This window comes from Martes martes (assembly GCF_963455335.1).
Source record: "Martes martes genome assembly, chromosome: 7".
In the NCBI taxonomy this organism is placed as follows: domain Eukaryota; kingdom Metazoa; phylum Chordata; class Mammalia; order Carnivora; family Mustelidae; genus Martes; species Martes martes.
The window spans coordinates 4683921-4805816 of NC_137894.1; the positions used below are offsets into that span (position 1 = coordinate 4683921).

At 44.7% G+C, this 121896-nt stretch overlaps 1 protein-coding gene across 1 annotated transcript; it reads left to right on the forward strand.

Moving 5' to 3' along the window:
- Positions 1–20996: 20996 nt before the first annotated feature.
- Positions 20997–121429, forward strand: IQGAP1 (IQ motif containing GTPase activating protein 1). Its single transcript, XM_080808150.1, has 38 exons — positions 20997–21165; positions 22929–23028; positions 53109–53265; positions 55101–55178; positions 59768–59844; positions 65706–65773; positions 66689–66802; positions 67378–67556; positions 68249–68333; positions 73009–73172; positions 73983–74067; positions 74983–75146; positions 75356–75516; positions 75902–76026; positions 77815–77978; positions 89829–89919; positions 90100–90267; positions 91010–91152; positions 95648–95818; positions 96511–96594; positions 96691–96762; positions 96855–96924; positions 97299–97507; positions 98355–98510; positions 98752–98915; positions 99426–99650; positions 102995–103135; positions 103228–103312; positions 104332–104564; positions 105158–105290; positions 106697–106799; positions 107276–107411; positions 107811–107898; positions 110307–110519; positions 111461–111627; positions 113650–113772; positions 117350–117458; positions 119127–121429. The coding sequence occupies exons 1-38, from the start codon at positions 21111–21113 to the stop codon at positions 119238–119240; spliced, it is 4974 nt and encodes a 1657-aa protein (XP_080664276.1). The 5' UTR covers positions 20997–21110; the 3' UTR covers positions 119241–121429.
- The last annotated feature ends 467 nt before the right edge of the window (positions 121430–121896 follow it).

Consider the following 121896-nt stretch of genomic DNA (forward strand, 5'->3'; position numbering starts at 1 on the left):
AAAGGATTTATAAATACGAAATTCAAAATAGAGGTTCACTGGGATGGGGGGAAGAATGCTCAGTTTCTTTTTTTAAAGATTTTATTTATTTATTTATTTATTTATTTGACAGAGAGAGAGAGAGAGAGAGATCACAAGTAGGCAGAGAGGCAGGCAGAGAGAGAGAGGAGGAAGCAGGCTCCCCGCTGAGCAGAGAGCCCGATGCGGGGCTCGATCCCAGGACCCTGGGATCATGACCTGAGCCAAAGGCAGAGGCTTTTACCCACTGAGCCACCCAGGCGCCCCTCAGTTTCTGTTTCTTAAGCTGGGAGCTGAGCACACAGGTTTGCTTTGTACCATAATTCTTTGAATTAAAGGCATTATTGACATACTTCTTATTTACAAGATATTTCACAAGGAAGGAAGAAAAATAGGAAAACAGAACACTCTTCCAGACACTGAGCTTTTCCACTTAAATCTCATAAAGTTAGGGTATACTATGGCATCGGGGAGACAACCCAAGAACCAAGGCCTAAACAGACACCAGGCCAATCCCCACCATTCTTCCTTGGTCACGACCTCATACTTCTTCATTTTTCTTTCAGGTAAAAAACCAAATCCTTCTGTGGATAAACTAGCATGAATAAATGTTCAGAAGCTTACAGGCCCACCCTTCTATAAACAGCCAAATGTGGACCCTCCATCTAAATGAGGGGCTCTGCTCCATGAATGATGCTCTTAGGAACACTTTTTTCCCCCAGGGGAAAAAAATATTTCCACCTTGTAGATTATTTCCATAGGGTGTGAATATTTTTACAGCTCTGGTTACTTGCTGCTGAATAGTTTTCAGAGCAAATTGTACCAATTTACAATGTTACCAGTAATTAATGACTACAGTCTTACCACACCCTTATCCTTGAGAGATAATTTCGCTGCTTTAATAGACCTGATTCTCACGTACTGTTTTAATTTGCATTTCTTTGATTGCTAGTGAGGTTAAGCCTATTTTTCACATGTTAGCTTCTTTCTTGTTATTTCTTCAGTTGTTGGTTGTGTACTTAGGCCTTGGGATCAGGATCAAACTCGACTATTTGAGGGGTACCTGGTTGGCTGGCTCAGTCAGGAGAGCGTGAAAGACTTGATCCTGGGGTTGTGCGTCTGTGCCCCATGTTGAGGGTGAGGTTTCCTTAAAAAAAAAAAAAAAAAAGACAAAAACTTGACTATTTAACATGGAGAAAGTCATGTTTTTCCTGTTCCCGTCCCTTCCTCTCCCTACTATACTATTTTTTTTTCCACTTCAGAAGTTATACATGGGGGCAGCCTGGGTGGCTCAGTGGGTTAAAGCCTCTGCGTTCGGCTCAGGTCATGATCCCAGGGTCCTGGGATTGAGCCCCACATCGGGCTCTCTGCTCAACGGGGAGCCTGCTTCCCCCCCCCCCCTCTGCCTGCCTCTCTGCCTACTTGTGATCTCTCTCTCTCTCTCTCTCTGTCAAATAAATAAATAAATAAATAAATAAATAAAATCTTAAAAAAAAAAAAATAGAGAGCCCAGAAATATACCCTCAACTCTGGTCAACGCATCTTCAACAAAGCAGGAAAGAATGTCCAGTGGAAAAAAGTCTCTTCAACAAATGCTGTTGAAAAAATCAGACAGCCACATGCAGAAGAATGAAGCTGAACCATTTTCTTACACCTTACACAAAAATGGACTCAAAATGAATGAAAGACCTATGTGTGAGACAGGAATACACCAAAATCCTAGAGGAAAACACAGGCAGGAGACTCTTTGACCTTGGTGGCAGCAAGTTCTTCCTAGACACGTCTCCAAAGGCAAGGGGAAAAAGGCAAAAATGAACTATTGGGACTTCATCAAGATAAAAAGCTTTTTACAGCAAAGGAAACAGACAAAACCAAAAGACAAACTACAGAATGGGAGAAGATATTTGCAAATGTCTTATCAGGTAAAGGGTTAGTATCCAAGATCTATAAAGAACTTATTGAACTCAGTATCCCAAAAAACAAACAATCCAGTCAAGAAATGGGCAGAAAACATGAACAGACATTTCTCCAAAGACACACAAATGCCAACAGACACATGAAAAAATGCTCAACGTCACTCAGCATCAGGGAAATACAGATCAAAACCACAATGAGGGGCGCCTGGGTGGCTCAGTCAGTTGAGCGGCTGCCTTCAGCTCAGGTCGTGATCCTGGGGACCTGGGATTGAGCCTCACATCAGGCTCTTTGCTTGGCACAGAACCTGCTTCTCCCTCTCCCTCTGCCTGCCTGCTGCTCCCCCTGCTTGCGCTCTCTGTCAAATAAATAAATAAAATCTTAAACAACAACAACAACACAAAACCACAATTAGATAACACCTTACACCAGTCAGAATGACTAAAATTAACAAGCCACGAAACAACAAATGTTGGCGAGGATGAGGAAAAGGGGGACCCTCCTACACTGTTGGTGGGAATGCAAGCTGGTGCAGCCACTCTGGAAAACAGCACGGAGGTTCCTCAAAAAGTTGAAAATAGAGCTACCCTACAACCCAGCAATCGCACTATTAGGGGTTTAGCCCAAAGATACAAATGCAGTGATCCGAAGGGGTACCTGCACCCCAATGTTCACAGCAACAAGGCCCACAATAGCCAAACTATGGAAAGAGCCCAGATACCCATGGACAGATGAATGGATAAAGATGTGGTGTGTATATATATACAATGGAATATTACTCAGCCACACACACACACACACACACACACACACACACAAAGAAAGAAAGGAAATCTTTCCATTTGCAATGATGTGGATAGAACTAGAGGGTACTATGCCAAGAGAAATAAGTCAATCAGAGAAAGACAATTATCATATGATTTCACTCATATGTGGAATTTAAGAAACAAAACAGAGGATCACAGGGGAAGGGAGGGAAAAATAAAACAAGATGAAATCAGAGAGAGAGAGAGACAAACCATGAGACTTTTAACCCTAGGACACAAACTAAGGTTTGCTGGAGGTGTGGTGGGTGAGGGGATGGGGTAATTAGGTGATGGGCATTAAGGAGGGCACAGGATGTAATGCGCACTGGGCGTTATATGCAACTGATGAATCACTGAACTCTTCCTCTGAAACAAATAATGCACTATATGTTAATTAGCTGAATTTGAATAAAATAAAAAATTTTAAAATATCAGAAAATACAATTAAACAAACAAAAGTAGGTAAAAATCACCTGATATTCCACCTTCCAGAGATGACCACCACTTATTGCATAACCTTTTAAACTTTTCTCTGACAAAAGTAGTCACAAATGTATCAACCTAATCCTTCTGAGCCTGTTTCCTCATCCATAAAATAGGACTACTTGTCTTTCAAGTTGACGATTAAATAAGCTGGCATACACGAAAGTGATTTATAAAGCTCAGGATGTTATATAAAAGGAAGTTGCTGCTATTAATCAAATACTCTTTATTCTGCTAAGCAGAGGGACACTCGGTTCCCTGAACACAGCCCGCCCTCTCCAGAACGGCATCTTCTCTCTAGAATGACTTCCTGCTGCGAGTCTTCCTACGGAACAAGTACCCACTCTATTTTTCAAAAAATTCAGTATGTAAGATAGAGAAAAGATATAAAGGGTAGTGCAAAGAACAACAATGTACCTAGCACACAGCTTAAGAAATAAAATTTCAGGGGCTCCTGGGTGGCTCAGTGGGTTAAAGCAATAGGGGCGCCTGGCAGGCTCAGTCTGTGGAGTGTGTGAGTTTTCATCCCAGCGTCGTGAGTTCAAGCTCCACGTTGGGTGTAGAGATTATAAATGAATAAACTAAAAAAAAAAAAAAAAAAAAGGAAAGAATTTTACTCGTAGACATAAAGGTTCCTCTGACTTCTTCCTCAATTGCTATCCCTTCCCCAATCCATATTCTGCTCACCTGAATTTGACATTTCTCATTCTGTGATACTGTGATTTATAATAAGAAACAGATATTTAAGGGCACCTGGGTGGCTCAGTCAGTTAAGTTTCTCTTGATTTTGGCTCAGGTCACGATCTCAGGGTTGTGAGATGGAGGCTTGGCGCTGAGCAGGGAGTCTGCTCGAGATGTTCTCCCTCTCCCTCCTCTCCTTTTCCTGCTTGCACGTGCTCTCACTCTCTCTAAAATAAATAAAGAAATAAAATCTTAAATATATATATATGTATATATATATGTGTGTGTGTGTGTGTGTGTGTGTGTGTGTGTGTGTGTATTTAGTCTTACCCCATTTCAGGCACAGAGTTCCCCAACCCTTGGAATTTCCTAAGTGTAGAGAGTGTTAAATGTGTCTTTTCTTATGTTAATGAAGCGGCTTTTGGAAAGGGGGGCGCGGGGGGGGGGGTGCCAGTTGCCAATGGAGCTAACCAATGGGTTAGAGTTGGAATTTTCACTCCCACGCCCTGATCCCTGGGGACTTGAAGCGATCCTGAATGACCAATGCTTTAATCAATCATGCCTACTTAAGGAAGCCTCCCTAAAACCCCAGAAGGGCACGGGTTCGGAGAACTTCTGGGTTGGGGAATGCAGGGCCAATGGGGAGAGCAGTGTTGCTGGAGAGGGCTTGGGAGCTCGGCGCCCCTTCCCCACACCCCGCCTTGTGCGCCTCTTCCAACTGGCTGTTCCCAAGTCATAGCTTCTTAAAATAAACCATTCATCTACTATGTAAAATGTTTTTCTGAGTTCTGTGAACCACTCCGGCAAATTAACTTGAGCTGAGGAGCAAGGAGGTCCTAGAAATGTCTGATTCACAGCTAGTTGGTCGGGGGAGCACAGGTAAACCAGCTAGGCTCGCCATGGGTCTGAAGAGGGGGTGGGGTGGGGGCCACCTTGTAGGTGAGTCCTTAATTTGTGGAATCTGGTGCTATCAGATGTAGATCATGTAGCTAATATAGATGTAGATAATGTTAGAATTGAGTTGAATTGCATGGAATTCTCAGACATCCTGTTGGAGTCCAAAGTGGTGTTTGTTGGTGTGGGAACCCCATTTAGGAATTTGGGTCTCAAAATACACTCCTATGCCTTTATATTTATTTATGCTTTCTCTCTCTTTCTAGAGATTTTTAAAATACATATATATTTTATTAGGTAAACGCTACACCCAAAGTGGGACTCAAACTCACGATCCTGAGATCAAGAGTCCTGTGTTCTCCCAACTGAGCCAGCCAGGTGCTTCTCCACAGAGGTACTGATATAGGTCCCCAAGCAATGTATGACACTGATTTGCATGAACTTGTTTAAATTGTATGCGAATGGGTATCAAAGTGAGTATTCTGTGCTTCCCCTCCCCTTTCAATATCATGCTTGTGAAATTCATCCGTGTTCGTACCTGGACTTGTACTTCATTTATTCCCCTCTCTCATATTCAGTATGTAATCACACTGCAATTTATTTGTTTTCCCGATGATAGCCATTTAGGTCATTTCTGGGTTTTGCTGTCCCAAAAATGTTCATTTCTCCAATGTGCATTTTGGTATGTCTCCTTATGTACATGTGTAGGAATTCCAGAGAAATGCATATATACCTAAAAGGGCAATTCTGAGGTCCTAGGGTACGTGCATCTTTACCTAGATATGGCCAAATTACTGTGCTCTCCAAAGTGGTTGTACTAACTTCCATTCTCACCAATAATGTATAACTTTCCTTCACTATTCTTCCTTGTCACACCTTAGTTTTATCAGACTATTAAATGCTTCTAATACGATGGATGTGAAATGACATCTCATTATAGGTTTTAATATGCATGTCCCTGATCAGTAGGGAAGTTGAGCACCTTTTACAAGTTTATTGATTACTGGGGTGCTTGCCTGGCTCAGTCACTAGAGCATGGGACTCTTCATCTTGGGGTTGAGTTCAAGCCCCACGTTGGACATACAGCTTACTTAAAAATTGAAAAGAAGGAGCACCTGGGTGGCTCAGTTGGTTAAGCATCTGCCTTCGGCTCAGGTCATGATCCCAGGGTCCTGTAATCGAACCTGCATCGGGCTCTCTGCTCAGCAGGGAGCCTGCTTCTCCTTCTCCCCCTGCAACGCACCCTGCTTGTGGTCTCTCTCTCTCAAATAAATTAAAAAAAATTTTTTTTAACTGAAAAAGAAAAAAGCAGAAAACAAGTTTATTGATTGTTCATGTTCCTTCTTTAGTGAATTCTATGTTCATAAAGTACCTATTTCTTTTTTTTTAAATATCTTATTTATTTATCTGACAGATGGAGATCACAAGCAGGCAAAGAGGCAGGCAGAGAGAGAGGAGGAAGTAGGCTCCCTGCTGAGCAGAGAGCCTGATGCAGGGCTCGATCCCAGGACCTGGGGATCATGACCTGAGCCGAAGGCAGAGGCTTTAACCCACTAAGCCACCCAGGTGCCCCACAAAGTATCTATTTCTTAAAGCCCCTTTGAAGTATTCCTTTTCCATGAAATATTTCCAGATTTCCTCCATCAGGCAGACAGGATCTCCTCTGGATCTCTGGAACCCTTTGTATATCTTGGATTTCACCTACTTTTTATTTCTTCTTGTGTACTTGTCTAAAGGGCAGAGACTGTTTAATTCCACTTTATACCCCTGTTTGTACCTGGTGCAAAGTAAACATTTCATAAATTTTTGTTGAATCATACTCCTCCCCTGCTTATAAAACCTTTAATAGTTTCCTACTGTCTGTAGGAGAGAGTTGGCTCTCCTTATTGTAGAAAGTAAGAGTCTGACATGAGCTCTGGCTCTGACCCTCCATTCTCGTCTCTTCTGGAATGACCCTCCCCTCACCCCAGATACGAGTCTTCATCCACAGTGAGGCCCCAGGCCACGGATGTCCAGCAACTCTCCCTGCAGCCAGGATGCTTCTCCATCCCACCTGTCTTAGCGGCCCGTCAGATTCTCTAAAACACAGTCTGGGGACCCTGAAGCCAGAAGCTCGCTTTTACTCCTAAGCAGGGCTTTGCTCCGAATCTGTCATCTGTGGTCGGGGTACATAATGTTTCTTCCTCCCTGTGACCTGGAAACCCAAAGCACTTCAGATTTTAGCCTGGAGTCTAGGCCCCAGCCCAGCTCGTCCCAGCTCGTCAGGGTCACAGGTGTGTCACAAACAGGATATAGAAGTACCGGACCAACCCCACATTGTATCTCTTCACCTTACTCGATTTAATTCAGTAAACATTCATTACGCGCCTGTGACCTCCAGACCCAGCCCAAGGTGCTGTGGATACAGCTATAAATGGGACAGTCCTCTCAAGAGGCACGTAGAAGGGCCCCTGGCTGACTCAGTTGATGGAGCATGCCGCTCACGATCTCGGGATTGTGAGTTTGAGCCCCACATTGGGTGCAATGTTTATGTAAAATAAATAAATAAATAGTTAAAAATCTTTTTTAAAAATATTTTATTTATTTATTGACACAGAGAGAGAGAGAGAGATCACAAGTAGGCAGAGAGGCAGACAGAGAGGCAGACAGAGAACAGACAGAGAGGGGGGAAGCAGGCTCCCTGCTGAGCAGAGAGCCCGATGCGGGGCTTGATCCCAGGACGTTGAGATCATGACCTGAGCCGAAGGCAGAGGCTTAACCCACTGAGCTACCCAGGCACCCCCAAAATATTTTTAAAAAATTAAAAAAAGAGAGAGACACAGAATAGTTGGGGGAAACAGACGAACACAGAGTTTCAATACAAAAAGGAATATGTGAGGGGCACCTGGGTAGCTCAGTCCGTTGGGCATCTAACTCTTGATTTCAGTTCAAGTCTTGATCTCAGGACCCTGGGATTTAGCCCCACATCAGGGTCAGCGTTCAGCGGGGCGTCTGGTTAAGGATTCTCTCTCCTGGGGCGCCTGGGTGGCTCAGTGGGTTAAGCCACTGCCTTTGGCTCAGGTCACGATCTCAGGGTCCTGGGATCGAGCCCCGCATCGGGCTCTCTGCTCAGCGGGGAGCCTGCTTCCCCCTCTCTCTCTGCCTGCCTCTCTGCCTACTTGTGATCTCTCTCTGTGTCAAATAAATGAATAAACAAAATCTTTTTCTAAAAAAAAAAGGATTCTCTCTCCTTCTCCCCTTTCCCCTCCCCCTACTCATGCGTGTGCACATGTGCTCCCGCTCTCTCTCAAATAAATAAATCTTTAAAAATAGAAAGAAAAGCATATGGGAACCAGAGAAGGGCTATCCCGGGCATCAGGGAAGGCTCTCTGAAGGAGGGTGTCGCCTAGGGGAGCTGGTATATAACTGACTAGATGAATGTGAGGCACAATCATGAAATTAAGCTTTGTTTAAGCTTTACACGTGAATTCTCCTCCATCAGATGCTCTGATACATGAGGGTGTTGCCAATGATTCCACTAAAATGAACAACACGATCGGTACTTACGGCTCAGAGAGCCTCGCTCTGTACTGTGCAGAACAACCTAGAACTTGGCCGTTATCTCACCAGACTGGATGTGGGTCAGCTAACTAGTGTCTTAGGGAGGGACATGGCTGGTATATGTGTGTGTGTCATTTTTTTCTGCGATAGTCTTTACATATGCTTCAAGTCTCACAGTACTTTAAGTTGCTCTATTCTAGCAATAGAAGTGGTGGTAGAAATGTTCCCAGTCTGCCTGTAATCTCCTGAAAGGCCTAGTAAGATAGTCTCTTCTCCGTATCTACAGGAGCCCACAGGAGAGTGGCATTCCACCAAGGAGCTGAGCATTCTGCCACCTGTGTGTAATCTTTAAAGGGAATGAGGAATGATGAGGGGAGACGTTATTTATAACCCCTCTCACCTGAAGTATCCACCCATTACCCAACCAATAACCCATCATAACTGAGGAAAGGGGAGGTCACACCCCCTGCAAGGATTGGGTCTCTTTCTAAAGAGGTTCCACTTGGACTTCTTTAAGCACCGAGTGGCCTCCGCTCTTGGAGACGAGTGAGGGAGCTGGGGGTAAGCCGGACACATACACACATGGGCATGCCCATACACAACACGTTTTTACAACTCCCTGGCTTTGTTTACACTATTTGTCCAACTTGAGCTTTCTCACACTTTCCATGGGTCATTCTTTGGAAGACTTGTTTAAGTAACACCTCTTCTAGGAAACCTTCCACCGTCTAATAAAAACCAATGGTTCTTGGGGTGCCTGGTTGTCTCAGTCAGTAGAGCATGTGACTTTTGATCTTGGGGTCCTGAGTTCAAGCCCCAAGTTGGATGTAGAGTTTACTAAAAAAAAAAAAAAATTGGGGCGCCTGGGTGGCTCAGTCGGTTAAGCATCGGCCTTCAGCTCGGGTTATGGTTCTGGGGGTCCTGGGAACCCCTTGTTGGGGGAGCCTGCTTCTCCCTCTGCCCCTCCCCCTGCCTGTGCTCACTCTCTCTCAAAAATAAACAAATACAAAAAAAAATTTAAGATTTTATTTATTTATTTGAGAGAAAGAGAGTGCATGAGGGGGGAGAAGTTCAGAGAGAGAAGCAGACTCCCCATGGAGCTGGGAGCCCGATCCGGGACTCGATCCCGTGACTCTGGGATCATGACCTGAGCCAAAGGCAGTCGCTTAACCAACTGAGCCACCCAGGCGCCCCAAATAAAAATTTCTTAAAAATCAGCTGTTCTCTGCTCAGCACTCCTAATGATTTCTCCATGTCCAAAAGCTCCCATGAGAGTCCGTCGTCATGTCTGTGCTCATCGTGTTCCCTGGTGGATATGGCCTCACAAACCTTCCCGCTCAGTTCTCCTGGTAGCCGCTACCGCAGACAGGGGGAGGCGTATCGGCAGACAAGTGTGTTCACGCACGCCGGCTTTCGGTCAAGTGCAGTGTGAATCCAGGGTATGTCGCTAATTACCTGTGTCATCTTTGGAAAATGAGTTAACCTTTCTGTTTCCTTATCCTCAAATTCGGAGAATTATAGTAGTTCCTGTCCACAGGCCTGTTATGACAGTCAAATAAGATGAGTCACATCAAGCATTTCGAGCCGGACCTGGAAGGTACTCATTACAAGTTAGCTGTTGTAACGAGTAACACACTGTTCGTCCTGTAGATGTTTAAAAGGCGTGTGGTGCGAGAACCCGGCAGGTGCAGGCTTGTCTCAGGATCCAGGCCTGCCAAGGAGGTCCTCCTTGCTTCAGCTTCCTCTTCTCTCCAGACTTCGATGAGGCCACCTTCTGAGCTCCTGGTTCCTCACTGTGTCTCTTGATGGGTCCTCATATTTGTCCTCTCTCTTTCTCCTTGAAACTGTACTAGTGCCTTGCGGCCTATTCTAACCCCAGCCCGGAAACGAATGCCCCAACTCCATTCTGGGCTGACTTCCTGGCTTCCTCCCACAGCTTCCGGGTCTCTGTTCTTAGTTGTCCCTAGGCCAGGGCACAGATGTTCACAAATGTTTCTTGAAGGGTTTCCAGAGGGAATCAGGCATGTGTAAAAAAGTGAGTAACAACTCCTCACTGGTAGAGGCCCATAAACTGGGAGGTGGTGCTGAATAGCAATTGGCCAGAGATTTTAGAATCAGAAAGTCCTAGGATTGGTTCCTAAGTCTGAATCTTATCACCTTGAGCAAAATACCTAAACTATGTGTACCTGTTTCCTCATGTATAATATGAGGATAATTATATCTCTCTCATAGAGTTATTGTGAAGATTACATAAGACAATATATATAAAACACCTAGCACATTCTAGAACATAGTCAGCAGTTGGTAAATGGCTGCAATCATGAACAGGTAGTTAAAAGGCTTTGCTTCTTTCTGAAAACCGGTGAGGTTGAAGTGTCTAAAGTCAGAGTACTTGTCAGGGGCTCTGCCCAGACGTAAGATTCAGAGTATCTGAAGTACAAGGCAAAATTTATTTGTCAGAGAGAGAGGGCAGAAGCAGGGGAGTGGCAGGCAGAAGGAGAAGCAGGCTCCATGCTGAGCAAGGAGCCTGATGCGGGACTCGATCCCAGGACCCTGGGATCATGACCTGAGCCAAAGGCAGATGCTTAACCGACTGAGCCACCCAGGCACCCCCATTTTATGCGAAACTTAATCGTCAGCATATTTGGTAAGACTACATTTGAACCACCTCATTCCCCTCCAGACTCACCCAAATATCCTTGGGAATTTGTATTAGTTTCCTACTGAAATCTGGGCAAGCTTGACTGGATTCTTTGCTCAAGGTCTTATAAGGCAAAAGTAAAAATGTTCACTGAACTGGTCTCTTATCTTGAAGATTTGGGGAAGAATCACATCTAAGCTCACTTAGGTCGTTGCAGAAACAAGTCCCTTGTAAAGGTGGATCTGAGGTGCCTCTTCCCTAGCTGGCTCTTAGCCAGGGGTCACTCTCAGCTCCTCAAGGTTGCTGTCAGGTCCTTTCCATGTGCCCCCCCCCGCCCCCATTCTTAAAACTGCCAATGGCCCACCTGTGCTTTGAGTCTCTCGACTTCTACTGCCAGCTGGAGAAAACACTGCTGTTAGAAGGCAAATCTCCCTATTTGAAGATCAGCCGATCAGGGGTGTTTTGGTTTTTGCCTCTGGTTTTCAGCTCGAGTTGTGATCTCAGGGTCGTGAGATCTCTCCCCGGTAGGGCTCCAAGCGCAGCGCACAGTCTGCTTGAGATTCTCTCTCTCCCTGTCCCTACTGCTCATGCTCTGCCCCTCTCTCAAGGGACTAAATAAAATCTTTAAAAAAAAATTTTTTTTTAAAGATTTTATTTATTTATTTGACAGAGGGAGAGAAAGTGAGAGTGGGAATACAGGCAGGGGAAGCAGGAGAGAGAGAAGCGGGCTTCCCTCGGAGCGGGGAGCCCGAGGTGGGGCTCGATCCCAGGATGCTGGGATCATGACCTGAGCTGAAGGCAGACGCTTAATGACTGAGCCACCCAGGTGCCCCGTTTTTTAAAAAAATATTTAAAAAAAAAGATTTAATTTAGTCACTTGAGAGAGAGAGAGAGAGAGAGAGAGGCAGAGGATGAACAGGGACAGAGAAAAGGCAGCAGAAGAAGCAGGCTCCCTGCTGAACTGCGAGCCTGATGTGGGGCTCGATCCTGGGACCCTGGGATCACGACCTGAGCTGAAGGCAGACATTTAATCATGTGAGTCACCCAGGTGCCCCTAAATAAAAAAATCTTTTTTAAAAAAGGATCAACTGATTAGTAACCTTAATTATATCTGCAAGATCTCTTCAAAACAGTACCTTGAGTAGTGTTGTTGCTGTTTTTAAAGATTTTATTTATTCATTTGACAGAGAGAGAGCGAGAGAGAGCACAAGCAGGGGGAGCTACAGGCAGAGGGAGATAGAGAGGGAGGAGCAGACTCCCTGGTGAGCAAGGAGCCCTACGTGGGGCTCAATCCCAGAACCCCAGGATCATGACCTGAGTCAAAGTCTGACGCTTAACCAACTGAGCCACCCAGGCACCCCCCGCCCCAGATTAATGTTTGATTGAATGCCTAAGGACTGGAGATCTCGGGCAGCCGTCCTAGAATTTCGCCTGCCACAGCATAGTTATAATCCCCTGAAAACCCCCCTCAGTCCCTTGAGTTCCTTGACACGTGACCTTTGGGGTGTTGAAAAGCTATTGCCTCTGATTTCTCAGCCTCATTCACAAGATGCTCGTATCCAAAACCCTGTAAGTTCTCATACAAGGGACCAAATCAGCCAAAAGTGTTACTGTCTGTCCTAGGGAATGCATCGTTCTGGAAAATTTCTGTATAAACTCTATAAAAAGCAAACCTTAAAATTCCGACATTAAGGATGCCACATTTATTAACTATTCACGTTGAGTTTATCTACCCAAATGTCTATCTTTGAAGAGTTAATGATCTGTTTGGGAAGTTGGGTAAATAAATGACTAATTATAATTCAATGAGCTGAGTGCTATAGTAGATTCATATAAGGTTATAGACTTCCTGGAATCAAAGACATCTTTAAAAATATATATATTTTATTTATTTATTTGAGAAAGAGAGTGAGTGAGTGAGAGAGAGCACAAGCAGGAGTTGAGGGGTGTGGGCGGTTTGGGGAGAGGGGACGAGGGAGAAGCAGAATCCCCGCTGAGTAGGAAGCCTGATGTGGGGCTGGATCCCAGGACCCTGGGATCATGACCTGAGTCGAAGGCAGAAGCTTAACCAACTGAGCCACCCAGGTGCCCCTCAAAGACAGCTTTGTTGTTGCATCATCAAGTTCCAACAGCCTTTTGGGACGTTAAGAATATCCTACGGGCACCTACTCGCTCATGCAACTCTTGATCTTGGGGTCATGAGTTTGAGCCCCACACTGGGTACAGAGTTTACTTAATACTAATAAAAAAAGACTATTCTATCAAATGTATATGTCCTAAAGATTTTATTTATTTATTTAGCCGGGGGAGGGGCAGATGGAGAGGGAGATAGAGAATCCCAAGCGACTCCCCTGTGTTGGGGAGCCCAACGTGGGGCTTGATCCCACAACCCTGAGTTCACTATCTGAGCCAAAATCAGGAGTCGGTCACTCAACTCACTGAACCACCCAGGTGCCCCTTGAATGTATATGTTTTTATTTTTTTTTAAAGATTTTATTTATTTATTTGACAGATCACAAGTAGGCAGAGAGGCAGGCAGAGAGGGAGGGGGGAGGAAGGAGGCTCCCTGCTGAGCAGGGAGCTGGATGCGGGGCTCGATCCCAGGACCCTGAGACCATGACCTGAGCTGAAGGCAGAGGCTTTAACCCACTGAGCCACCCAGGTGCCCCGAATGTATATGTTTTTTAAAAAACTTATCACTGGAGTTACTTACTAGCCTCTTCTCTAAACCAAACTTATAGTAAAGACTCTAACTTTTTTGGATCCACTTAACTTTTCTTAAAGAGTGAATCTGTCATCAGTTCTAAGTCTGGAAAGTTCTTTGCCCTTTCCTGAGAAATTCGTTAAGATATGCAAACAACGACCATCTTGTTACTTTTCCACCTACTTCTCAATCTGGTAGCTGATTAGTTTTTTGTTTTTGTTTTTGTTTTCCAATACTGATTGCAAGACCTATCCTGATTGCAGGAGTATTAAAATGTGAAAAACTTGGGGCTTATTTTTGAAGATATATGGTTTCTAAAGGCTACTGAAACATGAATGAGGAAGTGATTAAGATTTTGCCTGGGTGAGGCGTGACATTTGACTTGGATCTAGGAAGTTGAATAGGACTTTCCCAGGCAGATAAGGTGATTAAAGGTATTCCAGGCCCAGAAAAACTTCTGTTCTGGTGCTTATCTGAAGCTATACTGTTAATGTTACTCTACTCCCATGAGTCTGTAAATTCCTTGAGGTCATGAACCAATTCCATCTCCCCAAATGACCATTTGGCTAATTATTTTGTAATTTAATTTTATTTGATTAATCTATTTCAGAGTTACTAAGTTGATTCATATTTATACTTACTGACAGAAGGAGTATTTTGCGTAATTCATCATAGAAAACTTGGTAAATACAAAAAAGCAAACAAATTCCACACAAATCCATTGGAATTCCCACCACCTGGAGAAACCATTGTTGATGGTATATATGCTTCAAGGCTTTCTATTTCTATACTTTTAAAGCAAAAATGGTATCATAATATATTTATCAGTTCATAATTTGCTATTTTCACTAAATCATCGTATTAGAAATACGGATCATCATTTGCATACCCAGCGTCCCATTGGAGGAAATACTGCCTAGCTCATAGTTTTCTATCCTTAATTGGCTCTATCTCCTGACCACAACTAATTGAACTAAAGGATTGGCATCTGATTGCAGGACAGCCCACCTGTGGGCGGTCAGAGACATACCCATGAGGTGAAAAGATGAGCTGGGCCAATCATGCTTCTGGGTTATAGAACTGGGCGACTGAGACTATCCTCAAAGAAGCTGATGGTGTAAGGATGCTGTGACCTTGAATTAAAGCCCTGGCAAGTCAAATAAATAGAAGTCAGAGTTGTGAAGGAGCAGAAAAAATTAGAATGGAGGAAGCTGGTAGTCAGAAAGAGGAGGGTAGGAGCAGACCTACAGAGAAGTGGAGATACCTTCAACCTTCCATTAGTCCTGTTTTTCTTTTTCTTTTTTAAAAAAGATTTATGTATTTATTTGAGAGAGAGGGAGGGAGAGAGAGAGTGAACAGGGGGAGGAGAAGGAGAGGGAGAGAGGATCCTCAGGCAGACTCCCCACTGACAGTCGAGCCTGACATGGGGCTCGATCCCAGGACCCCGAGATTATGACCTGCGGTGGTCTCAGCTCAGGTCAGCCGCCTTACTGACTGAGCTATCCAGGCTCCTCTAGTCCTGTTTTTCTTGCTCCAGTTCCCATCCATATCTATCTTTGTAATAATGGTCTCTCTTCTAGTCTATTTTCTCTGGAGGTAGAACAAGTGGGTCTCCATCTCCTGTAGCCAGTCAAGTGTGACCAGAACCACAGATCATCCCAGTTATGACTATAGAGCATTTTATTGTGTGGAAGTCCTTCTTGACTTAAAAGCCTAGTGATGGGCGTTTAGCTCATTTCCAATAAACATATCTATTGCTAATTTTTGCACATTAAAAATAATTTCATTATGGGGTGTCTGGGCTGGCTTAGGAGCATGAAACTCTTGATCTCAGGGTTGTGAGTTTGAGTCCTATGTTGGGGGTAGAATTTATTAAAAAAAAAAAAAGAGGGGTACCTGGCTGGCTCTGTCTGTTAAGTGCCTGCCTTTGGCTCAGGTCATGATCCTGGGGTCCTGGGATCCAACCCCTTATCGGGTTCCTTGCTCAGCAGAGAGTCTGCTTCCCCCTCTCCCTTTGCTTCTCCCTTCCTCCTCCCTCTTTCCCTCTTGTGATCACTCTCGCCCTCTCTCTCAAATAAATAAATAAAATCTTTGAAAAAAAGTCCATTGTGATACATTCCAAGAGAGGGACTTCTTGGTGGAAGGAAAGCCGTTTAGTGCCGAATTGGACTTCAGCAAGATTGTATCCATTTAGTCCAACCTGCCGGGCAGGAGACTGGTCGCTTTTCTCACCCCCTTGCCAACAGTATCAATTAAAACGAACAAAACATTGCTACTCTGATAGGCAAGAAGTACTAAGGGACCAGTTATGATCTTAATGTGCATTTTCCTGAATCTCCTGTTTATTCACCAGGCACTTGGGCTTTATCATTAGACTTGGGTTTTGAGTTCCAGATCTACCTCTTGCTATGTGGCTTCCGTTAAATTACTAGTTCTCCATTTCTCATCTATAAATTGGAGATAATGGATAATGATAGTTCTTTTTATTTATTTATTTTTGCGGGGGTGGGGGTGGGGTGGGGCGAGGCAAGAGCAGAGGGAGAGGGAGAATCTTTTTTTTTTTTTTTAAGATTTTATTTATTTATTTTACATAGAGAGAGAGAGATCACAAGTAGGCAGAGAGGCAGGCAGAGAGAGAGGGGGAAGCAGGCTCGCTGTTGAACGGAGAGCCCGATGCGGGGCTTGATCCCAGGACCCTGAAGACCGTGACCTGAGCCAAAGGCAGAGGCTTAACCCGCTGAGCCACCCAGGCGCTCCAGGAACAGGAGAACCTTAAGCAGGCTGCATGAGCAGAGCGCAATGCCAGGCTCCATCTCTGCACCCTGAGATCATGACCTGAGCTAAAATGAAGACGCAGATGCTAAACCAACTGAGCCACCTAGGTGCCCCAATTCTTTTTCTTTTCTTTTTTCTTTTTTTAAAGTAATTTCTACTCTCCTAATTGAGCCAGCCAGGTGGTCCTGATAGTTCTTACTTTGTAGGGTTATGATGAGACATAATAAGTACAAAATATTTAGTCCAGTAAAGCCTTAGTACCTTTCAGTTATTCTGATTATGAAGAATGACTTAATTTGTGACCCTCAGATGAAGCTTTGTGACATATCTGAAATTCAGTGGAATATTGATTTAAATACCAGTTAGAATTGCATGGTCCTAGGAATAAGAAAGAATGCATGAGGAGTGCCTGTCTGGCTTACTGGGTGGAGCACGCAACTCTTGACCCTGGGGTCATGAGCTCAAGCAGCACTTGGTCCTAGAGTTTACTTAAAACAAAATGCACGAGCCCACTAGGTTCATAACCTTTATCATTAGAAAAAACATTTATGTATTTGGATTCCACCCATTACAAAGGTCTTTAGAACTCAAATAAAAACACATGTATGTATTTTAAAAAGCCAAGAAATATAAAATAAAATCAAAAGATAAACTGGGTAGGACTTGAAGATTTCTAAGAGTAGTCAGAGGAATAGATAACAAGTTTTGCAATCTATGACATAATATGAAAAGAAGCTCAAAGTGACAGTTGGCACAGTGAAAAGAATGGCTCTGAAAGTTTGCAGGACCAGGAGTTATGTCTGGTGGAAACCTCTGATCAAAAGTAATCTTAATTAATTAGGTTGGAAACTTTCTTAGCAGCTCCGTACCTTTCAACTCAGAGAAGCTTTAAAATTAAGTTCAGAAGAGTTTAATGGGGTAAAAACCATGGGATTAATATGTTGGGGTTAAGAAGAAATGTGTGCATACTTCACATTTTATGCACTGTCAATGTTTTCCTTCTTTTTTAAAAAAAGATTTTATTTATTTATTTGACAGAGAGAGAGAGAGAGAGAGAGCACAAGCAGGCAGAGTGGCAGGCAGAGAGAGAGAAAGAAGCAGGCTCCCCGCTGAGCAAGGAGCCTGATGCGGGACTTGATCCAAGGACCCTGGGATCATGACCTGAGCTGAAGGCAGCCACTTAACCAACTGAACCACCCAGGCATCCCAATGTCAATGTTTTTCTTTTTAAGATTTTAAAAATAGCTTTAATGTAATCTCCACCCCCAACATGGAGCTTGAACTCACAATCCCCTCCCTGCTCAGTCTCCACTCACTCTGCAGCTCCCCCTGCTTGTGCTTTCTCTCTCTGTCAAATAAATAAAATGTTAAAAAAAAAAAAAAGACTCAGATTCTCTACCGTCTGAGCCAGCCACGTGCCCCTGAACTTGCAATGTTTAAGAAAATTTGGCTCAGTAGAGTGACAGCCTCATATGTATAACTGAGTTGGTTTTAGACTTAAGCTTTAGGGTTGAACTCTTACTAATTTTGCACAAATAACTGGGCCATCTAAGAGAAATTTAGATTCATTTATTTGTAAGTTTGATCTATAAGGATTGCTAAGCTTTGAAGCTTTCTAGGTTAGACAGTTGAAGAGATTGTATAGAAAACCCAGTAAATTAACTTTATAGACGTAATTTCAAATGTTTGGCGATGTTGAATTAACTAAGTTTGTGAATGAGACCAAAAATTGTTCAAAGTTTCTGAAAAGTGATTGGTAAAATATGTCAGGTGTAGAACAATAAAATTTCTAAGCTGAACTTGAGTGTTTATGAACTTTTGAATTTGTAATAAATTAAACCTTTGCCTGTTTTATTTATTTATTTTTTGAGAGCGAGCGAGCACCAGTAGGGGGTTGGAGGTGGAGAGGGAGAGAGAGAATCCCAAGCAGACTCCACACCCAGTGTGGGCGGGTGTGGGGGGCTGGATCTGACGACCCTAAGATTATAACAGGAGCCAGAATCGAGTCAGAGCTTAACCCACTGAACCACCCCCATACCCCAAATCCTTGCCTGTTTTTTTTTTTTAATTTTATTTATTTATTTGACAGAGAGAGAGAGAGAGATCACAAGTAGGCAGAGAGGCAGGCAGAGAGAGAGAGGGAAGCAGGCTCCATGCTGAGCAGAGAGCCCGATGCGGGGTTTGATCCCAGGACCCTGAGATCATGACCTGAGGTGAAGGCAGAGACTTAACCCACTGAGCCACCCAGGTCCCCCCTTGCCTTTTTTTTTTTTTTTAAAGATTTTATTTATTTATTTATTTGACAGAGATCACAAGTAGGCAGAGAGGCAGGCAGAGAGAGAGAAGGGGAAGCAGGCTCCCCACCGAACAGAGAGCCCGACGAGGGGCTCGATCCCAGGACCCTGAGATCATGACCCGAGCCGAAGGCAGAGGCTTTAACCCACTGAGCCACCCAGGTGCACCCCCCCAACCTGTTTTTTAACAAAAGGTATTTTGTTCTAGGTTTTCAAGATTCTCACTTTATTTTGAAGAAAGACCGAAGAGATTGCAAATGGCTAGAGCAAAAAGCCTCCAGTCAGGGGATGCCTGGATGGCTCAGTTTGTAGAGCATGTGACTCTTTTTTGTTTTTTTAAGATTTTATTTATTTATTTGTCAGAGAGAGAGAGGGAGAGAGAGAGAGCGTGAGCACAGGCAGAGGCAGAGGGAGAAGCAGGCTCCCCGCCAAGCAAGGAGCCCGATGTGGGGCTCGATCCCAGGACGCTGGGATCATGACCTGAGCCGAAGGCAGCTGCTTAACCAACTGAGCCACCCAGGCGTCCCGTAGAGCATGTGACTCTTGATCTCAAGCCCCACATTGCGGGGGCAGAGCCTACTTAAAAAAAAAAAAAAAAGCTAGGTTGTGAAGGGGCTTATTTGGCATGTTAAGGAACTTGGACCATATTCTGAAGGGTATAATAAGGAAACAATATAAAAAGGAGGAAAGCAAGGGCATTTGCACTTTAGGAAGAATATGCTGCTGACACTGGGGAGCTGGCTGGCAGAAAAGGGAATAGAGATGGTGACAGTCTGAGCAGTATGACAGAGGTGATAGAGACAAAAGCAAGGCACTTCAGAATGCTGACTGGATGTAGGGCGTGAGGCAGGGAGCCAGGCTGTGTCGCGAAGGCCAAAGAGCACCTGCAATAACAGAGAAGATAGCAGAAACAGTCCATGTTCAACACATTATATTCGAAGCGTCTGCAGGATTTACAGGTGAAAACGTCCATTACATAGCTGAAAAGACTGAGTCAAGTCATCCACAGTCTGGTCTGGAGATGCACATTTACAGCTCTTGGGCAGTATAAGGTGAGCAGGAATAAAAATACCAAGAAAGTGTGGGCAAAGGAAAAAGGGAAGAGGTTAAGGACAGAATTCGGTAGAATACCAGTACTTTAAGGGCAGGCCACAAGCCAAAAAGGAGAAGGGACATCCCTAAAAAGGGCAAAGAATCCCCTAAAAAAAGAAGAACTTGCAAAGAACAGAGGCAGGGAAGCCAAGGGAAGGAAGCTTGGACAGTTCTCCTGCTTTACCGACCACTTCCCAGATAGGAGGGGGGCTGAGCTTTGAATCTGGCGTCTGCCAGCGAATCTGGGAGGGGACAGGCCAGACCGTGCATCCGTGGTGGCAGTCTGGGTCTTGCTTTCATCCCACAAGAACACTTTGGGCCACTGCAAAGGACGCCTTCCTCCAACCCTTTGGTGCAAAGGAGTTTAGCTGGGTAGACAGGAGAAAGCCTTATTTATTTATTTATTTATTTATTTATTTATTTATTTGACAGAGAGATGACAAGTAGGCGGGGGGTGGGGGGTGGGGGTGGTGGTGAGGTGGGGAGCAGGCTCCCCGCCGAGCAGAGAGCCGCATGCGGGCTGGATCCCAGGACCCTGAGACCATGACCTGAGCCAAGGGCAGAGGTTTAACCCACTGAGCCACCCAGGCACCTGATTTCAAGCCTTTTTAAAACGATTATTTTTTTTTATTATTTTTTAAAATTGTATTTATTTGGCACAGAGAGAGAGCACAAGGAGAGGAAGCTGCAGAGAGAGGGAGAGAGAGAGAGAAGCAGGCTCCAGCGGAGCAGGGAGCTCTACGTGGGGCTCCATCCCAGCACCCGGGAGATCCTGACCCGAGATGAAGGCAGAGGCGTCATCCACTGAGTCCCTCAGGTGCCCCTTTCTTAAACTTTGAAGTGGATTTATTTAATGCTGAATTTCATCCCGGCCCATAAGCACTTGTTTCTTCTGTAACACTTTTTTCTTCCGCGCAACCTCCACTCTACTCCGGTTTAGGAGCACCTTTTTTTCCCCAGTCCATCGGCCTTTTCAGTCCCGGACCTGCCCATGGGGCGGTGGCCCGCAGGGCGGGGCTCCAGGGCGGGGGCGGCCTTCCCGGCTGAGCCAGGAGGACCAGCCTCCTTCCTTCCGCCTCCTGAGGGCGTTGCTGCGCGGGGCGGGGCCAGCGGGGCGGGGCCCGGGGCGGGGCGGGGCGGGGCCGGGCGGGGCGGGGCGGGGCCTCAGGCCGCCCGGCAGCCCGCGCACTCTGCAGGAGCTGCAGCTGCCGCCGGCCGCGCCTTCAAGGTCTCACCGCTTCCTCAGCAGAGACCCGGGCTCGGCCGCCATGTCCGCCGCGGACGAGGTTGACGGACTGGGCGTGGCCCGGCCGCACTATGGCTGTGAGTGCGGGGGCTCTGCGGCACCGGGGCTTGGGGGTCGGGCTCGCTGCCTCCGGGGCGCCGGTTTCCCGGGGGCTCGGGCGGGGGGGCGGGTGCGGCAGGGCGGCTGCGGGCCGCGCGGACCCGGAAGAGCCGGCCGGGCCGGGCGGCGGGAGGGAGGGGTGGCGGGCGGCGAGGCGCCCGGCCGGGTCTCCGAGGCGGTGGCGAGGACGCGGGCGGCCCCCTCTCCGGGGCCGGGACGCCACGACCCTCGGCCCCACCCAGCGCCTCCCGCCTCGGAGTCCGCCTCCGGGAGCCGCCGAGATTTGGCGCGGGGGGACGACCTCGGGTGAGGTGGCAGGAGGCCGGGGCAGGGCGTGTCCCGGAGACCCGGGCTCCGCTCGCGCTTCGCGGGGAGGCGCTGCCCCGACTGCTGCCTGCGAGCTGGCCCCGGGGTGCGGACCTGCCGGGCCCCAGGCCAGCGGAGAGGCGCGGCCCCGGGCGGGCCACTTCACCTTTCTCGGGCTTAGTTCCCTCGCACAATTTCAAAAATTAAAACAAGAAAGAAAGAAAGAGAAAAAACAAAACCCAACCCCATGACTTCCTCATTTTCTGAACCTCATTTTCTGTCGCTGTCCGTGGAACGTCATTGAACCGTAGGTGGGAGAGCTGTGCCGCCGGCCGAAGGCGAGCCCTTCGGAACCCGGAGATTTCGTTTTTAGTGTGTATTCTCGGGATCAGGGTCCGTTTTTAGGGTGATTTCACTCAACAGTTATGTGTGCGGTACTGTGTCACTTTGTGAAATTAGAGATGAGTAAGATCAGGCCCTGCCTTCCAAGAGCGTTTTAATCAGACAGGGACAGGTGTACAACCTAATGACAGTCAGGTGCAATAAAGATAAAAGGGGCAGAACCGGCCAGGCGGTAGGGTGGGTGAGGAGGAGGGGCTTGGGGGAAGGCAGTGGGAACACAGGTAGCCGCATTTCAGCAGAGAAGAGCCTTGAAGGAGGGAAAGTCCGACGGGGCAGGGCAGGGTCAGAGAGGAAACTCGAGGAAAGAGCATGAATTAAGGTCTTGAAGGGTAGAAGGGCACAGTGGTGGGATGAGGAGGGGCAGGGAGAGGGAGAAGAGTTTCTAAAAATAATTGGGGCCAAACTGGGAAAGGCCTTGAGTGCCATCCCAAGGAATTTGGAGTTTATGCCCTACCCAGGGTGTCCATGAAGGAGGCAGGTTGACACGGATTGCCTGGGTTTGAATCTGGATCCAAGCGCTGATTAGCGGTGGAGCTAAGAGCACCCAGCCGGTTACCTCATCTGTAAAACAGGAGGGATGATCACAGGACTGCTGTGGGGCTTCAGTGAGAGGACGCCCGGAAAATGTTTTGCACAGTTACTGCCGCTTAGTTCTCAGTGACTGCTGGCTTTGGTTATTAATAAAAAAGGGAAAACGACATGATCAGCTCTGTATCAAGAGAGAGTCTGGCAGATAGACCAGAGCAGATCTGGGCCAAAATCTCAAGTCCATATACTTTTTTCAAGTTACAATAAAATTTATTGTTTACATAGTAAATAATGTTTCTACTATCGTAGGGGTAAGATGAATGTATTTGAAACCCCATAATTGCTGTTTTAGGAAAGTCATTGTAGCACATCTGGCTGTCCATATATCTCCACAGGTTACCCTGCCTCTCTAGGTGACTAACAGGAATTTGATGCTGTGGCATTCTTTTATCGCTCAGAAAGGTTACAGGTTCTTGTGTTTACATTCTTTTCTTTCATGTTTTAGCTGTCCTGGATAATGAGAGACTCACTGCAGAGGAGATGGATGAGAGGAGACGTCAGAATGTGGCTTATGAGTACCTTTGTCATTTGGAAGAAGCGAAGAGGTAAAGATTGGCTGGCTGGAGAGAAGGGAGCTGTTATGGTGTGAACACAGATAAAAATCTCTTTGAATGTATTGTAGGTGTGACTGTAGGAGGCTGGTAGTTTGAAGGAATAAGTATAGGTAGGGTATTTATTCATGGGAGCAAGTAGCCTTGATGGCAGTTTATTGTGAAACTCTTTGATGGGCACTTAAGTATTCTGAAAAATTTCCAGATATATGTTGTTTAGTTTTGTGCTTATGATGCATGTTTTGGGCACTACCAGCTGTTTGGGAGAAATAGCAGTTTTTTGTGTAACTTTTTTTTTTTTTTTTTTAAAGTAGGCTCCATACCCAACATGGGGCTTGAACCCAGGACCCTGAGATTAGGAGTCACATGCTTTATGACTGAGCCAGCCAGATGCCCCAGAAAGAGCATTTTTGAAGTTTGAAGTTCCTGGCCTTAACGTTTCACGGGTTCTTCACTGGTTTTAATATATGAATTGGATTCATTTTCTGCTTGGTAGTGCTCTGGGAACAGGCCCATCCATTTGGCAATGTTCAAAGTTTACCAAAGTCAGCATCCTCTGCTTTCTTTGTAAAGTGAGTGTATAGGGCAGCTTTCCTTTTTTCAGATGCTCCAACACCTTGCGGTCTTATTCTTAGAGTGTCAGTTCGCTGTCAGTGGTTCATTTCTTTTGTTTTGTTGCCTGTGCTCCTTTACAAGGCCCTAGGGCAGATAGATGTAATTACAGATCATGTTTCCTATATGTGAGCTTTGGTGGAAAAGGCCAGCATGGGATAATGGAGGGTATTTGTGATCAAAGTCTGATGAAAATCAAGGGTGTTTCAAATGGTGCTAATAAACAAAGGTATTTTTGTTTGGTTTGGTTAATTCTGAAAATCTTAAAACAGTATAGGAAAGTTCAGAGAACAATACAAAAAAAAAAATGCTCGTGTTTCTGAAGTTACAAGTGTTAGTCCTTTTCCTTTTCCTCTCAAAAGACACAGCTGGAGTCCCTTTTGTGCCCCTCCCTGGTCCCATTTTCCTTTTTCTGTCCCTGGTGTTACCTCTGACATGCCTTAGGTGTCTTGAATCCGGGCTTCTTTTCTGAGCTTTAAAGCTTTTCCTTTAGACTGGGGGGAGGGAATTAATGATGATTTAGGTGGGAAGAATGATAATAACACTTATTTTTCTAAATAGAAGGTTTAAACAGCAGGAAGTGAATATGTAATTAGAAAAGGGGATGTTTCTCATACAAAGTTTGTAAGGGCCCCATGGAGGGGGAGAAGATTAAGTTCTCTGTTACTTAAACTGAACTAGATCTAGTTTTGGAAGGTCCAAGAATCTGAAAGCTGCAGCTGGCCTCTGGGAGACCATCTTGTGCTCTGTGAAGCCTTTGGTGTCTCTGTTGAGGTGACTTGGGAATGAGAGGGAAGAACCCCAGCTCCCTTCCTTCCTCCATCTGAAGCACTTCTGCTTTTGTTTTAATCTTGGGTTTCCACACTAAAATTCCCTTTTAACACACGCTGTCTTGGCTGCTACTCCCTTGCTCCACTGATGTAGTTCAGCTACTCCTCTGCTTGAACTCTTTCATTTCAGTGAGGACACCAAAGCCTGTGTTTGCATGGTTTACTTGTAGTTTTCTTGACCGAGCAGTAGCTTTTTCAAAAAAGTCAATTCAAAGGTGCCTGGGTGGCTCAGTTAGTTAAGCATCTGTCTTCGGCTCAGTTCCTGATCCCAGGGTCCTGGGATCCAGCCCCGGCATCGGGCTCCTGGCTCAGTGGGGAGTCTGCTTCCCCCTCTTCCATCTCCCCTGCCCACCACTTGTGCTAGCTCGCTCGCTCTCAAAAAAAAAAAAAAAGAAAAAAGAAATAAAATTAAAAAATCAATTCATACAGTGGTTCTTAACCAAATGTGTAGTTAGTTAGATCATCTGGGGAACTTAAAAATACGGATATTTGGGCCTTACCATAGAGATTCTGGTTCAGAAGATCTGGGCTGGAAGGTCTAGACATCTGTATATTTTTGTTTTTGTTTTTAAGATTTTATTTATTTATTTGTCAGAGAGGGCACAAGCAGAGGGAGCAGCAGGCAGAGGAAGAGGCAGGCTCCCTGCCGAGCAAGGAGCCCGATGTGAGATTCGATCCCAGGACCCTGACATCATGACCTGAGTCAAAGGCAGATGCTTAACCGACTGAGCCACCCAGGCTTCCCTACCTCTGTATGTTTTAAAGGCTTCCTGTGGTTCTGTTGGGCCCCCTTCACTGAGAAGCAAGATCCAGAAAGCTTTTAGAAGTTGGCCTTGTGCTGGGTTATGATAGTCTGAGCAGAATGGTGTTTTCTGTAAGTCACATTGCCTTCTCCGGGTGCTGCAGCAGCAAGACACATTTCCATCTGCTCTGGAGTGCATTCCTTTCTGTCAGGTGTCTTTCCCAGAATTGAAAAGCCGCCTATTTCCTTAACATCCATGATCACCTGGAGGGTCTTTAGCTGGACGCTTTTGCAAACTTAGGAAGTGACCCAGGCAGTGAGACATTGGTTACAGTCTTTATTTTTTATGCTTTGGGTTATAAGGAAGGGTATAATCATGGCACATGGCCCTCTTGGCCTGGCGTTGTGGAAATGTGCCTGGTTTATTTTATGGAGGCAGTTACAGGATGCGGTGGTGGCGGTGGTTATTGTTTAAAGCTTTGATGAGAAAATCAACTTGGGAGGTGTGTATTTAGATTGTACTACCAGAAAGGGCTCGGAAGAAGCCCCTAGAAAAGAAGACTACGATCCCTACTGGCCATCTGAAGTGGGTGCTGCCACCCCTAAAAAGCGTTTGAGGTAAACCACAGGCAAATCACCTGCCCTTCCGTATTAGCTGGGGCTTCAGCTCCTCTTGGGTTTCCTGCCCTGGCGAGCTGGGCTCCACCTTGTGTGCTGCGAGGGCCCCACTTTCCCGTCTAGCCAGAGCCTGGCTTACCTTTTCGGATTGGCCTGCATCCTGTTTCCTTCACAACCTCCACACCTCCCAAGTTGGAGGAGCCCCAGAGTCTGGAATTTACACCCCTTCCAAGTCCAGGGAGAAAGATCAGAGAGTTCCAAGGGAGAAAAGGTTCCCCTCTTCGGTTCTATTTATAATACCGATGCTCCTCCCCTTCGAGTACAGGGGCTCCATTGTGTTTCCTAGGACACTCCGTTTTCTCCCCTACCTGTAACAGAGCTCCTTCCCGGGAAGAGAGGAGATTGTGCAGAGAGCGTGAATATGAGTGCGTGGAAACAGTGAGTGGAAGGGTGCTTGTAGAGAAATGACAGTGTGTTGTGGTGTGGGTTTGTGTTTCCCTCAAAGGTTAAGTGGGAGAATTCAGGAGTGGTTCCATAGAAGAGTGTACCAGGAGTGGTTGGAAAAAAAGAGAATATAGAGATTCTGCTTTTTCCTATGTTTTGGAGAGTAGCTTTAATATGGAAATGAATAAAATATCATCAGAGGATTCAGAGCTTTTTGCTAAGGACTGCAGAGCAGACCAGGCACTTTAAATGTGGGTTTATTTTTTTTTTTAATTTTATTTATTTATTTGACAAGAGAGAGAGAGATCACAAGTAAGCAGAGGGAGCAGGGGAAGCAGGCTCCCCGCCAAGTATAGAGCCCTAAGTGGGGCTCGATCCCAGGACCCTGAGATCATGACCTGAGCTGAAGGCAGAGGCTTAACCCACTGGGCTACCCAGGCTCCCTAATGTGGGTGTATTTTTATGGGTTTATTTTTATCTTTTTGCCTGTTCTGATGGTGCCTTACATTTGTTTTGGCTAAGGGGCGGTTGTAGAGGTGAATAACATTTCCACTTGGGGAGGCAAAATTTAAATGCATGAGGTACAGGAAGTGCTCGAGTCTTGGTCAGAAGGAAGTAATCGAGGGAAAGGTCAGAATGTCCAGGTGAGCAGGCCCAAGAAGAGAACACATCGGGCTGGGCAGAGCAGACAGTGTGCAGGTGAGGACAGTGCCTGAGTGGAGCCAGGAGAGAATTCAGTTAGGTTAAAGGTCACAGTAAGAAGGGTGATCCCAGCAGTCTTTGAGTTTGACGATGAAGTGTGCCTTCGTTCAGAGGCTTGCTGTCTTGGGCCACCTTCCTCTTGCTGTGTCCCTACCCCAGCTCAAGGGGCAGGGTACCCCAGCCCCTTGCAGAAGGGGAACTAAGGGTTCCGGCTGGTTGGAGACCGTCAGAGATGACATGATGTTAACAAGAGCGTAGCACCAGATAGAGACACTCTTCCTTCTGTAATTTGGGGGAATTGAGAAAGTATCGTGGAAAGAAATCCAGTCTTGAGAACAAATTCTCTTCTGTGCATATGTCTTTGTTGTTGGCATTGAACAGGATGGGCTCCTCAGATCTCTTCTCCTCTTCATGGGATCAGAATTCCAGTAACATCTGGATACATCCAGGCTGGCACACCACGATCATGAAAATAAGTTAAAGACATTTAATTGGGCAAGAAAATAAAAAATGGATAGGTGAGGTGGCTCAGAAGAACAGCTTGCCCACCAGCTTCTAGAATTCCCAAATGGAGGAATATCACTTCATTTGTAGGAGGCTGATCCATGCTCTCCTCTTACAGATGAGAAAACTAATTTAGTTGCCTCATGAGACCCTGTGTGAGTAAGGGGGCCACGTAAATGTAGTTACTTAATGGCACGTTTGATTACAAGCTGGGTATATTCATGTATTCGTAGTTATTAAAGTGAAGTATGGGGTGGGATTTAGTTTTAACTCTTTTTTTTTTTTAAGATTTTATTTATTTATTTGACAGAGAGAGAGAGCAAAGAGAGCACAGAGCAGGGGGAGAGGCAGGAAGAAAGAGAGGGAGAAGCAGGCTCCTCGCTGAGCAGGGATCCTGATGTGGGACTCGATCCCAGGACCCTGGGATCTTGACCTGAGCTGAAGCAGACACTTAACTGACTGACCCATGCACCCCTAGTCTTAACCCTTAAAATGATGACACAGATGAAAAAATCTCTATTCTCTTTTCTGAAGCTTACCTTGGTGCACCTGCCTTGGATAGACTTGCTAGTAAGAAAGTTAGTTGCATTTAAAAGTGTTTTGGAGCACCTGGGTGGCTCAGTGGTTAAGCATCTGCCTTTGGCTCAGGTCATGATCCCAGGGCCCTGGGATCCAGCCCTGCATCAGGCTCCCTGCTCAGTGGGGAGTCTGCTTCTCCCTCTCCCTCTGCCTGCTGCTCCCCCTGCTGTTCGCTCGCTCTCGCTCTCTCTCCCTCTCTCTCTCTCTCTCTCTGTCAAATAAATAAATGAAATATTTTTTTAAAGTGTAAAAAAAAAAAAAGTATCTGTTAAAGTTCAAACTAAGAGTGCTTTTGCACATGGTAATACTGTTACAAATGGGAAGATTAGCTCCTAGTGTAGCCAGGAAAATGTTTTACTGCTGTTTACCCTGTGGTGTAGCTGAGACACTTAGCAAAAGTTACAATTTACAAATGTGGAGAGTAGGGATGCCTGGGTGGCTCAGTCAGTTAAATATCAGCCTTCGGCTCAGGTCACCATCCCACAATCCTGGGATGGAGTCCTGCATCAGGCTCCCTGCTCAGTGGGGAGCCTGCGTCTCCCTCTGCCTGCTGTTCCCCTGCTTGTGCCCACGCTCTCTTTCTCTCTCACTCTGACAAATTAATAAAATCTTTTTTAAAAAATGTGGAGAGTAACCTGATACATATTAGGCAGTCAGCTGTCGTTAGTACTAAGCACTAAGTACTAAGAAAGGTCACATGACTTTAGTCTCATAATACTTATAAAATACTTTAAATAAACAGACATTTAAAAAGTCTGAACAAAACGTTTTTAAAATCTTGACCGTTGAGATATGTGAAGTGAAAAGAATGAGGACTTTCAGTTCTGGCACTTGTGATTTCTGATTCTGGTTTTGCAAGTTGTTTAAGTTGCAAAGTGAGTTGGTTAAGCATCTGCCTTTGGAGTGAGCCCAAGTTTGTACTTTGCAGAATGGAGACACCCTGCATCTTACGGAGGTGCCTAAGGTGTCGTGAGGGCTACGTGCCCAGCACAGTGTCTGAGCTACGGTAGGGCTGCAGTGAGCACTCAGTAGGTATATTGTCTGTCCTGGTCCCTGGGGTAAAAGCAGATGTAATACGAAGATGATGAAGTGTTAGTAAACGTTTCTGGAGAATTGTCTGGGCACTTTCAAGGTCTTAACGGTTGGTAGCTCTAGTTTTTCACTTCAGATTTAAGCTTTTGTTTGGAAGGAAATGCCAGATATAGAGGATACCTCTAGGGAGTGGAGTGTGGGGGTGGAGGGTGTGAGAAGACTTTTCCTTTTTATTTTAGAACCCTTTGGTATGTTTAAAATGCTTTTTACAGTGATCATAAATTTTGTAATACAGAAGAAAGGAAGGGCTTAAGTAAAAGGAAAAACCGTCTATATAATTTTTAGATAGTGGCATTCACAAAGTTAGATTTTTAAATTGCTATAGTATTGTCTTAATTACTATTTTCAGTGGTTACATAACATCCGTAAGTTATTTAGGCTAATTCCAGTTTAAAATCATACTGCTTTGATTGCTGGATAGTTTAAACATTTTCCCCATGTACCTGTTATCAGTTTTATTTTATTGTGCAAATTGTTGATGATATTTGTCGAGTAGGGTCATTAGGTTAACTTTCATGAACTGTCGTATAATATGGATGTCAACCTTCTGTTTTGTTTTGTTTTTTTAATATTTTATTTATTTATTTGACAGAGATCACAAGCAGGCAGAGAGGCAGGCAGAGAGAGGAAGGGAAGCAGGCTCCCTGCTGAGCAGAGAGCCCAATGCGGGGCTCGATCCCAGAACCCTGGGATCATGACCTGAGCTGAAGGCAGAGGCTTTAACCCACTGAGCCACCCAGGTGCCCCCCTTCCGTTGTATTTACTACCAACATTTTCTCTTGGTTTTCCATTTTTTTAAAGATTTAAAAAAAAATTTTTTTTTATTTGACAGACAGAGATCACAAGTAGGCAGAGAGGCAGGCAGAGAGAGAGGGGGAAGCAGACTCCCCGCTGAGCAGAGAGCCCGACTCGGAACTTGATCCCAGGACCCCGAGATCATGACCTGAGCCGAAGGCAGAGGCTTAACCCACTGAGCCACCCAGGCGCCCCTGGTTTTCCATTTTATTTGTTTTGTTTTGTTTTTTCACTGTACAGAAGTTTTATTATTTTAATTTTTTCTGACTATTTTATTTTTAAGTAATCTCCACACCCATTGTGGGGCTCCAGCCTACAACCCAACCCCGAGATCTGGAGTCGTGTGGTCCACTGAGCCAGCCAGGTGCCCTTTGTACAGAAGTTTTAAATTTTATGCAGTTGAGGTGTTAAATCTTTCTCTTTGTAATTTCTTCTATAAATTCAATGTTAGGTAGTTTCATTTCTCTAAAGCCTTGCTAAAATGTGAAGTTTATATTGTTGGCTTTTCTTTGATTTAATGGTTTAATTTTTTTTAGAAATCTAGGTCTTGAAATCTTACGGTGTTTTCTAAATTATTCTGTCATTTGAAAGCAATCTTGGGACGCCTGGGTGGCTTAAGCCTCTACCTTTGGCTCAGGTCATGATCTCCTGGGATTGAGCCACCCGAGTTGGGCTCCTTACTCAGTGGGGAGTCTGCTTCTCCCTGTCCCTCTGCCCCCAGCCCACCTCATGCTCTCTCTCAAATAAAAACAAAAAACAAAACAAAACAAATAACCCACAGTCTTTTTACTAGCTATTAGCAATTGATATCTACTTTGTCAAATATTAAATTGTGTATAGTTCTGTTTCTAGACTCTTCATTCTTCTATGGTGAAATATATTTCATTTTCCTTTTTTTTTTTAAAGCTTTTATTTATTTATTTGATGGAGACAGATGACAGCAAGAGAGGGAACACAAGCAGGAGGAGTGGGAGAGGGAGAAGCAGGCTCCCTGCTGATAAGGGAGCCCAATTCAGGGCTCAATCCCAGGACCCTGGATCATGACCTGAGCCAAAGGCAGCTGCTTAATGACTGAGCCACTCAGGCACCCCCCCTTCCTTCCTTCCTTTCTTTCTGGTTTTATTTATTTTGTGGGGAGAGGGGCAGAGGGTGAGAGGGAATCCCAAGCAGACTCCCCCACTGTCCACAGAGCCTGCCCTAGAGCTCAATCCCACTACCAAGCGGAAACCAAACGTCTGACACTCAACCCCCTGAGCTACCTGGGTGCGCCTGTATTTCATTTTTCTTGAGAAAATGTGTTGGACTTCGTTTTCTTGTACTTACTGAGAAATATCTAAATGAAGCTAACTTGATTTATTTTTTATTTTTTTCAGTATTTTATTTATTTATTTGACAGAGAGAGATCACAAGTAGGCAGAAAGGCAGGTGGCGGGGGCGGGGGAGGGGGGGAAGCAGGCTCTCTGCGGAGCAGAGAGCCCGATGCGGGGCTTGATCCCAGGACCCTGAGACCGTGATCTGAGCCGAAGGCAGAGGCTTAACCCACTGAGCTACCCAGGCACCCCAAAGCTAACTTGATTTTAGTGCCATACAGGCAACTTTTTTTTTTTTTTAAGATTTTATTTATTTATCCGACAGAGAGAGATCACAGGTAGGCAGAGAGGCAGGCAGAGAGAGAGAGAGAGGGAAGCAGGCTCCCTGCTGAGCAGAAAGGCCGATGCTGGACTCGATCCCAGGACCCTGAGACCATGACCTGAGCTGAAGGCAGCGGCTTAACCCACTGAACCACCCAGGCGCCCAGTAACTTTTTTTTTTAAACAATTTTTCATTATTTGAAACTTGGAAAATTCTTGTTTCTCAGTGTTTCCTCGAGTTACATATTAGAGTTGATGTTGGCTTGGTAATTTTGCCTGTAATTTGGAAACTCTTGATTTATGTTATCTTTTTTGGTTTAGCTCTAGGAAGTTGTTGAACCTTTGTTAATTGGTTCTGATTTTTTATTCTGATTTATTATTGGTTATTATTGGTTTTATCTTGGGGTACCTGTTGGTAGGTTAGATCTGTATAGTTTGTTTTATGGCTCTTTATCATTTTGTCTGTTTATGTTAAATCAGCATTCTAGATATGTGTCTCCTGTCTTCTGATTTACTGACTTGATTTTTTTTTTAAGATTTTATTTATTTATTTGACAGCGAGAGATCACAAGTAGGCAGAGAGGCAGGCAGAGAGAGAGGGGGAAGCAGGCTCCCTGCTGAGCAGCGAGCCCAGTGTGGGGCTCGATCCCAGGACCCTGGGATCATGACCTGAGCTGAAGGCACAGGCTTAACCCACTGAGCCACCCAGGCGCCCCCTGACTTGATTTTCTAATGTCTTGATTTTTTTTCCTGGTTCTGTTAATGACAGTTGCTCTGTCCTACTGCAGTTTTCATTTTGGACTGTTAACTCCTTTAACCTCTCTGTTCTTGTTAACAGATGAAATGGTCTTTAATTAGTTCATGAAGAATAGTGTGACACATATAGCATTCTTTTCAGGCAGAAGAAAGGAGCTTGCAGCCAGGAGTTGGGATAAATACTTCACCAGTTCCCCTTATTTTCAGTAAGTCTTGGAGTGGGTGTGACCACAGGAAACCAGTGTTAGCTGGCTGGCTAGGTGTATGGATTGTCCACCAGTCAAGGTTGGGAAAGTCTAACTGGGCTAAGTGGGCCATCTGTCTGATCAAATTTGGCATATATTTCTTCTGATCTTCGAGGTCAGAGTAACAGTTGTGTTTATATATTTTAATGTTCCCAATGAAAAAATAGTAAAAATATATTTGAGGGCCTACATTGGCATGTTCTAGGAATTTAATTTTCTGGCTTTGCATGGTGACCTGTCCCTGATATCAGCGTAATTTCTTCTGCTTCAAAGTTTAGCACTTTGGGGATATCTGTCGGTGGCAGGACCTGTTTTGAACATTGTTAAGCCATGTGGCATTTGATGAACTCCTCGCTGTTTCCATTCGAGCTGCTGAATAAACTCCTTCACGGGAAGTATTTGTATAAGAAAGTGCTGGTAGGCAAAGTGAGACCATCCGGAAGTGATTCATCTGACTGGGGCTGTTTGTTTAAAATTTGGGACCTGGTTGCCTAGAGACCGTATCTTTGAGCAGACTGAGTGAAGTGCCACTTGAGTACGGAGGCTCGGCTCCCCACCTGATTGAATCACGACTCTGCCGCTTGGTTTTTCTTCCAGAGGAGGTCCTGGTATTCTGATTTGATCTCTGTGCCTTGACGTGTGTGAATCAAACATCATAAACATATAATAAGTGAAAGATCTGGTTAATGTTTTACTTTGGAGAAAAAGTTTACTTGCTTAAGCTTGAATGTTTTTAAATTTTTTTTCTTCTAATTCTATGTCAGGAAGAATTACTTTGTCATTTTTTAATAAGGCATTTTATTACAGAAACCTCAATAGATACTTTTACAACAGCTAAAAGGAAACAGACTAAAACCCCAAAACCCAACCCTGCAGTTTGCAAGGACGTCATACTAGAAGGTATTTTCTGTCTGCCCCAAGATCATGGTCCTCTTCTGCCTCTGCAGTCTCACCCTCGGGACCATTTGTTACTATTTCGTGAGCACTTACTGCACTCTAGGCGCTGTGCTCAGCGCTTGCCGTGTGTGCTCTGACCAGCTAGTCTTGAAGTCCCTCGAGGTACTTATTCTTATCTACATTTAACAGAAAAGAAAGCAAGGCTCCTGAGGCTGACTCGCCCATCCAGTAAGTGGTAGATCCGGATTTCAGGTTTGGCAAGTACTTACAGGGTCAGTCTGCCACTTAGTCCTACTGCTTCTAAAAATACTGACAGCAACCGTCACTACCGGTAACGCAGCAGAATGATGATGGACTTGATATACAGCACGACTGTGAAATAGGCATTATTTTTACAGAGGGGGGAAAAAATGAGTTAGTATCCCTTGTCTGATGGTCTTGTAACTCTCTGCGCACTTCCGAGCCTGCTCTGGGTGACCCTAGTACTGTTGGTGCTGTCAGCCTCTCTAGTCCCGGAAGGGGCGACATGTCAGCCCACCGTTTAAGTCTGCTGGTTCCTGGAGTTGGTAACTGCCAGGCTGTCCTATGGGCGAGGTACTGTCTGCGCCTGCCTGCCGCCCTCTCAGATCTCTGGCCTGCCCCTCTGACTGTCTGAGGACAGTTCTCTGATTGTCTCATGTCTTTGTTTTGTTTTGATTTGTCTCATAGCTTAGTGTCTGACTAGAGTGTTGGACTCTGTCTTATACTTTCTTTATTCAGTGCAGAGCTAAAGATAGTGATGGACATACGTAAGTAGCTATTAAATGTTTGTTGATCGGTAAAAGATTTATTCATGCTTATAAGAGATGTAGTAAACAGGGCCTCGTGGCTGGCTCAGCCAGTGGAACATGCAGCTCTTGATCTCAAGGTTGTGGGTTTGAGCCCCAAGTTGGGTGTAGAGATGACTTAAAAAATAAAATCTAAAAAAAATATGATAAACGTAAAATCTAAGTTAAGGGAATTTTACAGGTGTCTAGAAGCGTGATACTGGCCTGTGACAGATGTGTATGGTTAACTTTTTTGACCTAACTCCTGCTCACAAAGACTTTCCCTGGAAGTGGAAATGGATGCAGTAGAGATGATGGAGTAAAATATGGGGGCTCTGGGGAGGCCAGAGAGTTCCCAGTTGGTTTTCATGTTCACAACCTGGGATCTACTTTTGATTCAGCTTAGAAAAGCATTTCTTCTTCCCACTTGCTTGTTTTTTAAATAATGACCTCATGCAGACAGGAGTGGCAAATTGGATTGGAAATTGCCTTGGATCGTTTGGCAAGAGCTGTATTTTTTGGTGTTGTGGGTGGAGGAAAGTCCTGTCTAAAGGCCTCTATTTCTTCTTTACTCAGAATACCTTCCTGTTGACTCACTGGAAATCATAACGAAAAGCAGAAGGAGCACTGGAGAGGCAGCGGCCAGCCCAGGGCTTGGCTTCTGTTGGGGCAGATGTCTGGGGACTGAGAGGGTGCTGGCTTTAGGCAAAATTGTAAGACTTTTGTAGTGGAAGGAAAATACTATTGTTGTGATGGGTATTTATCCATAACGTAGAAAATACCTGTTTCTAGGGATCGTTACTCAGCCACATAAAAATCAAAATATTTTCTAGAATAGGATTAATTAGTGTTCCTAAAAACTGAAGCAGAAGGAACTGAAATATAAAGGGAGGGAATGGGAAAAAATTAGAAAAGGAAAAATTGAAAAGAAGGAGGAAAAACGGATGATCATTGTAGTAAAATGATACGAAAATAATTTAAATAGAAAAAGCCTCAGGGCGCCTGGGTGGCTCAGTTTTTAAGTGTCTGCCTTTGGCTCAGGTCATGACCCTGGGGTCCTGGATAGAGCCCTACGTCAGGCTCTCTGCTCAGCAGGAAGTCTGCTTCCCCCTGCTTGTGTTCCCTCTCTTGCTGTCCCTCTCTGTCAAATAAATAACAAATCTTAAGAAAAAGCTTCACAGTATAGCCAATCATTTCATTACAAATAAAACATATGCCGGGGTGCCTGGGTGGCTCAGTCAGTTAACCGTCTGCCGTCTGCTCAGGTCATGATGGTGGGGTCCTGGGATCAAGCCCCTCATCCAGCTCCCTGCTCAGCAAGGAGCCTGCTTCTCCCTCTCTCTCCCTCTGCTGCTCCCCTCGCTTGTGCCCGCTCTGTCTCTGTCAAATGAAATCAAAACAAAACAAAACCCAAATAACATGCAGGTCAGATGACCTTTAGAACAGCTATAAGGAAACAAAATTTACTTACTACTTACAGGACTATTGTAACAAAATGTCTTTCTGCTCTGAAAACATACTGTTCTATCATTAGTTTGGACAGTGTTTCTTAATCATTGGTTGAATTGGTAGTGCTAAGCAGTGGTTTGACTTTGAGGGGTTTCCTTTAAAAACTTGAGAATTCCCCCCAAAATATTTTTAAGGCAGATTTTAGTTTTGTTTTTTTTTTTTTTTAAAGATTTTATTTATTTATTTAACAGAGAGAGATCACAGGTAGGCAGAGAGGCAGGCAGAGAGAGAGAGGAGGAAGCAGGCTCCCTGCCAAGCAGAGAGCCCGATGCGGGACTCGATCCCAGGACCCTGAGATCACGACCCGAGCCGAAGGCAGAGGCTCAACCCACTGAGCCACCCAGGTGCCCCAGATTTTAGTTTTTTAACTAAAGTTTTTAAACTAAAAACTTTTTTCCTAATCATTAAAAAAAAAAAGAGATAATACATGAACCTGATTCTTAGAGTCTATGCTGGAGTATACAGTGAAAAACTGTGTCCCGGCCACCCAGTTTTTCTCCAGATGGAGCCACTGTCATGAATACGTGTACTTCAGTATTCAGTACATCTAGAAGTATGTACTTTTATGTACTTCTAGATGTACTTCTTTAGAAGCGATAGTGCACTGTACATTTTGCTTTACATCTTGTGACTTATTCCACGTGAGTACATTAGAGTGCCTCATTTTTTTTTAAAAGATTTTATTTATTCATTTGAGAGAGAGAGAAAATGAGAGCAAGTGAGCATGAGAGGAGGAAGGTCAGAGGGAGAAGCAGACCCCCGCTGAGCAGGAAGCCCGATGTGGGACTCGATCCTGGGACTCGAGGATTATGACCTGGGCTGACAGCAGTCTTACAACCAGCTGAGCCACCCAGGCGCCCTAGAGTGCCTCATTTTTGCCTCCACATTTGCACAGCTCTTTTGTGTATAGACTCAACCTACCGGTGCACATTTCCCCCAGCTTTGCTATTATAAATAGTGTTCTGGTTAGCAACTTTTTGTGTTTGCCATCTTGCACTTGTGCGTATTCTTGGAGGGTAAATTTCTAAAAGTGGAATTTCGGAGTCAAAGGGAATGTGTGCATTTAGTTTTGATAAATATTGTCAACTTTCTCTGTGGGGGGTTGTTCCATTCTCAATATGTGAGAGGGCTGGCTTACCCATAATTTTACCAGCCTGGAGTATTAATAGTTTTTTTGAGTATTTGTGAATTTTATAGGTGAAAAATGGTATTTCCTTGTAGTTTCATTTTCAGATTATCTAATTTTGAGTGAAGCTGAGCATCTTTTTAAAAAATTTTAATTCTTTCTTTCTTTCTTTCTTTCTTTCTTTCTTTCTTTCTTTCTTTCTTTCTTTCTAAGGTAGGCTCCACACCCAGTGTAGGGCTCGAACTTTTAAAACCATGAGATGAAGAGTCATGTGCTCTGCCAACAGAGCCAGCCAGGCATCCCTGAGCATTTTTAATATGTGTCTAAAAGCCATTTGTATTTCTTTTTCTGTCAACTGTTTTAGTAGAACTCTTTGCTCATTTTTCTGTTGAGTCATTGGCTTTTCTTCTCTTTTCTTTTTTTAAGATTTTATTTATTTATTTGAGAGAGAGAGTGCAAGAGAATAAACACAAGTGGGTTGGGGGCAGAAGGAGAAACAGACTCTCTGCTGAGCAGGGAGGCCAATGTGGGCTCGATCCTGGGATTCCAGGATCATGACCTGAGCCAAAGGCAGGTGCTTAACCAACTGAGCCACCCAGGCACCTTGAGTTTTTGGCTTTTCTTACTGATTTGTAAGAGCTCTTTATATATTGAGGGAACTGACTCATTAATAGAGTCAATAGAGAATTTTAAAAATCGACTCATTAATAGAATGTGTTTTAACAACATAGTTTTATTTCATTTTGTTCAGGTTTCCCATTAATGCTATTTCCCATTAATGGAACTACTCTATCCTGTACCTAGACACTCCATTTGCAACTGTACCCTAGTGTAGGATGTCACATTTTATCACTATTAAATCTCGTCATTAGATTCAAGGTATTTTGAAGGTGGAACTGTCATGCAGTGTATTAACCATCCCTCCAGCAATAAGGCAAACTCAAATTCAATCAATACACATCACTGATAAGTGCCAATAAAAATGTTTTACCTGGGGTACCTGGGTGGCTCAGTGGGTTAAAGCCTCTGCCTTTGGCTCGGGTCATGATCCCAAGGGTCCTGGGATCGAGCCCCGTGTCGGGCTCTCTGCTCGGCGGGGAGTCTGCTTCCTCCTCTCTCTCTGCCTGCCTCTCTGCCTGCTTGTGATCTCTCTGTCTCTGTCAAATAAATAAATAAAATCTTAAAAAAAAAAAAGTTTTACCTGTAACACTCCCTAAAGAGCTTTCTTTGAATTTAAAACCTAACAGCTCCTTTCTTCATTGAGGTAAAATTTGTAACATAAATTCACCATGCTTAACCATTCGGAAGGATGCAATTCAATACTTTTCTTGGTATATTCACAGTGTTGTGCAGCCACCATGACTATTTAATTCCAGAAAATTTTCACCCCCAGAAAGCCCACACCTATTAAGCAGTCACTCCTCATCTAGCAGCTCTTTTTGAATATGGTTTATTCAACTGGCTGTACATCTTAACCTCCTTACAGCCTAGTCCACATTTATCCAGCCTGCCACTGAAGGTGCATGAGACGTACTTGTAAATGCCTTGGGAAAACCTACACATCACTGTGTTTCTCTGACTCACCAATCTGGTGACCCTGTCCAAGAGGAAATGATGTTAATGTGAAAGGGCTTGTCTTGGGAAGTCCTTGCTGAATCCTAAGCGTCACTTCTTTCCTCACTAAGTGCTCCTAAGCCATCTGTTTGACGCTATGCTAGGAATTCTGCCCGAGACTCATTTGCTAGACTACGATTTGTGATACCTTCTTGTCCTTTTTAATAATTAATACATTTGCCCTCCTCCACTTTTAAAAACCACATTAAAAACAAAATAAAGCAAAACCAAAAACTAAAAAACCACATTTCTGTTCTGCCTAATGCCTTAAAGATTACGGATGACAGCTCAGCAGTTATACCTACAATAATGGCTTTAATTTAAGCGAAACCAAGAACATGAGAACTCGAAGAATAGAAAGAAACTACAGATAAAACATGTAACAGTTGAGAACTGACCATAAACATGCCCTAAATTCTTACTTGAAATAGTCCCTCAAATCCATTATTCTGGCAAAGAACAGCATTTCCCAATCCAATTATACTGGAACAGGAGTGCCTGAGTAGTGCAGTTGGTTAAGCATTGGGCTCTTGGTTTGGGCTCAGGTCATGATCTCTGGATGGAGAGATCCAGCCCTGGGACCGGCTCTGCGCTCAGCAGGGAGTCTGCTTGAGATTCTGGCTCTCCCTCTGCCTCTGCCCAGCTTACACTCTCCCTCTCTCCCTCCTTCTGAAGTAAATAAATAAAATCTTAAAAACAAACCCCCACAACTCTGGAACACCAGTCCCTTTAAGAAGGATGGTCTGTGAGAAGAGTCTGATAGTAAACTAGGTTTGAGAAATACTGTTTACACTATCTTCTCCCTTGGAGAGTCAGAATTTACAGCCCATGATAAAGATTAACCCACAGAGGAAATAATCTGTTTAATTTGGCTTAATCCATAATTTCTGAAGTTTGACTACTAAACACTTTCTTTCTTAATGCCATAACACTCATTAGTAGAATATACCTCAAAAAATAGTGATCTGGAAAGTCAGCCACACAGTTTTCAAATCCTGAATTGTATTCTCCTTTAGCACAAAGAATAAATTATGGTAGTTTGGCAAGTTGATTCATCTCTAAACAGTATATATGCCAAAGCTGTTAATCTAAAACCTGTTTCCTCAATGCCAACTTCATTACACACTATTAATCTTTTTTTATGGCACAATACAACTTGCTTGAATGTACTCTGGAAAATTCTAGCTAATTTCTCTAAAATGATCTTCTTAGGTTAAATTAATAGAAAGGTGACATATGCAAAAGGAAGAGGTTCTTTCGCTGTCCTCTGTGTTGGTCAGGGGCTACCTGAAGTTGGTCTTCAGGTCTGGAGGCCGTAATTTAAGAGGGATCTTGACAATCGTCTAGAGTAGGGATGGTAGATAGTGGTGGGATTCTTTCATACCTGCAGTAGGCCCTGCTGATAGATCAGAATCCTTTTCAACATAAGACCTGAGGAGCCACTCCCAGTCAGTGGGAGTTGGTCCACTGGTTGAGACACGATTGTTGCTCAAGGACCAGGGCATGTTGAATGAGCCTGACCAGAATGATCAGAGGTCTATAAATTACGAGGTATGAGGAATCATTGAGAGGACTCAGATTATTTAATATGGAGACAGGAGTTAGGGGGACTCTAGAAATGTAGAATCTCAGAAGTGCAATAGTCGTCCAGTATAGGAATTCATTCAACTGTTAACATCTTGCCTACATTATTTTTTAAAAGATTTATTTATTTGAGAGAGAGAGAGAGTGTGAGCACGTGCGCAGAGGGGAGGGGCAGAGGGAGAGAGAGAGTCTTAAGCAGACGCAGACTGTACTGGGTGCAGAGCTCGATCTCATGACCCTGAGATCACGACCTGAGCCAAAACCAAGAGTCCGATGTTTAACTGGTGTGCCACCCAGGCCCCCCAACATTTTGCATACATCATTAAAAAAATCCCTGAAAAATGGAAGAGGGGTTCAATTTGTCACGTGTGGTCGCAGAAGAACAGAACCAAGCAATGGAAATCTGCTTGATATGAGGAACTTTTTTTAAAAAAAAGATTTTATTTATTTATTTATTTATGAGAGAAAGAGAGAGAGGAAGAACAAGTGACAGATAGAGGGAGAGGGAGAAGCAGGGTCCCCATGAGCCGAAGCAGATTCTTAACCGACTGAGCCACCCAGGCTCCAAATACGAGGAACTTTATAACAGTAAGAATAAAGATACGGTGGGGTGCCTGGGTGGCTCAGTCGGTTAAGTGGCTGCTTTCAGCTCTGGGCATGATCCTAGGCTCCGGGATCAAGCCTTGCATCAGACTCCCTGCTCAGTGGAGAGCCTGCTTCTCCCTCTCCCTCTGCCTGCTGCTCTCCTGCTTGTGCTATCTCTCTGTCAAATAAATAAATAAAACCTTAAAAAAAAAAAGAATGAAGATATGGTAAAATCTTTACCAAATATAAGGAACTTTGTAACAGTAAGAAATCTCAAAAAAAAAAATTCCCAAAAAATCTGCTTTGGAAAAATCCATGTTGCAGAAGATTTTTAAGCATAGACTGTACAACAGCTGATGGAAGATTTTCTTCTAAGCTAAGTACTTCTTGAGTTACTCAAAACAGTTTTTATTTTCATTTCCTGTGTTACTAAGAGGTACTTTTATTTTAAATGATAACATTTTTTTTTAAAGATTTCATGATTTATTTGAGAGAGAGAGAGAGAGTGCGCGCGCACGAGACGGGGGAGGGGAAGAGGGAGAAGCCGGGGAGCCTGACCGACGTGGGGCTGGATCCGAGGACCTCGGGATCGTGGCCTGAACTGAAGGCAGACACTAGCTGCCTGAGCCACGCAGGCGCCCCTAAGTGACTTGATAACATTCTATTGCTCTTCTTCTTCTTCTTCTTTTTTCTGACATGGCTGAAACAGTGGGGAAAAGCACTTTGTATAAAATAAAACAGGTAGAAAGCATTTCTCAGCTCTGTGCAGGCCCCTCTGAACTAGAACTGCAGAAGATGACAGCAGCTTAACGCAGCCTGTCCTTAGGGGGTGTGCAGATTGATCGGACAGATAGGGCATCACCATTTCAGAAGTTACTCAACATCAAAGGCTGAAAGGTCTAACTGATGTCACAAGATGACCTACAGCTGCCAGTGAAATGATGCAGTTAAATGTGTGAGTTTAGATGAGGGAAAGGTTATTTTATGGCCGAGTTTAGCAAGATAAACTGAAATTAGGAGAGAAGGCAAAGCATAAATACACATGTTTTTGTCTTCCTTTAGAGTTGAGACTGTCTTTTTCTCCTTCTTGGTATCCAGGAGCGCCCCTTCCACGGGGCTTTTCCACAAAGCAGATGCTCATTTGAATTGGGGCAAAGTGTGGAGTGTGGGCGTTGGGGTGGTGAAGGGAATTTCAGTATTGTGGGGATAAGAGCTTATGATGATACTAGTATTAGTACTTGGTTATGATTGAGACCTCAGTACTGTAGTCCTGAAGCCAGAGGGAAGGAACACTTTGTCATTCAGCAGTTACTTACTGAGCACCATGCTTCAGAGATAAATCAGAAAAGGATCCCACCCTTATATACTTAAATAACTATATTAAGGGGTTAAGAGGTCAAGTTTATTTATTTTTTAAAGATTTTATTTATTTATTTGACAGAGAGAGCACAAGTGGGGGAGTGGCAGGCAGAGGGAGAAGGAGAAACAGGCTCCCTGCAGAGCAGGGAGAGCCCAATGTGGGACTCGAACCCAGGACCCCAGATCATGACTCGAGCCGAAGGCAGTTGTTTAACCAACTGAGCCACTCAGATGCCCAAGAGGTCAAGTTTAGAGGGAGTTTGGAGGAAGGAGAGCTTATTTCCAAGGGTAGATCATGGAAGAGTGCATAGAGGAGGTGACTCTTGAAAGTAACATTTGAATTGTCAGATGTGAGGCTGATCAAAAATTTTACCAATCTGGGGGCGCCTGGGTGGCTCAGTGGGTTAAGCCTCTGCCTTCGGCTCAGGTCATGATCTCAGGGTCCTGGGATCGAGCCCCACATCGGGCTCTCTGCTCAGCGGGGAGCCTGCTTCCCCCTCTCTGCCTGCCTGTCTCTCTGCCTGCTCGTGATCTCTCTCTCTCTCTCTGTCAATAAATAAATAAAATCTTTAAAAAAAAAAACTTTTTTACCAATCTGTATTCTCAGTAGTCCCCTCCATCCCTAGCTTCTCATTATGGCTTGATGACCTTTACTCTCTCTACAAACTCTCTTAATTTCTCTGATCCTAAAAAATTTATCCCATGTCATTTAGCCTGCCAGCTTTACCTTCCCTGTAGCAATTAGAGAAGTATCTTTCTTCCTAACTCTTTTTTTTTAAAGATTTTATTTACTTATTTGAAAGAGAGAGCACAAGAGCATGAGCGGAGGGGTGGGGTGGTTGCAGAGGGAGAGGGAGAATCAGACTCCCCGCTGAGCAGGGAGCCAGACGTGGGGCTTGATCCCAAGATCCTGGGATCATGACCTGAGTTGAAGGCCAATGCTTAACTGACTGAGCTACCCAAGCACCCAAGTCTCTATTTTCTATGCATGGTTTGGATCCTATCCCTTCTGTCTTCTAGGGTCGTTATTCCAGTATTGTTTTCTTAACTGTAACTTACGTTTTTTCTGCTGATTCTTTTCTCTGTAGTAATAAACATCCTCATCCATTCAAGATCTACTCCCTTAATAGTAGGCCCTACCCTGATTATTGTCCCTTCTTTTTTTCTTTTAGGAAAAATTTGTCATTACTCCCCGTTGTCCACTTCTTTATCTTGAACTCCTGTGGGTGTGATTTGTGTGCCCTCTTCCCCCACCGAAATTTCTCTTGCTCGAATCACTGATGACCTAATTGTTATGTCCGTTGGAAAATTTTCAGTACTATTTGAGAGAGAGAGAAAGAGAATGCGCCCACACACTGAGGAGGGAGGGGCAGAGGGGGAGGGAGAGAAAGCATCTTAAGGGGCGCCTGGGTGGCTCAGTGGGTTAAAGCCTCTGCCTTCAGCTCAGGTCATGGTCCCAGGGTCCTGGGAACGAGGCCCGCATCGGGCTCTCTGCTTGGCGGGGAGCCTGCTTCCCCCCTCCCTCTCTGTCTGCCTCTCTGCCTGCTTGTGATCTCTGTGTCAAATAAATGAATAAAATCTTTAAAAAAAAAAAAAAAAAGACATCTTAAGCAGGCTCCATGCCCAGGGAGAAGGCCAGTGCAGGGCTCAGTCTCCCGACCCTGAGATCATGGACCTGAGCTGAAATCAAGAGTCAGATTCTTAACTGACTGAGCCACACAGGTGCCCCAATATGTAGCTTTCTTAATCTTGGTGACATATGACACTCTACTCTGTTCACTTATGAAATTTTCTCCCTTTTAACTGGGTGGCTTTTATACCTTTTTTTTTTTTTTAAGATTTTATTATTTGTCAGAGAGAGAATGAGCACAGCAGTGGGGGTGGGGGAGGGAGCAGGCAGAGGGAGAAGCAGACTCCCCACTGAGCAGGGAGCCTGATGCGGGACTCGATCCCAGGATCCTGGGATCATGACCTGGGCGGAAGGCAGATGATTAACTGACTGAGCCACCCAGGCTCTCCAGCTTTTTATACTTTTTGAATTTTAACCTTTGTATATATATTGCCTATCAGAGAGAAAGTAAAGTGAGGTAGCACCTCCTCCAGGGAACACCTACCCTTACCCCAGGTCTGGGTTAGATGTTCCTGTCTTGTGTTTCTGCCACTCCTCACCACCGTATCTTTTTTATATAGCTTTTCACAATATATTATAAATGCCTTATACTTTTCTCTTCCCCGATATACTGTGAGCCTCAGAGGGCAAGGAGTATGTCCTCAGTGAGTATGACAGTTAACCTCTCCGTGATCTGTTCTCACTAAGTACTAGATCTGAAAATTAAATTTCTGACCCATGACTTGTTCCGCAGGCTCCCCTTGTTCCCCCAGGGCTTCAGCAGCTGCAGCCCTAGGCGCTGAGGACTGAGAAGTGCTTTTGCAAAGAAATAACTAGCTGTCTTCTGCCTCGTAGAGGACTCTCACCTGGTCCTTTTCTCTCACGCTGCTCACGGCCAGCCGTGACCGCAGCTGCTGAGATTTCGGATCACCTGAGGTTAGCTCAGCTGGAACATTTATTTTATTTTTCCACTTAAGGTTAAAAGGTCTTTCACGCTTTGTGATAGATGGTAAAGTAGAGACGGACGGCTTGATAGGTCAGCGTGGTAGTGTTTCCCTGGGGTCCGCATCTGAAGACTCTGGGAATGAGCAGTTAATCCTCTTAGCCCAGGGACTCTCTAAAAAAAACTTCATTGAAGTAATAATTTACATGTCATAAAGTTCTCCTATTTTTTAATGTACGACTTAATGATATTTAGTAAATTGACCAAATTTAGTGCAGTTGTTACCTTAGTGTCGTTTCCATCACCCCAGGAAGAAGGGGGCTCTTGAAATAGGATAACCATTAACATTTAATTTCTGCACTTAGACTTGATACAATTTATCCGTAGAGTTGATACAATTTATCCCGTTCAGCAAAGAGTAAAGTTTCCCTTCTGTTTCTCACTTTCTTACAGCTGTTCAGATTGGCTTAATTTACACTCAAGTTTCTTTTAAAGGAGAAACTGTCAAGGTTTCTCATGTGCTTGCAGGGCTTGGAAAACAAGCCCTTATCATGTCTTGCTTGGATTACTGCTGGTGCTTCCCTCGATCTTCCTCACCCCTTAGGATACCTCCTCATCCATATGATCCATACTGCTTGGAGTGACCTCTCAAGTTATATCCGATCATTTCATCCCCCCCCTTTTTTTTTTAAAGCGCCTCCATGCCCAGCGTGGAGCCCAGTGCCCAGGGCAGGGCTTGAACTCAGAACCTTGAGCTCAAGACCTGACTGAGCCACCCAGGCGCCCCTGATCATTTCATTCCCATTTCAGATCCCTCAGAGGGTCTGCACATTCTCTCCCCTTGGTCTGACATGTTCGCCCCGCTGACCACCACCACCACCACCCCACCCCACACACAGTCCTTCAAGACCTAAATGCCATTCTCTCTGAGAAAATAGCACTGATGCCCTTCCTTCTTCAGCTGGTCAGGAGTTCTCAGTCAAATACTCTGCCTTTGTTTCTCTTAAGACGCGTTCCTACCAAGCTGGGTTGAAATTACTAGGCTGTTTCCAGTGCCTCGATGGTGCTTAGACATGTTGGTGTCTTAGTAGAATCCTGATTGCCAGGAAGAGAGTCTGCCCAGCTTGGGACGTTTTCAGCAGCGAGTAACCCTGGCATGTGGGGCATCTGCTGTGCAAGCGGGGTGTGGTGACCGGAGGAGCGGCTCCTGGAGGAACCGAATCTCGATGGTTTGGAGTAGTCATTTCCGGCATTGGTATGTTCCCCTCTGTATTGCACCGAGCTGGGAAACCACTGAAGTCACGTGCTCAGCAGAACTCGTTCAACTTGTTTCCTCCTCACAGACCCCTAATTCACATTCCCACCCTGATTCTTTTCTCCCAGTGCGTGCTCGAGGTCTGGGCTTGTTTCAGGGCTTACCGCACCAGGAGTTCTCTGAATACTGGTTTCTTTGTCTTGCTGCGGGGTGGAACGGGAAGGGCCCAGCCTGTAGTCCCTTTGACAAATGCTCTCGGCAGGACAAGGAAGGCGGGGTACTGGGTGTTCCTGGGATCTGGCTCTTGCACACACGTCCTCCTGTATGTGGAACACGGGTGCATAGCGCCCATGACTTAGGGCCCGTGGGTGTGTGTTTGCATATAGTATCTCAGTTAATGCTCGCAACTACCGTGTTTCTACGGACAGGAAACTGAAGCTCAGAGAGGCTAGTTAGGTAAATTGTCATTCTTCCTTCCTTCCCTCATTACTCAGGGAAGAACTCAGTCTGTTCCTCTCCATAGCTGGTGCCCCCGTGTTCTTTAGAATGTTGCCTTCTTCCTTGGCTCTTTATTTCTCGTCTCCTCGGTCCCCTCAGCACTTGTTGCTCTCTTGCAGCCTGCAATTAAGTGCCTCTTCCTGAGTCATAGAGAGAGGTGCCTTCCTAGGACATGCCACCACCTCAGACCAACCCTTTCTCCATTCCTCCAATTTCTCTTCCCTTCTTAAAGTTCCTGAAAAGGAAGTCTGCCCTGGCTGTTTCTAGTTCCCCCTAGAACTTGCTTTTCTGGTTGTAATCTTCCTTCCCCTGCTCACCACTCCACTAAGATGCCCCTCATGGGGGTCACAGATGGCCTTCTTCCCTGTTTGGTACATCCTTTTCCCTAGGCCATCCGTCTCTCTGCAGCATCGAAGCTGGTGACCTCTCCCAGCTTCCTGCAAAGTTCTCCTTCCCTGCGATCATGTGATTCTCTCGTTTCTCATTTTACCTTAGTAGCCCCTATTCTTTGTAACACACACCACTTAAGTGTTGATGTTCTCTGAGGCAGAGGTTGACCTTTCTTTTTTTTTTTTTTTAAGTTATTTATTTATTTATTTATTTAAGTCACCTCTGCACCAAACATGGGGCTCGAACTCACGACCCCAAGACCAAGAGTCACATGCTCCTCTGACTGAGCCAGCCAGGCATCCCCTGGCCGTATTTTATGTTGCTTTATGGACTGTTTCTCTGGTGAGCTCATCCACCCACCCCACCCCCTATGGTGCCACTCTTCACTCCTTGTCTCCAGCTGGGTCTGCCCCCTGAGTTTTCCAGACTTGTGTTTCCACTGCCTGCAGGTTGTCACCACCTGATGTCCTGTTCATGTTTCGAGCTGAACACGTTTCCCGCCTGAATTTATCATTCTGGCCTGCTTCTGCCGGTGGCCCCGCCTCGCTGATTGGCATCCTCTTTCATTTAGTCATCTGCGCCACAAGTCACCACATCATCTTTTAAAATAAAACAACCTTTTGCCTTTTATAGAAGTTTCTGAAAGTTTACTAAACATGGTACATGTTGCCAGATTTTCTTCTGGAACAGTGTGAGAATGTGGGGTTTCCCCACGTATTGGACAAAAATAAGTCGCTATTGTTCCTTTTTATCTTTGCCAGTCTGATAGCCAAATAATGGTGTTATTGTTACTTTAATTTGCATTTCTTTGATTAGTAGTGAGATTAAGAATTTTACCTGTAATTATGGCCATTTACTTCTTTTGTGAGTTGCCTGTTTATGTTTCTAGATTTTTCTAGGGAAATACTTGTCATTTTATTTATTTCAAGCATTTAAAATATATATAGGAGATTATTAATTTCTTGTTATGTTGCAGATTTTCCCTCCAGTTTATCTTTTCTCTAAAAAAATTTTTTTAATTGACTTAAGTTTAATTTTTTAAAAAATTTATGTATTTACTTGTCAGAGAGAGAGAGAGCATGATAGTGAGCACAGGCAGGGGGAGTGGCAGGCTGAAGGAGAAGCAGGCTTCCTGCTGAGCAAGGAGCCAGATGTGGGACTCCATCCCACCACCCTGGGATCATGACCTGAGCCAAAGGCAGGCACTTAACCGACTGAGCCTCCCAAATATCCTGAAGTTTAACTGCTTTTTATGTAGCCACTTCATTTCCTTTTTTTTTTTTTTTTTTTTTTTTTTTTGTAGAGCCTAACGCAGGGCATAAACCCAGGACCTTGAGCTCAAGGCACGAGCTAAGATCCAGAGTCAGTGCCTTAATTGACTCAGCTACCCAGGCGCCCCTCCCTCTTCCTTTATATCTGCTGCCATAAATTTGTTTGAAGAGGATTTTCCCATTTCAGGATTGTACAACCATTCATCTGTATTTTTTTCCTCCTTTTATCTTACTCTTTAAATTCTCTAATCCATTTTTTAAATTTAAATTTAAATTTTTTTAAGTTAACTCTACCCCCAGCTTGGGGCTGGAACACGTGACTGAGATGAAGAGTTGCGTGCGCCACTGACTGAGCCGGCGAGACCCCTTGAATCCATTTGATGTTCTGTGTCATTAGCAAGATGTGAAGTCAGGACCTAATTTTGCTTTTTTTTCCCCTCCTTTTTCTTTTCCTGTTGTCTATAAAGCCATTGTCTCCCCCTCCTAGCCCTTACTCCCAGCTGTCTAACCAACTGTCAGGAGGGGTCAGTTTTTCCCTTGTAATTACTCACCAGTTTTCTTTCTCTTCCCACCATTGCCCTAGTCAAGGACCTTACTGGATTCCTCTGACCAACCCACTCTTCTGTTCGAAAACTTCGATGGTTCCCACCGCCTGAGAACTAAAATGCTGTTGCTCCAGATACATCTCTACCACAGTAACTCATCATTCCCCAAATACACCATTTATTGTCATGCTTTACTTACTTATTTTTTAAAAGTAATCTCTACATCCGATAGGGGGCTTGAACTTCCAACCCTGAGATCGAGAGTCCTGTGCTCTGCCAGCTGAGCCAGATGGCCGCTCCTGTTTTTGTGCCTTTTTGCCCTTCATTTTTGCTTGATCTCAGATGTCTCCTTTTCCCATTTTCATCTCTCCAAATACAATTTATCTTATAAAGCCTAGTGGAAATATCATCCCACTGTAGCTAGTTGTTTAATCATCTCTGTTCCCAGGGGGTGATCTCCTTGAAGGTGGGTGCGGGCATTTAGCACATCTCAAGCTGCCGATAGCTGTGGCGTGGTGTAGTCCGCTAGAAATGTGTCCTGCGGGGGAAGAGGGGCGCCTGGGTGGCCACGTGATATTTGAATTCCATGTGTTGTCTTGCTCCACAAGGCAGCTTAGGGTGCCAAAGGGGAGCAGGTGCTGGTTTAGTAAACACTTCTGGCTGCTAGAATCCAAAAATGAACGTTGGGTTCCGTGTCAGCAGCAGCGGTCAGGCTTTTGAGAGGATTTGAAAGCATTCAGGCATGAAAGTGGGAATGAGTGGGAGGCGGAGGGAGTGGAGGAGTTGAGGTAGAGGAGGAGTTTTTTTTTTTTTTTTTTTTAAGATTTTATTTATTCATTTGACAGACAGAGATCACAAGCAGGCAGAGAGGCAGGCAGGGAGAGAGAGGAGGAAGCAGGCTCTCTGCTGAGCAGAGAGCCTGATGCGGGGCTCGATCCCAGGACCCTGAGACCATGACCTGAGCCCAAGGCAGAGGCTTAACCCACTGAGCCACCCAGGTGCCCCAAGGAGGAGATCTTTAGTGAGCTTTCCACCCGAGGGATTCTGTGATGAATATAAGAACTGGCAAAAAGTTGTGCTGGCCATTGATTTATAGAGAATGCACAGGCTGGGGGAGGGGTAGGGGAGAGGGAGAAGCAGGCTCTGCACTGAGATGGGAGCCCAAGGCCGCAGGGCCCTACCCCAGGATCCTGGGATCATGACCTGGGTCTAAAGCAGACGCTTAGCCACCTGAGCCACCCAGGCGTCCCTAGGTTTATTTACTTTTTAATTTTAGCTTTATTGTGGTATAAGTAACATATAAAATTGTAGAGTATTTAACGTGTACAGAAATAACGTGTACATTGTGGTGATTTGTCATACGTGTACATAAAATCTTTAAAAAAATAAAATATTCAAAAAGCTAAATTAAATGCTTACATCTTATAAGAAAGCTTTGTGTCTTAGTTGAAAATCAGTGTGGACTTACACTAAAATACTTAAAACCCTATTTAGTGGACAGAATCTGGAGAGATACTAGACTTTTTCCTGTATGGGATACCTGCAACTTTGCCCTGTTCCTTCTGCTCTGTGGGGCTCAGCCCTGTTAGGTTTTTGGAGTGATGGGGTAAGAGTAACAGTGGTCTAGTGAAGAGGATTCTCAACTAGGAATCAGGGACCTGATTGATTCTGCCTTTGCCAGTAGCTAGTAGTTGACTTGGACAGATAGACCTTATACTTGTAAAATGAGGGGGTTGTATAAGTAGATACAGCCTTTGGCCAAGCTTTTGAACAATAAAAACAATTTCTTTAATGTTTATATTTCTTTAATTTTGGAGTTAGACTTCTAAGGTCCTTTCCTTAGGAGTTAATTCTAAATACAGCAGAACATTGTGCACAAAGATGTTCCTTGCAGTATTATTTAATATCTGAAACTGTTTGGAAGTGACGTAAGTGTCCAACATAGGTGACCAGTTAAGCACTTTGGAGAATTTTTGTGTAACTCAGTCTTCAGAAGTTATATAATAACATGGAAAATATTCGTAAAGTATTGAGAGGTGTCTACTAATTTTCTCTAATGAATACATATTATTATATTGAAAAACAAAATAAAACCCAAAGGGATTTGCCCTAGAAGTGCTTTAAGTTCCCGGCTATCATCTTGTGATTCTGTGGTTTAGTGGCAGAGGGGGAAATCTCAGATGGGCTGTAGAGGACAGAAAGGGAGGTTTGTTGAATCTTCTCAGGACTATAGTAGAAGCTAGACTTTGGCTAATATTAAAAATTAGAGTAACATAGCACCCTACTGAGTGCTCTTCATTTTTCAAAGCAATATGGTTCCGATTTAACTTATTTTTTTTAACTTAATTCTTATAAACAAGCTCGTTGATACTCTCTTGTGAGACAGAGGTTCCTACCCTGTGTGTGGGAATATGGAGGGCAGCTTTGGGTTTGGGGCAGCTGAGAGACACTTCTGTATTTTGCCTGTTTATTCTAGCTCTCCCTTACCCCTTTTCATCAGATCACAGTTGCCTCCTCTTCTTCTGGCCTGACATTTCTGTGATGTGCACCGTATTCTCTTCCACTCTACAAAACTTCTAGCTGTTAATCAGGCCTGCTTTACAGCAGTTTGCCTCAGGAAGGCACGGATAAAAGCTTGTGGGAGATGACACCGTGGTTCTTCCTTTGACTTTGACTTTGATATAGTAATCTCAGAGAAGAACCGAAACGCCGTTGGTAGCTAGCCTCATTCAAGGCAAAAGTAATGCGCTGTGCTCTTTATCCGTAGTCTATGTGTTTACCTTGTTTTGAGGAGAAAATAAGTAATTTTTTCTTCATTACATGGTGAAGGGCTGTTCTTGGCTTAGACTGCAGTTGTTCTAGGGTTGTTTCTGTTAATGAGAACACACATTCCGCTGTCCCCTGAGAGCTGGGATTGGCAGGAGCCATTTGCCATACCTTTTTAGCAATAAAATACTGGAAGGCTGATAACAGGAGATGAATCCTGGACTACAGCTGTTTCTATTGCAGTGAGCTGCATTCTTTTCCACTTTGGCCTTCTGGTCGCTGGGCTCTTGCAGAGGTTTGGATTTTGTAGCTCTTACCCGTTGGTGTCTGTCTTAACTATCGTGGCAGCCCTTCTGGAAAACTCATTTGTGTGCCCCCCGCCTCCAGCCGCCATGATTTAAGTTCCCAGTACCTGAAAGAAAAGCCAGAGGTAAAAATTTATTATTACTGGGTATAGGGAATGATGAGAAAATTCTCTGGTCCATGCATACACCCCAGCCAGTATTTATTTAAGTACATACTATGACTATTTATAGAACTTGAGAAACACAGAGAAATTGTTCCTTTTCCTTACTGTTTTGTAAAAATTCTGAGCAGTAATCTCAGTTTGGAAAGTCAGAATTAATACAAGAAAGTCTATTCTGAATTATAAAAGTAGCAATTTATAGAACTATCATAAATCTAAGGTCTGTTGTGTATCATTCAAGCAATTTATTAATGAAAGAATTGCATAAAAATGCATACGGGGAGCCTGGGTAGCTCAGTTGGTGAAGCATCTGCCTTCAGCTCAGGTCGTGCTCTCAGGGTCCTGGCGGTCAGGCATCAAGCCCCTGCTCAGCAGGGACTCTGCTTCTCCCTCTCCCTCAACTCTCTCCTCGCCCTCCCCCTTGGTCTCTCTCTCTCAAATAAATAGTCTTTAAAAAAAGCAGAACTGTCCGGTTGCCTGGATGCCTTGGGCTCAGGTCATTATCCCAGGGTCTTGGGATCAAGCCCCACATGGGGCTCCCTGCTTGCTGGGAAGCCTGCTTCTCTCCCTCTGCTGCTCCCCCTGCTTTGTTCCCATTTTCGCTCTGTCTCTCTCTGTCAAAAAAAAAAAAAAATTGTAATAAAAAAACCAAAGCATCACCTTTAAATGATTTTTATTTTCCTACCCTTATGTTGGTAGAAAATATATGCAGATGTGCATTGTTTTGTCTTGAGCCTCCCTGAAATCTCTTGAGTAATGTTTTAGGGGGAAATGCAGTCTCCTCCCCCACCTCTGACAAACACACATTCATTTGTACTGCTTCCATTGGCATTTCCTTCCCTGTTTCAGCTGAGATCATTGACTATTCATGTAACCCCCAAACAGCCTTAAAAGCTGGACCTAGAAATTCTTTGTGGATTCTGAAACTGGAAGAGAACATACATTTGAATTTTTGAACAACTGAAGTGCTGCCGTCAGCTACACATGGCTTTTCTTAGGAGTTCTGCAGGAGTGACCTCAGGTTAGGGCCTGAGGTTTCTGGGCAGTCGGGGGCTGGGGAGCCAGTGGGCTCTACTGCCGCAGAAGAAAGCAGGGTAGAGAAGAAGGTGGCTTTGTTGCTCGGGAGTTTTCCTAAGATCTGACTGGGTCAGGACAAGGATGTGTGTGAAATTGGATCTTAAAAGAGTGTTGCTTATGTGGAACTTAAACTCCTCCAGGGAGAATGGAAATGAGTCTCAAAAGTCTCTTAAGGAGGGGATCAGAGCTTCCCTCTGTTGTCACGTCCTCTCCCTTTTGTGCAGGTGGATGGAAGCATGCCTCGGGGAAGACCTGCCTCCCACTACAGAACTGGAGGAGGGGCTTAGGAATGGGGTCTACCTTGCCAAACTAGGAAACTTCTTCTCTCCCAAAGTGGTGTCCTTGAAGAAGATTTACGATCGAGAGCAGACCAGATACAAGGTGAGTCCTTCCTTGCTTGGGGCTTAAATTTCCTTAAACTTGAAAGAGAAGATTTGTGGACTTTATCCTGTCCCAGAGTTATTGAGAGATATGTGTGAGTGTGTGTGTGTTCCTTTAAAATAAAACACCTGGCAGAGTGGAGAAGATAGTGCAAAGTCAGGTATAGTAATGAAAGGTGGCTCTCTGTATTATTTTTTTTTAATTTAAAGATTTTATTTGTTTATTTGAAAACAGAGATCACAAGTAGACAGAGGGGCAGGCAGAGAGAGAGAGGGGGAAGCAGGCTCCCTGCTGAGCAGAAAGCCTATTCGGGGCTTGATCCCAGGACCCTGGGATCATGACCTGAGCTAAAGGCAGAGGCTTTAACCCACTGAGCCACCCAGGCGCCCCAACTCTCTGTAATTTTTATACAATTCCTGTGATGGGGTATGTCCAGAAATCTTTATGGTATGTGATGATTTTTTTTTTTTTTTAATTTCTTAGAAGGTAGAGGAAGTAACTAGGGGGAATTACAACTTTAATTTTAACCAAGCACTGAGATCTATTGGCAAATTAAAGCAATAGCCTTGCAACTTTAGGGGGGAAAAAAGATCCCTCTGTGACATTAAAATTCAAGGTAAATTGGAAAAGCAGTCCAATTTCAGGAAATCGAGGTCCGTGAGAGGCTTTGATTCTTGTGGCCTAGGGCCCTGAAAGGGAAAAATCAAATTGGGATGTTGACAAGGACCAACATCTGCTGTGGGGGAGCTTTCTTACGAGCAGCTATTTGGAAAAGGATGAGTGTGAAAGATAGAGGAAGATTGCAAAGCCAAGGGCAGATGTAAGCGGGTTGACTGTGGAGTTGGCCAGAACTTGGAATGAGCTAAGGATGAAGACAGAGCCCAAGGAGGTTTTTATGTTCTATGTTTATGTTCAAAGGACAATAAGGAAGGTCCAGGTCCTCAACAAAAATTAACATCCCAAAGAGAAACTTTCCTTTTCTGAAGACAGTTCTGGAGCTGTTCTGTGGAACACTCTACAGTGTGGACAGAGCAGCGAGACATTCATTCATTAATTTAAAAAGATTTATGTATCTTTAGAGGGAGCGCTAGTATGAGTGGGCGGAAGCGGCAGAGGGAGAGAATCCCAAGCAGACTCCCCACTGAGCTCAGAGTCCAAGGCGAGCCTGGATCCCATGACCCTGGGTCATGACCTGAGCCAAAACCTAGGCCAGACACTCAGCTGACTGAGCCACCCAGGCAACAAGACATTCAAAACAAGAGTGAAGACTGCGTGGCAATAGAAACAGTAGTCCTGCCCATCTTCCCCTTGAGAGTACATCTTTCTCTAAACTAAGAGACCTAGAGATGTCGAGTGGGTGTTTGTGTGTGTAGAATGAAAACCCTGATTGATATATTTAATGGTATCTGTCGGTTTGTGAGTATTTTCTACATGCCAGATACCACCCTGAGTGCTTTATGTACATTTTCCCATTTCATCTTTACAACAAACTGGTGAAGTAGGTGTTACAGATGAGGAAGCTCAAAGAGGTGAAGCGACTTGCTCAGTGTTACCAGTAGACAGCCAAGCCGGGGACTGAATCCAGGATAATTGAATCCCGAAGACCGTGTTCTATAGACCATGTTACACAGAAAGATTCTCCAGATGGTTCTCAGATGAAGGGAGCTGAGATGTGGATTCGGCTTTTTAGGATTGGAATGTGAACATAATGCTATAGACTTTCAAGTTAAGGGAATCTTGCAAAGTCTCATAAGGGAAGTTTTGCAAAGAGAGTCTTTATTTGGTATTTGCTTCAATATTGCCAACAGTGTCTAACTGTCTCTTATTTGTTCTAGGCAACTGGCCTGCACTTTAGACATACTGATAACGTGATTCAGTGGTTGAATGCCATGGATGACATTGGATTGCCTAAGGTAACTTACGTGAGATTCGAGTTCTGGCTTACATGAGGCTATTTTGGCACATAGTTGTCATTCTGCCTGTAAAATTATTCTCAATTGAACCTTTGATGATATTCTTTCTTTCTATTTTTTTTTTTTAAGTACTAAAGGATCTCTTTTTTCTTTTGTTTTAGGGAATAGTTTTGTTCTTTCTCTTTTTTATTCCTCATCCCTGCTCACCTCACCCTAGAGAAGTTCCCTATGATGTCATTGACTTTTACTACACCAAATTGTAGACTGACATTAAAATTCACACGCTGTGAAATCCATCTTTTTAAAGTCTACAAGTCAGTGTTATTTATTTATTCACAATGTTGTTACACTAAAATTTGACTTTAGGAAATAGGAGGAAATATTTTAGAAGTGTCATTTTACAGCTACAGAATACTCCTTTGTCTGTAAGAGAACATGATGGGCTATTGTTTTATGTTTCAAGTTGTAGAGGCAATATGATGGCATTTACCTCCCGTATCTTGTTTTGGTCAAGGCTGTAGTCTTCGCTTTTTAAAACATCTTTCTTGAGGTACGGTTGGTATGCAGAACCTGCGTGTGTACAGTTGAATGGGTTTGGAGTGAGTGTGTGTCCTCGAGTGTTCTGCTCAGGAATTTATTTTATTTAGCACCACTCTTAGTGAAATTTGCCATCTCCAGCCTCCGCATCCCCCTCTGTCCCCCATTCCTGGTCCTATCCTGAGCCCGGAAGGCCATGCAATATCATCAACTCTTAGGGGCATGGACATCTTTTTTGTTTTCCATATCCTTTGACCTAAGAATTCTACTTCTAGGAATTCATCCCACCCCCAAAATCAGACAAGCCTGAAAAGATGGGCACATAAGGGTTTTCAGCATTGCTTAGAATAGAGAAGATAGCAGCCACGTGTTCCTTCAGTGGGGACATTAACTGTGTGGCAACCAGTCAAATACTAGTACAGCTCGTTAGAAAGGGTGATATTACTGTGTATTGACAAGGGAAGTTGTCTCTGAGGTATTAAGTGGGGAAAAAAACCCGAACAGACTGAGGTTATAAGAGTTTGTATTCTGGCTAAGGTGAGATCGTTATTTTTATGTCAAAAAAATAGATCTCTATTTTTATGTATGTATCATTTTATGTAAAAAATTTCCCTTTTAGGGGCGCCTGGGTGGCTCAGTGGGTTAAAGCCTCTGCCTTCGGCTCGGGTCATGATCCCAGGGTCCTGGGATCGAGCCCCACATCAGGCTCTCTGCTCAGCAGGGAGCCTGCTTCCCTTCCTCTCTCTCTCTCTCTCTGCCCACCTCTCTGCCTACTTGTGATCTCTGCCTGTCAAATAAATAAATAAAATCTTTAAAAAAAAAAAAAAATTTCCCTTTTATTCTTGGGAAAAGTCTGTAAGGAGATAATAGTTTCCATTTCTGTGTGATGGGATTAAGGGGCGTTTTTATTTTCTTTATAACTTCCTGTGGAGTCTGAATTTTTGTAACCAAAGAAAGATCAAAGAAGTGAGGTAGGGAGGATCCGAGAGGGGCTAGAACCACCGGGAGACCAACATTTGGTACCTAGCGTAGCGCCAGCTCAATTTTGCATATCTGTGCTTTGAATTGAGTTAAATCCAGAGCCAAGTCTTTGCAGAAGACTAGCCTTTGTCCTCTTTTTTTCAGAGCAGAATGCTGAAGCTCTCTTCCTCACACTGGTAGGTCTGAGAATTAGGCCCACAAATGTCAGGAAATGGCAGTATGTCAACTTCTTACGCCTACTTGGCCTTTCTGTGCACCTGTATCTTGTTGTACCTGTTTCTTTTGTAGTATGCCTGACGGGCAGTGATGATTTAACCTCTTTTAAATGGTACTAAGAGCTTTGTTAATATGTGCTATTACTAGTAGTATTGTTACTACAAAATGCTTTTTTACTGATATAATTTTACTACTTCTTTTGTTTACTAATGGTAGTATACTGTCCTGGACCACAGCTATAACAAACATAGAGTTCCCCAAAGGCTTTCAGAGATAATAGGGCCATCATGGCTATCAGCCTGGAAACGTCCACTCTACATGAGTTAGGTCGAGAAGACTTGAGTTATGTGGATTAATGATACTTAGCCTAAAAATTGTTGCCCATAATACAATGTATGATGTATAATTGACAATACATATATAGTGTCTGTAGGGATATCCTCCCTAATCTCTTAATATGGGACATATAGGCTAATTATAGAAGCTTAATGTGGTAAGTTTTTGGTTCTTCTCATTTTTGTCTTTTTGTTATAATTGGTCTTGTTGGCTACTTCTTCCAGAAAATATTTTGTGATTTTTGTCTTTGATTTTTTTTTTTTTTTTAAGATCTTATTTTTAAGGGGCGCATGGGTGGCTCAATCATTAAGTGTCTGCCTTTGGCTCAGGTCATAGTCCTGGGGTCCTGGGATTGACCCCTGCATCGGGCTCCCTGCTCAGCAGGAAGTCTGCTTCTCTCTCTCCCACTCCCCCTGCTTGTGTTTCCTCTCTGTCTCTGTTTCTCTCTGTGTCAAATAAATAAATTTTTAAAAAAATCTTTAAAAATAATTTATTTTTTAAGTAATCTCTACAGCCAGTGTGGGGCTCAAACTCATAACCCAAAGATCAAGAGTCGCATGCTCTCCTCACTGAGCCAGCCATGTACCTCTTGACTTTGATTTTTAAATTGTTTCCAATCTACTCAACTCCTCCTCCATCTTCCTCTTGTGTTCTACTTCCCATATCTTAGTTGTGGGGGTTCCTTAAGCTGCTGTCCTTATTTACTTACATTCTTGTTCTTACGGTTTCAGTTATTTTGAAGGCTTTGCTATAAGATAAATACACTGTCTTCTCATGGCTGCTGGACAGTTCTCGGATAGTTTTCCATTAGCTGGAATCCCTCCTGTCTGAGAGTAAACCTGCCTTTTCCCCCAAGTGAACCTCCCCTCCTCTATACCAAATGGTAGCCTGTCCTCAATTCCCCTGTCATCCCATCTCAGAATCTTGAGGTTACCTTGAACTCCTAAATGCAGTTATGCCCCAAGCCTTCCTCATGTATTTGAAATGTTTCTTTCATCTGTTCAACGAGGTTATCAGTGTGACTCCTGAGCTTCGGTTTCTCCGTGATTCAATGTACCCTGTGTCCTGTCTCCAGTCAGATCTTCTGAGGCTGTTCTTATCCCTGGCTCCACAGCTAGGACTTCTCTGGGGCCTGCATATCAAGTTCAGACTTGTCTGACTTTCGCCCTCATAATCGGATTGCATCCTACCCAACCCAACCGTATCTTTCGGTTACTTTCTAAAATGTATTCTGTGCTGTTTTCGGGAAGGGTGGCTCAGGGCGACCGTGATCTTCACCTTTCAGGAGATGATGATATCTCCATCTTGGAAAGTAAGCGTGCAGAGTTTGAAAAATGATAAAAAACCAGTTGTGGTGCATCCCTTCTCTCCAGGCAGGGGTGGTTCTTTCTAGTCGAGAGTCATAGCTATTATGGGAAATGCATGAAAACAGAAGAACACGGTGGGTCGAGGGCTCTGACAGGCCCATGGTGCTGCAGGCCTCCTCCTGCTGCCTTTCACTGCTCATCCAGATTCTTCTGACGACCTCAAAATTCAGTCTTTCACTTCTCCAGACCATTATCATCTCCTTTCCCCCTAAATTATAGAACGAATTGTGTGGTGCCACATCACCATGAAGATAGATCTTGAAATTCAGGATTATACCCAGTCTAAACCTACTGTGTTCCTGTTTGACCTCATTTGTTAATTCATTAAATGTAGAATCCCTTCCATGACCTTGGCTCTGGGCTTGGCATTGAAGATACGGCAATGAATTGCATAGACCTGATCCCTGCCTTCATGTAGTGCCTAGTCAAACAGATAATAACAAAAGTAATCAATTATTTGTGACAAGTGCTAAGGGAGCCACCGGTCTTCCACATTCTCATACAATATCTTCTCTTTCAGCTACTTCATCTGTGTATCTTTTTTCTTCTCCCAAGCATGGAACACATTTTTTTAAAAAGATTTTATTTTTAAGTAATCTCTGTACCCAGTGTGGGGCTCCAACCTCACAACCTGGAGACTGAGTCATACACTCCACCAGCTGAGCCAGCCAGACGTCCCTGCATTTAACACATTCTGATATTTTGTAGCTTTTTTCCAATGTCTAAAGTAGTGGTTCACACAACCGAAAGCACCGCAGTAAATGCTCCTTGTTGAGTTTTTCTGTGTCTCGGCGCGGTAGACGGTAACTGGGCAGATTGTGGCCCTCCAGAGCTTCCCACGTTGGCCAGTGGTTTAAACTGCCCAGTGCTGCGCGCCATCTGCCCATTCTGAGTCTGCAGGAAGCACATCCCTTTCACGGACCTGGTGAAACTCAGTGGATTAACCAAATAAAGCTTTTCCAACTCGTGCTTTTTATTCTGTATTATAGCATTTTATTCTTTGCATTAGTTAAGATGAATTGTCTGTTCCCTCTAATGAAGTTACTCGCTGAATGCCAATAATGTTTTCTGATCGTTTTATTTGTGTAATTGGTGGTTGGTGAACGATCCAGTGGATGGATACCTTACTCTGCTTCTTTTATTCCTCCTTAGATTTTTTACCCAGAAACTACAGATATCTATGATCGGAAAAACATGCCAAGATGTATCTACTGTATCCACGCCCTCAGGTAATCAGATTTTCTTGGTAAAATAAACAGTGTACATAGACAAAGAACAGACTGCTAAACTGCCGAAGTGGGGGTTTGGGGGTGGGCGAAATGGGTAAAGGGAGTAAAAAAACACTTCCAGCTGTAAGGCCTGGGGATGTAACTTACTTCTCAGGGATTTGGGTTACTAATGGTGTAGGGTATGCTTGAAAGTTGCTGAGAGAGTAGGTCTTAAAAGTTCTCAGCATGGGGCGTCTCAGTGGCTCAGTCAGTTCAGCATCCAATTCTTGGTTTCAGCTCAGGTCATGATCTCAGGGTCCTGGGATGGAGCCCTGCATCAGGCTCCCCCCTCAGGGGACGGGGGAGTCTGCTTCCCCTCTCTCTCTCCCTCGGTCCCTCCCCCGACCCCACTTAAGCACACACGCTCTCTCTCTCTCTCTCTCTCTCAATTAAATAAATATATCTTCAAAAAAGTTTCTCAGCACAAGGAAAAAAATCTGTAACTCTGTGTGGTGATGGATGTTAGTGAGGTGACCATTCTGCAATATATACATATATTGAATCATTATGTTGTACCCCTGAAACTAATGTGATGTTACATGTCAGTTCTGTCTCAGTAAAAAAGAAAGCACTGTAGGAATAATGTGACTTGAATGTATAGTTTTTTGTCCATGGTGCAACGAGAAAGTTCTTGCATTAGCTTCAGGATTTCCAAATAGAATGGGATACTTTTGTCTTAACAAAGTGGTGAGAAACAGCTGTGTTTTTCTAGGGAATGGGGAGAAGGGATTTATTTATCCCCATAATAGCAGATAATTTGGCTCTGAAAACAAAGTGTAGTCTTTCATTGTTGATCTAGTATTCCTGTGAACTGTACATTTCAGCTGGGATGCAGTTCTTTTCTTTTTAATTAAAATCTCTTAAGAATTACAAAAAGGATGTACATTTCAAAACTTATCACTGTTTACTGTTTTGCCACAAGCCAGTAGCTGAATTACAAAATACACTCACCATGTCTTCATAATTTAGTAGTGTAATTAAATTTTATCAACATCTTCAGATAATGCCAGCAACTGTCAAATGGTTGACTTTTAATTTACTTAGTTTTCTAGGTCCTCACCAAGCCATTTGTTCATTAAGTAATGTTTATGCCAAACAGATATGACAAATAGGAACTGAAACAAAGTATAATTTTTTCATAATTTCATAGTAGATTCTGAAGATGGCTTAATTTCAGGCCCTTGGCTGTTAGAATCGGCGAAATACTGTATTGGAAGGAAGAGGCAGTGTGTGTGGAGGGAGGGTGGGGTTCAGTAGATATGATAGCAACACGCGGAGTGGGACAGATTTACCTGGTGGCCGCAGGGCTATATGAGAAGGTGGTAGAAGTGAGCAGGACATGTGGCTGGGGTTTCCTTGCTTGGGCTGCCCAGTTTATGAAATTATAAGGCACCCTCTATGTGTGCTTAATAAATGTTAATTACATACATGAATATATGTATCATATTGACCCATGAGAAGCCTGTTGTCTCAGGTTTGATCAAATATGTGCCAGACCCTTTGGATCCCTGGAAGCCGTGTGAAACCCACAAAAGAACGAACGTAGCTGAGGACCAGGGCACAGCCACGCTCTTGTGCCTTTGTTTATTCTGTTTGCACGGCCTGGATGCCCTTTACTCCCGAGTTTAACCCACATTCTTCTCCGGCTGCTACTGTGGATTGCCACATTTCTGGATGCCTTCTTTTACTTTTTCTCCCTCAGACAGAATTAGCTCCTTCCCGTCCTTGTGCTCTTCTGGCGTTGGCACAGACCTCTTCAAGTGCATGGCTTTCCATCTTCCTCGGGGTTTTCGTTCTTGCTGCTGGCTTTCCCTGCACTCCTTGGGGGCAGGACTCCCCCTGTCTTTGTGTCTCTAGTACTTAGATGCCTCACATGCACTAGGTAGTCAAAATCATACATTGTAACAAGCCTTCCTTCTCCTTCTCTAGCTCAAGGGGATATCTTCTGCCCTATAAATGAGAAAAGAAAATGGTACTTTCTTTTACCAGATGGCGGTTCATGTTTGTCTCAGTGTATCCAGTCAAGTTTTAATTCAGTTCCCACCTTCTTGGTGAGGTTTTGTGATTTCAGTGACTCCCGCTCATTCCTCTGTCTAAACACCTATGTTTCTTTGTTTCTTAGTTCTATTGTTTCTTGCATACGTTCACTGTCTTTCTCTCTGTTACATTATTAGCATCTTAGGGACAGAGGTCCTGCCTTACATTGCTTTTCCTTCCCTCCAAGGTACATGTCATAATGGACAAACAAAAGTAACACAAGATTTAATAAAAAACACTTAGAAGTGGGTGTTGTTTAGGGGAATGTTCAGATTGTAGCAATTTCAAGTGTATGTGTCTGAGCCAAAATCAGATTAATTCTAAGTGTTGTGATTGGCTCAGTGTTACAGTGAGGTCTGCCTTTGTTGATAACCTTGTGAAGGTTGTACCTCCAATGGATATCTGAACGTGGCCGGCAAGAGGCCCCGCTGGCGGAGCTCCTTTCTGTGAGTTCTGTAGCCACGGCTCTCTCCAATGTCACCTGGGTCCCAGGCCCCCAAAGTCCCTGAATTGGAGATGAAGCATTAATTGTGCCTTTCTCAGAATCAGAAAGGGAGGAAGTCTGCTATTGTTATTCATTTCTCTTCAGTATGCAGCCTGTGCTTGGAAATTATATACAGAGCAGTGTGTTCTGGTTGGTGATTTATGATTTCTTTCCTCCCTGGAGTGTTTTTCCTGAAGGGCTGGCCGCTGTTGATAGGCAGGCAGTTTATACCTGCTGGGAGCTTCCTCTTCACCGCTTGGTACAGCAGTGTTCGAGAAAGGCACCTCACTTCACTGTGTGTGGTGACGCCCCTTCTCCCTTTTGGATTTGCAGTAACAGAAAAGCATTATTAGCTCCCTGTTTTCTCCCTTCCTGCCTTTCTTTCTTCTTCTCTTTTGAGATAGTCATGTATTTAGTCCTGCTAAATTACTTTTCTGGATTACATTCCACCCTCAGATAAGACCCCAATTCTTTTATTCTTTTTTTAAATTCATTATTTTATTTATGAGAGCGTGAGCACAAGCAGGAGTGCTGCAGAGGGGAAGGGAGAAGCAGGCTTCCTGCTGGGCAGGGAGCCCGGAGTGGGGCTTGATCCCAGGATGCTGGGATCATGACCTGAGCCACCCAGGTGCCCCAAGACCCCAGTTCTTTATTTCCATTTCCTCTGATGTTTTATCTTTCTAAGAACTGATTTTGGGATTAAATTAGCCCATAATCCTATATCCTAAATTCAAAAGAAATGTAAAAGCTGAAAATCATCTTTAAGTTTGTTTCAAACTCATTTGTTGGCAAAATCTGATCAGAATTAATTAAAATTATTTAGAATATTTGTCTCCTTACTGTGATTATGTGTATGTTTCTCTGCAGAGTAATATATTATAAAATTATAATTATAAAAAAATAATGTATTTTTTTAGGGGTGCTGCCTCAAGGCTTGCTGGTGTGTTTTGTAATACTGTATATACTTAAGTAAACAGATATTATATAATACTGTATACACTATAAAACCTTTCTAATATCTGAGAAATCCTAAATTCGTATCTGGCCCAAAGAATTTAGATCAGGGACTGTGGATGGTACTAGATTCTGTTTCCTAAGCAACTGCTGTGTTTGTGTTTAAGAGCCTTTATTAACAATCTTTGAGATCAGCATAGTGACTTCTAGGTTGCTCTGCAGGCAGCAAAGAGGAATCCACACCCTCCTTTCCCCATTGCTATAAAGTACAGGTTCAGTAGGAAAAAAAGAAAAGGAAAATGAACCTGAGCTTAATCACAGACTGACTGTTGGAGGCACCTAACAGTTGCTTGTAAAATTAGGGAGAACAGGAGCAAAGATTGGAAAGGGGTGTTTACTGGTAGGATTGAAAGTTTCAGCTTTGACGTTGACTACTCTTGGTTTTGGGCAAAAGGGTCAGAGTGGCCATTGTGGTTATATTCATAACTCCAGCACCTCCTTAAAATATTCTCAATAATTGAGATAAAAGAAAGATGGTGTCTATGTCTTAGCTTCTCTTCTACTTTACTTGTAGCAACTCGGAATGTCTTAACAACTTTAATTTACCTTTGAAAGACCTAAAAAATGAACTCACTCTTCTTGGGCTTATAAAAGTGACATTCTTGGGGCGCCTGGATGGCTCAGTGGGTTAAAGCCTCTGCCTTCGGTTCGGGTCGTGATCCCAGGGTCCTGGGATCGAGCCCCGCATTGGGCTCTCTGCTCAGCGGGGAGCCTGCTTCCTCCTCTCTCTCTCTGCCTGCTTCTCTGCCTACTTGTGATCTCTGTCAAATAAATAAATAAAATCTTTTAAAAAAAAAAGTGACATTCTTGAAGTTTCTTGATGTGTGGCATCCACTTTCTGCTGTCCACGTAGAAATAAAAGAGTGAGAAATTCCTGAAGAAATTTGGAACGTGGGTAGGACATATTATATGGGAGAAATAATATATATAGTGGGTACATGGTATAGATCCAGAATGTTATTGGCTATTTTGCTTTGGAAAATTTTGTTGAATAGATTTAAAGTCATTTGAGAGAAGAACATTGTATAGTTCCATTTTGAGCATCTTACTCTTAAAAAAGCACTTAATCATATGCATATGATTCATACTTGTAGTTATCTGAGAAAATAATTAGCTACTCTGAATGTATAAATTCGAATGTCTTTTCCGAATACTTGACTTGTTTTGAGACTATACATTTGTGTTTATCATGTACAGTTTAAGTCCTGATCAGTTCTGTGAATGCAACATACACAATCCGTATTTGTGTTTAGATCAAGCTGAGGTTTACAGATTATTTACACTAATTGTAGGTCACTCTGTTGAGTTTCTGTGATTTGTTTCCTAGGTGTTTTTTATTTATTCCCTTACTGCTAGGCCGTCAGTGTCTTGCTCGTGTCCATCTCTGTCAAGTACACTTCTTATTATTGATTCTGATCTGTTAGGTCCTTAGAATCCAGTTACGGTCATTCAGGCTTGTAGACATTTTCTTATCCACCTGTCTGTCTACGAAATGTTAATATTTATTAATATATGCCAGGTTCCGGGTAGACAGTGGTGAACAAGACTTTGATTGTTCCTGCCTTCATGAGGTTTAAAGTTGAATAGATTTCTTTTTTTTTTATTTAAACAATAAAGATAAGATGTTTATTTAAAACTCATAAATTACCTGAAACTTTTCCATCAGTAATATGAATTCAGTTTAAATAAGACTTTTTATTTGAATCATTTTTATGACACTTAAAAAAAAATCACAAGTAGGCAGAGCAGCGGGCTGAGATAGAGGGGGAAGCAGGCTCCCCACTGAGCAGGGACCCCGACGCGGGGCTCAATCCCAGGACCCTGAGATCATGAACTGAGCTGAAGGCAGAGGCGTAACCCACTGAGCCACTTAGGCGCCCCCATTTTCACGACACTTTCATAGATATCTTGTTAGTTAAAACTTATTGATCACAGGAAGGTGTACAGAAGTGAAGGTTTCTCCACCTAGATAGACTACATTCACATGTATGATAACATCTAATTGCACACTGGATTTGTACCAGAACTGGGACTTGAACTTGTATCTTCTGACTCCCAGCCTAGTGCGTTTTGCATTGCATTATGTGACTTTCTAGGACAATATGATGTAAAACTCAGAAAAGGTCCTGAGATAAAGTATGGTAACTGCAAAGGGGAATATGGCAGCATGCAGAGATATATATGTTCAGAATGTTTGTTCTCTTTATGCTGACTTTCCTCCTTAATCTAAGAGCAGCAGCTGGGTGCAGCGGGAGGCCTAACTCTTTTTGCATATCATGTCTTCTAGTTTGTACCTGTTCAAACTGGGCCTGGCTCCTCAGATTCAAGACCTATATGGAAAGGTTGACTTCACAGGTAAGGAGGTACAGACTTGGCAGGAAATGCTTGATTTATGTGGAAACAGCCTGGAGAGTCAACAGTACCAATCTTAAAGACATAGGGCTTAAAAAAACACTCTGGCAACAGAGATCAAAGAAGTGTAACTTGCTTCTCCTGGTGCATTGAGAAGACAGGTAAACTCGGAACTTCAAACTCTGTTCTTTCATTTTAGGAAGTACCTACAGTGGGCAAAGCAAGGGGTGACAATTTAGTAATTTAAAAATTTAACTTGTTTACCTTATTCTGTATGTATTTGCTGTTGTCAGATGCTTGAAGAGATGGGGGCTTGGGGAGAAAAAGGACAGTGGTATTATTGGTTAGGGGTAATATAGATTCGAATCCTTTGAACTGGTCATTATTCTGTAGACTTGGGAATTTTAAATTTAATAAAACTTTTATCTGTGACATTTTTCCTTCTGGGGAAGTTGTTCACCAGACCTGGGGCAAAGGGCCAAACCTTACATGTTGTTTTCTTTATCATTTGGCTTCCTGCCTTGGAAGCAGAATGGTCCCATAGCAGCTTGTGACTTGGTGTGTAAAGACATCTGGCTGGCTCGTGGGTCATTTGTTCCTGAGCTCCCTTCACAGCTGCTCCTTCCCAAGTTCATTGTAGGAAATGCCACAAGTAGCAGTTTTGAGCAACTCTTTTCTGTAGGGCTGTTTCTTCCATTACACTGACTTCTGATGCTCTTGATAATGGTGATAATAGTGTGTGCTTTGTGCCAGGCACTATGTTCAGTGCTTTCCGTATATCATCTCATTAAATCCTCATAACAGTCCTAGGAGGTAACCGCCACTTTATCCCATTGTGTAGTTGGGGAATCTGTTTCCTTCTCTGAGTTCTGGAAAGGTGCTTAACTTGCTCACCTGGGTCTTCATCTTTTCCTGTAGAAGAGGAAATCAACAACATGAAGATCGAGCTGGAGAAGTACGGGATCCAGATGCCTGCCTTCAGCAAGATCGGGGGCATCCTGGCTAACGAGCTCTCAGTGGATGAAGCTGCGTGTAAGCAAGGAGAAACTTTGTGGGTTCAGATGGGGTTGTTGCTACTGCCTTCAATCAGGAGTACTGTGATGGTCCTGGACGTTAGGAGTTTTGCTAGCAAGCTTAGGTCGGTAGAGGTAGGTCAACACTGCTGCGGTCTTCTCTGCTACTGTTATTTGGAAGTGAGTGATTTTGATGAAAATGAAAGCATTAGAAAGTGAGTTCTATATTTCACTGTCTCTTTGGGTTTGTTATTTTTGTCATGGTATTTACATGATGATTGAGGGTGAACATTGCCATAATACCTGCTTGCAAGGCTCTTTAACGAATATTTCCCTGTGAGATTCCAAACTCAACATCCCAGACATGGGATCACAGGGAGAGCTGTGGCTCTGTGCATCCAAGAGGAGACTAGGCTTACTGGGTTCAGGGAGCCATTCCTCCAACTCCGGTCATCATTTCTCTATCACCGTGAGCCTTTTCCTGCAGTACGGGGTACGATGTTGTTCTGGGTGTGTCATGTACCTCCCTTACTCTATATAACCCCAGTGTTCTATGTTTTGATTTTTTTATTTTACTTTATTTTATTTTTTTAGTGCATGCTGCCGTTATTGCCATTAATGAGGCTGTTGACCGTAGAATTGCAGCCGACACATTTGCGGCTCTGAGAAACCCCAATGCCATGCTTGTAAATCTTGAAGAGCCCTTGGCTTCCACGTACCAGGATGTGCTTTATCGGGCCAAGCAGGAGAAAATGACCAACGCTAAAAATAGGGTAAAAATGGAAAATTTCTTCTTTCTAATTGATTTATATTCTTTCATTGTTTGATATGACTCCATTTTAAAAATCGGTTTTCTTGAAGTATAGTTTATACACAGTAAAATTTACTATTTTACACGTATGGTTCGATGGGTTTTGACAAATGTGTGTGGTTACAAAACCATCAACCCCAAAGTCCCCCGGTCCCTCTTCACCATCAGCCTCCACTCCCCATCCCTAACCCCAGGCAACCTCCAGTCTGAATCGATCACTGTATTTACCTTTTAAGAATTACATATAAATGAAATGGATTTACATCGTATGCAGTCTTTTGGTATTAGATTCCAATTTGACTTTTATTCTTTAATTTTGTGCGAACCAATGAGAAGTTCTGAGATCTGGTTTGTGGGTGGGCCATTCTGCTCAAGTCCCAGGCAAGGATGCAGGCTCCTGAGTGAGCAGGGTTCACCAGGGCTTCCTGCTCCTGCCCAGCTCTGGAAGCTTCCTTGGGCTTGTTGTTAACAAGGGGGTCTGCTTTTCATGTTTTTACTTAAGAGCTGTGTAGCATTGCACTGTGTGCTCCATTAAGGGTTTTAAGCCACACCCTTGCTCTTTGTTCTCTCCTGGCTGGGGGAGCAGTATAAGAGTGTTTCTGAGGTCTTCTTAGAGACCTGAACTGATTCATTGTACTTTTTACTCACTTTCAGACAGAAAACTCTGAGAGAGAAAGGGACGTTTATGAGGAGCTGCTCACTCAAGCTGAAATTCAAGGCAATATAAACAAAGTCAACAGTAAGTACGTCCCTGAGTTGGGTACCTGCAGGAATGCTACAGAATAATGTGGGTGTTGATCTGTTCTTGGACTGACAACATGGTTCATTTACCTTATTTTTATTTTTATTTTTTTAAGACTTTACTCATTTATTTGTCAGGTTGAGAGAGAGAGCGAGAGGACGAGCGAGCTCAAGCCGGGGGAGGAGGCAGGCAGAGGGAGAAGCAGGATTCCCACTGGTCAGGGAGCCCAATTTGAGACTCAGTCCCAGGACCCTGGGATGGTGGCCTGAGTTGAAGGCAGATGCTTAACTGACTGAGCCACCTAGAATTCCTAAGTTTATTTTAGACATTAGTGGATTTGTTTACGAACTATTGCTTCTGCCTTTTTTTGTGTACATATGTCTTCCGTTTCAGCTGCCGTCTTCCTCAGGCAGGCCCTCCCTCTATCTGCTATAGCTTCTAGAACTCCTCTTGTTGGCTAATTTCACTCTTTTACCCTGTATTAACACACTTAGAAAAAATCTAAATAGGGATTTTATTTTTCCTTATTTATTTTTTTAAGTAGGCTCCATGCCCAGTGTGGAGCCCAACACAGGGCTTGAACTCATGACCCTGAGATCATGACCTGAGCTGAGATCAAGAGTCGGACGCTTAAATGACTGAGGCACCCAGGTGTCCCTATTTTTCCTATTTTTATTTTTTAAAAAGATTTTATTTATTTATTTAGAGGGAGCAGGGAGAGGGACAGAGGGGGAGAGAGAGATCTCAAGCAGACTCCATGCTGTGAGTGGAGCCCAGTGCGAGGTTTAGTCTCACAACTCTGAGATCAGGACCTGAGCCAAACCAAGAGTCAGAGGCTCGATGAACTGTGTCACTCAGGCGCCCGTATTTTTCCTATTTTTGAAAGTAATATTATAATTTCATTTTTATTTCGAAGAGTAATACAGGTTACCCAGATATAAACCAAAACCACAAAAAAAAATTAGACCTCCATTCCCTAGAAATAAACGGTATTGATTTTTTTTTTTAAATTTATTTGAGAGAGAGAATGCACGTGCAGAAGCAGTGGGGAGGGGCAGAGGGAGAGGAAGAAGCCAGCTCCCCACTGAGCAGGGAGCCTGACCGAGCCACTCGGGTGCCCCACTACTATTGATATTTTTATGCATATCTTTAAAAATATATTTAAACAAAAATGAGATTATACCATTCTTACTGATTTTTCTCTATATGTGTTACATACTTTTGAGGAATTTATGTCTTAAAAACGTCATTTTCGTTTTGTCACTCTTGCGCTATAGAACCTGCATTGATTGGTTCCTTACTACTTGCCAGACAAAAAGCAGATCCCTAGCATAGCAGAGTTTTTAATGTGGTATTTTATGCATACAACTCTCTGCGTAAACTCATTTGCCTAATTGTGTCCCATATTCATTCTGTTCCTTTCTTGACTCATGAAAGAGTCTCGCTCTGGAGTGGCTTGGACCTGGGTCTTGCTCTCCGGGCTTCTTACTAATAGCTGTGTGACATGGGACCCCTGTGGCACAGACTTGTTCTGCAGATGGTGAGATAATGCATACAAATTGCCTGGTATTTAGTGAGTACCCATAAACATTGGCATTATCACAGCTTTTGCTGATTGTGTATTCCCACTATAATGCCCTCGTGCCTGATCTCTTACCTGACCCAGATTAGACCCGGCATTCACGGTCCACCTCACTCCGCACCTGCGCCCGTTCTTGCTCTCCCGTGGCGTTTATAGACCAACTGCATAATTTTCTATGCAACTATATGTTGTCTTATATTGCTTGCCTTTGTTTCTGACATCTCTAACTCCTTAAAGTACAGATTACTTAGGAGTCCTGCTTCTTTTGAAATCCCTGTAATTCCTAGTGTAATGGTTAGACTCACCAGAAAAACTAAAAAGCTTATTTGATTTCAACCAGAGTTGACCTTGTTTTGCTCAAGAGGATAATAACGATAGTAATAGTAATCTGTGTCCTCTGTGTTCACTGGGAGGCACTAATTTCTTCCTTGAACCAAGAATCCAAATAACTAGAGAGAACTTTACAGGATTTTACCAGCTCCGTATGACCGGGGGCTTTAAATCCCGACCAGCAGTCTTTGTGTTCTGTTCCATCCCGATTCATTTAAGATAATGGTTTTCTGAATAGAGTAACAGTTGTTCCATTCACGTGTGGGTGATGTGTTGTGCTGTATCTACCTGTATGAATCCTAAGCCAGCAGATACAAACCAGAGTGTCCTTTTATCTTTAGATTTTCTCTGTGAGAAGAAAGTCCAGCCTGTTTCTTGCTGCGTACACTGCATAAAACACTCTTTGTTTTAATAAGGCTGTTTTTTTCCTACTATGTTGTGTAGGATTTTATAACCATTGTGGCTTTACCTGGCTAAGTCAGTGAGAGTCGGTTATAAACCTCTGAGGGAAGAGCCGTGGCCGTATGTGTTTACAGTGTTCCTTTCAGGGGTGCCCCGGGTGGCTCAGTGGGTTAAAGTGCCCGACAGGGTCTCATCTCAGGGTGCGATCTCAGGGCTGTGAGACGGACCCCCGTGTTGTGCTTGAGATTCTTTTCCTCTCCCTCTGCCCGTCCCCCTCCACGGCCTCTCTCTAAAATAAATACTTCTTAAAAAAATTCCCTTGAGTAGCTTTCAGTGTAGCAGGGAAGAGGGACCTGCAAGTGAGTAATTCCAGGGCAACTTGCTTAGAACAAGACATCAAAGGTGTATGAGGTGCAGTCATAGAAAAGAAAGGAACAATGACTTCTCCTTGGAGGTTTGTGTAGGAACCTTCACTGGATAGACGAGGTGAGGGTAAGGCAGGATTCCCCAGAGAGGGACAATCTTTTCCTAACCGGGGAACAAGTCTGGAGCAAGAGAAAGTTGTGTGCTAGAAAGATACGGGAACTTTAGGTCCCAGGAATCATCTTAAATATAGATAAGATTCTTTCCCTGAGGGTGTGAGACCAGCATTGAAGCCACTGCCCCAGGAGACAGCTGCAGGCCAGATAGTTAAAAATGAGAATAAGTTTTTATTTACTTTTTTTGTAGAACAAGGAAAATTAGAACTTAGTGGAAGAAAGTATTTAAATAATGTTCTAAACTTCATCATCTTTATAGTATGAATGTTAGTAAATGCTTATTTAAATTCATTTATGTCGTAAGAATGCTTCTAGTAAAAGCATAATTGGCCAGATGCTTTTGTAGATGGATAATCTCAGATTCTACATTGCATACCTAGAGAAAGCCTGGTTGTTTACCTGTATTGGTTTGATCTTCTGTCCCCACTCCTGTAAAAGCTCTACCAGGACGGACATCATTTGTTCTGTTCACAGCCGTGTTTGCGGCACAAAGCAGGTGTCGGTAAATGCTGTGGAGGGAGTGTGGGCGAGCTGTTGGCTGATGGTCACAGGGACCCGCAGCCAGGACTCCAGGAGCCGGCGCCTTGGTGTGGTGATGAGTTAGCTGAGCTGCAGGTGTGATCCCTGGGCAGAAGTGAAGAGTCCCATAGGCGTCTACAGAGATTTAAAAATTTTTTAATTAAATTTTTTCTTTCCTTTTAGCACCTTATATTAATTTTCTTTTTTTTTTTTTACTAACATTAAAACATTTAAAATTTTTAAGTGCTGCTATGTTCCAGATATTTTGATTTTTAGTATATTATTATTGATTTGTTTTGCTACTTCTGAGATAAAATCAGATCCTTGGGTGGAGCATGGTGGGAGGACTCTGTTTTCTTCTAAAAATGGGGAAACTGAAAATAATACAGTAATGATCACTTCCCAGTGGCTGTTATTTTTGAAGTCAGAAAATACCTTACTCTGACTGCCAACCTAAGACCTTGTTAATTTTACAATATACAAAGTGCTTTCATGTATGTGATTTCGTTTAATCTTAACAACAACACAGTGAGGAATGTGTCTTTATTGTTTTCAGATTAAGGAACACCTAGGTTTTCACTGCCAGATGTTAAAGACCTCTTGTGACCATGATCCTCTCGAAGTAGAGAGTTCAAGAGGGTGTAGACAGCCGCTACCATTCCCCGCGGTGAGACCGCCCCTGCTGTCTGGGCACTCACCGTCCTGGTGTGTTCACGAGGTAGCAGAGTAGTGAAGGGATTCAGACTGATGCTGTTAAGAAGGAATGAAGGCTTTTTAGTCTGTGGTGGACTGCCAGAGGGAAAGAGGGACTGGATGTATTTAAGCGTCAGCAGTAGGGTGAAAGCTTTCAGTTTGTTTTGTTTTGTTTTTAAGGAAAATTGCCCAAAGATGTAGTAAATTGCTGTGGGAGAAACCTTCTCCTGTTCAGTAGTTTCATCTAGATAAAATAACTTGGTGTTTAGAGGGCATTTAGACATGCATTGGTTTGGATTGGCGCCTCTTCTGTTGCTGCCCGTATCGGTGCCAAGGTGTCTGCATCTGGAAGCTCTTTAGTAGGCCTGAGGCGTGTCCAGGAATCCATTAACTGACGAACAGCCTTGCTGGGGACCCCTGGACCTGGTGACTTTAAGGTTCTCTTCCAGTCCCAAGATCTTGTGCTTCCGTGATATTCCAGAACAAGGGCCATCTGAACGATATTTCCCTCATCTGAAATTGAGATCGGTTTGGGGGAAGGAAGAGTATTTTAGGCTGTGATGCTCACACAGTGTTCTCATGAACTGTGGCCTTTTCCCCTCCTCAGCATCTTCTGCCTTAGCAAACGTGGACCTGGCTTTGGAGCAGGGCGTGGCACTGGCCTTGTTCAAGGCCCTGCAGTCTCCAGCTCTGGGCCTTCGAGGGCTGCAGCAGCAGAATGGGGACTGGTACCTCAAGCAGCTCCTGAGCGACAGGGAGCAGAAGAGACAGGTAAAAGTCGGGCGGGCCGAAGCCGCGGGCGTGCATGCACAGTCATGTGAATCGTGTGTTGTCCTTCAAAGATTTTGACGGGGCCTTTTCCCCCTGTAGTTAGAGTATAACCTATGGTTTTTAGTATGACTTTTTTTCCTGCATACAGATGTAGGTTTTTAAAATATCCTCGGGTAGAAAACATTGTCTTTAGCTCTCTTTTGCTTTTCCAGTTGTAAGCCCTCTTAAACAGGTAGTACCTCTCTCCGAACCTAACCACCCCTTCACTGGAAACAACTAAAAGCCGTGGGGAAAACCTGAGTCTCTTTTACTTTCTGACTTTGGGGATTTCTACTTAAAAGAAAGCACACGTCGCTAGTTTCCTCCGGCCAGCACTGGGAAATGCTTAACATGCAGGAAGAGTGGACTGTGGAATTGTACTCAGTGGGGTTTGTAGGACAAATGCGAGTAGCTTCCTTTTTTGTCCGAATGAGGACAAACAAGTGTACATTTTGCAGACTCCCAGCATATATCAGCCAGAGTAAGCAGCATTAATGTGCTAATGAGTCTGTAAACCTCTTGTGTCAATATTTTGATGCATCTCACAAACTGGTTTTTTTTTTTAATGTGCTGGTATCTGGAAAGTCACTCTACCCCAGATCTGGCGGGGGCTTTGGCTCTCAGGAGGACTGCCTCTTTCTCCGCACAGAGCCTGACACTGTCACTTAGTCCCGTGGTTCTTCACCCCTGTGACTGCTGTGGAGATACCACCGTAAGGCCTGGAGGCAGAGGCATGAGAATCTTCACGTAAATGTTCTTTGCTTTCCTCAGGGTGGTCAGGCCGATCCCCTGCAGAAGGAGGAGCTCCAGTGTGGCGTGGACGCTGCAAACAGTGCTGCCCAACAGTATCAGAGAAGTACGGGTCCCCTCCCTGAGATCCTGCGTGGGGCTTAGGTCCCTGGGGCGTCTGAGGTCAGCTCCCGTCACTCCAAGCCTGCCAGCCGCTATCGGGTACCAGGTGCCTCTGGCAGGAGGGCTCCTCTAGTTCTCGGAGTAGAACCCGAGTTCATGTGGGCTCACTTCAGCTAGCAAGCACTTGAGTGTTGGCGGAGGCGACACTTCAGGGCTTGATGGGTACTTTCTGGACGGTGAGAGAGCAAGAAGGACGTTCCCAATGTGGGCAGAGAGGAAAAGGAAGTGTGAGCAGAGATGCGGATGGTGAAAGATGTATTGAGGCAGCAGTGGTTAGAATAAGATCTTTGTAGACAGCTGGGCCCGAGCTGTGTAAGACAAAGGCGTGGAAAGATTGTGGAAACCTTTGAATGGCAGCTTGAGAAGCTGGTACTTGAGTCGCCAGGCTGCCCGGGATGGAAGAGATACTTTAGAAAGAGGCGCAGGACGAATTGGAGGGGAAACAGCTTTATTAGGACGTGGTTGGCGTGGCAGACAGTTGCCCTGCATACAAAGGGGGAGGCTGTCTTTTTAAAGATGAAACTTCCGGGGCGCCTGGGTGGCTCAGTGGGTTGAGCCGCTGCCTTCGGCTCGGGTCATGATCTCAGAGTCCTGGGATCGAGTCCCGCATCGGGCTCTCTGCTCAGCAGAGAGCCTGCTTCTCTCTCTGCCTCTCTGTCTACTGTGATCTCTCTCTGTCAAATAAATAAATAAAATATTTAAAAAAAAAAAAAAAAAAAAAAAATAAAGATGAAACTTCCACTTCAAACATCACAGCTCACAGTTTATCCGCAGAATGTAACTCTGTCCTGTGAGAATTGCATCTCCTTCCCCTCGGGCCTTCCCAAGCCAGCTGCATTTCTGGCCCTTCTCTGCGCAGGGCTGGCAGCCGTGGCAGCCATCAACGCTGCCATCCAGAAGGGTGTTGCCGAGAAGACCGTCCTGGAGCTCACGAATCCCGAGGCCCAGCTGCCCCAGGTGTACCCCTTTGCTGCTGATCTTTATCAGAAGGAGCTGGCTACCCTGCAGCAGCAGAGTCCCGAAGTAAGTCAGCCCGCCTGTCTGTCGGAGAGCCGAGTGGAGTGGATGTGAACTTAATCCCCACTTCTCAGTGTGCTTGGCAGAGCTTTTTTTTTTTTTTTCTAAACCAGAAACTTAGACTTCTTACGGCTTAACTGAACCTCTGACCTCCCTCTGTATCCAAGACTGTCCGTCCTCACCCTTTCCCTTTCTTCCTCCCCTTCTCTGTACAGCATAGCCTCACCCACCCTGAGCTCTCTGTCGCCGTGGAGATGCTGTCCTCGGTGGCCCTAATCAACAGGGCGCTGGAGTCGGGGGACATGAACACAGTGTGGAAACAGCTGAGCAGTTCTGTGACAGGCCTTACCAATATCGAAGAAGAAAACTGTCAGAGGTGGGTGCCCAGGGCGGTAGATGGGATCCGTGGGACACCGTTACTCTGTCTGTACTCTGTCTGTTGGGGGTCAGCTCTCTCTCTCTCACAACTTTGGAGTTGTGAGTTTGAGTCCCACATTGTGTGTAGAGGTTACTAAAAAAACAAACAAAAAAGCACAACCTTAAAAGAAAAAGTGCTATCTTTGCATTTTCTCATTTTGCTGGTAACTCCCCAGTCTCAAAGCTGCCCCCCAGGATATGTGAGGCTGTTGGAGCGCCTTAGCTGTCCTTGGTCCTTGGATGCTGTGTCTCCAGTCTTCTCATTCCTGTCACCCCTGACAATCCTGAAGGTCCCTTTTCTTACACTGTGCTTAATTGCTTTTTTTGTTGGGGGGGCGGGACAGGTATCTGGATGAGCTGATGAAACTGAAAGCGCAGGCACATGCAGAAAACACTGCATTTATTACGTGGAATGACATCCAGGCTTGCGTGGACCATGTGAATCTGGTGGTGCAGGAGGAGCACGAGCGTGAGTAACGGGCCCACCCATCCCCTCAGAGAATGAACCTATGCCAGGTGGTGGGGTTCTGTGAGCTGCTTCTAAACGCCACTCCAGCTAAGGTTGGATATTGTTTCCAAAACGTCAGGCAACTGCTCCAGTCAGGTGTGTGTGTAACCAGAACTAAAACTCTCAGGAGTGACTTGAGCATGATCTGTTATTTTTAAATGTTTCATAACAGGTAGTTCTGACACTCACCACCCTGCCTTAGGTCATCCCGCGTGGGTGTAGGGCTCGGTCTTCCCTAAGACTCCTCTCGTTTCAGTCACCAGCCCAAGCTCTGAGGCTTCCCAGGTCACCACACTTCTGAGCCGCTGGCTGTAAACTCAGAGCCGCTAGCTGTAAACTCAGAGCTTCCCTCAGCAACCCCGCCTCAGATCCAGTCATGTGCTGGAATGACTTAGAGAACTCAAGGAAGTGCTGTATTTATGATTACAGTTTTTAAAGTAAGGATACAAATCAGGACTGGCCAAAAGAGGAGACCAATAGTGATCCCAAATATAGTGGGGACCCAAATGCCGAGCTTCTGTGTCTCAGGCAGCGTCCTCGGGATGTGAATCACAGGGAAGCTCTCCTGAACTTTGGCCAGGCAGAGGTTTTCAAGGATGATTGTGCAGGATTGATCAGTGGCCACGTAACTAAATTCCATTTCCAGTCCACCCCACCCCCTCTCTCGAGATAGGAAGGCTGGGCTGATACCACAATATCAAGGGGCTCAAAGCCCCCATATTCTGATCACATGCTTGGTCTTTCCAGCATGACCAGCCCCCATCCTGAGACTATGAGTGGGAGGAGGGGAGGCCACCTCGTTAGCCTAAACTCTGGGGTGGTCCTAGAAGCTGGGGTGGGAATAACATAGATAGTAATAGATAATCCAATCATTTAGGAATTTCTTTTTTTTCTTTTAAAGATTTTATTTATTTGAGAGAGAGAGAACGAGAGTACGAGATGGGGGAGAGACAGGCAGAGGGAGAAGCAGACTCCCCACTGAGCAGGGAGTCCAGTGCTGACTCAATCCCAGAACCACAGGAGCATGACCTGAGCCGAAGGCAGTCGCGTACCCAACACAGCCACCCAGGCGCCCTCATTTAGGAAATTCTAATGGGGTTAGTGCTGCCTTCCCAGGAACTGAGGGCAAAGGTCAACCGAGTTTTTATTATACCACAGAATCTTTACAGAAGTAGCACAGTGGCCCGAGATACCTGAGGAGTGAACATTTCTAGTTTTAATTTGTTTTCCTGTGAAAAACAGTCCATTGATTTGGTGAGAAGAGCCTTGCCTTAGGGTTGGGGAGCCCTGGGGTGGGATCCACTGTCCACTTACTCATAATGGGATTTCGAGGAAGAAATCTCTGAGCATGGTCTTTTCTTAAAGATGTTGAATCAGGGGACTTTTTACGAGCCCTTGAACGCTAACATTTTGTGAATCAGAAATGATTTCAATCACACATTGGAATGTACTTGAAAGCTATACTATTAAAGCCAGTTTTGTCAAAATTCTCTTTCACCTTAGAGCAATTAAAAATAAAACAGAGACTTGAGGTTTCAGTGGGACTATGGATACCAGGGAGTTTATTTTAAGTGAAACAAAGCAAAAATTTTTAAAAATTTTAAATGCTGCTTAATATTACAGGTGGCAGATTGTAATTTGAGTCGTGATAGCGCTTGGGTAGATTTCTGATTACTTAGCGTGTTTAAAAATTGATGTGTTTGTATCATTTCTTAATTAAAAAGATAACCTTTGTCCCTTCATATTTAGGGATTTTAGCCATTGGTTTAATTAATGAAGCCCTGGATGAAGGTGACGCCCAGAAGACTCTGCAGGCCCTGCAGATTCCTGCGGCCAAACTCGAGGGCGTCCTAGCAGAGGTGGCCCAGCATTACCAAGACACACTGATCAGAGCCAAGAGAGAGAAAGCCCAGGTGAGTGGAGTGAAGTTGTTCCTTTGTGTTCAGAGAACTTCCTCCCTCCGGGAACCAAGATAAAGGTAGGGCTGTTTCCTGGACACCTTTAGATTCAGGGCACTGGAGGAACATGAGATGTGACAGTACATGTTTCGACTTTGTATGTGTGTGTGTGGTTCTCTGTTGTTTTTGTTGTAAACACATCCCTATCTCTATCTCTTTCTCTTTTTTTAAGAGAGGGACGGGGTGGGAGGGACAGAAGAGGGAGAAAGAGAATCTTTTTTTTTTTTTTTTTTTTTTAATTTATTTGTCAGAGAGAGTGAGCACAGGCAGAGAGGCAGGCAGAGTCAGAGGGAGAAGCAGGCTCCCCGCCGAGCAAGGAGCCCGATGTGGGACTCGATCCCAGGACCCTGGAATCACGACCCGAGCCGAAGGCAGCTGCTTAACCAACTGAGCCACCCAGGTGTCCCGAGAAAGAGAATCTTAAACAGACTTCGTGCCCAGTGTGGATCTTGACTTGGGGCTTGACCTCACGACCCTGAGATCATGACCTGAGCTGAAATCAAGAGTCAGACAGATGCTAAACCAGTTGAGACACCCAGGTGCCCCCCTTCTTGTGTCTTGTTAAGTAAATTCTGTGTCAAAGTGTAAGATCCAAAAAATGTGTAAGTTATGTAAGTATGCAGTTGTATAAATTTTCAGAAGTGAGCGTACCTGGGAAAAACTTAACAGAACAGTGTGCTGCATCCCATTTGCCCTCGTCTATCTCCTACTGCCCCACCTGCTGGGAACCACCATCCTGATTTTTAACACCACAGTTGATTTTTGGTCTGTTTTCAAATGGTATTAGAACGGTATATAAGTCCATACATATGTACTCTTTTGCTTCTGGCTTCTTCTGCCCAAAATAGTATTAGTGAAATTCATCTGTGTGGTTGCAAGAAGGAATAGTTTGTTCATTCTTATTGTTGTGTCCCATTCCCCTCTGTGATTATAGATTCTGTTATTGGAAATTTTGAATTGTTTCCCACTTTTTGGCTATTGCAAATGATGCTTCTTTGAATATTTTAATACATGTCTCTTGGTAAATATATGTATCATTTTTATTAGGTATACATTTAGGAGTAGAACTTATGCGCCATAGGGAATGCACATGCGTTAAGCTTTAGCAGATAATGTCATGTTTTTATGATAACTTTATCAAGATATAATTCACATAGCCTAGATCTCACCATTTCAGAGTGTACATTTCCATGGTGTTCAGTCATCACAGAATTGTGCGACCACCGCTGCAATCAACTTTAGAACACTTTTATCACCCCAAAAGGAAACCTGGCTCTCATTAGTCTTAATCTCTCCAGCTCAAGGCAACCAGCAGTCTACTTCTGTCTATGGATTTGCGTATTCTGGGCATTTCACGGACATGGAATCATTAACATGTGGCCCTTTGTGACTGGCTTCTTTCACTTAGCGTGGTTTATCCAAGTTGTAGCGTGTACTGGTAGTACATCATTTCTTTTTACGGTCAAATTATATTCCATTGTGTGGCCTTAGCACCTTGTATCCATTTATCAGTTGATGGACATGGGTTGTTTCTGTTTTATAGCTATTAGGAGCAATGCTCCTATGAACATAGAGACTTTTGTAGCTGATTATAACACAAACATATCATTTAAAAAGTTTGTCTTACCTCTCAGCTAGTTTCTTGAGGAAATGGACAAGATTTATACCTCCTCTTATCATGTTGCTGAGTAGGAAGTTGCTTTGTATGTAGTAGACCCTCAGATATTAGCTCCATGGTTCAGGCATAATTCTGTTTTTCTAATTGTGATTGATCTCCTTTTAGGTTCTTCCTAACTAATAACAATTTGTTGTTGGAAGGACGATACCTTTCTTTTCTGACTTAGAGGCTCCCTACAATGAGGTTCTGATAGCAAGCAGAAGAAATAAAAGAAATTCTTTTTTTTTTTTTTTAATTTTTAAAAAAATTTTATGTAACCTCTACACCCAGGGTGGGGCTTAAACTCACAACCCTGAGATCAAGAGTTGCTCTACTGACAGGGCCAGCCAGGTGCCCCTCTAAAAGAAATTCTTAATTTAGGGGGTCAGATTCTTTCTGGGAAGTCAAAGGTAGAAAAACAGACCAGGACTTCTGTGTTATTGGAGCTTTCGTATACTCACACCTATGCAGGCTCTGTAAGTTTGGGTTGGGATAGAAGAGTGTGGGTAATACTATAATGTTGATAGGTCCCCTTTGATTCCATTGTCAGGAGAGTAGTTGGCATTACCATGTCCTAATCATATAAATGTGGCAAGTACTAGGTTTCATTTAAGAGGCACATGATTGTGCTGAATGTTGAAACACAGCTCCTGTTGTGTAGTCAGGAAACTTAGAAAAAGGGATCAACTGATTTCATTTACTTGGGTGAGAAGCAGTTGGCTGTAGGGAAGTTGTAAATGGAGTTCTCTGTCTTGGATATTAATTTGGGATCATTTGGATCAGAGCCTCTCAAACTTGACTGATTGTTAAAACACTTGAAAAGTCATTTTTAAAATACAGATTCCTAAGCTTTAACTCTGTTCCTGCTGATTCAGAATCTCTAACTTGGGGCCTGGCTGCAGTAGTTTTGGGAAGGCCAGTGGTGGTGGCGTTTGTTTTTGTTACCATATAAGTCTGGAAGGAATCTTATGTCTGATGGACAGAGGCGTGGGCTTTGGGCAAATAACCTAGATCTGGCTTGCTAAAAAAAAAGGCAACCTCTGAAAAAGGAGAGAGTCGTTGGAGGGTATAACTTGTACCTGCTCTCACTCAGGCTGTAAGCCTGACTGCTCCTTTTGTTTGGGTCCTGGCAGTTAAAGTTTTAGAGGATGTGACTAGAGTTTGAAGCATTTCCTTTTGCTGGGAAATAACTTTGAGAGTTCATCAAAGGAGGAGAAGGGAGGGGGGCAGGTTAGAGGAAAATTTGCTTCATACTGCCAGGCTTGGCTTTAGTAGACTGCATATTTGGTAGAATTGGCTTTTTTTAAGGCCTTAGCTTAGTAGTTCCTCTAGCCATTTTGGGAGTGGTTTTAAAAATAATCATCTGAGTTCTAAATTTAGCAAGCAAAAGATCTTAATTTAAATTTGGTCTGCAGTTTTCTTTTCTTGTGATATCTTTGTGTCTGGTTTTGGTATCAGGGTAGTGCTGGCCTCATAGACTGAACTGGGAAGCATTACTTCCTCTTGGAGGTTTTAGAAGCGTTTCTAAAGGGTTGGTGTCAACTGTCTTTAAACATTTGGTAGAATTCACCAGTGAAGTCATGTGGTCTTGTGTTTTGGGTTTTGTTTTATTTTGTTTTTGTAGACTGTGTTTTGATTACTAGTTCCGTGTTTGTATTTGTTATAGGTCAGTTCAGATTCTTCAGTTCTTCAAGTTCTTCAGGTGTTCTCTATGCTTCCTACTCTTTCTCATTGCCTTCTGGGAATTCCATTATGCATATGTCGGAATTATAAATGCTGTCCACAGGTTTTTGAGGCTTGGTTCATTTTTCCTCATTCTTTTTTCTTACTGTTCCTCAGACTGGAGATTACTCCTCAGACTGTCTAATTTAAATCGACCTATCTTCAAGTTCGCTGATTATTTCTTTTGCATGCTGAAATCCCTCTAGTGAATCTTTCATTGCAGTTATTGTACTTTTTGACTCCAGGATTTCATTTCGTTCTTTTTAAATAAATTTCTGTCTCTTTATTGTTATTCTTTGGTGAGATATTGTTCTTATCCGTTTAGTTCTTTAGACATGGTTTTCTTTAATTCTTTGAGCATATTTGAAATAGCTGAGTTAAGTCTTTTTTTTCCTGTTTGAACCATGCTTTCCTGTTTCTTTCTTTCTTTTTTTTTTCCCCTACTTTGGTAGTTTCATAGAATTGTCTTTTCTTCTTCCTTTTTTAGATTTTATTTCCAGTATAATTAACATACACTGTTACATTAGTTTCAGGTATACAAGACAGTGATTCAGCAATTCTGCGCATTACTCAGTGCTCATCATGATAAGTGATCTTTAATCCGCATCACCTGTTTCGCCCATTCTCCCACTTACCTCCATTCTGGTAACCAACAGCTCGTTCTCTGTGATTGAGAGTCCAGTTTTTTTTTGGTTTGTCTCTCTTTTTCCCTTTGCTCATTTGCTTTGTTTCTTAAATTCCACATATGAGGGAAATCGTATGATATATGTCTCTGACTGGCTTATTTTACTTAGCATCATACTCTCTAGTCCCATCTATGTTATTGCAAATGCAAGAGTCCATTTTTTTTTTTATAGCTTCATAGTATTCCATTTACCTTATCTCCTTTACCCATTCATCTGTTGATGGGCACTTGGGCTGCTTCTGTAGTATGGCTATTGTAAATAATGCTGCAGAAAATATAGGGCTGCATATATCTTTTCACTTAGTGTTTTTGTATTCTTTGGGTAAATACCCAACCGTGGGATTACTGGGTCATGTGGCAGTTCTGGGTTTTTTTGTTTGTTTGTTTTTGTTTCTTAATTTTTTTTTTAAGATTTTATTTATTTATTTGACAGAGAGAGAGAGATCGCAAGTAGTCAGGGAAGCAGGTTCCCTGCCGAGCAGAGAGCCTGATGCAGGGCTCGATCCCAGGACCCTGAGACCATGACCTGAGCCGAAGGCAGAGGCTTAACCCACTGAGCCACCCAGGCGCCCCTTTGTTTCTTAATTTTATTAATTTATTTGAGAGAGAGAGAGAGAGAGTGCACACGCGCGCTCTCGCGCAAGCACACAAGCCGGGGGAGGGGAAGAGGGAGAAGCAGACTCCTTGCTGAGCAGGGGGGCCCAACGTGGGGCTCTGTCCCAGGACCCTGGGATCATGACCTGAGCCCTAAGGCAGGTGCTCAACGAACTGAGCCACCCAGGCGCCTGTGGTAGTTCTGTTCTTAATTCTTTTTTCTCAAACAAGGGGTCTCACGTGTATATTATTGAACCAACCTACTTTTGCTGAAGCATAGTAGCAGAAGAATCATTTCCCCAATAAAACATGTCTGTCGTTCAGGTAGTAGTGATGCTCACAGAGAGAGAGCGGATACAAGCTTGTGATCTTCATGCGAAATAAATGTGTGTGCCGTCTCATGTGTGATCCCTCATGAGCCCAGTCTCATTCTTCAGTTCCTTCCTGGAGTTGTACCTGATTTTATTACCAGTTTTCATCGTTATCCACTGGGGAATGGAGTGATTCCACCTTTGTTTCTTGGCTGGAAGTTGCTTGATCCTGAAAGTCTTATGAGAAGAGGTGGTGAGGAACAGTCAGCTGCACATACCATGATGGTGGAGAAAAGGAGAGAGCTAGGTTTAGCTTTTTGAGGAATCTCCATACTGTTCTCCATAGTGGCTGTACCGGTTTGCATTCCCAACAGTGCAGGAGGGTTCCTTTTTCTCCACATCCTTGCCAGCACTTGTTGTTTCTTGTATTTTTGGTCTTAGCGATTCTGACAGGTGTGGGTTGATATCTCATGGTTTTGATTTGCATTTCCCTGGTGATTAGTGACACTGACATTCCTGTGTCTGTTACCCGTCTGTGTATCTTTGAAGAAATGTCTCTTCATGTCTTATGCCCATTTTTAATCAGATTATTTGTTTTTTTGGGTGTTGAATTGTATAAGTTCTTTACATATTTTGGATACTGACCCCTCATTGGAAATGTCCTATGTAGATATTTTCTCCCATTCGGTAAGATGTCTTTAAGTGTTGTTATTTCCTTGCTGTGCGGAAGCTTTTTATTTTAATGTGGCCCCAATAGTTTATTTTTACATTTGTTTCCCTTGCCTCAGGAAACATATCTAGAAAAATGTTGCAATGGCCAGTATCAGAAATTACTGCCTGGGTTCCCTTCCAGGATTTTTATGGTTTCAGGCCTCACATTTAAGTCCTTAATCCATTTTGAGTTTATTTTTGTGTATGGTATAAGAAAGTGGTCCAGTTTCATTCTTTGGCATGTAGCTGTCCAGTTTTCCCAACATCATTTGTTGAAGAGATTTTTTTTCCCATTGCATATTCTTGCCTTCTTTGTTGAAGATTAATTGACCATGTAATTGTGGGCTTATTTCTGAGCTGTATATTCTGTTCCGTTGATCTATGTGTCTGTTTTTGTGCCAGTACCATGCTATTTTGATTACAGCAGCTTTGTAGTATAACTTGAAATCTGGGATTGTGATACTTATAGTTTTGTTTTTCTTTTTCAAGATTGCTTTGGCCACTCGGAGTCTTTTGTGGTTTCATACAGATTGTATTAGTTCTGTGAAAAAATGCTTTCAGTATTTTGTTGGGGATTGCATTAAGTCTGTAGGTTGCTTTGGGTAATACGGATATTTTAACAATATTTCTTTCTCCTAGTCCATGAACATGAACATGGACTGTCTTTCCATTTGCTTGCATCATCTTCAATTTCTTTCATTGCTGTTTTTTAGTTTTCAGAATTCAGGTCTTTCCCCTCCGTTAAGTTTATTTCCAGATATCTGATCATTTTTGGTGCAGTAGTAAATGGGATCATTTTCTTAGTTTCTCTTTCTGCTGCTTCATTATTAACGTAGAGAAATACAACAAACTTCTGTATGTTGATCTTGCATCCTACAGCGTTACTGAATTCATTTATCAATTCTGGTCGTGTTTTGGTGGAGTCTTTAGGGTTTTCTATATCACGTCATCTGCAAATAGTGGAAGTTTTACTTCTTCCTTACCAATTTGGATACTTTTAATTTCTCGTCTGATTGCTATGGCTAGGACTTCCAGTGCTGTATTGAATAACGGTGGTGAGAATGGACATCCCTGTCTTGTTCCTGACCTTAGGGGAAAATTCTCAGTTTTTCACCATTGAGCATGATATTAGCTGTGGGTTCTTTATATATGGCCTTTATTATGCTGAGGGATATTCCCTCTAAACCTACTGTTGTGGGTTTTTTTAATCATAAATGGATGTTGTACTTTGTCAAATCATGCTTTCTTGTTTCTTTGCATGTCTTGTAATTTTATGTTGGAAACTGGACATTTTAATAATTGGGCAACCTGGAAATAAGAGTCTATCCCTTCTTCAGGGTTTATGGTTGTGTTTTTTACTGTTGTTTGGTGACTTTCAGTTCTGTTATGTGTGGCCACTGAAGTCCCTGCTTGATTAGCTACAGGTCAGCTAATGATGATGCAGAATTTTTTTTTTTTAAAGATTTTATTTATTTATTTATTTGTTTATTTGAGAGAGAGTGAGTGAGTGGGGTCGGGGGAAGGGACAGAGGGAGAGGGACAAGTAGACTCTCTGCTGAGTGTGGAGCCCAACACGGGGCTCTGTCCCACGACCCCAAGATCATGACCTGAGCAGAAACCAGGAGTTGGACCTTTAACTGACTGAGCCACCCAGGCACTCCTAGGCAGAGTATTTTTTAAATGCCTAGAATCAGTAAAGCTCCCAGCCTTTGCAGAGGGCCAGCGTGCATGTTGGGGCACACCTTCACTACTCAGCCAGGCAGTTTACGGTTCTGCCTTAGCCCTTGCTTCATGCTTGCACAGAACCTCAAGGTCAGCCAGAGGTGAGCCCTTATAGCCTTACTAGATCTCTTCTGAGCATGCGCACAGCTTGGACGTGCATCTGGCCTTCTGGATTTCCATCTCAGGAGCATGTCAGAGACTTTTCAAAGCTTTCTGCATGTCTCATTTTCAAACTTTTTTAAAAAATCTTTTTGGTTAGCTTATTGTTTGCCTAAATTTTCATCCACTGCTATAGACATCTGTGATATTAAACAAGTGCCTCTTGCTGTTTTTGATAAATGCCCCTGGAGAAAAAGCTGTTTGCCCTGGGCAAGCTCTAAGTTCAAATGAAGATAGCCTTGCTGTGGCTTTGTAGGGATCTGTTGACAGCCTGGTTCATGACAGTTCTCTGGGCATAGATGAGGCTCTGAAGGATGGGTGTGTTTGTGTGTGTGTGTGTGTGTGTGTGTGTGTGTGTGTGTGTGTGTGTTTGGTGGGAGACAGGGAGAAGTGGAGCCATTTGAAGTGCCACAAAGCTCACAGTTTTTGAATTGTCCCAATTCAGTGTTTTTTCTTGAATAAACTCTGTTTGCTGCAAGTCTTGGTCAATTTTTCAAGTTTTGAAAAAGATGATTTTTGCCAGGGTTTTATTTCTTTTATGTAGGAGAGGATTTTCAGATATCCTTACTCTACTATTTTCACTGATGGTCACTTTCCTCTTCATTTAAACTTGGTGTTGTTGGGATACTTGCTACAAGTAAATTACTAGTCATTGGGCAGTAATATCTGAATGCCAAGCCATGGGTATCAGGGATTCTGAAGGAACCCATTTTATAATTACAGATATGAATGACTAGTAAATCTCTGTTCTGTTCCCCCACCCTATAGTATGTGTGTACACAGACAGACATACATGCAAGTAGCTAAAAATTAGCTGGCTTTTTACCTGTGTGACTGTTGCAGTTGTGGGGATATTGAAATACTTTTGTTCGGCGCACCGCTTCTGTGCCATAACTAAAGGATTACTATACCTAATCCAGCAGGCCATACGATTCTGCTGCATTCTGGATGTTCAGTGCTTGTGGTGCGTAGTTGATGCCTATGTTGTAGAGGTTCAGGTTCATGTATGTGTGTGTCTACATGTGTATATGGCATGTGTGGCAGAGTTTATATGTGGCATGGTTTGCATGTGTGAGGATAAATAAAATCCAGGCTGCAATGGATCATATGTACATGCATGTAACATATGTAAGAGTTTATCTGTCATCACACATGCAAACCATGCTGCATATAACAGGAGAGACTTCTAAGGACGTGTTAAGGGTAAGAAGTGCCCTCTCGAGGTGTGTGAGTCTGTGCTTTACACACACACACACACACACACACACACACACGAGTACGTGTATGATAGCTGTTCTTTTGCCCCTTGTCCCTTTCCTTTTCCCGTAATTTGTGGCTTTTCCACCTCTTTTACCTACAGTCATTGCCCACTTTTTTGGCTGTCATTTCTGGTTTCTGTCTCTTCACCTCTCCTGAAATGGAGCCAGTTGGCTCAGTGTTAGCGTTGTTAGGGGCAGTGTTTCAGATATTTTATGTAGCATTTTCACTTTAAATCTTTTTTATCTCCGTAATCTCCATAACAGCTAGCGCAGAGTTTGTAACTCTGCTCAATGATTTATGTTAATCTTGGGTGATCTCTTTAGAGCATGCAGGGGGATCTGGGGCTTTTGTCATCTTACTCGATCTGATCGGAGCTGAGAGAACCTGTTCTTTCCTTGTCCTAGGATGAGGTGATGTATGTCGCCTCTCTTTCCCAGTATTTCTGTATCATTTTTTCCCAGACACACCTGCAACACCCATCTGTTCTCCTTCTCTTGCCTTCCGTACTGTAGCTCTGCCCCCCGTTTCTTAGGGGAGGATGCACGGATATGCATTCATGGTTCTGCTCTAGTCCGCCTGGGGCAGAGAGAAGGCACAACTCTGAATAGTCGGAATTCTTAGTAAGCTGTGCCTTCCTGTGCCAAACCTCCTGGCTCTGCATATAGCAGATTCTGCTCAGAGGTATCTGTCTGATGGGTAATTAACCTAAAAGCGAAGCCCAAAGAGGCTGGTTCTGTGGAAATACTTCTGTTTTTACGTGAGAGGATTTTCAGGCTTCCTCGGTCGGAGCCTGCGCCTCCAGCTCTCTCGCTGAGGATCTCTCCGTTCGCACTGTCCCAGACCTGTGGCTCCCTCATCCTCCTGTGTCACCCTGAAACTCTTGCTTGGCATTTCCGGAATTTGTTCGCGTGATTTTAGGGGGATCGTGTGTGGCCATTTTCTGTTTGCAGTAACAGACAGGGATGGGCGGTAGAAGTACGCAAGCTTCTGCGGCTCTGTGGTGATTTGTTCCCCACCGTCAGTTTCTTAAAATTGGGACAGTGCCCCCTTGGGATTCTAAGCCCAGCACTTACCATAGTTTGCTTAAATGATCTTTCTTTGAAAACTGCATTTCAAAGGAGTAGATCACTGCTTTCAGTGTCAGTGGCCTGCCTTTGGCCTTATCCTGTCACCAGTGTGCTTTATAAATGGCAGGAATTGGGGACGGCTTGGCTCTGCCGAGTGAAACATTGTGTCTCCCTCCACAGTAATGTGGGGGGGAGGTGAGGCCTTCTCTGAGCTTTGGCGACTTCGGCTGGTGGGCCTCCTGCGGGTGGTGAAAAGTTCCACTTGGCCTCGGAGCCCAGACCCTGCTTCATCTGGCACCATCGTTGTGGTTCCTGCCCCACCCCCACCCCGTTGTCCCACTGGCAGATCGTATTTACACCAGACAGTCAGAGTGGGGTTTTGATCTGCCATTTACCCCGATGGCTATTAGCTCGAGCCCGAGAAGCAGTTAAAATTTTGTTGGCTCTGCCAGGATCGTCTCAAACGTGACGCTGTCAGCCTGGCCGTGTGAAAACCTGAGGTTCCTCACCTCTTGTGAAGACTCCCGTCTTCATCTACCAAATTGGAAACATGAGTGAACAGACGACCCTGTTGGAGACAGTTGAAACTTCTATAACCTCAGTACAACCCCTGAAAGCTAAGTCGGTGTCAGAGGTTTCCATCTCTGACTCTCGGGCTGAGACTAGGCAGACGGCAGGGTATGGACCGTGTTGCCCGTGCCCCCAGAGCACGGAGTCCCGGGGCTGCTCCCGAAGCCACTTGCCCAAATCAGAGAGTGGTAGCCAGATTCGTGGACACTGGAAGATACTAGAGAAGGCTATTTCTGGCAGTCCAGTTCTACTTAAAATGCCTTTCAGAGGGTGCCTGGGTGGCTCAGTGGGTTAAGCCTCTGCCTTCAGCTCAGGTAATGATCTCAGGGTCCTGGGATCGAGTCCCACATCAGGCTGTCTGCTCAGCGGGGAGCCTGCTTCCCTCTCTCTCTTTGCCTGCGTCTGCCTACTTGTGATCTCAAAATCTTTTTTTAAAAAATGCCTTTCAGAGCAAATGATTGCCAGTAAGCTACTGGAAAAAAAAAATAATTGGGGGCACTTTGGTGGTTCAGTCAGTTAAGCATTGACTCTTGATTTTGCCTCAGGTCATGATTTCAGGGTGGTGAGATCGAGCCCCGTGTCAGGCTCTGTGCTAAGTGAGGAGCCTGCTATAGATTCTCTCTCCACTTCTCCCCTTTGCCCCCACCCCTGCCAGCTCATGTGGTCTCTTTCTTGGAAAAAAAGAAAAAAAGCCCAAGACATATTTAGAAAGAGGGAAGTAAGCCAACACTGCTGTTTCATTTGTGTCCCCAGTATTCAACTCAGACCACGCTATGGACCTGTGAGGCTTTTGCTGGCCATGCCGAGGAAACTAATCACCATTTATTATGTGTCTGTGTGAAAATGTGTTTTTAAGTTTCCCACAACTGATTTAACATTCAAGTTTTAGAATCTAAAGGGGAGGTGCGTTCGATTGCCTGTAATGGCTCCTGGCTTTACCTGTGATAAAGTCTGAGGCTCTTAAAAACAGTCGTCCTAGAGGATGTCAGTGTTGTCGCCCAAGGGGGCTTTTTAAAAAGTACCACATGCTCATATTCATAGGGTGGCCCCTGTCACACTAATGAAGTCCCTGGGCCCCTTGCCAGTTGGTCCTTCTGCCACTTGTAGCTCCTCTTGACCTCCCGAACCACTTGCCTTCATCTTCCCGCGCGCGTCAGCTGCCTCTGAGGCGTGTCTCTGGTACTCGTCTACCAGGTTGTTGATGCCCGGCCTCTTCCACTTGACTATTTGGTGTGTCTGGTGTGTTTGAAACTCCTTCTTCCTCTGATCGAGTCCCCCAAACCCCCTTGATCTCTTGTACCCTAATTCCTTACCTCTGATGTTGTTTTGCTTTCTCGTGGTGTGTAGGAAACCCAGGACGAGTCAGCTGTGTTGTGGTTGGATGAAATTCAAGGTGGGATCTGGCAGTCCAACAAAGACACCCAGGAAGCACAGAGGTGTACGTATCCATGGTTTACTGCTGTTTCCGTGGCAAGTGGGGGAGACGCCGTGCTCCTGCTTCAGCGTTCAGCGTGGTGGAGAGATGGGGTGTGGGCAGGGGCAGTTTGCCAGGAGGTGGACAGTGGGTGAAGTAGTGCGTGGCTTTAGACACTTCCTAAACAATTCTCTTCCGGGATAGTTGCCCTAGGAGTCTATGCCATTAATGAGGCAGTGGACGGTGGTGATGTTGGCAAGACACTGAGTGCCCTTCGTTCCCCTGATGTCGGCTTGTATGGAGTCATCCCCGAGTGTGGTGAAACTTACCAGAGTGACCTTGCTGAGGCCAAGAAGAAGAAACTGGCAGCGGGTGAGTTTTGGGGACATAAATATGTGCCCTGAAAGGAAAAGCTTGACTCTGGGGGGATAGAGGGGTGGAGGCAGCTGTAGGGAAATATACTTTAGTATAGAGGCACAGTGTTTAGGCTTATTTTAGAGCTCCTAAAGAGATAATATCCCTATTTAAAAAAAAAAAAAATTCTCACCTCCCCACCCCCCTTGAGAGCAGCTGTGTTAAAAAGGTCAATTTTCTGAAAAAGCAAGAAGGATCCAAGTATTTGAGAATTTATCTTTAATAGGGCAACATTTCATAGGGCAATCAGAGTTCTGATCGCCAAAGTCTATGAAGAGTTAAAAGTCATTTATCTGCAGAAAGAGGGGAATAAAGATAAGATTTTTCATCCTGTTGCATGGCCTTTTTGTTTATTAACTGGAGAGGCTGAATGGTTGCAGATCTTTTTATCGGAATGTTTTTCTGACATGGAAGGTTTTAGATGCTGATTTGGAAAGAATAAAGTTAGTCAAGGTCAGGTCCACAATTGGACTTCATATTCTCTTTTTATAACATAAAAATAACTGAGCTAAATGAGACATGACAAAACCGTGATTTTAGAGGGACTTAGGATGCCCCTTACTCTTACGGATGCGAGGTACAGGGTTTGGAATGGTTCTGTTTAGACTGTTCCGCGGGCCAGAATAATCCTTCGGTGTTGGATGCATGAGTGTGGGATGTGGCTCCGGGTCTCTTTTATCCATCCTTTATTTTCTGTCAGGAGATAATAACAGCAAGTGGGTGAAGCACTGGGTGAAAGGTGGATACTATTACTACCACAACCTGGAAACCCAGGAAGGAGGATGGGAGGAACCCCCAGACTTCGTGCAGAATTCAATGCAGCTTTCTCGGGAGGAGATCCAGGTAGGTCACATTTCCTCACAAAGAGAAAAAGCTGAGAGAACGTGTTCTAGAGCCAATACTAGTGAGGAGGACAAGGCCTGTGCTTAGAAGCCCTGGACTAAAATTAAGGCTATATAATGAACTGTGTGGGCTAGTTTTTTCCCTAGCAGTTGAGGAGATGACTAAGTACGTAAATTAGTAAATCGTCTGAGCTATAGAATGAAGTCCGGTAAATTGTGTGCTCACTCAAGAAAACTTGGATGATCAGGAAAAAAGAAAAATGAAAAGTTGCTTGAACTGCTTGTTAAATGCAGTGACTATTAATCTCTGATTTACCTTTCCAGTCTTTTCTGACTGTCCCACAAACTCCAGACTGTGCTGTTTTATTTTTTTTTATTTATTTATTTTTAAGATTTTATTTATTTATTTGACAGACAGAGATCACAAGTAGGCAGAGAAAAAGGAGGAAGGAGGCTCCCTGCTCAGCAGAGAGAGCCCGATGCAGGGCTCGATCCCAGGACCCTGGGATCATGACCTAAGCCGAAGGCAGAGGCTTTAACCCACTGAGCCACCCAGGTGCCCCCAGACTGTGCTGTTTTAGAATATAATCTGCACTTTCAGATAAGCTCAGTGTTTTTTATAGCCGCTTTTAAAGTGCTTTCCCCCCATCCTCTGTGTGTTTGCTTATGCTGGTCATTCTTACTGGTTGGTCATGGATTCAGTGGTTACTCCCACCTCCATGAGTGTAGCAGGCTCTCGTCTAAGCAGTGGGGGTGCAGTCGTGGACAACACCAGTCCCCACTGTCATGAGGTGTCCCTTCCCTGCCATCTATATCTGTCAAACTTCTACCTATCTCAAGTGTCACCTCCTCAATGATTTTTTTTTTTAAGTTTATTAAGTAATCTCTATACCCCATGTGGGGTTCGAACTCACGACCCCAAGATCAAGAGGTGCACACTCTTCCCACTGAGCCAGATAGGCTTCCCTCCTCGGGAATTTTTAAAATTCCCTTCCTTTCCCCCTCCAACTTCATTTGAAGCCCCCCGCCCAAGAACTTAATAGTAATTCAGAATTGAACCAACTTGGATTTGAATTTTAGTCATGTCTCTACTTGTCTCATGCCCACTTCTGGTTTTCAAAGTGAGCCTCCTAAGTTCGCAGGGTTTGTGTCCTTGATGGGCTGTTGTGCACTTTTAACATTACTCGGTGCTGGGCTCATGTGCGTTAAACCAGAGTTGTCTAATAACATTAAAAGAGAGGAAAAGGTATGGAGGGGAGATGTTCAGGGAGCTCCCCTAGGTCATAGTTAGAAATGTTAATTTTATTTTAGTTCATTTATTTTTTTTAAGTAATCTCTACCCATGTGGTGGGGGGCTCAAATTCATGACCTTGAGGTCAAGAGTCAGGTGCTCTGCGGACTGAGATTCCTAGAGAGAGAGGACAGTACAGGCTGTCTGCTTCGTGGACAGCATTTCCCAAATCCTGGGAAGAAAAACTGCGGTGCCCACGTGAAGTGAGATAGTCCCCTTATTCAGAGCACCTAGCAGAGGAATGTGTTTCTGTCTCGGGCTCGAAGTTCTTTTCTTACCTTCTTGGTCAGTGTTGCATTTTCTTTGCTGATGCTTTCACCGTGAGGAAATTTAAGGAAAGCGCTCAAACTCTGTGATGGGATGTAAAGATGTTTCAGTCTCTGGGTTCCTGTTCTTCCCAGAGTGATGGTGAAGACAGCACGGGACTGAGGTCCTGCAGCGTGAGGCAGACAAAAACTGATGCTCGAAAACAGTGATGTAGAGGGAATGTTAAGGAAGCAGTTGATTTTGTTCTGGAGAAAGATGGCACAGATAATATTTCAGCAGGCATGGAGAAGGGGAAGGGACTGTGTGGGGAAAGGCCCCGGAGACTAGGGGAGCATGGCCATTTACGGGGAAAAGGAGCAGTCCTGGCCCTGTTAACTGGCATGTGAGGAAAGGCCTCAGTGAGTTTCCAGGGCCTGACATATCCCAGTAAGGAACCAGGCCACCTCTTCTAACACGCAACAGTGATTTTTAACTTTGAGTCGCACACCCCTTCGATTAGCTCATTAACTTCCACAGAGATGCTCCTACTTAATGTTTTGCATATGGACCTAATAGAATTTTAACCAGGGGAGGGATGTTCCTTCACTTTGGTGCAGGCACTAACCTCCTTAAAAAAAATAGTGGCCCTCAAAGTGGATTCTCCCACTTTCCACTTCTGTGCTTTCAGTCGGTCTGGATCTTCACGGGATCCTTAGTCATTTTCTCCTCCAAACCTTATCGTTCATCTTGTCTCTGATTTTATTCTCCCGGTTCCTCACCCACCTTGTGCTCCTTCTCTTCTCATAGTTCCAGTTATTCTCATATGTAACCCGGATCTGTGCTTTTCTGAATTTTGTGTGTGTGTGTGTGTGTGTGTGTGTGTGTGCGCGCGCGCGTGTGCGCGCGCCTGTGTGTGTGAGAGTCCACGTCGGGGATCTTGCTAAAGTGGAGACAGATTCTGTGGGTGTGAGATGAGGCCCGAGAATCTGCATTTCTGACCGGCTCCCCCTTCCCGATTCTGAAGCCGTTGGCTCCAGGGTACATTTCTTTTTTTTTTTTTTTTTTTTTTTTTTTTTTTTTTTTAATTTTATTTATTTGACAGAGAGAAATCAGAGCTAGGCAGAGAGGCAGACAGAGAGAGGGGGAAGCAGGCTCCTGCTGAGCAGAGAGCCCGACGCGGGGCTCGATCCCAGGACCCTGAGACCATGACCTGAGCCGAAGGCAGAGGCTTAAACCACTGAGCCACCCAGGTGCCCCTCCAGGGTACATTTCTGAGTAGTAGCCTACATATGTAGTCATGTTGCCTTCATTGTAGGAAAAAAAAAAAAAGGACAAATATTTTTAAAGCCTATGGAATTTTCCTGATTTGGCCTTGCCTACAGATTTGTCATCTGTTTCTTCTTGCTGAATGCCTTGAAAGTTAGTCTGGCCCCTCACTAATTCATCCCCCATTACCATTCACTTCTTAGCTCACAGCAGTGTGGTTTCCCGTCCAATTTTTACTTTAGTAAAACTCTTACTTGAGAACTTACTGATAGTCTTTTAATTGCCAGGTTCACTTAGGAGATCTCCTCCTGTTTCACCTCTCACTGTGTTCTCTTCCTTAAACTTGTGGCTCTTTTGGCCTCTTTAGTGCGATTCTCTTCTGGTTTTCCCACTTTCAAGGGCTCCTTCTTAATCTCCCTCGCTGCCCGCCTTCTCTCCCGCCACTGAATCACAACAGGATGCCCCTGGCCTCCTTCCCTTCCGCTTGATCATCTCTGGGGCCTCATTCAGGTCCGTGGCTCTAGCTCTCTCCTTGGCGCTTGTGAACCCCCAAATCTTGTACCTCTGGACGTCAGTTCTCCTAACCGCCAGGTCTGCCTTTCCATTTGCAGCCTAGACGTCCAGCAGACATCTCAAACACAGTCTCAGAAGAACAGGCCACAGTAGCATATAAAGGTGTATTTTTTTCTCCCATTAAATAATTCTGGAGTCTGGCAGTCCAGCGAAGGTGTGGTGGCTCCACAGCCGTCTGTTCCCAGGATCCGTCTGTCTGTCTGCTCTGCCATTCTTAGCACAAGGTTTCTACTCTCAAGGTCACCTTGTCATCCAGAATGACCTCTTGGAGTACCAGCCATTCAGTTACCAGTTCAGGCAGGAAGTCGGAGGAAGGGAAGGAGAGAGGAGAAGGCAGGATGTCCCCTGTCTCTCTTCGGGAGCCTTCCCAGAGGTCCCCCCGGACAACTGCGCACACCGTGTGGGCTGCTTCCCTCCCCAGCTCATGGAGTCTTTTACCTGCACATGTTGGTGGCCAGAAAACGATACCTGGGCTCTGATACCAAGGAAAAGAGGAATGTGGAGATGAGGGGGGTAACCAGATGTTCCCTCGCTGCTGCCGCCCCCGCCCAGCCCCGGGTCACCCCTCACTTGGATTACAGTAACAGCATTCTGATTCACCCACTCAGGCTAACCTGCCAGCTGCTCTGATAACAGTGCTGCTCCTCTAAAAATAAGTCTCCCGGCTCTGTTCCTCTCTTGGAGGGTGTGCTGGTTCTCTGGTGCCTGTGGCCCCAATCCACACACTCTGGGCTACTTTTCAAGGCCATTTGCAATCCTCCCATTCCCCTGTGGTGTCCTTCCTCTACTGTGGCATTCTAGGGGCTCCCGGGGCTCGGTACCCAGCCCTGTGGTGCACCTGCCATTCTGTTCTCTTGTCAGCAAGCACGCTTCTGGCAGGCAGGGTTGGGTCGGTGAGTGTGTAAAGGTCACATGTGTGTTTGTAACTTTTTTTTTTTTTTTTTGGATGTGAGAACAACTTGGCCCCGAGATATAGCCCTGAAGTCTTCATTCCCACTGCTTCGTTAGAGACGTGGGACAGACTTAGGTGTGAGGGTTGGTGTGTGTGCGGTGGAGGACAGTGGTTAAAGTGTCCGTTCCCCCCGTGTGTGTCCTCCAACGTGACTGGGTGCTTTTCCAGAGCTCCATCTCAGGGGTGACAGCTGCGTACAACCGAGAACAGCTCTGGCTGGCCAACGAAGGCTTGATCACCAGGCTGCAGGCTCGCTGCCGCGGATACTTGGTTCGAAAGGAGTTCCGATCCAGGATGAACTTCCTGAAGAAACAAATCCCGGCCATCACCTGCATTCAGGTATCTCAGAGCCCGTTCTGCAGACCGCGTTGGGGGGCTTCAGGAGCAGGGGTAAGAAGCACCAGCTCTTACAATCCAGTGGGAGTGGTTTTTGCCCTCTGACTACTTCTTGGTCTCTCCCTTTTTTGACAAGTACTTCCTCTTTGTTATTGTTGTGATCAGAATGATCGGCGTGGGCTGGATGGTTTTCGGGGTGAGTTGTCTGGCCCAGACGGGGTTCTTCCCAGGTACCTCGTTGTCTTCTAACGCTGCTCCTTTGTGTCAGATCTGAATCTGGTCTGGCAACAGTGACAGGGTAGTGTGGTGTCACGGGAAGAATTCCAAGTTAGCAATCAAGGCCCCACCCCTGCCAGGTGGTGGTAAGCCCCTCTCAGTTTGCTTCCTCGTTTGTAAGTGGGAATACTAATACTTACCTTCCTCACCTGATTTGTTGTAAGGAGCCAATAAGAGAACCTGTGTGGGTGGCCTTGAAAGGCCTGAAGTGCTGTGCTAACGTAGGGGAAGTGGGGGGTAACCCTGTGCTCCCCTGATGGAGGGACAGCCCATGCCCTCATTCCCCTGTCACCGCTGGGCATGGTTCTGTGGAAAGCTTCATTGTGAATTGCATTTGGGTAATTGACGAAGATGAGATTTTTTTTTAACTCCCTCTGATCCTTGGAAAATAATATGTCTGCTCACATTGATGGTTTCAGTCACAGTGGAGAGGATACAAGCAGAAGAAGGCGTATCAAGATCGCTTAGCTTACCTGCGTGCCCACAAAGATGAAGTTGTAAAGGTATGGTAGTCTGATAGTGTTTCTCAGCGTGGGACGTGAATGTGCTCTGTGTTGAGAAGAGGGACTGTTCTAATATCCAGGATCCCTTCTCCACAGATTCAGTCCCTGGCAAGGATGCACCAGGCTAGAAAGCGCTATAGAGATCGCCTGCAGTATTTCCGAGACCATGTAAGTACCCTTGGGGATAAGGACCAGTAGAACTAGTTTTGCTCTATTTTTGGTGAACAAATGAACAAAGGAATTTCTTCTTTGTTCCTTAGATAAATGACATTATCAAAATCCAGGCCTTTATTCGGGCAAACAAAGCTCGTGATGACTACAAGACTCTCAGTGAGTAACTGTGCTCGGCAGACAAGAGTTGAGGCAGTGGTTGAGAGCCACCAGGTTCTGGGTATTCTCCACGGATCTCTTTTCGGGTCCTGAAGGCAAGGCTTGGGGGCTGGGGTGCTGCTTGTGATGTAAGTCCCTTTGCTAACCCGTGGCTAGATGTCTTGATGCTTGCCGTCTTAACATTTGTCATAACATAGCGATGGCATGACCGAGAAGGCTACACTTGCCAGTTGCCTTTGCACATCTCAAAAATAAACAAGTATCTTATGTGTGTGTCGAGTTATTTTTTCAAGACAAGGCTGACGTTTCCCCAAGACTTAGAACTTCTTCTGGTAATTGCATTATGTGTCTGACACACGCTTTCTTTCTGTCAGTCAATGCTGAGGATCCTCCGATGATCGTGGTCCGAAAATTTGTCCACCTTCTTGACCAAAGTGACCAAGATTTTCAGGAGGAGCTTGATCTTATGAAGATGCGGGAGGAGGTCATTACCCTCATTCGTTCTAACCAACAGCTGGAGAATGACCTCAATCTCATGGATATCAAAATTGGACTGCTCGTGAAAAATAAAATTACACTGCAGGTATGGTCTGGCGCCAGCAAAGGCCTTGGGGCCCTTTGTCCTGCTTGGCTCCCCCTGTCTTACCTGGTCTGACTTGCAGGTAGGGTGGAGGCTGGCTTTCTTCTCAGCTAATGCCTTCTTTAAAAATTACGTAAGAAACAAAATAATTCAGTAGCAAAATTTTAAATAGAGGAAAAGATTAAAAAAATCATCCCAGAATTCCACCCCCCACGGTCATTTTGTATCTTCCATTTTCGCTTACTGTTAGAGGATAAGATGTTTCACATGTGATCACTAGTCCTAAATACTGTTTTTAATGGCAGCACCTACCTGACATTTCGGTTGTTTTCGAGTTTTTATTACAAATAACATTGTAGTTAATGTCTTAGTGAATACATAGCTTTTGTGGTATTTAAGACTTTGTTTTTAATATAGATTCCCAGAAGTTGGTTTTCTGAGTCTATGGACATTTTTGTGGTGCAGGTTCTTTTTTTTTAAAGATAATATTTATTCAGTTAAGAGAGAGAGAGACAGAGAAGGCACAAGCACGGGGAGAGGCAGAGGGAGAAGCAGACTTCCCACTGAGCTGGAAGCCCGATGCGGGACTTGATCCCAGGACCTTGGGATCATGACCTGAGCCGAAGGCAGATGCTTAACCATCTGAGCCAACCAGGCGCCCCGCTTCAAGTTCTTAAGAGGGAGCTGGAATTGGGAGATTTGATGGGTGTGCTGAAAATAGGCTACAGTGTAGTGATTCTAAAATAGTTAATGGGATCTGCAAGCTTTTTTGGTGCTCCAAGGCCTTTCCCGCAGTGCCCAGTTTCATCTTTCAAAGCTTTTTGATTTATGTGTATGTTTTCATTTCCAGGATGTGGTTTCCCACAGTAAAAAACTTACCAAGAAGAATAAGGAGCAGTTGTCTGATATGATGATGCTAAATAAGCAGAAGGGAGGGCTCAAGGCTTTGAGCAAGGAGAAGAGAGAGAAGCTGGAGGCTTACCAACACCTCTTTTATTTATTGCAGGTGAGTGGTTCCTGGAGCCGCTCTTGTAAGACTTTAGCTGCTTCCTTTCCCACAAGAAGACCTTAGCTAACATGCATCTCTGTGAGAGCATTTCTGGCTTCCACTGAGGGGTGAGCAAAGGGCTGTCTCACTTTTCTTGATTACTTCCACACATTCTAATACTTCAGGTTCAACAGAATGTGAATATCCATGCCAGCCCTTATATTACCTAGAAATTACATATCCCTTGGTTTTATTTCAGACGAACCCCACCTATTTGGCAAAGCTGATTTTTCAGATGCCCCAGAACAAATCCACCAAGTTCATGGACTCTGTAATCTTCACCCTGTACAACTACGCATCCAACCAGCGAGAGGAGTACCTGCTCCTACGGCTCTTCAAGACGGCGCTCCAGGAGGAGATCAAGTATGAGCAGACGGCTGCCGGGCCGGGACCCCGTCCCACCGTCACACTCACTCACAGTTTGAGATTCAGGCCTGCCCATCCTCTGCTTGACCTCAGTTAACACTGTGATCTAGATGAAACACTGACTCGAGAGAAGCCAGTTTTTAAATCACAAGTACAAAGTGTTGCTGCTTCAAGGAGGTGGTAGAGTAAGAGATTCACTGAAGTGATTTTAGGAAGATTCTATATTAAGATAACAATTTTTTAAAAAGCAGATCCAAACATGAAGATGCCACATTTTTATCTTAATAAAGGTCCCATTCATGTTCCCGTGATTGAGTTTGCAAACAGCAAGAGGGTCCTGGGTTCAGGTCAGTGTCAGGGAGTGTTCTAGAGAAAGAGCACATAGATCCTTCCTTCCAACGGTTTCTCTTTCCAGGGGATGGGGCCTTTCTGTAAGTAGATGTTCTGTCTTTACGTTGATAGACTCCATGATTAGTTTAATTTGAATTTGTGTCTGATGATTTGTAGGTCAAAAGTAGATCAGATTCAAGAGATTGTGACAGGAAATCCTACAGTCATTAAGATGGTCGTGAGTTTCAACCGAGGCGCCCGGGGCCAGAACGCCCTGAGACAAATCCTGGCCCCCGTCGTGAAGGAGATTATGGATGACAAGTCTCTCAACATCAAAACTGACCCTGTGGATATATACAAGTCCTGGGTTAATCAGATGGAGTCTCAGACGGGCGAGGCAAGGTAAGGCAACTGCAACACCTTTTTGGTATTTTTGATACTTTCTTTTTTAAGCATTTAACCTTTGATTTATAAAGTAATACTTGTTCAAATAGTTTTTCCTTAGAAACCTCCTCTTTACATTGTTGACCTGGTGATTTATCCCTGCACAATTTATTTATTATCCACAAATATTTATTGAGTGCTGGCCGGGTGCCAGGCTCTGTGCGGGGCATACATACAGCACGAATGGGACAGACAAGCCCTCTGCCCTCTCCGCGTGGTTTCTTGCATGGGAGAGACAGGCACCTACACATGAAAGGACAGATTGAGAGTTTTATGAAGTCTTGCCTCGGGAACTATAATGGGGAGTACAAGAGGGAAGTAACTTGGGTCGAGTGGTTAGGGAACGTGTCTCCGAGAAGGCGGAATTTCGCATAACTGCGGGCTGAAGGTTAAGATGGGGCCAGTCTTGCTGAGAGCCAGGTGCAGGCGCTTCACGTCTGAGCGCTCTGAGGTGGAAGGAACTTGGGGGTCCCGGACCTGAAGGGACACTGGCATCCCTGGAGATGCAGTTGGACGGGAAGACTTAGGTGCGTGAGATCAGCGTGTTTCATTAAAGGGGAGGAGATGGTGTGGGGCGGCCCTGGAATCCTGGGAGCGGGTTGGACTAACATAAGTCGGGATTTCTGGGCCAGGGCAGCCGTTTAACCACCAGCCTGAACACATCTAGAGAAAGGTGTCTCAGTAGAGTGTGCGATGCTGGGAAATTACAGTTCCGAGAGCCAGCTTGTGTCCGGTTTTCTCCAGCTTGAGTGGGAGCGGAGAGGCCGAGCAGTTTGGTGCAGGTGGTTTTTGGTTTTTCCTGGCAGTCGTGGAGCAGGTCAAGGTCAAGGTTGTGCGTGAAGTTCTCTGGAGCTGAGCAGGGGTGGCTCTCTGTATCATCGCTACTTAGAGTGTCCTCTGTGGGCCAGTAGCTGAAAATCCTGTGTCCCTCAGCACACGTGGAGTTCAGCTGATATTTCTCATAGCCACGCTTTCTCGGGGAAGGAAGCAGGGCGCTGACTCCATCTTGGCTCGGACTCCTTCCCGTTCCGGATGGAGTCGTGGACTGGCACAAGCTCCCGCTCTGAGCTCTGCTGCCCACTGTCATGCTCTCCAGGTGCCTGGCCCCCAGGCAAAAGGGGAGGCGCACTCTGGATTGAGGACTGATGCTCTGCTGACTCTGAGAAAGGCCTTATCCCCTCAGGATCACTGGGCACCTGATCTGTTCTCAGTAATGTGTTAAGTCTGTCACCAGGAGGCGGGTCATTGCTGGGTGTGGTGGAAAGTGCATTTGTGTTTTGCCCTGTAACCTGAGGCTCAGATCTGGGACTGTGGTTGACAAATGCCATGCTGGACTGGGAAGTTTTGCCTGCAACCCAGGGTGTCCCTGCCCGACAGGACACTGGCTCAAGGGTGTGGAGTTACCCCTTCTCATGGTCCACGAGTCAGGCCGTTTCAGATCAAAGTTCTGGTAGGCATGCCAGGGTTGTTTTTTTTTCCACCCTGTGAACGCCTGTCACAAACTGGTGTCTTACTTTGTTATATTTTTCATAAAATGGAAATTGATTTGAACACATTTTTTTGCCAGTGATAACTGGGAGGTGTAACAGTGCAGTGGGAGCCGATCCTACCTGCAGGCATCACGGATCCCTGAGCTTCAGATACTAGACACACAGACTGGGACCTGGCCCCCTCTTGGGAACGTTTGCCTCTAAAATCTGAGAAACGTAACATTCTGTTCTCTGACTTTAGTCATTGTGCTGAGCACTTTCATTCCCTTTGCTCATTACTATTTTTTGTCAAATGTCGGTTACACATAAAGTTATACATTTTGTTGATATAAAAGGTACAGAACACATAACTTACAAATAATAAAATATATGCTAGTCTTATAAATTCCACATAGCCAGTTGTTTCAAATAGAACGCTTTTACTGATTTTCACTGAAGTCTGGCGTTGGTAGTCTGCTTAGTTATAATTCAGACATAATATGACAAATGGAGTTGTATCCCTATCTGTTTGTATCTGTTTGCTTCTGCTCCTGTGACAAATTGCTACAAACTTGGTGGCTTACACCAACAGAAATTTACTCTCTTCCTAATTGTGGAGACCAGAAATCCGAAATCAGTGTCAACAGGAGGGAAGCGAGGTGTGGGCAGGGCCGGGCTCCCCCTGGAGGCTCTAGTGGGAAATCCATTCCTCACCTCTTCAGTTTCTGGGGGCTGTCAGCATCCTTGATTCGTGGCCGGATCACTGTAGTCACGTCGCCCTCTCCATCCCGGCTGTCAAATCTCCCCCTGACTCTGTCTCGTTAGGACACTTACGATTGGATTTAGACCACCCAGATAATCCAGGATGATCGTTACTCCTTTTTGACCTCATTAGTGGTACCAGAACCTTGATCCCAGCATTTCGTTCTTGTCTTTTAGCCCCTCCCATCCTTCCCAGTTAAGCCCAGCATGTCTACTGTTTTCCTGCCAGTTTCTTTAGACTCTCTCTGAGGGATCTTATCAGCTCCTCAGGCTTCAGTTTCTGTATGTAACTGTCACTTCCCTCACCAATACCCAGAGGGTCACCACATCCCACTGATTGTGTCCCCTTAGCATCTTAGATCTGTCCCCTTGGTCCCCACTGCTGCAACCATGCCCATGCCCTCATTATTTCTTAATCAGGCTGTGGCACTAACCCATCTTTCTCATTGGGGACTGTCCGTCTTTAATGCATTCTTCATGGGGAGCCACAGAAATCTTCCTCAGGCTCAGGTCTCCCGTCCTCTGGTGGCTCTCCCTGGCATCCAGGAAAGTCCAGACCTCTCAGTGTTATATACCAGGCCCTCCAGAACCCGGCCCCTCTTTACTTGACCACTTCATTTCTCCTTCTCTTCCCATTGCTCTCCATTTGAGCTTCCTTCCTGGAGGACAGTGTTTCTCCCTTTTCCCCGAGTTCGGGTGTCTCTTCCGTTCCTCCCATCTGAGTGGCAGCCCCCTGCCCTGTGGCACCAGTCGGCTTATTGTGCGGCGTAGTATGTTTACCAGTATCAGTGTGTCTCTCCCACCAGACTGTGAGAGACTCGGGAAGCTGTCGTGTCTTATGATAGCTTTTATCCCAAGGGCCTGTCACAGTGCCTGGCACATAGTTCTGGGCACCCAGTGCACACCTGAAAAGCCCGAGCTCAGATTCCAGCCCCACCGTTGACCGGCTGCATGAGCACCAGCACCTTAGCTGATCTCTCTGGGTCTTTCTGTTTCTGAAAGACACCGTCCTGCCTTGGGCTGTTCCTGGTCGTTACCTAACCCAGTTGGGGATGATTTTTGCTTTCCCAGCAAACTGCCCTATGACGTGACCCCTGAGCAGGCTCTGGCTCATGAAGAGGTCAAGACACGGCTAGACAACTCCATCAGGAACATGCGGGCCGTGACAGACAAGTTCCTCTCGGCCATCATCAGCTCTGTGGACAAAATCCCGTGAGTGACATGAGTCGGGAGCCCGGATAGAGCCCAGTGTGAGTGCCCTTCTGCCCCCCGGCCGCTCTCATGGAGTTTTGTCCGTCCCACAGCTACGGGATGCGCTTCATCGCCAAAGTGCTGAAGGACTCGTTGCATGAGAAGTTCCCCGACGCCGGTGAGGATGAGCTGCTGAAGGTAAGATCGGACGCTGGCCCGTCCTTGTCCTCCAGCAGCCCGTTGAGGAGAGGCCCGACTGAGACCTTCAGCTAGTGTGCAAGTGTAGATTCCGGCAATAGCTCCCCGTTGGTTGTGAGCTCTTGAAAGTGATCGTAAATCGTAAATGATACCTCTCTTAGTCCCTGTGTAGCTCCTTTACTGTTTGGCACACAGACGTCCAACAAGTAGAGGAGGAGGATTTTCCTGTCTGAGGAGAAATTTCTCGGGTCCTATCTTTTCGCTGAAGAATTGCTCCCTCTGCTGGTGGTCGGGTGAATGGCAGCAAGCGCCGTTGTTTCTGCTAAGGCTGTTGCTGATAACTGTCTTTCTTACTCGGCTATGCTCCTTCCCTTTTTTTTTTTCTCCCCTTAATCTGAACGCTTTTTTCTTCTCTCTCCTAGTTCTGTGCTTTCCTACAATGAGGCCTCGATTCTAGACTTTCTATTCAGGTGAATTAAATTTTTTTTTTTTTTTTTTTTGGAATGAAACTCCAGGGGAAATGCTGTGACTATCCTTGAATTCTTCTGTGGAGATGTGTGTCGAGTGACTTTAATTTCAGAGGCATGAACTTGTCCACCGTTGAAGTCTACAGCATGAGGATGGTGGGGGTTGGACAGATGACACTATGTTAATTAGGTCACGTGGGCGGCGGCAGCCCGATTTGCTGCCATGATAATGTGAACATAGGATGCCCTAAAACACTCAGTGACAGACTTTAAGTCTGTCATCGTTACCTCCTGAAGCTGCTCTTTCCTTGTAGTGATATTCAGTTCTGTTCTCGTTCTCTTTTTCTCTGTATCCAACCGAGGGATGTTTGGTTGTGCTAGTTTCAGACTCTGAGAGGAAGTGTGTGCATGCATGCATGTGTGGGCGTGTGCATAGTGTTTACTTTTCCCCACAGGACTGCATTTTCTGGTTTTCTTTGCTAGCAAAGTCGTTTGTGGCTTATTTGGTGGAGTGGTTTTTAACACCCGTCTCTCTTTTCCATCTGTTCGCAGATTATTGGTAACTTGCTTTACTATCGATACATGAATCCAGCCATTGTCGCTCCCGACGCCTTTGATATTATTGACCTGTCAGCTGGAGGCCAGCTCACCACGGACCAACGCCGAAATCTTGGCTCCATTGCCAAGATGCTCCAGCATGCAGCTTCCAATAAGATGTTTCTGGGAGATAATGCGCACCTGGGCATCATTAACGAGTATCTCTCCCAGTCCTACCAGAAATTCAGGTAGGGGAAAAGGAACAAGGTACTTGTGGGCGTGTTTCTATCTCTGAGTGTCGGGACAAAAATAGATACCACCCTTGGCTTTCCCTGGACCCTGCTATGCTGCCGGATATGTGTTTGATATGCTCATAGCCTCTGGATGTGAAGAAGAGGATTTTGAGCTGTTAAAATATATTCCAACGGAATAGCCCACACTTAACATAAAAGCAGTGAACCCGCATTGGGCAGGTGTTAATTTGTAATCAGAGAAGAACTAGAGAGTGCTTTCAACATTTGCAAATTAAACATCCAGTTGTGAGTTCAGGACATTGTCTTAAAGATAAAGTTGGTTTGCCTAATGACTCCGGTGTTTGCAAACGGTCTTAAATTACGGGTGAGCAGTTCCTGTGGGTGGAATTAAAACTGGGTGGAGGGAGAAGTTATTAAAACCACCACCTCGAGGCCAGGAAGAGCAGCGAACATGTGCAGCTTCTCTGGAATCTTTGGATTGACGGTCTTCTCTTTGCACGCCTTACTCCGGAGGTTTGTGGGATGCCTTCTCGCCAGCTCTGCACACATGTGTCACCTGGGGATCTGGCTCTCATGTTTATTTTCAGACGGTTTTTCCAAACTGCTTGTGATGTCCCAGAGCTTCAGGATAAATTTAATGTGGATGAATATTCTGATTTAGTGACCCTTACCAAACCAGTGATCTACATTTCTATTGGTGAAATCATCAACACCCACACTGTAAGTGTTTTTTCTTTAATTACTTAACTTCCTTGCTCCATCCTTGATTGCCTTCCCTGGGTGCTGTTTACCATCTCTGGAAAGCCAGATGCCTCCCCTTCCTCTGGTCTTGCTGACGTCACATCTGCCATGTTTTCCTTTGCGTATTAACAAGATCTGCTCAGTGCCTCAAAAGTGATCCAAGGCCCTCTGCATCGGAGTCACCTGGGCTGATGGTCACAAATGAAGTTCCTGGACCTATGACAGGCCTGCTGAAACAGAGTCGCCACGGGTGGGCTCCAGAGTCACTGTTGTGAGCGCTCATCTATTTGTCGTGGCCTTCGGTGTTGATTTTCCAACATCTAAAATACCCACTTTTTCCTCTGTGGTCCTTAGAGTGATTTCCCTTGGGTGCTCCTTTTTTCCCCAACATTTTTGTAATTCATTCTTTTCTCATTTGGAGAAACAGAACAGGAAATGAGGAAATATATAAAAAGTAAAGCTTGGCGGGACGCCTGGGTGGCTCAGTTGGTTAAGCAGCTGCCTTCGGCTCAGGTCACGATCCCAGCGTCCTGGGATCGAGTCCCACATCTGGCTCCTTGCTCAGCAGGGAGCCTGCTTCTCTCGCTGCCTCTGCCTACCACTCTGTCTGCCTGTGCTCGCTCGCTCTCTAACAAATAAATAAATTTAAAAAAAAAAAAAAAAAAAAAAAAAGTAAAGCTTGGGTAGCTCAGTCGGTTAAGCATCTGCCTTCACCTCAGGTCATGACCTCGGGGTCCTGGGATTGAGCCCCACACTGGGCTCCTTGCTCAGCAGGGAGCCTGCATCTCCCTCTCCCTCTGCTGCTCCCCCTGCTTGTGCGCTCATGCACTCTCTCTCTGACAAATAAATAAATCTTTTAAAAAAAAAGAAGGTAAAGGAAATTTCAGGGACTAGACTCTCTGAGGGCATCCCTTAGGACAATAGTGTCTTAAAGGCTCTGCTTCAGCGCCCTCAAGATGAGGACATGGGTCCAGTGTACTTTGCTCTGAACTAAGAGATGCCGTAAGCAGCACACATTAAGTACGAGTGTGCATGTGAGTTTTTTTAATTTGTTGTAGGGTACATTATAACTTTGGATTTTGAAGTCTGCGGGGTTTGTTGTTCTCGCCCATGTAGGGTCCACTTAAACCCCTCCTATCCACGAGGTAGAGAGAGTACTGGTGTTTCTTCTCCGTGCGTTATCCCCTAAGTCATTCAGCAGAGCCAGCGTGATGCTTCACGTGTTAACGGTTGACTTGGCTTGTTTTGCTGGGGATTGGCCCGTCAGTTCTTTGAATGCAGGAGCTTGGTTATCAGACCCTTCTGTGCTGTCGGGCCTAATTGGTGGGGCTGAGGGCCGATGGGCTGTGTCACACGTGGACTTGACTTCTGGGTGTTCCATGCAGCTCCTGTTGGATCATCAGGACGCCATTGCTCCGGAACACAACGATCCCATCCATGAGCTGCTGGACGACCTGGGCGAGGTGCCCACCATCGAGTCCCTGATAGGTAAAGTTCTGGCTTAACCACCCAGAAGGTGACGGGGAAGGTGCTGGAGGAAGGCTCGACTGCCACCTCGTCCGTCTCTGCGTCCCTCCAGCTCTGAGTGTGCCTGAGGGAAGACAACAGATGTGTCCCACCCCTGTCTCCGAGGAGCTGAGGTCCAGTGGAAGGGGGGCTTTTACACGTGGATATCATACACATAATTCTATAAGTAAATGAGAAGTCCTGTAAAGGAAATGAACAGGGTATCTTAGAGATTTGTCTTACTACAATGACTGAAATGACTTGTTAGCATTTATGAAATTGTTATTATGGATCCTTTGCTTTTGTCATTTGGCCTTTAGTTTCTTTATTTCTCAGCAAGAGGGTGTCCTTGCTGCGGAAGTGCTGGCCTATTCACGTATCTCTGTGTATTAACATCTCCCCTCCAGGGTCTCCTCTCTTTGTTATGCTGATCCTCTCTCCTCTTCCCCAAACTGCAGGAGAGAGCGCTGGCAATTTAAATGACCCCAATAAGGAGGCGCTGGCTAAGACAGAAGTGTCCCTCACGCTGACCAACAAGTTTGACGTGCCTGGCGATGAGAATGCAGAAATGGACGCTCGGACCATCCTGCTGAAGTGAGTGCTGGGAGTGTCAGGAGTGGGAAGAAGGAGGTAGACACAGTGCAGTGATGCCTTGGCCTTGGCGGACACGTCCACTTGTTCATCCCTGAAACCATCACCGCGACCTTTTAAGCCTGTCGTGATTCCGGCCCCCCCTTATCTATTATACTCGGCACAGAGCTTACCTGCCTCAGTTGCTAATAAGAGGCTGAGGTGAAACTCACACCTGAGAAATCCTCAGCCTGGTGCCCGCGCTGTCGTCGCATGAACAAGCCTGGGGCCTCGAGTGTCTTGTGCTGGCAGCTGCCTGGCGGGACTTGTGTCAGGCGGCGTGTGTGCTGCTGCTGCTTAGCTCCGTTCAAGGGAAGGTGGGAGACCTGGTGACGGTGACGCTCTCCCCCCATCTCCTTTCAGCACGAAACGTTTAATTGTGGACGTCATCCGGTTCCAGCCAGGCGAGACCTTGACGGAAATCCTGGAAACCCCAGCCACCAGTGAACAGGTAAAACCCGACAAGGGGCACAGGAGCTCCGGTGATTGGTGCGGGCCGTGGGCGAGGGGGTGGGGCCCAGATGCCAGGAGATGCTTCCCTGCGGGCGGCCCAGAACACAGTGATCCCGTCCATGAGCTGTCGGATGACCGGGGCAAGGTGGTGGTTGGAGCCTGCTGAGAAAGTTGTTGACTCCCATGTCGAGAGGCAGCTGCTCTCAGGGCATAAGGCTCATGGCTCATGCAGTCTGTGTATGTGTTAATTTAATTAACTGAGGCGGAATCAGCAAGTCTGTCTAATAATCGATTGAATATTATTGTATCATTAGAATTTTATTAAGTGCCTTGGTAGATAGAAGAAAATTTCAGAATGTAGCTCCTGAACTCACTGAACTCATGATCTAGTTGGAGAAATGTGGCATACAGATCTGAAATACTTAGAGAACCATCAAAAATTGACTTTGATATTGGCTATAAAAATACCTGAAGCTCAGGAAAGAGGCCAGCGAGGAGCAAAGCGTCAGAAGAAGCGGGACTTGAGCCACACTCGGGAGGCGTGGATGGGACTGGGTGTGCGCGTAGACGAGAGGCGTCTTGAGGGGGAGAGTCCCCGCAGACAGAGGCATGAGGGAGGGAAGGGCCTTCTGTAGTTGGTCTGACATTTCTAGAATGGAGACGTGGGTGAGGGTGAGTAGGGAGGAGTAAGACCGGAGAACACATTAAGTAGAACCCCTGCTTAGCACCGGATGGATGCAGAGTAAAGGACTTCGGTAACCCTGGGACCATTTACTACTCTCACAGTGGACATAGTCGAGCAATCGAGCTGGGGGATCAAGTCCGGCCCCGCTGGTTGGGGGGCGGCTTAGTGGTGGGAAGGGGTGGATGAGGCACTTCCTGTCTAAGATTCCTCTTTTGCATTTGTAGAATGTGAAGAATAGGTCATTTGTTTGAAATGTTGAGCATAAGTATCCTTTTTGTTAGATGAGAATTTACTCGGAAGCACGAATATGAAGCAGGAAAAACAGGAGCTGCTCCGGCAGCACCGGGAATGGCCCCGCCCCCGGGGCTCTGGGTGCCTGTGGGTGTCCCTTATCGCAGCACCCAGGACTCCTTGAAAACCACTCTTTTTAATGAACTCTCAGCTCTTACATGCTATGATTGATTACCGACTAGATGTGTGGGAGGGACAAGAAGAGAATCATAACCAACCACTGCACCTTGTTTGATGGGAAGAGGTTTGAAGCAGAAAGGCAGACCCCGTCTTTAATGAGAGCCTGCTGTTAGCGTGATCCTCTCACCTGTGTTCTTTCATGTCCTCCTCCCACTACCCCTGTGAGGTGAGTCCTTTCATCCTCTGGTTACAGTCAAGGAGTCTAGACTCTTAGAGGTCACATAACTGGCCCACGGTCATCCGCGTGTCGAGGCAGAACCAATCTTGGATCAGACTCCGTCTGACTCCGGGGTTTATGCCCTTCGTCTTGTGCAATGCGGACTGGTCTTGACAGCAGGAGGAAGGGGCATTCTGGGAGAGGGAGTTGCTCCAGTTTGGGAGGAGTCACAAGCCACTCCAAATGGGAGGATCCCGGTACAAACAGTTCAGAATGCGGTACCAGAGGCTCAGCTGCAGAGATGTGAGATCTGTCCGCATAGATCTGATGAGTGAGGTTTTGAGAGTGAACAATTGGAGAGAAACTACCTCGGGTCCCTTGGAGGTACCAAAGCCATGCCTAAGGCAGGGAGAAAGTGCAGAGGGTATGAAGGAGGAGTGGTAGTTGGGCACGAGAGTAGAGATGCAGAAGCCAGATTGCAGGGAGCTGAAGAAGGAAGAAAGCACCAGAAAAATGGATTAGTGGTGTGGGTCATGTTGGGCAGAGACATAATGGGCAAATGTTGGATGTTGACTGGCTAAGAAGAATCACGGGAAGGACTTTCATTCTCTAGACACTGGCATTTGCAGCATGCTTGAAAGCAGAGGGAGGCCTTCAGCGTGATCCAGCCTGGCCAAGGTGGCAAAAAGCATCGACTGAGCACTGGTATCGCCTTGGTGTGGTTATAACATTCACCCAAGGGCGAAGCCGTGTTTCAGGGAAAATTAAATGGCTCTCATGTCTCAAAATGTGATAGGAAAAAAACGAGGGATTTTGTAGCACTGGAGCCCAGTCTCCTAACTGTACGTGAGAATCCAGGACAGAAATCCCGTGAGGCCGTGTGACTTCAGCGATGTAATCTCTTCTAGAGGAGATCGGCCTGTGCTCCATGCAGTTTCTCTGTCCATTGTCAGAGGGCAGGTTTGTTCCCTCTGTTTCCAGAATGAACTGTCAGAGCTGTATAAATTCGGGTGTGGATATGCTCTGTAGACTCGGGTTTTGGGTTAGTGTGCTGAACATGCCAGCAACTTCTTTCTCCTCTCTGTGTCTGTAGGAAGCAGAACATCAGAGGGCCATGCAGAGGCGCGCTATTCGTGACGCCAAAACTCCCGACAAGATGAAAAAGTCCAAATTCGTAAAGGAAGACAGCAACCTCACCCTCCAGGAGAAGAAGGAGAAGATCCAGTCGGGCTTGAAGAAGCTAACAGAGCTTGGGACAGTGGACCCAAAGAACAGATACCAGGAGCTGATCAACGACATAGCCAAGGTACTGCATGCGGCGGGGGCAGGGGCGGCCTGGCCGTGCGCAAGCCTGTCTCAGCGGCTTGTGAGGTGACTGTAGCCGTTTGGAGGACAGCATGCCTTCAGTGCACAGGCAGGTCGGGGACCTCTTCTCCGAGGGCTTGTTGTCAGCTTCTCCAGCACAGGGACCTTGCCTGCCCTCTGAGGACTTATTCCATGGCCTGTGTCACTAGGGAGAGACCCTAATTAGAGCTTCCTATGCCTTGATTTGTCTTTGGCCATAAGGAAGTCCTCTAGATCTTTTTAATGACTGCTGTGACACATAAATTCACATCCAGTGGGTCATGAAATCCTTGATTTGTGTCGGTCTTCCCAAGTAAGGGGCTCTGGTGTGGGGCCAGAGTGTGGGCTGGCGCACTGCTGGCCCAGTAAGGCGGTACCACGCACACTAGGGAGCTTGCTAACCGGCACAGTAAGATGATCTTTTCTTCCCTCTCCTGACACCATATTTAGAGGTTAAACCAGCTTTGCAAGCAAATTATAAGAACATGGAACTCTGTAAAAGTAACATATTTCCCTGCCTGTAATACAGATGGGGAAAATATAGACAGGGAAAAAGATTAATGAGATCTGAGTTTCTTTGCTAATTTTTGAACATAAATTGCTGTTGTTGGGACACCTGGGTGGCTCAGTTGGTTAAGCATCTGCCTTCGGCTCAGCTCATGATCACCCAGTCCTGGGATCGGGCAGCAGGGAGTTTGCTTCTCCCTCTGCCCCTGCCCCTCCCCCCACCCACAGCTTGTTCGTGTGTGTGCTCGCACTCTCTGTCTAATAAATAAGTAAAATCTTTAAAAATTGCTGTGTGTGATCACGCAAACAGTTAAGCACTGCTGGGCTCTGCATGGATGATTTGAGAAGCATGTGACACCTACTGTCATTTTCCTAATTTTGAAAATTGTGTCTTAGGACATTCGGAATCAGCGGAGATACAGACAGAGAAGGAAGGCCGAGCTGGTGAAATTGCAACAAACTTACGCTGCTCTGAACTCGAAGGCCACTTTCTATGGAGAGCAGGTGGATTACTACAAAAGCTATATCAAAACCTGCTTGGATAACTTGGCCAGCAAGGGCAAGTGAGTGTATATATATATACATTTTTTTTTTTTTTTTAAGAATCAGCATCAGGGGAAAAAGAAATAGAGGCAACTGAAGTGACCTTGGAAGTTCTTACTTAAAACATGTGTTTATTTTTTGCTTTAATTCTTGATTTTGCTTCTGATTGTTTGCATGATTACCTAGTTACATTTGCTATTGTGTGATGTAAATAAATAATGGAGGGGGGACTTCAGGGTGCTTATTTCTAAACATCCCTTGTTCTAAAATATCTTCTTGGCCCTAGAAATGAAAGAATCATGGAAGGGGGTTAGTTAGTGCTCCCCAAACCTGGCTGTGCCTCAAAATCACTTAAGGAATATGATAGACATTTTGATCCCCTGGCCTCTCTCTACACCTCCTGGGGCCAGGATCCCAGACCCCAGCTTTTTCCCAGCTGGCTCCAGTGACAATTAGCAACACGCCCATCTTATAGGGAGGGAAACTGAGGACCCAGAGAGATGGGGTGGTAGGTCCAAGTTCTACTTGCACTGCTAACTAGGGTTAGTTTATTTTGCACTTCTCAGTTTTCAGTTTAAGAATTTTCCAACTTCAGAAAGGTTGAGAGAAGAGAGCAATATGTACCCTTCACCTATTTTTGGCATTTTGCCACATGAGCTCCCCTTCTCTGGCTTCCTTACTCTTCTGCCTGCACTCTGGCTCTGTCTTTCCCTCCCTGGAAGACCAAGGTGAGGCAGGGATGAAAGTCAGGCCCACACAACCCAGCTTGTGGGGCTGGTTCCTGTGACCTTTTGGCCTTTCCCCCATCATTCTTTGAGCACTTCTTGACTTCATATAGACACAGGTGTTCTGGCTCAACTTGTACTTTCCCCTCCCCAGGCTTGGAATTAGCCATTTCTCCAAGTGTTCCTGGTGCTTTCTAATGAAGAGTGGTGTTTAGAGACCAAAATCCAGGCACTAGATGTGCTTGTTGCCACAGGGTCATCATTGCTTGTAGGCATTCTAAGCAGACAGAATGGCTCTGTGGTACCCCATTGCATACAGAGACACAGCAATTGATGTAATCAGGTCTGTAATGGTAGACACTTGTGTTGTTTCTAGTTATTTACTTAAAAAAATTCTGCACCAAATACCAAAACCTCTTGTATCTAGATTATTTTGCAGATGTGGGCATATTTGAGGATAAATTTCTAGATGTGGAATCACTGGATCAAAGATTTTGTACAGTTGTAATTTCTATAGATCTTTCAGTTGCCTTCTATGGTGGTTACTCCCTTTAACTCCTGTACCAGGATTCCTGCCCCATCTCTTGAGGGCCTTTTGTGGGAGCCCCACATCCCAGTTCTCAGGGATCTCTAGTCTTCCCATGTTTATTTTTGAAAAATCACTTCTTACCTTGATTATCCCAATAGCCTCCTAAGGTCTGTTTCTCTTTACTTGTCCCCATTCCTCTGTATTTGCTATACTGGTTTAAAGTCCTCTAAACATTACTTATTCTGAGATATATTTGTTTTTGCCTTGCCAGGGCACGGGACTTATAGGGACTCCCCTGAGGTTCAGTATAGTTCCTTCATGTTGGTGCTAGAAGGTTAAATTCATGGTGGGTTTGCAAGTACAATTAAAGGCAAAAGCAGTTTAGTGATGTTTCCTCTGCAGAGATTGCTCGGGTTAATCCTAATACTTACTTGTCATTTTAGAATCAGTATGTTACTTAGGCTGGTGTATGGGAAGTTCGTTTTCTGACCTCATATCCTTGAACTATAGACAGACTTGTAGTACACAGTTACAGATAGAAAGTGATAATGGGGGGCACCTGGGTGGCTCAGTGGGTTGAGCCTCTGCCTTCAGTTCAGGTTATGATCCCAGGGTCTGGGATCGAGCCCCACATCGGGCTCTGTGCTCAGCGGGGAGCCTGCTTCCCCACCCCTGCCCTGCCTGCCTGTCTGCCTACTTGTGATCTCTCTGTCAAATAAATAAATAAAATCTTTAAAAAAAAAGAAAAGAAAGAAAGTGATAATGGTGTGATTTTTTTTTTTTTACAGGGTCTCCAAGAAGCCTAGGGAAATGAAAGGAAAGAAAAGCAAAAAGATTTCTCTGAAATACACGGCAGCGAGACTACATGAAAAAGGAGTCCTTCTGGAAATTGAGGACCTACAAGTGAACCAGTGAGCATTTACTTTTTTACTTTGTCTTATATGTTGACTTTATTACCTCTTTATCTTACTGCCTTTATTTCTGTTATGTGGTTGGTCATTTTCATATATTCTATCTACTTATATATCTGTTTAGGACAGCACTAGGCCTAATAGTCAGAGTTAATTTGTCTGTCGTAGAAGGGAAAGTATTTCTTCTCCTTTGTTGTGGAATATTTGCTCCAGGCTCTGTTCGTACCTGCTTGTGTGGGCCCCTTCTTAACCTTTCCTCTTTAAAGGAGGATGCCATTTCTTATTCTCCTGTGTCTAAGCCAAGAATCGATAAGAATAACAAAAAGAGGAGTTTACTTTATTCCACTTGAGGCTGGGAATCAGGGGATTACCCTCCTTCTCTTTCCTGGGATGTGCCAGCTTGCTGTCGACACGGTTCCGAACCTGGCCTGGCTGTCATTAGCAGGCATTGTTATGTACCGACTCAGCTGGCCCTGTGACCTCTTGCAGATGAGCTTGCCGATTTTGAGTCGGGTAAAACAACAGGTTTGTTTGAGATGGAACTTAATTTTTCTCTTTTTTTCTTATTTTATTTATTTGATTTTATTTATTTGATTTATTTATCTGTCAGAGGGAGAGCACAAGCAGTGGGGGAAGGGCAAAAGAAGACGGAGAGGGAGAGCAGGCTCCCCACTACCCAGGGATCCCAATGCAGGTCTCGATCCCAAGACCCTTGAGATCATGACCTGAGCCAAAGGCAAATGCCTAACTGACTGAGCCAGCGAGGTGTCCCTGTAACCTGGTTTCAAAGCCTTTAACAGCAAATTAAAAAGAAGAAAGACAAGCAAAAAAAGTGGATGACATTTGAACAGTAGAAAATAATGATAAAAAGAAGGGAAGAGATATAAATATGAGACAAACTCAAAAAATACATAAAGTGCTCAACACAAAAAAAAAAAAAAAACTCAAAAGGACCAAGGTCCCCAACTGAAAAATGACTGGAGAAAATACAGAGAGTATGCCATGATTCACATACACACAATCACATGCAAACTTAACCAGACTCTAAAAATTCGAAGTTTTAAAATGGGATACTATTCTTTAACTACTGAATTCAAAAACATGGAAAAGTATGTATGTATTATTATTAATTACTATTTTTTAAGTTAACATATAATGTATTACTTGTTTCAGGGGTACAGGGCTGTGATTCTTCAGTCTTATATAATACTCAGTGCTCATTACAACACATACCCTCCCCAATGTCCATCACCCAGCCACCGCATCCCACCCAATCTATTGTTAGATTTCAGCAGTGCCCATGGGGATGGCCAAGAGAATTCCTGTGATGTCATCCCTTCAGAATACTCCCCTCCAGCAACACTCAGTTTGTTTCCTGAGATTAATAGTCTCTTATGGTTTGTCTCCCTCATTGGTTGTGTCTTATTTCATTTTTTCCTCTCTTCCCTCCACAACCCCCCACCCTGCCTCTCAAAGTCCTCATTATCAGTGAGATCATATGATCATTGTCTTTCTCTGGTTGACTTATTTCACTTGGTTTAATACCCTCTAGTTTCATCCACGTCGCTGTAAATGGCAAGATTCCCTTTTTGATGGCTGCATAATATTCCATTGTATATGTGTATATATGTATATATATGCATATGTATATACATATGTATATACGTATATATACATACTACACACTAAACTACACACTTAAAATTAGTTAAGATGGTAAATTTTATGTCTTGTAGTTTTTTGTTTTTGTTTTTAAGATTTTATTTATTTGGCAGAAAGAGACACAGCAAGAGAGAGAACACAAGCAGGGGGAGCGGGAGAGGGAGAAGCAGATTCTCCGCTGAGCAGGGAGCCCAATGCCAGGACCCCAGGACCGTGACCTGAGCCAAAGGCAGACGCTCAACAACTGAGCCACCCAGGCACCCCTGTCTTATGGTTTTTATAATGAAAAAAATTAATACTCTGACCAGAAATTCCATTTTGAGGCATCTGTCATAAAAAAAAATCAGAGGTAAAAACCAAAGATTTACATATAAACATGTACCACAAGTGTAATAATGTAAACAGTAAAATCAACTTAAGTGTTGTATAGTAGGTGAATGGTTAAATTTTAACTTTAACTTGGAATATTACATGGCCATTAAAAAGGATGCTTTCAAAGAATGTGAAAAACTCTCAAAATGTTACCAGAGGGAAGATGGGTTACAGGACTATATTTATAACTTACGCTAAAAAAAAAAAGGTAGATAAGTAAGTGGATGGTTAGATAAACTTTATGTGAACAGAGGCACAGAAGAACATACACTAAGTATTTTAGAGGTTGTCTTTGGCTTGTGAAATTATAGGTGCCTTTTCTTTTTCTTCATGCTTTACCAATTTCCAAAATTCAATAATGAATATATGTTACTTCAGATCAGAAAACCTAAAGCAGAGGGAGCCTGTTCTCCCTCTGCCTGCTGCTCCCCGCTTGTGCTCTCTCTCTCTGACAAATAAATAAATAAAATCTAAAAAAAAAAAGATAACAAAGCAAACTGGTTAAAGTAAAATTATCATAGGAAGTACCTTCAAGGAGTGACCAGTGAGGACCTCTTGTTGAATCAGACGCTCATGTTCGTGTGTGGACTTTGTGACCTCTCTCGTAGCTTCTCCTTGGCCTCCTTTGCATCATTCATGGTTCTCAGCTCTGTTTCTGGGAGATAAGTTTTCTCCGTAGTTGAGTTCTAGAAATCTGGGCTGATGTACTTTTACCATCTGGGGAACAACACCTTCTCCTGTTGCCATAAAATTTCCAGGCTTGTGTAAAAAAAAAAAATTCCAAGCCAATTCGTAACACATTGAGAATGAATGATACCTTAAATATTTTCAGGAAATAGCAGTGTATCTTTGGTGGTACTGGGTACCCAGTGCCGTTATATCTAGGGCAGCTCCCCTCACGGCTCTTCTTGTTCTTACCCCTTTTAGTTTCCTTACACACTCCTTGCAATCCTCAAACACGCGTGCATTCACACACGCACCCTTCCTCCCTCTCTTTCCCATCTAGTTTCCTCTTGATTATGCTTTTATCATTAGATTTCAGCAGTGGCCACAGGGAAGGCCAAGAGAATTCGTGTGACGTCATCCCTTCAGAGGCCTTCATGGCCGTCCTCGGTGGTCCCTCCTGCCGTGAGCGTGAGGGCGGCAGGCAGAGGTTGCAGCCTCTCCCAAGGTCTCCAAGCGTGTGGCACTTAGAGTGGCGGCCCCTCCCTGCTTCACCCGTGGAAATACTTTGGACCTTTAGTTTGTACCCCTTTTCACTCTTGAAGGTTTTTTTTTTTTAATTTTATTTATTAGAGAGAGGGAGCATGAGATGGGGGAAGGGCAAAAGAAGAGGAAGAAGCATACTCCCCGCCGAGCAGGGAGCCCAACAGGGGGCTTGATCCCAGGACCCTGAGATCAAGACCTGAGCCCAAGGCAGACATTTAACCGACTGAGCCACCGAGGCGCCCCTTGAAGATTGTTAATCTCCTTTCTACATTTCGTAAAATATTTTTATACAAGACCGTAAAAATCACACCCGTACGATGTTATGTTTCAACAGGTTTAAGAATGTTATCTTTGAAATCAGTCCAACAGAAGAAGTTGGAGACTTTGAAGTGAAAGCCAAGTTCATGGGCGTTCAGATGGAGACGTTTATGTTGCATTATCAGGTAGGTACGCACCACGCAGAACCGAAAGCTCTGATGTGAGGTGGTTGTTCTCAGGGAGGCAGGAGAGTAGGTGAAAAGGAACTGGGTCGGGGACGGCTGTCCACACCCGCAGTGAGCCGGGCCGCATGCAGCCGGGGAAGGAGCGAGGGCTGCTGTGCTTCTGCCACGGTCTGCACTCCCGGAGAGCTCTGGCAGACCGGGACGTCTTCTCCAAGCTTTCGTCTGAAGCTTCTGCTTCCTGCTGTTCAGTGGCTTGAAATGTTTTCTCTCATCTTAATTTGATGTAGGGGCTTAGAGGTGTATTTCTGACAAGCTGTGTGCAAATTGCATCTTTGTAAACTGAATCCCATTTTAAATTCAGGAAGAACTCTGCAGTGAATCATTTTATAACATAATATTAGCTAATTTTTATTCTGTAGTATCTCTAGGTTTTACACCTTAGCAAAGCCCCAGGTACCTCGAGGCCTCCTGGGCTCTGTCCTCGTCAGCCCCGTTCCCTTCTCACTGCTCTACCCGTTAGCCTGGGCAGGGACCCTCTCTGTACCTGCTGACCTCCCCCTTCCCCCAAGTCCTTGTCCTTTCTTCCTCTATACATGTTACCACTCTGACCAGCGCTCCCCACACTGTGAGCTCCGTAAGGACTGTAGTGTATCCTTGTTGCCTTCTCCGTGATTCCATCATTCCATGGTGCACATGCCCAGGTGCTTCCGTGAAAGGAGACCCCCGTCAGGCCTTCAGGCTCCCCGGGGCTGTGCGGGCTGACCAGCCCGCTCCGGGTGGTGTGCTCGTCCGTGCACAGGGGCATTAAATATGGAGTGAGGATCAGGTGACCCACCAGGGCCTTCGTTCTCATGGAGCCCCTAGGATTTTTCCAGAAGCTGAACTGGTTGAACTTGAACTTGGGGGTTCTTTCAAGCACTCTGATTCTTGCTCTCTCATCGCCTGCCTCTCTTCTGAAAGTTTACGGGTGAGACCGCTCACTTCCTAAAGGTGCTCCGTCCAGTGGGGGGCAGTGGGAGCAACAGGGGCTTTACTCCGGTCCAGACCCACTCCGTCTTTAAGCTTCATCTTTAAACTTGGGATAATCACACCTCTAAGACTTTTATCAGGACTTAGAAAGACACTATCTGATGTGCTTACCCAGTGTCGAGCTCATACGCAGTAGACACCTAATAACAGGTCCTTTCCCCCCTTGCCTTCAGAACATAAAAGCTTTCTCATGTGAAATAGAAAGTAAGACTCTAGCGGACCCCATCGCGACGACCCGTGTGGCCGTGTCCTCGTTTTAGTGACGCGTGTATTTATTATAGATTGAAATGCCTTCACCTTCTGCAGGTGACCCATCACTTAGACAAACTGGAGACACGTTATTGTCGCTTCTGAAATAGGAAGTCTGTGTGATAAACGAACGTGCTGCTTTTTCTCTCCCTGTTTTGTGTATTTTGACATGAACCACAGACTTCTTAACTCCCAGTGGACCAGGACATTCTGTTGAGCAGTGTGCCCTGTTCCTCGGGCTCTCAGGGGGCTTGTGCCAGGGATGGTTCTGTCGTGGGGCACCCCACTTCACGTCTGTCTTTCCTCGTTCCTTCTGGGTCCCTCCTCCCTACCTTGTGTCTTGTCTCGTGCCACAGGCTTGTTTGACGGTCCAAATGTTTCTTTGAACAGGACCTGCTGCAGCTACAGTATGAAGGCGTCGCGGTCATGAAATTATTTAATAGAGCTAAAGTAAATGTCAACCTTCTGATCTTCCTCCTCAACAAAAAGTTCTACGGGAAGTAATTGATCTGTTGCCGCCGGCCCAGAAGGATGAAGGAAAGAAGCTCCTCACGGTTCCCTTTCTCGGGTCCTTCTTTCCTCCTTGGAAGCAAAGACCCAGCCCCCAACAGAGCCTCAACTTGATACACTCCCAACACCACCCTCTTAACCCCTCCCGCTCTAATGGGACTTCTGCTGCCCTTTCTTCATAGTGAAATTGTATTTCAGGCTTAGTCTGGCCCTCTTGTTCCTTCCTTTTCTTCCGTCACTTAGGAAGGAGCGGACGCTCCACTAAAATCCCTCTTGGTTGGTACAGGCTGAGAGGCTGCATGACCCTCTTGTAGGCTTTGGTGTTTGTGTGAATTAGCAACAGGGATGGTGGGACTTGAATTCTTGTTATTTGGAAGTGGGCGCGCTCGGCACTAATGGCACGCTGGAAGGCACACAACTCGAATGTCAGGTCATCTCCAGTCACTAGTTTGTCATTTAAAGGTAAAGTTCCTGTACGTTTCCATCCCGTTGGTCAAATGAAGGGATCCAGGGGCTCCTTGGTTCTCTTCCATTCTGATTTCCTTTATGCACAGGAGCTAACAGAAGCCCCTGTTCTGGGTTCAAAGGAAACATTTCTAGCAAAGGGGAGAGACGGCTTTCAAGTGTCACCATTAAATGTGAGCAGTGCTGTTGATGTAGCTCTGATCAGGGGGTGGGAGCACCCCACTGACAACACCCGCCTGCGGGGGCGGGGGGTGCGGTGTTACAATGGTCCGCCGGGCCTGCTTTTTTTGTGCTGGTGCGTGGAAGGGGGCTCCATTCCAGAAGGCGGTCCACTCAGCCCTGTCCCTGGTGCACGGACGGGCCAGCCCTAGCGTAGAGTGTAATTGTCTTCAAAACTGTTTTATATCTCAAGAGTGCCTTATTAAAGTGTAGATTTACTTCTTGAAATGTGGGTGATAGGAATTTGGAAGATTTATATAATGCTTTAAAAGCCTTTAGAATACTGTAAGAAAAGGGTTTTTAAAAATTGGCTTATTTGTATATCTGAACTCTTAGAACTTTCTTATATAGCTACAACACTAGGATTTATCTGCAGGGTTGCAGGGACGTAATCCTGCCTTAAATAGACCGGAACAAAAACAAACAAAACCAGCCAACAGACATAAACTTGGTATTAAGATCGCTTTTTCCCACTTTTTTCCCTTCTCTTGCTACCCATGCCTGCCGTGCCTTTATTTTATGAGCTCCCATTTTTCTGGGTTTAGTAAAAAACAATTCAGTTCCAAACTTTGAGCTTCAGAAGCTTTTGTTATTACATAAAAAGTCATATACTTAGAAAACAAACAAACAAACAACTGTTTATCCAGGAAAATATGTTGGAAATCATGCTACTGAGCCTCCATTTTCTCTGATGTTTTGGTTCAGTATTCTTTTATCATAAAACATAAAGTTTAACAAAATAAACTTACATTTGAAAATTTATTGATGTATATTGGAAACCAGTAAACTGTTTCGTTAATAACAAATCATGCGATGTGTCCCTGTTACAAATGTAAGCGTTGGAGGTGTGTTTTTCCTGAGAGACCGTTTGCTCAGTCGGGTCCACCGGATGCAAATGCGAGGTGAGGTGTGGCGCGCCACCAGCCTGACCTGGTTTTTTCCTGTATTTCTGAAGATCATTTTTCAGTGAATATTTTCCTCAGCTCAAAAGAAGATGCTATGACAAGTAGCATCACCTCAAAAACTGGGACCAACCAAAGCGTCAACCCTTTCACTTTAACAGGAGACCCATCCCAGATGCCCATCCCAGATGCCCATCGGGCCTCCGCGGCAGACCGCGAGCAGAGTTTACAGCTCCTTTAGTAAAATACGGTGTTTGGATTATTTGAGAGGATTGTAGTTCCCTTGAAACAGCTCCTAATGCAAAGTAGCACAAAACGCACTTCAAGATTTTGGTGGTCGCTGGGTAGCGTTACGGTTTGGATCACACGGGAAGCGGCCAGACGAGCTCACGTCGCAGCGTTGACACCAAGTAGCCCTTCGGCCTCCTAATTATTAGCCGCCGCCTTCTCCGTCTCGTCCCTCTGCCTCTGACCTTCTCTGCCACCGGCTATGGTGACATTTCTCGAGAATTTACTTCCAGCCGTTTGGACCGCCCATCAGATCGCTGCACACAATTGCCTTTGTATCTCTGTATGAAATAAAAGGTCATTTGTTCATGTTTGTGTTTATTTTTCTCAGTTTCATTGTTAGCAGTTCCTGTTCAACAGCGTCGACCAGAGCGAGATTTAATGATTGAAAACCACAACAGAAAACAACCCCTTGCCAGTCCTTCTGAAGGAGCCAACCCAGGTCGGCTGCCCATTCACTGAGTCACCGCAAAGCGATGTTTAGCCTGGGAGGTTAGCCTTTTCTAAGTGTCATCTGCTTCAAGTAGCCTCCCCAGAGAAAGAGATCGGGGTGGGGAGAGCACACGTCCTCCCGCCACTGGTGAGCTGACAGCGGGACGTTTAAAACCGCTACAGCATCTGATCTCTTAGGAGCGGCAGCACCCCAGGTCCCTTGGGGGAAGTCACCAGAGAGGACCTGGGGAAGCTGCATATGGAAAGAGTAAACAGCAAACGGGGGGGGGGGGTGCTTCCTTTTAAGTAAGGCCCCAGGGCACAGCCTCACTAAAACACGAGTA

What these genes read in the sequence shown, in the direction of transcription:
- IQGAP1 (XM_080808150.1), top strand. Translation starts at nt 21,111, where the DNA reads ATGTCCGCCGCGGACGAGGTTGACGGACTGGGCGTGGCCCGGCCGCAC. An exon ending in GGCCCGGCCGCACTATGGCT is followed by an intron (nt 21,166 to 22,928) that starts GTGAGTGCGGGG and finishes TTCATGTTTTAG; the next exon opens with CTGTCCTGGATAATGAGAGA. An exon ending in ACAAAGATGAAGTTGTAAAG is followed by an intron (nt 96,595 to 96,690) that starts GTATGGTAGTCT and finishes CCTTCTCCACAG; the next exon opens with ATTCAGTCCCTGGCAAGGAT.